At 36.1% G+C, this 144,179-nt stretch overlaps 3 protein-coding genes across 3 annotated transcripts; 2 read left to right on the forward strand and 1 right to left on the reverse strand.

Annotated features, from left to right (window-relative positions):
- Positions 1-3,860: 3,860 nt before the first annotated feature.
- LOC311619036 (transmembrane channel-like protein 6) lies at positions 3,861-5,367 on the forward strand (the record flags this gene model as incomplete). The annotated part of the gene is made up of 1 exon (XM_084876943.1): positions 3,861-5,367. One exon carries the CDS (start codon positions 3,861-3,863, stop codon positions 5,022-5,024), a length of 1,164 nt encoding a protein of 387 aa, XP_084733069.1. The 3' UTR covers positions 5,025-5,367.
- Positions 5,368-28,726: 23,359 nt separating this feature from the next.
- Positions 28,727-66,102, reverse strand: NTS (neurotensin). Its single transcript, XM_084876181.1, has 5 exons — positions 65,636-66,102; positions 35,895-35,980; positions 33,629-33,690; positions 30,708-30,932; positions 28,727-29,050 (listed from the first exon to the last, which is right to left on the reverse strand). Exons 1-5 carry the CDS (start codon positions 65,704-65,706, stop codon positions 28,898-28,900), a joined length of 597 nt encoding a protein of 198 aa, XP_084732307.1. The 5' UTR covers positions 65,707-66,102; the 3' UTR covers positions 28,727-28,897.
- A 276-nt stretch (positions 66,103-66,378) lies between these two features.
- Positions 66,379-99,744, forward strand: RASSF9 (Ras association domain family member 9). Its single transcript, XM_084879613.1, has 2 exons — positions 66,379-66,668; positions 97,397-99,744. Exons 1-2 carry the CDS (start codon positions 66,622-66,624, stop codon positions 98,658-98,660), a joined length of 1,311 nt encoding a protein of 436 aa, XP_084735739.1. The 5' UTR covers positions 66,379-66,621; the 3' UTR covers positions 98,661-99,744.
- The last annotated feature ends 44,435 nt before the right edge of the window (positions 99,745-144,179 follow it).

Raw genomic sequence — 144,179 nt, forward strand, 5'->3', positions numbered from 1 at the left:
GATAAATATGGGAACTGCAAATTGGGATGTATGAGCAATGTGTATGTGGGACTCTCTAGTTTTGACTGACAAAAATAAATAATAAAACTAAATTTGACACTTGAAACTAATATAAAAGAATATGGAATGTCAATTGTAATTGAAAATTAAGAAAAAGCGAAACCGGTTTGGCTCAGTGGTAGAGCGTCGGTCTGCGGACTGGAAGGTCCCAGGTTCGATTCCGGTCAAGGGCATGTACATTGGTTGCGGGCACATCCCCAGTGGGGGGTGTGCAAGAGGCAGCTGGTCGATGTTTCTCTATCATCGACGTTTCTAGTTCTCTATCTCCCTCTCTTCCTCTCTGTAAAAAAATCAATAAAATGTATTTTAAAAAAAAGAAGAAAATTAAGAAGAAAACACTAAATTTTATAAAATACTATACAGTTCACATAATTATTTTGCCATCCTGCAATCATAGTCATTGATTCATATTATTTATCAGACCACAGAAATCTATAGATAAAATTTGGGTTAGTCTTTTTTTTTATTACAGAGACTATTCAAAGACAGTCCCGAACTGTATTTTACTTAAGACTCCTTTTTATAATAAAATCTTGTACCTGCATAAAAATTCTCTTATTGAAACCTAAAGTGGAGAAGGAGGCAGCCTTCTCACCACTCCTGAATTGGCATACATTCCACTCTTTCTCTTATAAAACCAAAAGAATCCCAATTCTCTTTAGATGTAGGGCTGCCTTCCTGTTCTTAAGGACATGAATTGCATCTAGCTGAGTGTTAGCATTCTAGTTCATCTGACAAAGGTGAAAAGCTAGAATGATTCTAGATTTATTCATACAACTCCTAGAATTTGCCTGCTTAAAGGGTGTTGAAATTATCTAGTTCACTGCACAGTACACCAAGAAAACATGAAGTGGTTCATTTCAAATTGACCAGACAATGGTGTTCTACAATAGCTCATCTTTGTACCTTTTGTGCAGATCCAAACGAAGCTGTATACTTATTTCAAAGACTGAGATTACGTTGAAAAGGGCCAAGAAAAAAAGACTTAGTTTACCCAGCCCCACTTGCATTGAATCACATAGATTTTATTTTGAAGTTGTTATGCTCTTTTGTAGATGATTAGAAATAATCACAAAACTTGTCAATTCTTTGTGTATAGACAAAAAAGATTGTGTTTCCAGTTTCAGCATGTTCATTCATGAAATTGTTTAGTAAATTAAGATTGGGAATACTTAGTTGAAATATGTATGGGTTATCCATGACTCATAAAAAATAAAAACAGAAACAAAAGTATCCCATATTTACCCACCTAACAATGTCCATTTCATATTTATTTTATGTTTTATACAGTAAAAAACTTCTAGACATTTACAATCAAATAATAATTCTATATAGTCAAAGCCTAATATGCTAAGAGTCTGGTCCTCCATTCAAAAAATCAAAGAGTAATATGCTAATGATATGCTCAACTGCTTACTATGATGTGCACTGACCACCAGGGGGCAGATGCTCAACTGGTAGGTTAACTTGTTGGTAGGCTCTGGCCAATTGGAACTCAGCAAAATGGGCCGGACACGCCCTGAAGCTCTCCCATGGTCCATCCCCAGCTGGCCAACCTCCCACATCCCTCCACAGACCCAATTTTGATTGTGCACTGGTAGTGTCCCTCAGTCTGGCCTGTGCCCCCTTGCAATTCAAGCTGCACAAATTTAGTGCACTGGGCCTTTAGTCATTTTATAAATTCATGTACATTTTTTAAAAATCGAAGTATAATATATCTATAGAAAAGTACAAAAATCCTAAGTGTACAGTTGAATTTTCTCAAAGTGGATATGGCATATAAACACCACTCCTCTCAATCAAGAATAACACATTATCTCACCATTTATAAAACCATTCCAATTACCCCTATGTCAAAAGTTTAGCTAAGTTACTCCATGATATTGATGCTTTGGTGTCCATTTTGTTTGGTCAGGTGGCCTGCAGTGCATGCCCTAAATAACAGCACATAGTCATAAGTAAATATGTTTCTGATATGCCTTCCCCAACAACCCTGTGATCCACAGCCTTCCCTGATTTCTAACCTTTTCCCCAACCCCAAAGCACCACTCCTGTGGACTTTATGCACCAAAGGTCCTGTCCTGCTATCTGTGTCTGCACTCTGACTTGACCTTCCCAAGTGAACCCACAAGCTATGCCAGGTTCTTCCTCCAGAACCTGTGAGAAATAAACTCTATCTGTGTGAGTGAGCTCTATTTGTGGATCCCTGTGCTTCACATAACAAGTGCTAATTTGACAAATCTTAACACCTTCTAATCAAAACCTCACCCTTTCCCTAGAAGTTTTCATTTGCTGGCTGAAAGGTTGTTTGAAGTTATGTACTCTGCAAATGTAAATTCTAAGATTTCTAAATTTTTTAATTTAGGACTTACTACTGATTAATGTTTGTATGCTATCTATAAGTCCCATGCATTGGTACTGATTTAAGGACACCTAAATGTCATTACCAAAGGTCTGTTAATTCATACCTACTGAAATTAACACAAGTTGAAAAAATTTTACTAGCCGTGACTTATTATCATTGATAGCACATTTTAGCAACTTATCAAAGATGATTTTGAGGTAATTCGATTTATGTATGCTTGATAAGCAATATAATACTAGTTAGTAGTTTCCGGTATCCAATATAGTGATTTGACATTTTTACGCCTTACAATGTGACACCAAGCAAGTGAAACAAAAGCAAAAATAAACAAAGAGGACTTCATCAAACCAATAAGCTCCTGCACAGCAAAGGAAACCATCAACAAAACTATGAAGAATATATTTGGAAATGGCGTATCTGGTAATGGATTAATACTAAAAATATATAAGGGACTTGTTCAACTTAATTAATAACAATAAAAAATACAATATGATAAAAAATGTACAGAGGATACAGAAAGACATCTCTCCAAAGAAGATACACAAATGTTCAATGGACATATGAAAAGATGCTCAAAGTCAGTAATCAGAGAAATGCAATTCAAAACCACAATGAGATACCATCTTACTGCTGTCAGTATAGTTAGTTATTAGAAAAAAGTCAACAAATAACACTTGTTGGTAAGGATATGGAGAAAAGGAAACCCCTGTGCACTATCAGGAGTGCAAATTGGTGTTGTCATTATGGAAAACAGAATGGAGGATCCTCAAAAAAACTAAACATAAATATCTCAAGTATAATTTTTAATATCTTTTTTAATAGATTATGGCTGAGTTTCTTAATGTCATTTATTATTTCCTTGAACATATACAGCACATATATTTTAAACTCTCTGTGATGGCTTCCACATCAGAATTTGTGGTGGATCTGTTCTTAGAGTCTCTGATTTTCTTAGTTATTATTTGGGTCTCTCCTTTTTTCATGAATTTGAGTTTGTAAAACATAACTTAATTACTTAGTAGAAAAAAATACCTGAAACTGTATTTGTACAAGGATTTACTTCTGGCAAAGATGATAACACTAACTATGGCCCAGAAAAATGCAACTCTAGCAGAAACCGCTTTGGCTCAGTGGATAGAGCTTAGGCCTGTGGACTCAAGGATCCCAGGTTTGATTCTGCTGGTCAATGATTCTCTCTCATTGATGTTTCTGACTCTCTATCCCTCTCTCTTCCTCTCTGTAAAAAATCAATAAAATATATTTTTTAAAAATGCAACTCTACTGACATGACTGTCAAAATTTAATATTTGGATATTTACATATATAGAAATGCTTTAGGAGACAGACCAGGGGAGGCTGGGTGTGTGCCCAGGACTCATGGAGCACTGGGGAGGGGTCAGGCTGGCTTCCAGGGGAGGGGCCCCGGCCTCAGAGCATGTCCCACTCTTTCGGGGAGAGCTACCGGGTGGGCAGCACCTTGGGGGCCCACGCCATCACCGTTTTCTGCTCCTGGGACCACAAGGTGACTCAGAAATGGGCCTCCCGCCTCCAGCATGACAACATCCGGACCCAGCTGAAGAGCCCGGTGTGTGCGGACCGGGAGGCGGCGCTGCTGTCCCTGCCCCTGGTGGTCTACCTCCTCAACCTGGGGGCGCCCTACCTGTTCCGCGGCCTGGCCGCCCTGGAGCGGCACGACTCGCCGGTGCTGGAGGTGTACGTGGCCGTCTGCAGGAACCTCATCCTCAAGATGGTCACCCTGGGGACCCTGTGCTACCACTGGCTGGGCCGGAGGGTGGCCGCGCTGCAGGGCCAGTGCTGGGAGGACTTCGTGGGCCAGGAGCTGTACCGCCTCACAGTGCTGGACTTCCTCTTCGCGCTGCTGGACACGCTGTGCGGGGAGCTGGGCTGGAGGCTCATCTCGGAGCGGCTGGGGCGGGGCAAGCCCGAGTTCGACATTGCCCGCAACGTGCTGGAGCTCATCCACGGGCAGACCCTGGCCTGGCTGGGCGTCCTCTTCTCGTCCCTGCTGCCCGCCGTGCAGATGGTCAAGCTGCTGCTGCTCTTCTACGTGAAGAAGACCAGCCTGCTGGCCAACTGCCAGGCGCCCCGCAGGCCCTGGCTGGCCTCGCACATGAGCACCGTCTTCATCTCGCTGCTCTGCTTCCCCTCCTTCCTGGGCGCGGCCGTCTTCCTCTGCTACGCCGTCTGGCAGGTGAAGCCCTCCAGCCTGTGCGGGCCCTTCCGGGGCCTGGACAGCATGTACGAGGCGGGCAAGGTGTGGGTGCGCCGCCTGGAGCGGGCCGGGCCCCGGGTCTCCTGGCTGCCCTGGGTGCACCGCCACCTGGTGGAGAACACCTTCCCCGTCTACCTGCTGTTGGCGCTGCTGCTGGCTATCATCTACCTCAACATCCAGGTGGTGAAGGGCCAGCGGGAGGTCATCAGCCTCCTCAAGGAGCAGATCAGCAACGAGGGGGAAGACAAAATCTTCCTAATCAACAAGCTTCACTCGGTCTGCGAGAGGAAGGAGAGGAGCGGGGCTGGCAGGACCCAGGAGGTAGCGGTGCCCCCGGCCGGGCCTGCAGACCACCGGGAAGCCTAGCAGGACCAGGACGGCCTGGTAGCACTGAATGCTCACCCCCGGCTGTTCCCACGGCGCTGTGGAATGGGAGCTGGAGCGGCACCCCCATGGACCTGGCTGCCTGGGACTCTATTTATTCTCATTATATATGGTTGGCGCCGAAACCGGTGTGGCTCAGTGGATAGAGCGTTGGCCTGTGGACTGAAGGGTCCCAGGTTTGATTCCAGTCGAGGGCATGTACCTTGGTTGCGGGCACATCCCCAGTGGGGGGTGTGCAGGAGGCAGCTAATTGATGTTTCTCTCTCATCGATGTTTCCAACTCTCTCTCCCTCTCCCTTCCTCTCTGTAAAAAATCAATAGAATATATTTAAAAAAAAAAAGAAAAAAAAAAGAAATGCTTTAGTTATGTTCTAACAGTAACACAAAGCTTTATTGTAAACTCAGTGCTCTATTTTTTTTAATATATTTTATTGATTTTTCACAGAGAGAAAGAGAGAGGGATAGAGAGTTAGAAACATCGATGAGAGATAATCATCGATCAGCTGCCTCTTGCACACCCCCTACTGGGGATGTGCCCGCAACCAAGGTACATACCCTTGCCCAGAATCGAACCCGGGACCTTTCAGTCCGCAGGCCGACGCTCTATCCACTGAGCCAAACCGGTCCCGGCTCAGTGCTCTATTTTAAAGCTGTAAAAACATTGGAGAAAGCTATGTATGTTTTACTATCTGATTTTAAAATTATCTACTTTGTACAACAACATTGGTCTTATTTAATATTGCAAAGTTTTAACAACATTAATACTATTCCATGTTAATTTTTCTGAATTGATACTTATATTTTCAAAGTAGGGAGTCTGGATAACTATCCTTTATTGCAATAACCTCATGATACTGCAAAAGAGAAACTTATTTTTTTAAAAAAAATAAGGAAATATGACCAATTAACTGTTCTATTCCTGCATTTTAAACCATGTTTGCATAGTATAAAATATTTACATGTGATATTGAAACTTAATGGCAAGCTATTTATGTCAGAAACCACAGACTGACTAATTTATTTTTTTAATATATTTTTTATTGATTTCAGAGAGGAAGTGAGAGGGAAAGAGAGATAGAAACATCAATGATGAAAGAGAATTATTGATCAGTTGCTTCCTGCACACCCCCTATTGGGGATTGAGCCTGAAACCTAGGCATGTGCCCTTGACTGGAATTGAACTCAGAACCCTTCAGTCTGCAGGCCAATGTTCTGTCCACTGAGCCAAACCAGCTAGGGCCAGACTAACTAATTTAAATATTATATTAAAAATTAGGCCAAAAATGCTAGGCTGGTGTGGCTTCGTTGATTGAGCATTGTCCCTTGCACAAAGAGGTCACTGTTCAATTCCTATTCAGGATACACGCCCTCATGAGGGGCCTGCAGGAAGCAGCCTGTTGATGATTCTCTTTCATCAGTGTTTCTCTCTCTCCTTCTACCTTCCTCTAGCTGAAATCAATAAAAAAAGTATTTTTAAAATAGACCAAATTAATAAAATCACTAAGCTTACACACACACACACACTATATAAATAAATAAATGTAAATACATACATACATCAGCCATTCAACCAATCAAAGCATAATATGCTAATGATATGCTAAGGCGGCTCAACTGCTCGCTATGACACACACTGACCACCAGGGGACAGACAGTTGACTCATCAACCAGCGCTATGACATGCACTGACCACCAGGGGAGAGATGCTCCAACTGGTAGGTTAGCTTGCTGCTGGGGTGCAGCTGATTGGGATTAAGCAAGACAGGCCAGTCACACCTTGGAGACCTCCCATAGTCCCTCTCTGGTTAGCAAACCTCCCACAACCCTCCCCGGCCCCAAATGTGCACCAGTGGTGTCCTTCAGCCTGGCTTGCACCCTCTTACAATCTGGGACTTCTCAGGGGATGTCAGAAAGCCAGTTTTGGCCTGATGGTGGAACTACCAATCACTATGATGCGTACTGACCACCAGGGGGCAGACGCTTAGCATAGGAGCTGTCCCCTGGTGGTCAGTATGTTCTCACGGGGGAGCACCACTCAAGCAGAAGCCAGGCTCATGGTTGGTGAGTGCCAGGCTGAGGGACCCCCCTGAGTGCACAAATTACATGCACCTGGCCTCTACTAAATACATAAATAAATAAACTTCCAAAATAAATGAGAGGTTCAGAGATCTTTTAGTACATTTTATTAAAAAAATCAGGAATATCAATTACTGGGCAAAAACATTTATACTTTTCTGACTGTTACTTAATGTAGATTCCTCATATCTGCTTATTTCTCAATCATTTTATCTCTTCCTTTAAAATTCTTACTTTATTTAGAATTTTCAATTTTCAATAAATTAGAGGATAATTATTCTAAGCCCAAAAGAACTTGATAAAAAATTGCAGAAATATATGAAAATATATTTTTAAAAAACAACACAATAACTAGGTAAATTAACTTTGATGAAATAAAAAACGAAATGAAAAAAAGAGTAAGAATTGAACAAAATATACTAAATGTAAATGCTCACAATCTATTGGTTGCAGTTTTGACATTTGATTAAAAGATTGATGTTAATAACTATCAATGTTATTACCTCTATGATCATTTAACTTGCTAACTGACAAAAAACAAACAAACAAACTAAAAAATTGCCCTCTAAATAAATATGCATGGCTATCTACTTCAGCCACATAGGGACTGTGGTAGACTGAATAATGGCTCTCAAATATGCCCGCATGCTATTCCCCAGAACCTGTGAAAGTTGCATAGCAAAAGGGACACAACATATGGGAATAAGTTAAAGACTGTGTGATAGATTATCCTGCCTTATCCGGCTGGACCAAACATGATAACAACAATCCTCATAAGAAGGAGGCTGGAGGAGTAAGAGGCAGAGGGGCAGGTGATGTGATGACTGGTGCAGTAATGGGAGTGATGAGCTTTGGAGTTAGCAAAAAGGGCTACCAGGCTGCATGCAAGGAGCATAGACAATCACTGGAAACTGAAAAGACAAAGAAATAGATTCCCTCTGCAGAGCCAGAAGGAACCGACCTGCAGACAGACACCTTGGCTTAGCTTACCAAAACTGATTTAATTCTTTTGGCCCTCAGAAAAGTGAAAGATAGATTTGTATTATTTTAAGCTACTAAATTTGTGGTAATTTGCTGCAGCAGCAGTAGATAACAAATGCTTTGCTACATATCATGAGCTCACAATTTGTAGAGCAACACTGCTTTCATGACAGGCAAAGTAACCCTGCAATTTCAGTGAAGACTTTATTCTGAATTGATTTTGCAACTTTAGCATAATAAGCAAAGGTTATTTAATAAGAGACATACTCTTATTATATACTAGAGCATATAGTATTTGTAAAGAAACTAATATTCAAGATTGTGGTATATGCTTGTCTTTAGTTAAATAATAAGAGTAGAAATTGAGCCACATATACTACCAGTGAGCAGGTCCTGAATCATTTCCCTCCTTACCTTCTAGGGGCCTAGTGCTCACCTCTGTAAGCAAATGGGGAGGAGGGGGGAAGCAAACATTAAAATATATACAAGAAGCAAGAAGGATCATGAGAAGGAGTTTTAATTATCTTCTGAAGATTGATGGCATGCTCAAAAGGATAATGGTGAGGTTAAAGAAAGATTTGTGAGGGATACTTGGGATGAGTTTTGGAAAAGAAAGAAAATGAAAAGAACAAGGGAATATTCATATACATGGTCCCCTTCTGAAAGCTTAATCAGTAACAAACCTAATCTCTCCTATCCTCTACTATACAGGCACATTGAGCAGAAGAATATATGTTGTCTAAATAAGAGGACAACTTCTATGCAGTTTTTTAGTGCTCGCATTAATCCTTTTTTAAAGGATGTGTGTCTCTAGCAGAGTTCAGGGTGTAGGACAGACTCAGGGCTCCCTTGCCTGGGAAACCTAAAGCCCCATTCTCTGAGGGCAATGAGGAAAGACGTATCTGAAAACTTTGGTTAAGGCCAATTCTAGTTAAAAATACCAAGCTCAATAACATATAATGACAAGATATTATTTTAAATGCTAGGTCCGAAGGAGGTTAAAAGTAAAAGAGAGAGAGAGAGAGAGAGAGAGAGAGAGAGAGAGAGAGAGAGAGAGAAGACAGTTAACCACAATGCTGATTAATCAAGCTTTAATTCTAATGATAAGCTCTCTAACAAGAAAGCTTAAGTTTATCTGACAATCTATTTTATTCTTAGCCAAAACAAGAAAGATTTTACAGCAATTCGTGATCTTTCAGCAAATTGAGTTTTTAGAAGAATTATGAAAGTTTAAAGCTTAGATGTGGTATCACCATGCATGCGAGCTCCTCCAATCCCTTTCTCCAGCCCCTTCCTGGGGCTAGGATTCTGAGGATACAGTTTTATAACACGCAATTAAGAATTGAGTACATAAAAACATATTCATAAATATGTGTGAGGCCTAAAATTGAGTCTTTTACAACCAATCTCCAAATATATAACATATTTTAACATATTCAAAAAGAATATGGACATTATATTTTTATCTTGACTTTTCATTATTTACTGACTGTGGTGAAACTTCCTGACATCAAAATGTAAAAACTTTGCTTTTCATTTCACTGGTCACCATTAGGTGGCAGTATAATGCCAACAATAAAAAGTAGTTTAAAAAGAAATTTCTAGATTTGCTTTCCTCACAAATAGTCCTATGCCTGTTTAAAATTTAAGGTCAAGAATTAAATCCTATAATCTATGCACCCATTTTTTTATTTTTTCTCCTACCAAGTTCTTAAAATTATGAATTGTGTAAGAGAAACCATCTGTCTTAAACACCTGACTAGGAAATTACTCCTAGATACAGTCACAGCAGAAAGTTATAATAATGATGAATTTAAAATAAAACACGTGAAGATGTAAAAAAAAATACTAGAACATTGAAACATAACATATAGAGTCTGTATTCCAGAAAGACAAAGAAATAACATTTGTTTTTAAAAGTGTAAACACATAACACTCATTTCCAAAATAATTAAGAGCTCTAAATATAGTCTCTTCCTTAACTCATATTTAATTATTTTAAAGGAGTATCTTGAAGACCCACCAGAATACTCATGAATTGGGCCCCAACAGTCATAAAAACTCAAAGCATCAGTCAACTGAGGAGCACAGATAAACTCCAAGGTCAGGAGGTCCAAACTTCAGGCTGACTGACATTAAGCCTCTAACCTAGAAGGTAAATAACCAATAGTTTAGATAACCTTTTATACTTCTGCCAACATTCCTCAAACTGTGTTTAATTATTATATCTTTAAATTTTTCCAGGAATATTAATTTTAACCCATTTTCACTACTATAACAATATTGGAGAAGATGAAGATACATTCAGGGTAAATTGTTATGATTCCACAATATTATTGCAGATGATATGACCTTATATATACAAACCTCAATGATTGCTTATTGAGAAAACTTTTAGGACTAAGCAACAAATTTAGCAAAAATTTAGCAACAAAATCAACAGACAAAAATCAGTGTGTCTATTATCTAACAATAAATAATCCAAAAATGAAATTAAGAAAATAATTATATTTACAATAACATGAAGAAATACTTAAGAATGAATCAAGGAGGTGAAAGATGATAATAAAACAACAAAATATTGCAGAAATAAGTTAAATAAGACATAAATAAGTGGAAAATATTCATGTACTGAAAGACTTAATACTATTAAATGACAATATCTGACAACAATCTACAAATTTAATCTAATCTCTACCAAAATCTCAAAAAAGATTTTGGCAGAAATAGAAAAATGCTTCCTAAAATTCATGTGGAATTTCAAGGGGGCCTGAATAGACAAAACAATTCTGATAAAGAACAAAGTTGGAGGACCAGACACTTCATTTCTAAATTGACTTTAACATTGCAATAATCAAAATGGGGTGATACTGGCATAAAGACAGACAGATTGACCAATGGAATAGGAGATGAGTTGCTTATCAGGTTGCTATCAAGTTAAAGAAATAATGACAGTGTGACATTGCTTCAAGAAGATAAAATTGATCTGTGGAACTAAATAGAGATTCTAGACTATAACCCAAGAATAAAGAAAACTCACTCTCTCTCCACATTTATACAAAAATCACTTACCAGTGAATTTAGATCTCAATAGGAAAGGTAAAATATAAGAAAATTACAAAATAATTCACAAGAAAGTAAATGAGTTCTTAAACACAAGAAGAATGAATTATTTACAAATATGACTATAATAGAGTTATAAATTATTATTACTTAAGAAACAACATTATGAGAATGCAAGACACCACAGATTACTTTAACCTTGGTCAGTGTAGCTCAGTTGGTTGGAGCATAGTCCTGTACCTGGAATGGTTGCTGTTTCCATCGGGTTGGTGTGCACAGGAAGTCAGGGAAGACAATTAATTGATGTTTCTCTCTCACATCAATGTCTCTCTCAGTCTCTCTCTCTCTCCAAAATTATGTCTCTCTCAGTCTCTCTCTCTCTCCAAAAGCATGTCCTCAGGTGAAGATTTAAAAAAATATATTTAAATACAGTGCAATAGACTACATTACATATCTTATTATGTTTTAAAAACATTTTATATTATTCTTCATTTCTAAGTAATAAATGTTAAAGTGAAGATATTTAAATGGCCAGAAAAGATATGAAAGAGCGTTCAACTTCATTGGTCATCAGGGAAGTGTAAATTAAAAACGAAACTCAATACCACTGTATATGAGAAAGGCTAAGGTTAAAAATACTGATAATAAAAAGTGTTGGTGAGAATGTAGAAGACTTTTCATACATTGCTTGTGGGCTTAGAAATTGGTATAACTTGTTTAGAAACCAGTTTGGTTTTCAATAGAAAATTGAAGAAATGCATAATCTGAGAGCCTGTAATTTCACTCATAGGTATATGCTCTGGTCTAGGTGAGTATAATTGTGTGCACCAAAAAACACATGCCAAAATGTTCATAGCAGCATTACTTGTAGTAACAAAAATAAATAAATAAAATAAAACAACCCACCCAGGCCTGGATGGTTCAGTTGGTTGGGCATTGTTCCCTGCACTGAAAGGCTGCTGATTCAATTTCCAGTTAGGGCACATGCCTAGGATGCAGGATCCCTGACAGCTCATTGATATTCTGCTCATTAATATTTCTCTCTTTTTCCCTGTCCCTTCCTTCCTCTCTAAAAATCAATAAAGATATTTTCAACAGGCCATGGGGCAGGAGGGGGGATCAATTGGGGAAAAATGAGACCTATGTAAAACTTTAAACAATAAAAAAAAAATCTAACTTCAGATGAAATGCAAAAAAAAATCTTTAAGTAATAAAACACATATCCATTAATATTTAGAATATAACACTAACATAATAAATATTCTTTTTCTGATATTAAAAAATATTTTCAAGAAAATACACACATGCAAACAAACACAATCCAAATGTCCATGAAGGAATAGCTGACATATATATATATATATATATATATATATATATAAATAACATTATGTAGTGAATTCCATTTAGCAATGAAAATAAATGGACTACAGTCATGTACAACAACATGAATGACTCTCACAAATAAACATCAAGAAAAAGTAGCCAAACACACTGTATATAATTACATGTATAGGCAGGTAGAACTAAGATATAGCTGGGATTTAGCAAAACATATTTTGGTGGCAAAAAGCATAACAAAAAGATGACAATGATTACCAGACAAGTAAAGGCAGTTAATATCCTTAGCAAAATACCTTAGCTAGGGATTGGAAGTTGTGCCAATATTCTCTTTTATTTTCAGTGAGGAGGTGATTATACAAGTTCTGCTTTATAATTCATATAGCTATTATTTTATATCTTACGCATGCTTATGTGTCATATTTCATAGTAAAGTATTTTCATTTGTTTGTTTATTAAATCCATCCAACACAGAACCTTTTTTGTTTATTTGTTTTTTTCTTTCATTATTTTATTTCCTATTATGATAGATAGATATTCAATATTATTTTACATTACTTTCAGGTATACAAGCATCATTTTATTTTATTTTCCCATATTTTTAAATTACAGTTTACTTTCAATATTATTTGTCATGTTTTTAGGTGTACAGCATAGAAGTTAAACAATCATATACTTTAAAAGTGTTTCCCCTGGTATTTGTAGCACCCACCTGGCACCATACATATCAATAGTTATCACAATATTATTGACTATATTCTGTACTTTATACCACTATGACTGTTCTGTAATTACCAATTTGTACTTTTTTTTTTTTTTAAAATCCTCACCTGAGGATATTTTTCCATTGACTTTTAGAGAGAGGGGAAAGACAGAAAGAAATATCTATGTGAGATAAACACATGGATTGCTTGCCTCTTGCAGGCACCCTGACCAGGGCCCAGGCTGGGGAGAAGCCTGCAATCAAGGTACATGCCCTTGACCAGAATCCAATGTGAGGCCCTTAAGTCCACAGGCCAAGCTCTATCCACTGAGCAAAACCAGCTAGGGCAATTTGTACTTCTTGATCCCTTCACATTGTTCACCCAGTACCTCAACTCCCCTCCCCTTTGGCAACCATCAGTCTGTTCTCTGTCTTTGAGTCAGTTTCAAGTTTGTTTATTTACTTTGTTCTGTAGATTCCACACACAAGTGAAATCATTTGTTATTTGCCTTTCCCTGACTGACATTTCACTGAGCATAATACCCTCCAGATCCATCTTTGTGTCCCTAATGGTAAGATTTTATTTGTTTTTATGGCCAAGTGATATACTATTGTATACATATATCACTTACCACTTCTTGTTATCCACTTGTCTACTAATGGCACTGGGATTGCTTCCATATCCTGGCTATTGCAAATAAAGCTGCAATGAAAATATGGATGCATATGTTTGTTTGTTTTTAATTAGTGTTTTGACGTTTTTTGAAGTGGAATCTCTTAGTCATAAGGCAGTTCCATTTTTAATTTTTTTTATGAATCTTCATACTGTTTTTCCTAGTGACTTCATCAATCTGCGTTCCCACCAATAGTGCACAGTATTACCATTTTTTCCACATCCTTGCCAATACAAGTAATTTGTGAATTTATTGATGATAGTCATTCTGGCAAGTGTGAGGCAATATCACATTGTGCTTTTAGTTCGCATTTCTCTGATGATTAGTGCCATTGAACATCTTTTCATGTGTCTATTGGCCATGGGTAGGTCCTCTTTGGAGAAGTGTCTATTCAGGACTTCTGCCCATTTTTAAATTGGATTGTTTGGTTTTTGCATGTTAGGTATTATGAGTTCTTTAAAAATTTTGGATATCAACTTCTTATCATATGTCATTAGAAAATACGTTCTCTCATTCAAAAAGTTGTCTTTTCATTTGGTCAGTCATTTTCTTTGTTTGGAAAAAAAATTTTAGGTTAATGTTAATCATTTGCTTAGTTTTTAAGAGATATCAGAAAAAAAAATATTTGCTAAGAGAAATGTTTGAGATTTTACTGCTATTTTTTCTTCTAGGAATTTTATGGTTTTGAGTCTTACACTTAAATCCATTTTGAGTTTATCCTTATGTATGGTTTCAGAAGGTGGTCTAGTTTCTTTCCCCCCCCCCCTAATAAAACATTTAAACATAAAAAAATTAATTTTATTCTTATTTTGCTCTTGCTTGTATTCACTAAGAAAAATAGAAATTCATCAAAATCAAAGCCAGAGATTTACAAAGATGTATAAAATTAACCCAAGTATAATAGTTTTTAAATTTGAAATTTTAATCCAGGAAGTAGCTATTTCAGAGCCTTTCTGAGGATCTGATTACCCAATTTAAAGTTTCCCCCATACTTTGCCATGTCATCTTGTTTTATTTTTCTTCATAGACGTACTTACTAAGTTAAATCTTACTATTAGTTCATTTGCTTTTTTATTTATTATTATTATCTCTGTTCTGAATGGCAACCTAGAATAGCTGGTTCTGTGTTTCTAACACTTATAATCTAGTCTGGTATATACTAGGAGTTATGTTTACATGGACATTATCAACAAATGTAACATAACAGAGTTCTCTGTTTCAATAAATCTAGGAAATCCTATTTCTTATATTTTACTCAGAATGATATTCAATTTATTTTAGCATATTAAGGGATGTTCAGAAAATGAAGTGAATTGTTTAACTTTGATGATCGAGCATTTTCCAAACCTGTGAAATATTTTCTTAGAGTAACAAGCTGGAGGTTTGCCAAAAATTAGCAATCTAAACAATAGATTCTGAAATTATGGCAAACTCAACAAAGCATACAGGAGTTTTCAGAGTGTGGGAATATTTTATGAAAGTAGCTTCACAAGTCTCTAATTCCTCATTAAAGACACAATTGGCTGCTGGTTATGATATTCTGCCAAGCTTGGAAGAGATCCTCAGGTCATTGAAACTCAGAAGGGGTGTACTCAAACCTCTTACACACTACACATGTCACCATGAAACCTCAGCATAATTACCCGCTGTGGTTGCAAAAACTACATCTTACAAGCTACCTCTCCTGGATCTCACCTCTGTTTTTGAGATAGAAATGCTTCCAATAGTTTATATTATAATTATGGAGGTCTATTGAATCTATACTGTGATGGCAGTGTCAGGACAGGTAAATTTTTGTGAGCCATGTCTTACAGAGAAGGACTATTCTAGACTTAGAGCCCTTCTCCACCAAGAGAACTCTTTAAAAATATTCCAGGGAACTAATACTACATGTAAATATTTTAGAAACACTCAGGTAGGCAATGCAATATGTGTGTACACATTAACTGAATATTTTTATTAAAAAATGTATTCTATTTGAACTTTGGGTGAAAATGCATTGATATGACAATGTTTCAATTTTCATGTATCTAATTTTGCTTTCAGATAAATGCAGTCAATGTCAGCTAGCTAAATATTTTTCATGCCACTCTAACCTAGAGGTAAAACTTGGGTGACTAAAGATTATTTTAGAAGAAGGAAAAAGTTCCAAGTATACTAAACACTGTATTTCATTCTGTTTTCCTTTTGATATTATAGAATTGAGCCATTTTACCAATTCCTGTCACTGAGCTACAGAAAAGAGAAAAGCCATTTTCCTCCATCTTTAAACTGGCACGTAAATGTCCATGCTCCTTTAATAAAATCACAGAGACTGTTTTCCTTTACATATTTATGGCAACCTTCCTGACCCATGGGCCAGCGCATTCGGGAAATGCATAATTCTCTCCCTTTCCATCAGGTAACGAGTGTGCCCTTGTTGCAGATGCAGAATGCCTTTCGGAGTTGTTTCTCTAGCTTTTAGCCACAGATAATGGAGTCAACCGGAGGTTTTGCATCATTACTGAAAGGCACTCTACATTGATGCAGCATGCTGCTTGCTTTAATAGGAGCTACAGTGAATAGTCCTCAGAAATCACCTATTGCCAAGCAAGCAAACGGATGACCTAGGTGGAAGGATAGTCCACCACAAAAAGATGAAGGGTTTTCTGTCAAAGATGTAGTCAGTTATGTACCTGGTACTTTTCATCTTTGCCCCTTGTGGAAGGATCCAAATAGAGCTGTGCACTTATTTCAAAGACTGGGTTCCTGGGCAGAGGGCAAAATAAGATTCACTATACACTCTTTCATTCCATCATAAATTGAAGTTGTCATGCTTCTTTGTAGATTATATAAATGTCCAAAATACATGTTATACTTTGTCCATAAATACATAGAGATTCTGACTCTGGTCTCAGCATGTTTATTTATTTCATTATTCCTCAAAGTGGGATTGAAAAACTGAAGAACAATTGGAAAGGTCAGCAGAAGCTGGTGGAAAACAAAATTAGTTTGGAATATCTCTAGCAATTCACCAAACTAAAGTTTCTTGTTAAATTTCCATTCAGAATACCTTCGTTTCAAATCTTCACTTCTATAACTCTAACCCCATCTCACATAAATGAGCACAAAATGTAGGAAATAAAATTTTAAATTGGTTGTTATGAAATGAGAGAGAGAATGACAATATAATTGGTGAAGTTCAGCATATCTTAACTTTCTATTTTGTTTTGAAAGATAATGTGTTTTCTTTAATTAATGATTTTCATGTTTCTGTCTTCAGATAGTACTTCCTACATATTTTTACAGATAGTTAAATTATTACAGATAGTTATATTATGAAAGAATGTGATTCTAGTTATATTTCTTTAATAATGGTCTGTTTAGTCCTCCTTTTTCATTATTTTTTAATTAACATCAGCATTGCATATGCAATCAATTACTATCTATAAATTATGATTCTTAATCTTATAATTTTTTGCCTCCAGCTTGATCTTGCCTTTAAGCTCTGTCTCCTATATTCGACCACTTACCTGACAATTTACATTTGAAAATATCAAAGAGTGTCTCAAACATATATAGAACCCAACAGGAGCCCATGTCAGCTCTAAACTGTGACTTTCCAATTTGTGTCCCTGCAATAATCATACCTAATCGGAGTGAGGTATTTTTCCTATTGCGTCTCATAATGTCACAGTGTAAAAAGTACTATCAATAAGATGTGGGCAGAGTGCTTGTGAGAATCCAGAGAAAGTGCACCTCATTTAGCACTGTGATGACAACGAAGGACTCTGAAGATGATGAATTATGAAGAGTAACATGAGTTATGAAGAGTAACATGTAAGTGTCAGATAAGGGAAAAGGGCATGTGATAGAGGACACCTTTAATAGAATTAGAGGCATAGTGAATCTGATCCATAAATGTAATTGCATGAAGTAATATGAAAATATTAGTATCAGATAATATATATGAAAGGGCTAATTTGCAATTTGCTAAGTATTTTTTAGCTTTACTTCTTTACATTAATTAAGCAATATTCAAAATTTTGAACATAGAACTGGTTTTTAGGGATATCTCAATTCAAAAATACAAAGAAACAATTAGATGGAAGTGTCACCGAAATCAAGGCAAACAGAAGTTGCTTAGCAGTGACAAATTAAAAGGGCATAACAAAAATACAGTGACAATAGGATGGAGAAGAGAGAAAAAAAAGTAAGAAAAGTTATGTGAGAAAAGGTACAGGATTTACAAAGATGGTGATGTAAATAAACCAGTACTCACCTCCTTCCACCCCACATCAAAATTACAACTAAACTACCTAAAACCATAATTTAGAACTACCTAAAATCTTATTGAATGGAAGTCTTACAACTACAAAATTAAAGAATTAGCCATCAAGACTGGGAGGAGGGGTGAAGACTCTGAGCAGAGTCATAGAACAGGGTGGACCCAGACCCACGTGTGGCAATTTAACACGAGGAGGGATATCTTGGCTGTGGAGGATTCCAGTGCCAGGAATAGAAGTTCCTATATCTTCTGGCTGTGAAAACCAGTAGGGATTGTGGTTGAGTGAAACAGAGGCTGCTTGAGTCCCAGGTAGTTCCTCTTCAAGGGCCCACACACTGACTTCTCAGACTTATAACAGCAGCTTGAAAGGCACCAGGTTATTCGAGGAGAAACTAACTTGTCTGGAATCAGGGCAGGAACTGGAGGGGCATCTTTCTCCCAGACATAAGTGCTGGCACAGATCATTGTTCCTTTGCTGATCTCCCACCAAGCCAACAGGTAGGCATCGTATCTAAATTTTCCATCAACCTGTCTCACACCTCTCCCCCCGCCACCCTGGCCCTGGTGATTCCCTTAAACCCCACCACTTCCTACTTGAAGGCTCATCCAAGCCTTTTCCAATGGCTTTTCCATACAACTGGCCTCTCTTGTCTCATGATTTCAACTTTCTTCAAATCTCTCAAACAAGCTGCAGCTGCAATCAGTGTGCCCATACCTCTGAATAAATGGTGGGCACTAGTGACAGCCAGCCTTGGTTCACAGCTTGGCCTCTCCATGGCACCTTAGAGTCCAACATAAGTAGCAGCCATCTACAGAAAAGTAGCTTGTGCCAGGTGGCCCCAGGCAGGGCACAGGCAGTGGCTGACTTTGCACCTCCTGGAAGCCCCCAGAGCCAGTGCACCAAGCCAGATCAAAACCCTGCCACTTTCACGAATGCCACATTCAAGGGGCCCAACTAGGGAGCAACCAAGTCCCACTGAAGCAAATCCTGCTCCACAGGCTGGCTCCTGCACAGCAGTTCTTCCACTGTATTCCAGCTGGTCCTCACAGCCATTTGGCCTGAGGGTAAATCCCTCCCAGTAAAGCCATCATTAAAGCCCAAAACGGTATCTCTGTTCCAGGAGGCAGGTTGGAGGAAAGATCAAACATAAGGTAAAAAGAATTTGTTTCAGTTGTCTGTACAAGGACATATTAGGAAATTGCTGTGTTAACACTTTTTCTCTTAATGCAGTGGCCAAACTTCAGTCACATAGACAGCAAGTGGTTTGGAAAGATATTTGTACCCAGTAAGGTATGTCTTTAACTTGGTCTCCCCTGGAGTAGGCGAAGTGCCTCAAAGAGTATGTACTCAAGACATAACTGTTATTTAAAAGGCTTAATTAGTTTAGAAAGCTAAACTGCATTCTATCTTGATAAAATACAAATCAGAGTTTTTGAGAAAAATAATGAAACAAAATTCTAAGACTTTAAACCCCAAAGAATGATGTTCCCAGAAAGCTAATGTGGCATTGGTACAAACTTTGTGACTGTTTCCCAGAGATTTCATAAAAATATTTGGCAGTTCTCAGTCCATGTCATTTTGGCACATTTTAGAAAACGGGAAGAAATAAATTTCACATTCCTAAACTGCCTTGTCTGTGGGCAGCTTTGTCTTGATTAAAAATTGGTTAAGAACAGCAAGTGAGTCAGATTGCTTCTCGGATACTATTAAACAGCGGGCTTCTATCCGCTAGAGGAGTGGTAAGTTCTTAAGTGAGCAGGGATTAGTTTTACAAGCACTACACTGAGGGCATTTTTACAGTTGTTGAATTTAAAGCCAGGAACATGAAACCTTTTCTTGTAAATATCAGCTGCCTTGGCTTTCATTACGCTGTGCTATGGTAAATGCAGCCTCCTATTATATTACTTCACACCTCCTTTTAAAATGTACCAATAATAAGATTGTAAAAAAAAAAATGGCTTACTTTCTTTTCTTTTATTTTTCCCAGGACCTTGCTGAGAACACTCACAAACTCTTATTTAGGTTTATTTGCACAGTATCTCAGTATTCATTGGAATGCTTCTCCTGACAGTATCTCAGTATTCATCGGAATGCTTCTCCTAAAGTGAAAATCCATATAGTCAATGCCCGAAAGTGTCTGAAGTAATTCAAATCGGAACGAGATGAAAATCAGGTGCCATCATTGGCAACATGCCTGGAAGCTCTGAAAGGTTTTCTGTCACAGGAAGCCTCACTGCATTTAGGCTGTTGTTCTTCATCAGAGAAAAACTGGTTTGTGTTTGTCAGTCTTGGTCGACAATGCCCAGTGGAGGCGATTCTCAGGTTCTTAGGGCAGCATGGCCGTAGAGTGCCCCCCACATGGAGCGCCATCAGCATCTTAATGAGCCGGTGGCTCCCGAGGTTATCCAGCTCAGTGTATGATCAGGAGCACATACACAGCAAAGTCCTTCTCAGAGAGATTAGCCCTGGCTGTGAGATACCTACCCAGGAAGCAAGTGTAATGTCTTTTTATTGGGTCGGCAGCTAAGTAATTGCGGATTTTTTAAAGAAAATCAAAGACAATTTTTTCATGGAACTAAATAACTTTATTCTGTAATGTATTGCCCATTTTGATCAATGACCTTTTGCCATCTTTCAGGCAGCATCATAATCCCACGTTCAAAAAACTTCTGGTTTTTATTAGCAAAAAACTGAATCAGGTACGATTTGACATCATCATCATTATTGAAATTTTTACCATTCAAGGAGTTTTGTAAAGATCGAAACAAAAAGTAATCAGATGGTGCAAGGTCAGGACTATATGGTGGATGTGGCAAAACATCCCAACCAAGCTCCATTAATTTTTGCCGAGTGACCAAAGATGTGTGTGGCCTTGCAGTGTCATGATGGAATACAACACCTTTTCGATTTGTCAATTCGGGCCGCTTTTCTTCAACTGCATTGTTTAATTTCATTAGTTGTTCAATGTAGACATCAGAATTGATCGTTCGGTTGGGTGGTAAGAGTTCAAAGTAGACAATTCCTTTGTAATCCCACCAAACTGATAACAAAACCTTCTTTTGATGAATATCAGCTTTTGATGTTGTTTGAGTTGGTTCACCTGGCCTGCTCCACGATCTTTTCCGCTTGATATTGTTGTAAACAACCCATTTTTCATCACCAGTTATCAGTCGTTTTAAAAATGGATCATTTTCATTACGTTTCTTTAGCAAATCGCAGCTGCTAATGCGTTGCGTTAACTGTGATTCTTTCAGTTCGTGAGGAACCCATGTATCGAGTTTTAAAACATAGCCAAGTTGTTTTAAGTGATTTTCAATGCATGTATGTGATACATGAAGCTTCTCTGCAATCTCACGTGTTGTATTGTGACAGTCCGAATTGATTATTGCTTTGATTAGGGCGTCATCAACTTCAACTGGACGACCAGAGCGTTTTTCATCTTTGAGTGAAAAATCACCAGAACGAAATTTGGCAAACCAATTTTGACACTGCCGTTCTTTTAAGGCTTCGTCACCATAAACAGCACATAACTTTTTATGAGCTTGCGATGCGTTTTTCCCTTTGCAGAAATAAAAAAGCAAAATATGACAAAAATGTTCCTTTTGATTTTCCATTTTTCAACGAACGCCAAACGAAAACTACAAAACAGATCAAAAAACTTTTTTTACTTATTAACAGCTGAATAGCCAACTATCAAATAACAAAATGTGTTTTACATTTGTACTACGTCTGCAAACCTAAAAATTCAACTGAAGCCATATATGTGTGAAACCCGCAATTACTTAGCTGCCGACCCAATATAAAGCCCAGCAGCATGCTTGGAAAGCCCTGGAAGATTTTCTGTCACAGGAAGCCTGGCTGCATTTAGGCTGTTCTTCATCAGAGAAAAACTGGTTAGTGTTAGTCTTGGTCCACAATGCGCAGTGGAGGGAATTGGTTTGCTGACCAGGGTAGCTGGGCTTTACAAAAAGACATTAAGCTTTGGATGCTTCTTGGGTAGATATCACACAACTGAGAATGACTTTGGTGTGTGTGTGTGTGCTCCTGATCACACACTGGGCTAGATAACTAAATCCCTGGAGCCACTGGCTAGCTCATTAAGATGCTGATGGTACTCATTTGCAGGGAGCTCCTTGGCCATTCTGCAATAGAACGTGAGAGTTGCTAGAGGTAGAATCCCTGTACACATGGGGGTCTTAGAGTTGAGTCTTCAAAGGGATGGATCTGGCTCTTTCCAGAGGGCTACTTTCTACCGGATCGTCCACAAAGGACCAGGGTGAGAGTGAGCGGCTGCAACCATTGTCTGCCGTAGCTGAGCAGTGATCTATTCATTAAGCAAACACTTTCATGAGTGTGTACTATGTGCCCAGAGCTGTGAAGGGATGCAGAGATGAACGAGGCATAATAACTAGCTGAAAGGATTTTGAAATATTTTCAGAAATTATATAACTTAAATGTGTACCACGTGATAAATGTGCTAGCAGGGACATACGAAATGTATCACAGCAGTGCAAAGAAAAGAAACAGGGAGACCTAATGGAACTTTGGATGCCAAGCTGGTAGGTTAGAAAATGCTCCCAAAAAGTGGCATTTCTGTTAGTTTCAAAAAGACTGGGACACAATCAATTGGATGAAGATAGAAGTGATTTTGAAGTAAAAGAAATGGCATGACAAAAGGTGTGGAACAGAAAGCACAAGAAAACCATCAGTGTAAGTGCACAGAGAAAGGAAGGCAAGGTGCAGGCAGAGAGGCAGCCCACACCCAGGTGTGTGTGTGTTCCATGCTAGAGGCTGTGGGGCCTGCTCAGCTATATTTTATATTTAAAAGAATTGAGGCAAGTTCAGACTCATTTTTACTAGTTTTAAAAGGCAAGGAAGAGTATACAATTTTAAAAAAACTTTTTAATATATTTTAAATTAAGTGAAAGATTAAAACATGCTTACAGTATAAGGCTAATTGTTGTATTTCACAAGTAATTAAACGATTGGTAAAAAGGTCAGTTTAATTTCTATATTACTTTTAGCATAATTAAAAGTGCTTACATTTGGAAGAAATAGATGACTTTTCAAGATCCTTGTTTTTTGGCAATAAATAAAAAGCTGAATTATGTTTTCATATGTAATTAAGTGTGAATGGATAACTAACTTTTTCATTTGTTTTAAAGATAAAAAGTATCCGTACTTGTTATAGTACTAGTAAAAATATTAAATATAATTTTTCTGACATTTTATTGTGGCCATTTAATGATAATATTTTGCACACAAAAAAAACTCAGAAACTTATTCAGGAGAAAACAGAAATATATATATTTATGAATAATTTAACAAACATATTTGTAAAGGAAATATTCTAAATAGTCTTCAAACAATTCTTCATTCAACCAATATATATATATATATATATATATATATATATATATATATATATGACAAAGTAATAGTCTTTGGAGTTAAACACTTGAGTTTGAATCCTGATTCTGTCACTTACTTTCACTTCAACATTGGGCAAGTCATTTAATCTCCCCTAAAACTCAGTTTCCTCATCTGTAAAACAGGATTAATAATGTCTAACTTTAAATAATATTTCTCTTCATATAATGTTGTACTCTTTGTATATTTTAATTATATACTTACAATAATAGAACATGTAATTAAAATCCCAGAAACATAATTGGATTTCTAATTTTAAAAATTATATTGTAAATATTATTATTGCTTCTAAGGTGGATATTTGAAACAGAAATTTCCATACAACATAGCCATTCTCAATATAATTTGCATCAAAGTCTTCACTTGATTAGCATTCAGACTCCAAAGGGATGAGGACTGGAAGCATAAGGACTGAATTTACATTTTTTTCAGCTTTGATTATATAAAATGGACAAAATTAAAGATAATATACATAATAATATATATAAAGTACCAGTTCATGTTAGTTCTCCCTCTTTATGTTTTACAAATCCATTTTCCCCCGTTTCACTTAGGCATTTGTTTAAAAAATAATTTTATTGTTGATAGTATTACAGATCTCACCCATTTCCCTCCCCCTTACTCCCCTCCTCCCAGCCTCTACCCACCTTCCCAGGTTTTCAGTACCCTATTGCCCATGTCCATGGGCTATGCATATCCTATCTAATAAAGAGGGAATATGTCTATTGACCCACATCCTGTCACAAAGATGGTGACACCCACAACCAATAAGGAGGGAATATGCTAATTGACTGTCATGCCCTCAAAAATTATGGCACCCAGAGCCACAAGATGGCGGCATCCATTCTCCTCAGCACTCCTGGGGAAGCAGGCATGCAGCAAGGCCAGGCCCACCCCCAGGCCAGCCCGGCTGCTCCATGAACCTGCCTCCATACACTCAGGGCAGAATAGAAGCCCAGGTAAGCCTCAGATGGCAGCTACCCAGCTGCCCAGGGCCGCCTGAAGCTCAGGTAACCAGGGCTGGCCAATGCTTCCGCTGTTGGCAGTGGCAACAGCAGAGGTATGATGGGGCATTGCTTTACCCCAAACTCCGGGTCACCTCCTGCCCCTGAGGGCTCCTGGACTGTGAGAGGGGGCAGACCAGACTGAGGAAACCCCACTCCAGTGCATGAATTTTTATGCACTGGGCCTCTAGTAAGTATATAAATTATTTGATTTACCTCTTCTCTTCTCCTCAACCTCACATCGAGGTATGTCAGTCTGTTCCATGCCTCTATGCTTTGGGTCTTATTTTGTTGGTCAATTCATTTTGTTCATTAGACTCCACAAATAAGTGAGATCATGTAATATTTGTCTTTCTCGGTTTGGCTTATTTCACTTAGCATAGTATTTTCCAGGTCTAATTCTGCTGCATAGTATTCCATAGTGTAAATGTCCCACAGCTTTTTTTATCCATTCATCTACTGATAGGACTTGGGCTGTTTCCAAATCTTAGCTATTGTAATAATGCTTCTATGAACATACTCTTTCTGATTGGTGTTTTGAGATTTTTAGTATATATTCCTAGAAGTGGGATTGCTGGGTCATACAGAAATTAGAAATTCCATTTTTAGATTTTTGAAGAAACTCCATACTGTTTTCCATAGTGGTGCACCAACCTGCATTCCCACCAGCAGCAAACCACATCCTCATCAGCACTTGTTTGTAAATTTTTTTTTATGATAGTCATTCTGACAGGTATGAGGTGATGCCTCATTATGGTTTTAATTTGCATTTCTCTGATGATTAGTGACTTTGAGCATTTTTTATATGTCTTTTGGCCATTTGTATGTCCCCTTTGGAGAAGTGTCTATTCAGGTCCTCTGCCCACTTTTTAATTGGATTGTTTCTTTTCCTTTTGTTGAGAGAAATATGGTAGCAACCATACTTGGGTAAAAACTGCTGTTTGAATTTTAACCCTGCTATTCTGGCTTCTGCACTTGCTTAAACATAAGGTGGTTACCTCAGCTTCCAGATGGAGTCCTGGAGGCTAAGGCGATTTTCCTGTGCCTATGGACCAGGACCACAGGAGATTGATTCCCACTGACTCAGTAGCTTGAGGAGTAGAAACTGTAGATAACCTTTAGAGATTGAACACTGAGCTCTGCTTCTGGACTATCTGCTATGGCAAAATAGGGCCACATTCCAATGTCCAGCAGGATGTGACTGGGAACGACCCTGCGGGATGTTCCCAGCCTTTAGAATTTAGAATTTAGAAAAAGGAAAATTACTGTGGTTTGGATCTTTAAAAGGACTGCTTACACCTGAAACAATGCGGTCGTGAGTGTGGCCACCTGCATGTGGTGCTCTTGCAGCCTTCCTGGCCAGTTCAATAAATCCTTGCCTGCTTTTTTAAATCAATCATCAGCCTCCGGTGGTCTTATTTTGAATCCAGGGTTCAACCCCACAACATTAAGTTGTATGAGTACTTTCTATATATCACTTAGGCACTTGTTTTTGTTTTCTTCTCATAGAGGTCCCAAGGAACAAAAAATGAAGGATAATGTCCCAGGCTGCCAATGGGAGGTGAATTTCAACATCTCAGATTCTGTGTGGATTCACATAGGACCAGGGACTTCTTCTAGACATATGAGCTCATACCAAAACATGGGAAATGTAATCTCTGAGCTGGGGCTTAAAGATCAGTAGTGTGTGTTAAAGGGAAGAGTTAAGAATGACTACTAGGTTTTCAGCCTGAGCAGGTTGTGGGACAATTTATGGAAATGAGGGTGCTAAGGAGTGAACCTCAGAAGAGAGTATAGACTAATTCTCTATTGAAATGAATGGTTCCTCCATTGAAATGGGAGAGTGAGGGTAAATGCAGAGTGGTGTTACATTTGGTGGTAAAGAAAATATGCAATTTTCTTTTTATTGCTTTTAATCTTTAGTGAACTCATTAGAACATCATCTGATGTGAGGAGACTAATGAATGTTGCGATTGGAAATAGGAGAAAAGGTATAAAACAAACTTCAGTGATAATTATAGGCAAAATTTATTAGGCAGATGTAGTAGGAGTTCAAGGTAACACTAAGGACTTGAGATTTGTGATCAGAAAATTTAAGTGTAATTTTTAAACAGCACTGAGTGTTTTTTTGTGTTTTTTGTTTTTCCAGCTGTGTTCAGCTTCTCGGGTGAGGCCAGAATTGGGGGAGATTTCAGTTTAATAGCATTTTCACAAGCTTATCTAATGCAGCACAGGCAGTTGAGGGATGCAGGGGAATGATTTTAATGTGGACTATAGAATCTGGATCAAGTAACTAGCAAAGTGTGGGCATGAGTAGAAAGTGACCAGTGAAAAAAAGTGGAGACAATGGGTTAAATGGGATCATAAATGTTGGAGTGAGTGTCAAATTATATGAACTGGAGACAAAATAAGATATTTACAGAGTAGAGTGCTTAAAATTGAAACTTTGGGGAGGCTGAATTTATTGGTAGTGAAAAGTTCTGTGATATAACCGTGGAAGTGATTGGGTGAGATGAAAAGGATAAAGTGTTTATTATCAGAAGTGGAGATGTAAGAGACTGGGAAGGAAAATTATTGAATAGATCTTCTACAAGTATGTGGAGGTCCTCAAGAATAATGAATGAAACAAATAATTAATTAGGAGATAAGCAGGTTTGGTGTTTTTTTAAACACAGAAGGTTAATATGTAAAATTATATTATGCTCTATAGTTTTGTGAGGGAAAAGGAAAAAATGGCATGAACCTGGCCAGAAAAACTGTTACATTTAGCTATTAATATGCCCTGGGCAACTTTTTCAGCATTTTACATATATTGGACTACTTTGTATCATTCTCCACTACTCATTTACTTTCCACATTTTGCAGCTGAATAAACAAGTTATATAAATTGTCCGAGGTTACTAGTGAATGGTGAAGCTGGATCTGGGCATTCTGACTTCAGAGTATACACTCTAGTCACTACAAAATACTTTCCCTTCTTAGGATCAATGTTTCGGCACTTTTCAATGTTGAAGTTTATACGATGGTAAAGATGGTGGGGTGGTGTTTGTGAGAAGGCATGATTTTAACAGGAAAGCCCCGAGATCGGTGGGCTGTTCGTAAGTAATAGTGAGTGGAGTTTAGGCTGGGGAAGGAACAATCTCATCAAAGGACATGGAGTTCTCAGTGTATCTTAATTCCAGAACAACTTACTGCCTGGTATCTTTCATAGATGGACTAGGCTGCAGGTCTCTGAGGAGTGTTCTTCCTAGACCCTGATAAGACTGAGAGTCTAGGATGTCCCTACTAATGGGGAAAGGTAAGGACCATGATGTTTTATGAGACCCACCATAAATGTGGTCTCAAACAAAACTTATGAGGATTCATTTCCAGTATTCCTTTTGCCTCAAAAATTCCCTCCCAATTAGGAAAGAATAATAATAATAACCCACACATATTTATTGATGATGTTAAACATGCAGTTATTATTTACTAAATCATAGTGGGGGGAGCCTATAAATTGTAACCCTTCTAATAGAAGTTAATCTTCAGCCTGCACGATGTGGCGAGGTGGTTGAGCATTGACCCACGAATCAAGAGGTCACTGACTGATTCCTGGACAGGGCACATGCCCAGGTTTCGAACTTGATCCCCAGTAGAGGGCATGCAGGAGACAGCCAATTGATGTTTCTATCTCCCTCTAAATTCAATTAAAAACATATTTATAAAAAATGTATCAGAAAAACGTGTGTTACCTATGGCTTATTTTCTCTTTATTGGCTAATTAGTTCATTTAACAGGAAAACAAATTCAGTTGCAAATCATTTATTAAGATAGGCATAATGATCAATAGTTCATGGATTATTCTTTTAAAATGATCCTATTTTATCACTATTACCTCCCATAACTGAATGATTCAGGCATTGAATATTGGGGGGGAAATGTATATCTCTCAAAAACATTCAGTCAAATAATAAAAGCAGTACTGTTACTTTTGGGGAATTAATGATACTTAGGATAGACTTTTCTGTAGGACACTATTATAATCTCTCCCAATTTGGTTTAAAATGTCAAACATTTTGACTACCCATTAAGTGCTTTTCCAAATTAGAAAATATTCTATATATGACTTAATTAATATCTACTTCAGCTATACACAACATATCATGCTCAAGATCTAGATTTATTTGAACACATTTAGTCCGATTTCTATTAATCAGAAAAATCACATCCAATAAACCACAACTGTAGAAGAGACATTTGCACACAGATGTAATTTGATATTTAATTAAGGAATGATAAGTCATGTTCACATGGAAGTAATATATTTAACTTCTCAATAGTAGTAAGAATCTCTTTTGAGGATGTAGGGTCGTCTGGGTTTATTCTTATATAATTGCCGTTTCAGAATGTAAGGAATTTTTCTCTTTATAACTTCTTCCTTTTCATTTTTGTCATTTCCATTATCAAGAGCATCTTCCTGAATCACCTGCAAGATAGACAGAATATGAATGAAACTTACATGCATGAAATATTCCATTTCAGAGTGTTTTTTTATATCTTCTCTAATTTATGATTCAGACAGTAAGACATATGTGAATGAGGTTAAAAACAATATGTTTTGTCCAAGAAGAGGTGGCTATCAGGTGGCTGAGAAAGAATGAGAACACACTTTTCAGTATTCTTCTAGTTCATCAAACTAACTTTTTTAATATGTCAAGATCACACAGTAATAGATGTGCTCCAATTGAAGGAGCACATCTAATAGAACTTTGAGTATTTTTCAGGCCTCAATTTAGACTAAAATGTTATTGAAATATATCATAAATCATAACAAATAGTTTTTAGTCTAGTAAAATAAGTTTGGCTTGAAAGATCTACATGATTTTATGTTCAGTTAAGTTATGTACTGGCTTGACTAGCAAACCATTCCAAATATTAATTTCTCAATCATAGAGAGAATACAAACTAACATTCTTAGTCACAGAAGCTAACATATATGGAAGTTCTGTTTAAATGGTAATGATCTCTTTAGATTGTGATGCTTAATAATGATTTAGCTGCTAAGGATGCCTAAAATCCACACATTCAATTGAAATAGGAATATATATATATATATATATATATATATATATATATATATATCCCTATCACTCTGGTCTTATTTGCCTAATCTATTCAAATGCTAATGAAACTTTTTGTGTTTTGTGTTTGTTTATAGATAAACACACATGACTTAGAGCTTCCAAGAAAACATTTTGAGTTGCCTAAATTAGTTAGGCAGTGCTACCACAACCACTACCAAAACTTGCCTAAACCTGCCATCCATTTAAGTGTTTGGATTAAATCTGCCTTAATATATACCCCCCTTTTAGGATTGAAGGAAAAATGTTTTTTCTCAACTCCAAATATTTGAAGGATCTGGGGGAATGTTAATTTCAACACATGATTTATTCTTTTTTTTAAAGATATTTTTATTGATTTCAGAGAGTAAGGGAGAGGAAGGGGTGGGTAGAAACATCAATTATGAGAGAGAATCATTGATTGGCTACCTCCTGCATGCCCCCTACTGGGGTTGAGCCAGTAATCCGGGCATGTACCCTTGACTGGAATCAAACCAGGACCCTTCAGTCTGCAGGCCGGTGCTCTATCTACTGAGCCAAACCAGTTAGGGTGATTTATTCTGTTTTTTATATTAACGTCTTCCTGTTATGATAATGATCAGCATTTTTTAAATTGCTACAAATGAGAGATAACTTAATTATATCCCATGTAATAAATGGCTAATATACAAATTGGCCGAACAGTGGAACAACCAGTTGCTGTGATGCACACTGACCACCAGTGGACAGACACTCAACACAGGAACTGTCTACAGAAAGAGCAGCCACTCAGTCAGAAGCCGGGCTCACGGCTGGTGAGCAGAGTGGCAGCAGCTTCTCCTGCCTCTGCAGCAGCACTAAGGATATCCAACTGCTGTGCTCCCCATGGGGAGTGGGCCCAAGCTGGCAATCTGATATGCCCCAAGGGCTCCCAGACTGCAAGAGGGAGCAGGCCAACCTGAGGGGATCGCCCCCCACCCACCGAGTGCATGAATTTTGTGCATCAGGCCTCTAAGTACATATATATATTGTGTTTTGTTTTACCTCCCAGTGTTGAAAGGCCCTGCTGTGACAGATATTTCGGATCTGGTATATTGTCAGCATTGCTTCCAAGCTAAAGTCATCTACGGCAATGGGGAATCTCCTTCTTGTAACAAGGTCCTCTCCATGAAACTCTCCTGTTTCCTCAGCTTGTCCGTCCAGGTTATTTATAAGGCTGCAAAGACTCAGCAGAGTCATTTTCCAAGAGGGAACACTTGCCCTACTGACCTGAAATATAAAAGATAGATATTGTATTTAAAACTTATATGAATAAGAAATAAATTTCTAGTGTGCTAAGTTACTACATTTTAGAATCTAAATGTTACTTTAGTCTAATAAATACACTGTCATTAATTTTATCACTTCATATCACAAAGTTGAATAGGGCCAATATTCTCTATTCTCATACTCTCTATTTTAAAAATTGCAATAAGTAATACACACACATGCACACATACATGAGCAATGAAAGAAAGAATAAAAGAAATGACAGTAAGTAGAAAAATATAAATATATATATATCATATCACAGGTGAAGACATTAAATATACCATTTCTTCTTAATTACACTTCAGTTTAGAGTCTAATGGAACAGGAACTAAAGTGTTACTATTAGATTTGGAAAATTAGAGAGGTGAGAGACCACTAATCTATTTCACACACTGAGATGTCATAGGCAGCATCACAGCTCACCAATTTATTAGAAAATTATAATATTCTCTATATCTTGTCTTTTAACATTATGACCATAATCAACCACTATCCCATGTGCCAACTATAATCAATGAGAAAACATAAGGACAAAGTAGAACCTAAATGTGACATAATAGTAAAAATTAAGAAATATTTCAAACAGCATAGATGAAAGAAAGCACAATTTTTTTTTCCTAAATGACATAAAAATGGAATGACTACTAAGCTGTGATGGAAAGACTCAATAAAAATAGTTTCAGCTGTCAATTCTCTCTGAATTATTCTCCAACTGTAATCCAACTGAAAATCAAAGTTCCAATTTGAAAAATATGGGGAGGCTGGAAATTAGAGAGGCTATTTGTCAAAATAATTATAAAGTTAATTGGGAAGTATGAATGTGTGAGTATAACTACAAGGATTTAGAAAAATAAAAAGGTAATGAGGAGGAACTTACTTTATCAGATATTGAAAACTATTTTTAAAACTTCAGGACTTAAAGGAGTGAGTTAATAGAGCACGAATAAACATAAAACTCAACAGAAGAGAATATAATGTTCAATAATAGATCAAAATATATATGAGAATGTAGCATAGAGCACAGTTTTCATTCGAAATCCTTGGGACAGTTTGGCTATGAGGAAATTTGATTTAGAGCTAATAATATTTTTCTTGACATATTATAATCTAAATATCCAGATGGATTAGATATAAATAAAATAATGTTTAAACATATACAATTCATTTTACAAACTTGGAAAGGTTTTATTAAACAAATATCCAAACCAAAATCCATAAACAAGAAGATAATTTAAATAGATAAATGTGTAAATTATCTTTCTGGAAAATTAACATCCTGAGCTAAAATAAAGAACAAGCTATCATGTAAAAGCTGACACAATGTGTTAATATTCTTAACAAAAGTATAGCTTTTCAAAAAGAAAATGCTGAATATCACAATTTAAAAAAGTAAATTTTAACACTGAATAAGTAATGTGAGCAAACAAGTCACAGAATCACACATGAAATAAATGTGTGGAATGAAGTTCATCTTGGCTACCATTAGGTCAGACTTTAAAAAGCACAAGTATGCTCAATGGTGTACTATGGAGACCTTTCTTAATAAAAGTATGCCAAACTAGCAAACATAATTGTATGTACACAGTAAGGATCATTGTAGCTAAAACGTGCTCATCCATTTAGAGAAGAGAAACTTGAGGTGACAAGACCTAAATTGGAGTTTTGCTTCAGAAATTAGACAGGAGCTTTCTTATCATCACATCCCAGTGTTATAACAGTGATTGACCAGGTGTGGCTTCCCCTCAGCATTTAATTTTCTTTAAAAACATCTTTTGGAGGGAGCCCTGTTCTCTGACTCTACAGGCAGATGCATACTGGGTATATCCACACAGAGTGGTAGCACGTAAGCAGGTCTATTCTAATTGAGTTTTATTCCTGGGCACAGGTTACCAATAGGAACCTTGTTTTCAAGACCCCAGGAGAGGAATAACAGGGTCCAGTATACAAAGTTTTACTTAATTCAATAAAAACAATGAGCGGGTACAGATAACACTTCTGTTATAGGAAGAACTTAAATCCAGGCATGAATTTAATGTTAATGTCTAGGAGGTCATAGCTCCAACCACAGCATTTAAAAATAAAAGATAAATGAAAGCAAGCAGTGGTAACTACCCACTTCCTTAGGAGCAAATAGCTCATAAGTCATAGTTGCAGTATTAAATCTCAAGGCTTCTGTTTGCCACTCTGTTGCTCTTTACACTCTACCACCTGCCTTTCATGGATTGTCATGAGCTTTCATTTTTAATTTAGGAACTCCATTTTACTTTCCCCGATATAATAAAAAAAAGGCAAAATGTCACTGAGTTTTCATTTATATATTTAACTTGAGGCCAATATACCTTTCACCACATACAATTTGGTAGGAATGGAAACAGGATTCCTTTAAACACATGTACCCATCCACATAAATAATATGTGACTATTTAATTAAAGTTACAATATACTGATTGATAGCCACTATTATTTCCTTCCCTGTCACATCAACACCCTTAACTCCTTTGAACTCAAGGAAAAGTTTCCCGAAAAAGGAAATGCCTCCCAATGAACATGTCAGCCTTTACGGGAAGTTATTACTGTGGGAAAGAGACACCAGCTTATAATGAGAGTCCCTATGTTTCCCAATCCATGGTTTAAAAAAAAAAAAAAAAGCTTACCCTTGATGTGTGCACATTGGTCAATAAATCTGCTTCGAATGCTTTCATTTCCTCTTCAGAGTCTGAGTAAAATCAAAACCACATGGTTACTATATAATCACATATCATATAATTATATTGTAACCTGCAGATTTTAGATTTATCCTTTAAAAATTATTCTTAGATGCAGGCTCTTTCCTATGTATGCATTCTGCTTAAAATAGTAGTCAGAAATATTTTGTAGATTTTTTTTAGACTAAGAGGCAGTCGGAGTAATAGAAGCACTTCTAAGAAAATGAGCTCATGATTATATGGCAAAAGGGCTATTGATGATTTGGAGTTATTTAGTCTCTAAATATCAAAGTTTAAAAAAAAAACTGATTATATCGTACAATAGAAATGTCATCATATATGCTGGTCCATTTTCACCAGCAATAGTTTACATATATAGAATATATGCACACTGATATTTCTAAAAGCAGCATCATGAAAAGGTGTATGCAGACTTTTAAGACAAAAACAAACAAAAGAGAATTGCTTACTGATAATTTTAGAATAAATAAAACATTAAGATTTACTTAAGATGCTGCTTTACAAAACACACTTAGAAGCATGTGTTTGTCTACTTAAAAAAAAATCCAAGCATATGTACTTATCAATTTTATAACAGTCCATTAAGAAAATTGCTTAAATAAAACGCATGTCCATAAAAACATGTATGATAGCATTAAAAAATGGATTTCTGATTTTTTAAAAGACTATCGTTTTCAGTTTCCACTAATGAATATTCTACACACACATAAGACTGTAAGGTAATAAAAAAAAAGAACACTACAATAAAATGACTGAAATCAAACACACTGACATGCATCTCATAAAGCAAAGCAGAAATTAAAAAGGCTCTATCTTCTTTGCACCACCCACTCTTATTAAGAAGAAGTGTGGCACTGGGAGAAACCACGTGCTAAATTGTATCTAGAACTAAATTATACCAGGGATCATTTTCTCCTATTATTTTAGGGGCACAATCTATTTTTCAAAAGAAATAAAAATCACTTTAGGCATTCATGAAAATTTTTTCCTGGAATCACCATAAATTTTAGCTTATCACAGAAAGAACTTCAAATGTTTATAAATGAAATATTTAATCAATAATCAAGTTTTACTCACATGCTCTAAGTATACCCCTAACCTCTTGCAATTATTAGATAAAAACAGAACTTTAGAAAATGTGGTATTTATCTCATTTAAAAATTTGCAAAGTTACGAGTTCAAGGTATTTTAAAAATAAAATTTTTGATAAGATTTATATCTTCTGCTAGTATAAATTTCATAATTTAAATAAAATCACAGAAGTTTAAATTAACGATTTCAATGTCATTTCTATCAGGTAAAAAGTATAAAACAGGTTAAATTATTTTTCCAGCATTTAGTCTCTGTTTTCTTTTTCATTTTGATGTGATCATTTAATTATTTTAAAATATTAATTTAAGTATATTGCAGTCAGTATAGTTTTGATACTCTTCTAAATTTAAATCTCATTTTTAAGATGAATTATTGATAATTACTCAGAAATATATGGCTTCTCCTTAATTATCACATTCAAAACTAGGTAAATACTTTTAATTAATATAAGACTGTCAATTTTCCAAGTATATTTGTATCAACTTAATTGGCATGCAATAAAAGGTTGACTATTATTTGTCACATAAAAATACTATGTGAAGTATATTCTCAAAAAGGAATATTTTTGTATTTTTCTAGAAATGATTATTTACAAATAATGCTTCATTTATTTATTAATTAATCATCAATTGTCACATTGTTTCTTGGCATACACACACAGAAGATCAATCATTTGGGAGAGGGAGAAGCCCCTGCCTTCTAAGAGAATGACTGGGAATGAGACAAAGCAGTTGAATGGCATGGGTTTTCATGAAGGCTTCCCACTTTGACAGGCACTGCATCTGTACTTCTCATTAGATAGTGACCAGCCTAGATTAAGTTTCAGGTGTCATTTTATTTTCTCTAGTAATTACGTTCCAAAGAAGGGCCTGAAGTGTTTCATTAAAATCCCTCTTATTGCCGGGCAGATTTAAAAACAGCAATCTGTTCATTCTTATAATCATGAAGACAGAGAAAGAAAATATCCAGCTTCTATCACTAAAAAGCAATTCCAGAATAAGGGAGAAACTATCCTCCCTGGATACATTAATGTAAGCAGCAACACGCTACCAAAGGGAGAAAGAAATCACTTCAGGGAGCTACGAGATGCAGCTGAGCTTACCTGAGCACAGACTCCAGGAGGTGAAAGCCAGGAGCATCATGCAGACCAGCTGGATTTTCATTCCTGCCATCCTCTCCTTGAGATTCCTAGGAAGCCAAGTTCATAAACGTCAGACAGGCTGAAGGGGAGTCTCTGGTGCTTCCTCTTGCCTTCAGCTGATTCTGAGAGTGACTGAAGTATGAGGGTTGCTTTGACCATTCCCTATATATACACGTGCATGCAGGAGGATGATGTCATGAGAGCATACAGGGATTATCCTTTCAGGATGTGCCCTCCCTTCATCTCCATTCCTCCCCCACTTCCTCCTCTTCTTTTTCTCCTTGGCCCCCCCTCCTCTGAAAGTGACATCTTCCCTAATTGCAGCTGCTACTCCAGATTTCCGACACTCAGAAGGAGTCATTCCAAAGCAATTCCAAAGAGAACATGCTAGCAAAGAACTCTCAGTGCAGTTTGCTTCCCCATTTCCTCTCTTTCCTTGACTCAAAGAAGTTGTCATTTTCATTTTGTGAAGCAGGAGATCTGTCATTTCTAATACCAGGAGCATCCTGAGGATGAATGTCTGACACGAGTGATTCTTTAGCTCTGAAGTTCTTAAAGAGTTAGGGTTCTTTTCTGAAAACTCATTCTGGTAAAACTTTTCAATGCTCTGTGCTTTCAAAACTAATATAGGTCTTAGATAACACCTGCTAAAACAAGGAAAAAGGTAAAAGATCAGCAGAGAATAAGTTGTAATATTGGGGCTAAGCAAAGAAATTTAGATAAAGGAAATAATCAGTTAAAAATACTAGTAACCCTAAGGAATGGGATATCATTTCCTAACAAATTGAAACGTTTGTTTGTAATAAGTAACTGGGAGAATAACTTAGTTACAGTATGTTTGCTGACTTTTGATTATTTTTCCTTAGGAAAACTATTTCATGATTTTAAAATCCAACTATAAATTATGTGTTAACAGGTGGGAAAATGCATTATTGTATCACTGATTGCTGTTTTGTGATACTTTCCTCCTTTTTTGTCATCCTTGATGCTATATCCTATTCGTTGTGTAATGTCCTTCTCACTGGTTTTCACCATTACATTATATTTCTTTCCCTTAAGTCATAAAAATGAGACTGAACTTCAGGAAATGAGACAATCCTAAATAGCCACCGTTCACCAAAGGCACATTTCTAAGAGAGTGCCTTCATGTGCTTCGTTGTTACAAAAAATTGCTCAAAACCTTTTGGAGTGAAGCAGTCCTCTTGCATTAAGTAATTCAGGAACATGGAGTCATCTGCTGTCCGGAATGTGAATATTTGAAGGTAAAGGTGTCAGGCTTGTTCACTCTTGAAATATATCAATCATATGGTAACAAGCAAGAAAAAAATCTGAATTCATTTCAACAAAGATTTTATATATGTGGCATATGTCTGTGAGATTAGCTTCTCCGTTTTGCCTTAAACTTAAGGAAAGGAATTAATTTGAATAATTTAATAATTTATTCTTATAATGTAATGTTTAGAAATTTAACAATAGCTGATGCTTTTGCTACTTTTATTTTTCTTTACAAACTTGCATACAACACAATATTGAACAAAGTTTTATATAAAGGCTAATTAACTGGCAAACAACTGTAAAATATATACTTCTGCAATTTTATCTATTGCCACTAGGGGGAGAAATAGAAGTTTAAAAGGCTTTATTTTTAAGTAACTGATCACAGAATTATGAGTATTTTGCTTAATTTCTTCTCACTATAAGAGCATCTTCTTGATAGAAATCTTTTAAAGCTACCTTTAAAGAAGTTATATATTCTTCTCATGGCATGTAAATGTGCTGTTTTGTCTTCTTTGGAATTGCAAATACAAAGAATAATCTTTTAAGATGTATGCAAGAGGCCTAGTAGTATTATAAAAAGGAAATGTGATTCCTATTTTCAAGTGATTTCTCTAATATGAAGCTAAGGAAAATGTTGACAAAATTTTATTCCTAATTAATTAGAAAAAAAGGGACAGAATAAATAAAATTAATTTTGTTTTAAATATATCACTTCAATATTACTTGTCAATGTGAGAATTATTTTAAATAAAGAACATATTTGGGAAAAAATGGGGAAATGTCAAATGACTAAAAATCAAATAGATGCTATGTACTGTTTTTCTTTTGGGGGTAAAAAGTATGTGTAACTTTTTGTGGCCTCTAATTGGTATTTTTAAAAAATCTGTTATTCTTTTCCTTTTCAACACCAATGCCTTTGAGCTATAGAAAAAAATTAAATAATTTGTTTTAGAAGGTTAGGTTACCTGTAGATATTTGCCTTTCAAAAAGTATTCTAGGGCCCCCTGTGTGACTACTGATTAAGTGTTGTTGACCCATGCTCTAGGAAGTCACTGGTTGAATTCCTGGTCAGGGCACATTCAGGCTTAATCCCCAGTAGGGGGCATGCAGGAAGCAGATGTTGATGACGTTTCTCTCTCATCCATGTTCCTATCACTCTCCCTTTCTCTAAAAATCAATAAAGACATACACAAAAGTATTCTAGGAAGCACCCAAATTACTATGTCATTAATGCAGGATTTTAGGAACCTATCTATGGAGATGAGTAAACTACTTTTGTTTTAAAGACTTTGCCTAAAATCCTTCTATCTTTTATTTAATTCTTTAAATAACTCACAAAGAGCTTGAACATTACACTTGGATAATCTTCATGTATTGGCCTTCACTTATGGGGCGGCTAATTCTAGGTTTTATTTGTATTTAGGTAAATAGGTTTATCTGGATGCATATACAATAGATTGCAGCATCTCTACCATATGTAGATATGAGAGCTTCTATTGTGACTTAATTAGGCATTTATTAGCTAGTGACTTAAAATAATATTGACAATTGAAAAGAGTGACCTGTAAATTTCTTTAATTTGGGGAAGGAAAAATCCAACAATTACTTGATGAATAGTGGTTCTTTGGTTTCCGGTGATTCCTTTCTATTCCTTTGGAGCAGTAATTCTCAACCTTTCTAATGCCACAACCCTTTAATACAGTTCCTCATGTTGTGGTGACCCCCAATCATAAAATTATTTTTGTTGCTACTTCATAACTGTAATTTTGCTACTGTTGTGAACCGTAATATAAATATCTGTGTTTTTTGATAGTCTTAGGTGACCCTGACCCACAAGTTGAGAACTGCTGCTGTAGAGCCAAAGACCAGATGAAAACACAGATATTTACATTACGGTTCATAACAGTAGCAAAATTACAGTTATGAAGTAGCAACAACAATAATTTTGTGATTGGGGGTCACCACAACATGAGGAACTGTATTAAAGGGTCGTGGCATTAGAAAGGTTGAGAACCACTGCTTTAGAGGCTTCATCACCCCATTAACAGATTTCAGTCTCTCCAGCCTCTTTATAGCCTAACTAGAGGCTCTGTGCATGAAATTTGTGCACAGGGTGGAGGGGGTGTCCCTTAGCCCAGCCTGTACCCTCTCCAATCTGGGACCCCTCGAGGGATGTTAAACTGCCTGTTTAGACCCAATTCCACTGGACATCCCTCTCACAATCCAGGACTGTTGGCTCCCAACTGCTCGCCTGCCTGCCTTCCTGATTGCCCCTAACTACTTCTGACTGCCAGCCTGATCACCCCTAACCACTCCCCTGCCAGCCTGATTGATGTCTAACTGCTCCCCTGCCAACCTGTTTGACCCAACTTCTCTCCTCTGCCGGCCTGGTCACCCTTAACTGCCCTCCCCTGCAGGGTTGATCGCCTCAAACTGCCATTCCTTGCAGGCCTGGTCCCTCTCAACTGCCCTTCCTTACAGGCCTGGTGCCTCCCATCTGCCCTCCCTGCTGGCCATTTTGTGGGGGCCACCTTATGTCCACATGGGGGCAGGATCTTTGACCACATGGGGGTAGCCAGCTTGTGTGTTGGAGTGATGGTCAATCTGCATATTACTCTTTTATTAGATAGGATAGAGACCTGGTGCATGGGTGGGGGCCAGTTGGTTTGCCCTGAAGGGTGTCCCGGATCAGGGTAGGGGTTCCCTTGGGGCGTGGGGCAGCCTAGACTAGGGGCCTGTGTTGGTTTGCAGGCCAGCCACGCCCCCCGGTGACCCAAGCGGAGGCCCTGGTATCTGGAATTTATTTACCTTCTACAATTGAAACTTTGTAGCCTGGAGTGGAGGCCTAGGCCAGCCAGGGCAGGTAGAAAGCTTGGCTTCCTCTGTTGCTGGGGGCAACTCTACCCTGCTCTCTCCAGCTCTGTGGCTGCCACCATTTTTCTTGGGATTTATCTTCTTGAGCGGAGTGATGGTTAATTTGCATATTACTCTTTTATTAGATAGGATACCTGAAACGGAAGCGGTCAGTGGGGTTTTACCATTTGAAATCGGCCCTCCATCATCCCCTTGACTCCCTTGCCTCTTGCTTCCTGGCCTTCTCTCACATTTCCATTTTACGGCCTAACCTAAGTATACTTTTCTAAGTTTGAATCCTGAGAGTCATCTCATCTACTTCTACTATTCCCAGTGCCTGCTAAACGCTCATTCATTTCTGGTAAATTGTGAAAAGAAACAGAACCTGCCACCCCAAAATATGCCTCTTGGGCATATTGAATATCTTGAGTTGGTTACTTTTAAGAAACAGCAAACACAAAAGTCTGAAAACATATAAGGAATGTTTACATTAATTAAGCCTTTCTAATTTTGTATGGGTGTCTTCCTCTCTGTACTTGAAAGAAAAGGATGACTACATCTCTGGAGACTCTTATCAGGGGAGAAGGCAAATCTGAATTATAACCTTAATCTTGTTTCATGTGCTTTTGGTAACCTCTCATAACTGGCTTTCTCTCACCCCTCAACATTTTCTTTTGTCCTTAGCTGGAGATGGTATTGAAGGGAGTGGTTTAGGCTATTTTGGGGAGTTACTCAGTTTCTCTGGGTATCTCCCAGTACAGGAGGCATACTTTCTATTTGTTTTTTCTCTTGTTAATCTGTCTTTTTATGACAGAGGGGTCTCAAACAAGAACCTAGAAAGGTAGAGAGAAAGTTATTTTCCCTCCCCTACAACTGTAAACTTCTGGAAGAGAATGACTATCACTCATCAGTGTATATCTTCTTCTACCAAGACTTACAATCCTTAAATGCCCAACATGTATTTACTAAATTGAATCAAAATACTGATTATTTTAAATTTCTAACATATTTTCCCATGTTTGTATTTGCAACATTTTTTAGCCACATCTCTAATTTCAGTGATTTAAAACTCTTTCTTTTATTATTAATCTTAATATTTCATGTGAGCCTTTAACTGTCAGTTTTCTCTGCCCTTTCTCCAGTCATTCTTCTCCCCCCTGACTGGGAAAGTCAAGCTTGTTAAGAACAGAGCCCTGGGATTATGTGCATTCATCTGCTGAGTGCTTAGGATAAACTGTGGGTTTACACCATTCCTCTAAATGCGTCTCTGGTTTGGAACCATAACCCTGATTCATCTGAACAAACAATGATCTTAATCTCTTTGTAAACTCAATTGGCTTTTCTGTTCAATTAAAGTCCATTTTCTAGACATGCAGATAGTTTTATGCATGCACACATCACACCCATATATATTCTCTCCCACACAAAATATGACCCAGACCTTGGAGAGTTAGGTAAATATAAACCAAATATCCAATTTCCCAATCTATATGTAATCATGCTTTGCCCATAATCTCTATAAATAACACGCTCATTTCCCTTTGGCTCTCCCTGTCTCTGCTTTTGCATCTTTATAGGCAATTAACTTGGAAAAATTGATAATAGATTTCTGTAGTTAAAACATTTTGCTACTTAAACTCCGATTATAATACAAGCTTTGGCTGGGATTCACATGGCAACAAGTTGCCATTATTTAAGGAAAAATGTTCCATGTTGTAGTTACTGCTGATCTCACTTATAATCTTGTTTCTCTAAAAAAAACAAAACAAAACAAAAAAAAACACAAAACGAAACAAAACAAAAAACATGATGTCCAATAAATTACTACCCTCTATGTCTAATGCTCAAGTAATTTTTAATTTTCCATGTAAACCTCATTTTTATAAGACTGAAATAAAAGCATCATGAAAACAAAACAAAACAAAACAAAAACCCACGTTCCTAACAGTTTTCTCTTCTTTTCTCAGTTTTACAAATTAAAATGCAATAATACAATGAGGTGAATTTTTATTGAAAGAAACCCCCCCCCCTTTATTTATGTTACAATATCTATGAAAGTATCTCTAGCATCTTTACTACTCAAATCAAACAGATGCACTTTAGCTAGTGGGAGCAGATTCAGAGAAACACCCTCCTTTATCTTAAGAAGATATTAGATATTTAATTCAAATCACAGTAATTTATAGTATTAGTACTTTGTGGTTTTATCATGTGTGTCTTTTCCCCGACTTAGATTATTTCCCTGTTGATCCTGATAAGTCCCGTGACTTTGAATTTTATCTATTCCCTGGCCACCTCACAATTTGTATCTCTGACTTCCCAATCACATGCTTAGCTGCTGGACTTGAAGGATCATTAGGCAAATTTATTGCCTAAAATAAATATTTGATTCCTCCAACACCTTTCTAAAAATACCCCTAATCTAGTGTTCTTCATTTCAGCAATTAAAACCATTATTTACTGAGTGGCACAAATCCAAAACCTAGAAGCCATTTACTTATTTTTTTTTTCCCCTTACCCACCACTTCTAAGTTTGAAAACCCTCAGGAGTTCAGGTCTGCCACTAACATATATTCCAAATCTAAGAATTTTCTTATTACATTAACATCACCCAGGTACAAGCCATCATTGTTCCCTGAACTACAGCAAGAGCCACTTGGACAGTGTCCCTACCAATAGTCTTGATCCATTTTGATGCAGTCACCATGAGAAGGCTAACCCCTATTTTGTAAAACTACTGTTTGAAATTCTCTGCTGTTTTTCTTAGATGGTCTCTTATTCTAAAATAAATAAATAAATAAATAAATAAACAAACAAACAAACAAATAAATAAATAACTTTGCTTTCTAGCCTGCTTTAGCCTGCTTGACTAATGAGGAAGATAAACCTAGATGTCTGACCTTGTAGGTCAGAGTCTAGATATGCCCATACTCTCAATGCCATGCTAGGTGCATTTTTTTAATTGGATAGAACTGTGTTGTTTTGAAGGCCAGCAGCGAGATAACCACTAAGTGCACACAGGGCTGGCTCTTTAGTGAAAAAGGGAAGTTCTGCTTGTAGCTTGCTTAGAATTTGAATTCATTTTTCTAAGCCCATGGTGGTGAATAAGTGTGACTCCAAACTCTCTGAGCATTGCTTGATTTATTCCAGTTCTCTGTAACAACCACACAATAGAAAGAAGTATTTTTTAAATGTAAATCTATGCTTAATACTCTCTGCTTAAAATCCTCTAAAAAGGTTTCCTATTATATTTAGAGCAAATTCCTGACTGTGGCCTATATTATCCTGAGTGGATCTTGGCTCCCTCTGTGCAGTCATATCCCACCATTCTCTCCTTTCTGTATATTTCAAATACACTGGGCTTCAGGCTTTTTCTAAAACATGCCATCCCTTGTTCTCAGAGGTCTTCAGTAAAGACTGTGGTTACTAGTAGATTACTGTGCAGCAAACACTCATTCCCTGTCTCTTCCAGAGTGAGTGAAATATACTTTCCTACACTTTGACCATGACTTTGGTTGTGAGGCTTGCTTTAGCCAATATGATGTTAGCAAACATATGGGAAACAAAGACTTGCAAGGTGTTTGCTGCATGAGGCTTTGCCTTTTTTCTCTTTTTCCACTGCCCAAGACCTTTTCCTGGATGGTCTCCAAATGAGGTAAAACATGAATCAGAGCCAAACTAGCTGTCTTGCAAAACTGCAGGTAAAACAGGGTCACCCTGGCTAACTCACAGACTAGGAAGAGGATTAAATGATTAGTTTTAAGTAACTGGGTTTTAGAGAAGTACAGCATTTTTGTGGTCACAGCTGACTGATACAACCATTATTTAAAAACACATCCTACTGCTACCCCTTTCAATCCCCAAAGTTTTTACGTGTGTGTGTGTGTGTGTGTGTGTGTGTGTGTATGTTTTATAAGTAAAAGCAGATATCTTTTTTCTTTGTCTTCTTTTTTTATAATAATAATAATAATAATAATAATAATAATAAAAATGATGCTGATCCATAGTAGGCACTCAGTAGATATTGTTAAATGGATGAATTAAGGAACTAATGATACTCCAGCATCCCCTCTTGATGGTTTTAGGGTAGCTATATCTCACTCACTCTCACAAGAACATTTTTATTCTCCAATCTGTGAACTGTAAAAGTCAGGAAGCTAATCTCTTTTGGAGAGATTCCTACTCAAATGGTATGAGACAGTGCCTTCCAAGAAGTATTGAACATTGTTTTGAATTAAAATTGACATTTTATGTTGCCAGGAAGGAAAACTGGAAGTACGGTGGTCCTAAAGGCACATGTTGGCCTTTCCAATTTGGTGAGCTGATCTATGCAGAAAGAATAGGTAGGCACAAGTTGTTAGAGGCAGAGGACTAGAGTGAACAATAGAGTATTCTGGGTCCAGACATAGCCACCATAACTAATACCACAGGCCTCGGAGTAATCTAAGATTAAACTTGAAATTCATTTACTGAAAACCTACTCTATTACAGGCACCATGCCAGGTTAATTTTATTTCATGTAACATAGCACACTGTGAAGTAGGGTTCACAGAATGATATTTTCCCATTGTGTAGGTTTAAAAAATAGTTTTAGAAAGTTTAAGGATAAGGGGACTTATTAAGTAGAGCTTGAATAGCACTGAACAATGCTTTCATTTCTAAAGCAACAGCTAACCTTTGTAATATTAATGCCAGATCCAATAACAAGTCCAAGGAAATCTTGCATTAACATGCTGTGAAAAATATTATAACAAATAAAGGACAGGCAAATGCTCTTAACCTAAAAGTACACTTAGTAAAAGGCAGGTTGGGTTCAATTCTCAAATTGTTTCCAGCTCATCACTTTAATCTTGCTTGTTTTTATTGTCTATTTGTTTGTTTGTTTCTCTTTCCAGGCTTGGGGGTATTGCACATATTAAACAAATAAACAAACTGTTTATCTCAGAATCCGTCTTCTTGTTATGTGGCACTTAAATGGGATCTGCATTCATTGAATTACTTTAACTGTGGCGGATATGAAAAAAGAGCCATAAATAAACTGAGGTTGCAGCCCAAGGGAGTCAGTGCGAGGCCTGGGAAAGAGAACAGTTCCCGTGTCGTCCTCTAGGTGGAAGCACTAGTATGTATAGAATGAAAATGGAGAAGCACTCCTGGGGTACTAGGCCACATTTTAATATGATCATAATCCATTAAGCCAAAGAATTTGAAGATGAAAAGGGTTGTGTGGAACACTAGTCTTATACTTTAATTTTACGGAGAAGGACAGACAAACAGAGATACTCTAAGTGAGTTATAAATTTCTCTATTTTCTAGTTCTTAATCACATGGGTCTTAACTGCTCCAAGTCCAACCTCATTTCTTATCCCAGAGAAAGTTTATTCTCTAATGTCAGTCAAGCTATTTTGAGAAATCAATTTACCTTCTATGAGTTGTGTGTGTGTTCTTTAATTAGTATAGCAACTCCACCAGTTGGAAAACATCCAAAGGGTATTGGTTACTCTAAAATGGACTTTTCCTTTTGGACAGGACTCTCTTTTTGGTACTTCAGTCTTCTTTGTGGGGTTTCTTCCTTATGCTGCAGTTTGAAAAGTGCCCAGTCAGAAAATCAGGGTGAATGTGGGACTCAGCTCATAAGTTTTCCTTTATTCAGGAACTATAGTTATAGGCTGTGCTTTCCCCAAAGCCTAAAAGTGGTTTAATATATTTTATCCTATTTTGTTGACTTTTAAAGCAGGAAGGTAAACCTTATAGCCATTACTCTGTTGGCCAGAACTGGAATTCTATATGCATTATTATTGCAACTCCTTACCCTCAACTGAATGAAAGATATTCTCTCAAATAGTTTTGTTTTTTGTTTTTGTTTTTTCCTTCCAGTTCTCATTTACCACACTTCAGTTCCTGCTCTGATTGTAAACTACCAGCAAAGTATTTAATACTTTGAATTCAATTAAATGAGACCATCAATGAATCAGAAATAACTCTCCAAGTAACACTTAGTTGAAACAAGGTAAATGGCAATAAACAACCTGATATATTTTTTTAATCTGTTTTGGGTTTATTCATTCATTTTTAATTCATTCATTCTATTTATATTTATGGAACACTTACATTTTGGGAGCTAAGAACTAAAGATGGAGGTTGGACAGTGAATAAGAGAGACATCATTCTTTTATTATGGTTTGGAGAAATAAAGTCTGAAAGAAAAATTTCAGTGTGAAAAAAAGAACATTCCAAAGCCTAGTTGCCAACTCTTCTCTCTGGTTGGCATTTATTTTGATGAATTCAGCATTGTTGAGGATCCAGAAAACTGGTCATCTTTTAGTACTAGATATAATAAAACCTTTGTCAATTAATTCATAATAACTGAAAATTCCAGAAAGTAAAGTACTTTAAAAAATTTTAATTGATTTTAGAGAAAGAGAAAGGGCGAGGGAGCCATAGAAACAGTGATGAGAGGGAAACATCAACTTTGATTGGCTGCCTCCAGCACATCCCCTACTGGAGATCCAGTCCAAACCCCAGGCATATGCCCTGAACAGGAATCAAACCAGTGACCTCTTGGTTCATGGGTCGATTCTCAACCACTGAGCCATATTGGCTGGGCAAGAGTAAAGTACTTTAATCAGATTATAAATTTCTTAATTTATGTTCACACCCCTAACTACCATAGTGTCTGCTCTCACCCCCTTGGGCCAAGACATTCTTTCATTGTAATATCTATTATAATTAGGAATTGTTTTGTGAGAATGACATCAACACAAAGACTCTTAAGTGATAACAATGGTTCCTGGCACCAGGCTTGGAATTGCTTCATCTTCACAGCATGGTTACTAAGCCAGTTCTTTCTCACTGAATTACAATGTCTTACCATACAATTTTAATCTGTATTTTACAAATAGAAACACTGAGGCACAGAGAGCTTGAGTAACTACCAGTAAGTGGTAGAGCTGGAATTCAAACACATGAAGCCTCATTCAAGAATTCAAGTTCTCAACCATTTTGTTATAGGGCTATGCAGAGTACAGACAGCAAAATCTGATATATTATTTCATGGGATGTTAGTATATGCATTGAAGTGGCCTCAACATTGTCACTTATTTCTATTTTTTATGTTTTAGCGGCTGCCAAATGTCACATTAACTAAGATATTATTTCTTTAGGTATGATAATGAATTCAACCATACTTCAGTGAAGTTTGTTAGGTGGCTTTGAATAACTCTTTTCAATCCACTACTACCCTATCTAATAAAGAGGTAATATGCAAATTGACCCTCACTCCAACACATAGGATGGCTATCGCCATGTAGACACAAAATGGCCGCCAAAGGATGGTCGGCAGGGGAGGGAAGTTGGGAGCAACCAGGCCTTCAGGTAGGATAGTTGGGGGGACCCAGGCTTGCAGGAGAGGGTAGTTATAGGTGACCAGGTTGGCAATGGAGGGAAGTTATAGCTGAACAGGCTGGCAGGGGAGGGCACTAAGAGGTGACCAGGCCAGCAGGGGAGGAGTTAGGTGTCAATCAAGCTGGCAGGAGAATGGTTAGGGGATGATCAGGCTGGCAGGCAGAAGCAATTAGGGGCAATCAGGCAGGCAGGTGAGTGGTTGGGAGCCAGCAGTCCTGGATTGTGAGAGGGATGTCCAACTGCCTATTTAGGCTCGATCCCACTGGGATTTGTTATATTTTAGAGACCCGCGCGTAATAAATGCAACTCCATCTCGCTAGTTTTGCTTTGTTCTTCTTCGATTTTCTTTTTTTTTTTTTCTATCAACAATTATTTTTTTTTATTTTTTATTTTTAAATATATTTTATTGTTGTTTTTTTTTTTGCCCCCCTCCCTCCCACACATCCCCTCCCTCCCCAGAGTTTTGTGTCCATTGGTTGTACTTATATGCATGTATAAAAGTCCTTCGGTTGATCTATTATCTCCCCCAGATCTTCCTCCCCTCCCCGCTATAATTTGACAGTCTACTTGTTGATATACTGTCTCTATAAATGAGCCTATTCTATAGACTCTTTTAAGGATTAAGGAAGTACTGATGAACAATGTGTTTTTTCACTATTATACAAAATGATACAAAGTGCACCTTTTTGGATATTTACACATACTCCTTTAGTTGAATTTTTTTTTTGTGAAGTACAGCCACTGAGTTAGATATGTGTATTAAACCTTTATAGATAGTATATTAGAAAAGTATTCCATAGAGTGTTTCAATTAAGTACTCATCGATAATGTATGCCCTGATAAATATCAGGAATTACTTTTTAAAATTTGACCAATCTATCATTTAAGAATTGTCAAGGTTTTTTTTTTTTTGTTATTGTTTGTTTGTTTGTTTGTTGTTTGTTTTGCTTGCATTTCTCTGATATCTAGTAAATCGAATTGTGATAGTTTTTTTTTTTTAACTCTGTATGATATTGTGATTTATAATAAGAAATACATACTTGGACTTCATCCCCGTTTGTGGCACAGAGGTCCAAAACTCTTGGAATTTCCTAAGTGAGAGAGTAATAAAAGTGTCTTTTGTTATGAATGTGGTAGATTTGGAACCCCACCTAAGGATGGGGGCTGGCTATCAGGAACCAACTGTGTGATTAGAGATTCCATCTCCCAGCCCTCATCTCCAGTGAGGGGAGAGGAACTGAAGGCTGAATTCACTCACCAATGATGAATGATTGAATTAGTCACACCCATGTGATCCAGGCTCCATAAAACCCCCAAAGGACAGGATTAAGAGAGCTTCTGGGTTGGTGAACACGTGGAGATGTGGGAAGAGTGGTGCGTTCTGAGAGGGCTGGGAGCTCCTCCCCTTTTCCCCCAACCCTTGCCCAATGCATCTCTCCCATTTGGTGTTCCTGAGTTACATCCATTTTATAGTGTAACAGGGATCTAGTAAGTTAAATGTTTCTCTGAGCCACTCTAACAAATTAATTGAACCCAAGAAGGGGGTCATGGGAACTTCTGATTTATAGTCATTCAGTCAGAAGTACAGGTACCAACCTGGACTTATTAATGGAAGCTAAAATTGGGGGTGTAGGAGGTGGCAGTCTTGTATGAAGGAACCCTTCACCCATGGGATCTGGTGCTACTTCCATGTAGATAGTGTCAGAATTGAGCTGAATTGTTAGTATACCCAGGGGAGTCTGGAGCACTGCTTTTCCTTTACCCAAAAGTTTGGAACTGTAATTATGATACAAACACTTTATGTAACAATTTACCCCAAAACTTAACAGTTAAAACCATTTATTAACTCAGGCAAGAATCTGGGAGAAGCTTTGCTGGGTGATTTTGTCTCAAGGTCTCTAATGAGCTTTCAGCCAATCTGTTGGCAGGAATGCAGTGTCTGAAGGGGCTGGGTGTCTGCTTCTATGGTCATACCATGTGGCCATTGGCAATAGGCTTCACTTCCTCACCATGTGGACTCTCCATAGATTGCTCACAACATGACTTTCCCCAGAGAGGGACAGAAGCTACAGTATTTTTATAATCTAACTAGAGGCTTGTGCATGAAATTTGTGCACTCGAGAGGGGGGGTCCCTCAGCCTGGCCTGTGCCCTGTCCCAGTCTAGGAGCCCCCAGGGGATGCCTGACTGATGGCTTAGGCCTGGGAAGTGGGCCTTAGCAGACAGTCAGACATCCTTATCACTGCTGTGGAGAAGAGAGAGTCTCCCATCACTGCTGTTGTGCTGTTGTGCTTGCCAGCCCTGAGCTCAGCTTCTGGCTGAGTGGTACTCCCCCTGTGGGAGCTCCTGTGTCGAGCATCTGCCCCTGGTGGTCAGTGACTGTTTGATTTGCATATTAGCTTTTTATTATATAGGATATTAAAAAAGAACATCATAACTTCTGCCATTATTTGTTATAAACAAGCCACTAAGTCTACCCTACTGCTATTCATTAGAAGTGTGTCACAAAGACCTGTCTACACTCTAGGATAGGGGTGTCGAACTCAATCAGAGAAGGGGCCAAAATCTAAAATCCAGCCTAAATCGCGGGCCGAATGGTTTACTGAACAGTCATAAACTGACAATGTCATAAACTGACAGCGGAGTGCAGTGATGACAGCGCGGTGCGGGCCACATTGCAAGGCCTGGCGGGCTGGATTTGGCCCGCGGGCCTTGTGTTTGACATATGTGCTCTAGGAGAAGGAATTACGCTTTACCTATTGAAGGGAGGAGCATAGAAGAATCTGTGGACACAGTTTTAACACGTTAGCACTGAGCTTCTTTAATGCCACTGTGGACTGCCTGTTTACAAGCATGACCTTTTTAATAGTAATTTTTAGGACTTTACTACATATGAAAATCTACAAGATGTAAGCCACTATATTGGGTGACAATATAGCCACATTTTTTATGTTTCTACCATCAATCACTTGAGTAAATGCTTATATCCTCCAGTGAATACCTGAAATGAGGATAGTGCTAAACCTTATATACACTTTTTTATTTCCTTATACATACATACCACTTCTCTTGGGCAAATCCGAACTGCCAGCATCACTACTCTTGTGCTTCAGGACCATAATTAAGTCAAATAAATGTTACTTGAACATGAGCCTTGTGATTCTATGACAGTCAATCTGATGACAGAGATGATGACCGAGTGACTGAGGGTGGTGGTGTATACAGTGAGGATACTCTGGACAAAGGGATGATTCACATCCCAGGCAGGATGGATCAGGACGGTATGATATTTCATTACTTTACTTAGAAAGGCACCGATTTAAAACATATAAATTGATTATTTCCAGAATTTCCCATTTAATGTTTTAGACCATTATTGACTATGGGTATGAAACATCAGAAAATAAAGCAATGAATAAGGGGGGACTACAGCATTCATTAGAAAATTTAATATTACCTCTCCTTCTCCTTCATTTTCCTCTTTATTTATAAAACAAATCAGTCCTGCTTACAGAGAATATGGGAAGGAAATTTTTAAAAAGTGAAATGTTTACTTGCAGTTGTAGCTTTTAAATTTTGTTTTAAGAATAGTTTAATGGGTTTTTGAGAGAGAGGAAGGGAGATGGAGAGAGAGAAACATCAATGATGTGAGTATGAAAAATCCATTGGCTGCCTCCTGCACACTCCCTACCAGGGATCAAACCCACAATCTGGGCAAGTGCCCTTGACCAGGAATTGAACCAGCAACCTCCTGGTGCCTGGGACGAGTGCCCAAACAACTGAGTCACCCTGTTCAGGGCTGCAGTTATAGCTTTTTAGCTGCCCTTGTTCCTATTGCTCTCACAGGTTCCAATCTGAAAATCTGGATTCGTAAAATCAGGTCTGTGCCCACTTATCTAACAAGCTTAGATCCCTGCAAGTGCAGAAATGGCAGTATTGATGGTCATGCATTTCTTTCTGACCTACACTAACAAACTTAGCAAGAATTTGGAAATTTATGGTGGCTGCATCTTGAAAATTTCCAAGAATGAGTCATACCTCATACGGTTACATGTTTGTCTATAGAACCCTAGTGAGGAAGGTGCAACTGCAACCTGTAAACTTGCTTACAGTTGGATTCAAATCACCCTTTGCAACCCTGGTTTCCTTTCAATCCAGAATGGCACTTTTAGTCACTGAGAACTTCTGTAACATTGAATCTCAAAGGGAAGGTGTGGACTGAGATCCATGAACTTCCCAGGAGGCTCCCAATCCAGGTGCAAATTCACCCGCCAGTTCTCTCAGAACACAAAGGTATTAAAGAAGGTAGTGTTTTTCCCGAAGAGCAAAAGGTGCTGTGATGCTCTTCTTCAAGAAAAATTAGTTCAAGTTCATATGTTTCATATTATTGGTGTATTAGTCAACTCAGTCTATCATTAAAAAAAAAATACCACAGGTTGGGTATCTTAAGCAACAGAGATTCATTTTCTCAAAGTTCTTGAGGGCTAGAAATCACTCATCAACATGCTGGTAAGTTCAGTTAACGGTGAGAACCCTCATTCTGGCTTGTGTAAACTGTTGCCCTCTCTGTAGCCACATGGTCCTCAGGGAGAGAGAGCTCTGCTACCGCTGCCTCTTCTTATGAGGATGCCAGTGCTAAGGGATCAGGGACCTGCCCATATGACCTCATTTATCCTCAATTAAACAACTCCCGAAATGCCCTCCAATACAGTAACATTGGGGGTCAGAGCTTCAATACATTAATTTTGGTGCAACTGCTTAGTTCATAACAATTGGTGTTAGTGCTTTGATAAATATGAGACTAATCTGTTCTTTGTATTCTAAGGAAAGATGGCTGATAGTGGGGTGAACTAAAATTGCATTCACTAAATCGTTAATAATATTAAAAAAGGAAACAATTCTAAAGATATTTAATTATCATTTAAAAGCCATGTTTGTAACTATATTATAATTCTAAACCATTATTGTTGTTAATACCTATAAATAATAGTAGCAATAATAACAGCTACTTTGCAATTATTATAATTTTCCTCAATTCTCCTAAGTCAATTTAATAGATTTTCTCCCCAAATTACCACTCTATGCATAACTATATTATTAATATAATTGTTTTTCCAATTCAATTCAAGCTCTTTGAAAGCCAGTACTGTGCCATTCAGTCTTTGAATAGTAGGCTTTTAATTCAGTACCTGAAAACTCTAGCATTTAAAAAAATGCTTATTGTGTCAAAGTACTAATGAGCTTCAAATCAATGTTTGTTAAACAAGAACCAAACATAAATGGTAGAGAATAAGATTAGCAAATTTATTAAGGTTATATTTGTATTTTTTAACATTAATAATTTAACTATTTTTAATCTTTATTAAAAATCAACATTTGGGAGGATCCAAGATGGCTGCACAGGTAAACACCTAATAGCAGCCGCACACAACAATTTCAATAAAATACAACTAAAATATAAAATGGACATTACCCAGAACTACTGGAAAGTCAACTCACTGGAAATTCTACAATGAAAAGCAAGGAGAAAGCCAGAAGGAAGTGCGGAGGAGCTGTAAAAGCCTAAGGTACTGAGACATGCAGCTCATGAGGAGAGGACGGAGCCGGAGAGGAGGGGCAGCTGAGTGCCTGGCTGGCGTTCCCTAGCAGGAAGGAGATAAAAGCTCCGACTGTGCTGTACCCCAGACCCGACAGCACTGAACCCCAGTTCTAGGCCAGACCCTGGGGACCCAGGCTCATACAGAGGGAGACTGAGCTGTAAGGCGGAACCCCGGGAGGCACGAAAGGCAGAGCCCCTGGAGGCACGCACATTGCTCGCAGAGAAGGAATGGTTGGCTGTGCCACGGGATTGCCCTGGTGGGAAGGAGACAAAAGCTCCAGACTTCTCTGAACCCCACTTCCAATCCTACTTCCAACTGAACTGAACCCCAGTTCCGGGCTCATTAGGGGAGAGACTAGTCTGTTTGGTAGCAGGCGAAACTCGAGGGCACCTCACTCTCAGAGGTGCTTGCAGCAAGTACTGAAGGACCCTGAGAAACACCGAGACTCAGGAGCTCATAGGGCGTGGCTGATGGAAGCCAAGGCTATAGGCTCCACCCTGAAACTCCGCCCCATCCAGGCAGAGCTCAGACTTTTAAGGCTACCAACTCAGGGAAGCTGCGAAAATGCCTTGACTAGGAAATAGATCACAAATGAAAGAAATGGAGGACAAAAAGCGACTGGATATGGAGTTTAAAACCACACTTATAAGGTTCAAGAATCTCCTAGAAAAGGCCAATAAAATAAATGAGACCTATGAGGATATGAAAAGGGATCAACTAGAAATAATAAGGGATCAACAAGAAATAATAAGGGATCAACAAGAAATAATAAGGGGTCAACAAGAAATAAAGAATAGATTGTAGGAAATAAAAAATATTATACAGAGTCCTAAAAACAGAATGGAAGATCGCAAGAATCAAGCCAAGATTTGGAACATAAAGAGCCAGAAGACACTCCTCCACAGAAGCAAGAAGGCAAGAGAATCCAGAAAGTTGAAGATAATGTAAGAAACCTCTGGGACAACTTCAAGCGAACCAACATCAGAATTATGGGGGTCACAGAAGATGAGAGAGAGCAAGATATCGAAAACATACTGAAAGAAATAGTGACAGAAAACTTCCCCCACCTGGTGAAAGAATTAGACTTACAAGTCCAGGAAGCGCACAGAACTCCAAACAAAAGGAATCCAAAGAAGACCACACCAAGACAAATCATAATTGAAATTCCAAGAGCAAAAGACAAAGAGGGAATATTAAAAGCAGCAAAAGCAAAGCAGGTAATTTCCTATAAAGGAGTACCTATACGATTGTCAGCTGATTTCTCAACAGAAACCATGCAGGCCAGATGGGAATGGCAAGAAATATTCAAGGTGATGAATAGTAAGAACCTACAGCCAAAAATAATCTATCCAGCAAAGCTATCACTCAGAATCGAAGGCCAGATAAAGAGCTTCACTAATAAAAAAAAGCTAAAGGAGTTCATCATCACCAAACCAGAATTATATGAATTGCTGAAGGGGGTTCTTTTGGAAGAGAAAGTAAATAAAGATAAAAACTATGAACAACAAATATGTAACTATCAACAAGTGAATCTAAAAACCAAATTTTTTTTAAAAAAATCTGATGAACAATATTAACTGTTGAATATAATAGAATCAGAGGTATGGAAGGGGAGTGAACTGACGATTCTCGGGGAAAAGGGGAGAGGGGGGTATGGGAAGAGACTGAACATAAACTGTGCAACTATGGATGAGGACAATGAGGGATGGGGAAAGGGCAAAGGGTGGGGTGGGAACCTGGTGAGGGGAGCAATGGGGGGGGGGAAGAGGAACATCTGTAATAATATGAACAATAAAGATTTATAAAAAAAAAAAAATTCACTAGAACTCTGTCTCCAAAACCATGAAAAAATAAATAAATAAATAAATAAAAATCAACATTTGGTATTATTACTACAGATTAATTTGAATCACTCCCATAAGGCACTTCAGAGGTAAAAGACAAATTTAATGCTCTTATTTTTAGTATTAATAATATTTGAGATAAACCGCAAAGTCTTAAACCAATACATGATTGGTTTTTAACATTTTTAAAAGCTCTGAATTGAGTGATATTCCATTTCTTTTTTTGCTGTACAGATGTAGACTCTTTTTAAATATTTATTGATAATATTTATAACCTAATCAGAGCCAAAGACTAACCATCAACTTGTAATAATTCTAGCACTTTCATGTGTGAGTAGTTAAGGAGGTAAGGAAAAAAGAGGTGTCCTAATTCTTCTAGAAACAATCCATTCCAGCAAAATAATTTTTCATACATAGCCCCACATAGTCAGGAAATGCTGGGAAATGGAGCTAACATTTATTGATTATATATTATGTACTTGGAATGTTGTATATGTTACCTACTATAATTTTTAAAAAACCATCATATTAGGTATGAATTCTATCATTGGAGGTTAGTTAGAAAATTAAGGGTCAGAGAGTTTAAAGAACTCAATGTCCCAATGTAACAGAGGCCAAACTCAAATTCAGATATGTTAGATTCCAAAATTGATAGTCTAGGTCAGTAGCAGTATATTACATGGCAGTAGTTCAGAATAAGATCTTTCTCTAAGGGGAGAAAATGTTGACAGAGAGTTTTCTATTACCAGTGTGTGTGAGTGTGTGTGTGTGTGTGTGTGTGTGTGTGTGTGTGTGATTTACATGACTCATAAGACAGGATGTATTAAACGGCTTTCCCTTTACTCAGCCTTTCTCCCTTGGCAATATTATTACCTCCCTGACTTTTCTTCCTCCACTTATTTTATAGACAGAAAATGTGTCTTCTATCTCTGAACTCTTCCAGGTATCTGTATATTGGCAAACTAGGTAATGTCCAATTGTATATGACTTAATTCTTTTCAAGTCCATGTCCTTCTGTATTTTCCACCATGCCAATTAGTTTAGAAGCCTACAAACTCTTTGTCAAGATAGTAGCTTAAGTACCAACTTTCTCTTAAGTTCTAACATTGAGGAATATGGGCAAAAGTTTTGAAAGTAGGAGGACCGGAGGGACTTACAAATATTGACCCAGCAGCATTGGAGTGCACACTGCAGGGTTTTGCTAGGAGCAGCCCTGAAGTTTTAACAGCTGTGGTTGGTCAAAGAAGTTTCTCCAGCAGCTGAGAAGCTGTTGCTGGTTCATGGCTTCCAGGATGGTAGCCGCTTCCTGTATTCTGCTTTTGTTTCTCTATTCCTTTTAAACACCTTTGTAAACAACTCTCTGCACCAAACCTTGCTTGGCTTGAACTACCTAAAGTGGTGTTTAATGCCAGGATTGGAAACATATGATGTCAGCTATTCTTTGCTTATCCATTCCATATTAGTTAAAGGAGTCTGCCACATTTTAAAATTACTATTAGTGTTTGGCACATTAAAACGTAAAGAGCAAATTTCTAGTAATCACACATCACATATCTTTATAAAACTATTTTAAAAAATTTGCTACTGCTTCATGAGTGTATGAAAATTCTTGTCACTGGATTAAAACTACTTTTTAAAAACAATTGTGTAAAATATTACATATAGTATTATTATGTCTCCTTTATCCCCCACTGACTTCTCCCCAGCCACCCTCCCCACACATGCCCTCACGCCCCTCGTGTCTGTGTCCATTGGTTATGCTTATATGCATGCATAAACCTCCTTTGGTTGATCTCTTACCCCATCCCAACCCTGCCTTTTCTCTGAAATTTGATGGTCTTTTCGATGTTTCTCTTTCTCTGAATCTATTTTTGCTCATCAGTTTATGTTGTTTATTACATTCCATAAAGGAGTGAGATCATGTGATACTTTCTCTGACTGGCTTAGTTCACTTAGCGTAATGCTCTCCAATTCCGTCCATGCTGTTGTGACTGGTAAGAGTTCTTTCTTTTTCTTTTTTTTTCTTTTTTTTTTTACAGCAGCGTAATATTCCATTGTGTAGATGTACCACAGTTTTCTAATCCACGCATCCACTGATGGGCACTTAGGCTGTTTCCAAATCTTAGCTATTGTAAATTGTGCTGAAATGAATATAGAGGTGCATACGTCCTTTAAATTGGAGTTTTAAATTTCTTGGGATATATTCCTAGAAGTGGGAATACTAGGTCAAATGGGAGTTCATTTTTAATGTTTTGAGGAAACTCCATACTGTTTTCCACAGTGGCTGCACCAGTCTGCATTCCCACCAACTATTTTCTTTATTTGTAAACTATAAAATACATGTCATTTTGATCTGTGAGATTAAACCCAAGTCATTTAAATGCTTGCAAATAGAATAAGCATATATATTGTATTTATATAATTTAAAAATAATACTGAATTGGGAGAATTGTGTTTCAAGCCTACTACTGTGTGGTTTGGCAAGTAATTTATTCTCTGATGTCCTTAGCAGGAAAATGAGTACTTGCATGGTCTGTTTAAGTCCCTAGGTTTTTATGTTCTATTTTACAAGTTACCTAAAAAGCTATATGTGAGTTATTAACATCATTGACAAAGTCTGTTCTCCTCTATGCTGACACATGCCCTTGAGCAAGTGCATTTATCTCTGAGTCTTGTGTTCTTCGTTTATATAAAGAGGTTTTACACAGAGGGTATCTATGTAAAATAGATACCCTACTCTATTATTTTACCTACTCTATTATTATCTTTCATTCCTGTTTGATTTCATTGTTTTGAGTAATAGTTAAATCGTCACATAACTCTTAATGACAGCTTTTTAATTGATAAAATTAAAGTAATAACTTTCTTTTCAAAAAAAATGTTTTTATTGATTTTAGAGACAGAGGAAGAGAGAGGGACAGAGAAAAACATCCATGAGAGAGAGAAAAATCCATTGGCTACCTCCTGCATACCAAAAGATGAAGCCTAGGAATTAAGCCTGCAACCAAACAAGCAACATTTTTTAAAGATATTTTTATTGATTTCAGAGAGGAAAGGAGAAGGAATGAGGGATAGAAACATCAATGATGAGAGGCAATCACTGGCCAGCTACCTCCTTCACTCCCCACACTGGGGATCGAGCCTGAAACCTGGGCATATTCCCTGACCAGGAATTGAACTGTGAACTCCTCGTTCATAGGTCAATGCTCAACTACTGAACTAAACCAGCTGGACAAACAGGCAACTTTTTGGTGCATGGGACCACACCCAGTCAATTAAGCCACAGCAGGCAGTGCTGAAATAATATTTTCTTTTCTGCTAGCAATATTAGGATCAAACAAGATATCGGATATAAAAATACCTTGTGTAAAACATTATTATATAATAACATGATTCTATTATTTAGTACAGTAGATGATGTCTAATTGACAGTGTTTAATCATAGGCACACATTTAATTTTATTAAAGTATCTGTGTTTCACAACACTTCTTTTAAAGTTGAGTGATTTATAGTAGTAGTCACCCTTATAGGGATTTGCCAATTTACCTCTTTAGATTTAATAAACTTCATTGCTATGAAGTGAAGAAATTGGGACTTCTGTTTAGGACACAGGTATCTAGCAAACACTCAACTGTCAGCTATTCAAATATTGGTTAATTAGTTAAAAGCCTACTGAAGCCCTTTCCCAAGCCTAAATCTGAGGCGAAGGCTTTTGGCTTGGAAAGGGGCTGAGCTTGGGGTTGTAGGGAAGAGTAAAATATCAATGGAAATATATCCTCAGGTGAGGATAAAAAGAAAAATAAAGAAATATCCTATGAAAGACACATCTTGAAAATGCCTAAGGAAGTTTGTCATTTTTTCTTGGTGAAGGGACTGAAGTCTGTGTTGACGCAAACACCTTGGTGGCTGCAGTGTCTGGCAGTGGCTGCAGCAGCGGGTGAGGGGCTGGCGCCTTCCCCTCATCAGCCTGGTCACTTCCTGCAAAGGGAGACCGAACTGTGGCTTAGGTCTGTTTCCAACAGAGAGTGTGTCTAAGCCATCAGTAGGACATTCCTTGAGGGTTCCCAGTATGTGAGAGGGGGCAGGCTGAGTGGAGGGACCCCTCCCCAGTGCATGAATTTCATGTACTCGGCCCCTAGTAGTAATATTAATAGCAACTCTGGAATTCAGTCTAACTTTTTATACTCCACTAACTTTCTTGTGGTTTTCTACCTTCTTCTACAAACAGCTCAGTTCTGCATGGTGTCATTTTGCTAAATCGTGAAGGTCCAAAAATTCTCATTTAAGTTTTGATCCCGCTTTTCTATCTAGTGTTAATTATTTGTGAGTTCTCTATTGTCCAAATAAGACAGATTCTGTATGTTGCTATTATTTTCCTTAACTAAGCATGGACTTTGGAGTAAATCAGATAAACAGATTATAATAACAAGCTGTGTAGTATGTTATTCCCTCACAAATTACCATATAAGTGGTAATAGAATAGTTCAGAATCAAGCAACTATGTGCAATCAAAGATCTAGAACCTCAGATCTGCTGTGCTTTTCATGCAGGCCCTGGGGAAAACTGGCTCTTACCAGTACAGACATGTTTGATAATTATACCACTAAGCCACTTTTATCATTAATATGTGAAGAGTAAATTTCTAGTAATAAGAAAAACACCTCTGTATAAGACACTATTTTTTAAAGAAAAAAAAATCCCCTTTAACTTACTTTTGATGGAAAATGAGAATGCATTTTTATTAGTTCCTTCCTTTTGCAGATCAGAAAACTCAGACAGATTAAGGGTTTTATTCAAGATCTCTACTAGAAAGTGGCAGAGCGATGGCATGCATCCAGTCTATGTCATAGAGCTTCAAAATGAATGCTCCTAACTCCTGTACTATAGGGATGGGGTCTTCCATCTCTCATCCCTCGCAGAGCAGAGAGTGCCACGTGTGCTCCCTGGCCACGCTCTGACCTACCGATCCATGTTTTCTATGTTATTGTTGGGAAAGACAATAAAAGGCAGAAAGATCCCAGAATGTTTGGACCATTTAAAAGTTGGAACAGAAGCTAGGATGGGTGGGCAGCTGAAGATCATGTCCTCGGTAACCCCAATGAACATCAAAGATTATCACACAGATTGACAAGAAAAGCCGCAGCTCGCACAACCACAAAAAGAAAGGGGAAGGGCTGCCGGTTACCTGATGTCAATTCTGTAATTAAAAGCCTCCCCATAGAAGGAAAAGATAACAGTGATGAGAACTCCATAAGCACTTCCTCTGGGACAGCAGTGAAGAAAAGGATGAAGCAATGCATGAGGAAAGTGACACTGAAGAAATGACTGACGTGAAGGAAGAACTGGAGCTGCACAGAGGGAGATGGGAGAAGGGACCAGGACTATAGACATCCCTGAAGTCCTGAGGAAGCTGGAGGACAGTTGTTGTCATATCCACAGGAGCAAAGAGTTACTGAAACTTCTGTGCCAAACCAACACCTTAGCTGTATTTTAATCCAAACCAGAGCGTTTTGCTACCAGTGCATCTTTTCAGCTGATGAGAGGCTTCATGTCAGCAGGCTGCCACAAGCCAACTCGAATGTTCATTATACCCAAGCAGAAAAGAACGCTCGCCTTTGTGAGGAGATGGTGGGTGGATTAAGGATAACCTTTGATTATACTCTTCCACTGGCTTTACTGTAGCCATATGAACAAGGTCAGTATATATAAAGGTAACATCCACATTTTTCCTTCTGATTAAGGAAAGTGCCACAAACACTAATAAGAAAAAGGATGAGAGATCTACAAAAGGACTTGTATGCATGCATATAAGCTTAACCAATGGACACAGACAACAAGGGGATGGGGGCATGAGTGGGGGGGATGGGAGATAATGAGGGAATAAGGACACATATGTAACACCATAATCAATAAAGAAATTTACACAAAAGAAAGAAAGAAAGAAAGAAAGAAAGAAAGAAAGAAAGAAAGAAAGAAAGAAAGAAAGAAAGAAAGAAAGAAACAGGATGAGCTCTCTCCCAGCCCACCTTTGTTGAATTCATCTGCGCCTGCGGCAGGACATGTCCACCATCACATCCTGCGCCTAGAAAAGAAGACACCAGTGCATAGCAGATCGTCCCCACCTGTTCCCATGACCCCAAACAACGAAGGGAGTGTGGTGTGTGCCACCTTTGACGTCATAAGAGCTAATGAAATAAACAAGCTCCTCTCCCTGGAACTTGTACCTGACAGGTAGCCTCCGGGTGACCTGTGGCCTCCACCTCTTACATTTGTGGGGCACAACTCTTGCAGTTGAGTGTTCCAAACATCCTTGGAAAGATGTCCTTTTCTTCGGAGAATCTGAAGGCTTTCCTGGAGCACTTTGATTTCTTTCAGACGCCCCCTCCCCCTTACGCCCCCCCAGAGTCCCAGAGTCCGTCTGTGTCGCTGCCTGGGGGCACACTACAGCACCGAGAGCCCCATGGTAATTTACTAAAGTTCCCGGGCTCTGGAAGACAGCCTCTCTGCCCAGTTTGGCACTCCAGGCTCCCAGTGGGGAACTGGGGAGAGAGTGAGAGATGTGATGCCCACTGGAGGGGAGAGGGGTTGGGAGTTGGGGCTCTAGCAGAGGGCCAGTTATTTGAATTATTAGATACCATGGTTACTTCTGTTAAGGCATACTTCCTTGGTGCTTGAACAGCCTCCGACATCTGACCTTAGTCACTGTACACAACACATGTGACAGTGGGAAAGGAGCAGCTATGTTCCCAGTGAAACATTTATGAACACATACATAGGTTAGGCTGTTTCAGTACAGGTTGGGGTTGTTAGCAATAACCACCGTTTTTATTTACTTGTTATCACTAGTAAAATTGTTTTTGCAAACTGTTTTCATTCTTATGATGACACTGAGCAGCTCTAACAATTTTTAGTTTTCCTTGGAAGCTAGAAAGTAGTCCAAAATTATTTTAGAGGGAATTGATATTGAAGGCAAAAGAAAATTTGCAGTTGTAACTTTATTTTTGATAATCTAAATAAAAGCATTGCTTGAGTTGTTTCAGATTTTACAGCTGTACTTTATTGTGTAATGTGTTAACGAAAAAAACCATTGAAACCTGTAAAGAATTTTTTAATGAGTTTATTTGAGCCAAAACTGTCGACAATTGCCGGGAAGCAAAACCTCAACGGATTGAGATAATGCTCCTAAGAATGGCGAGTTACATTTCTCTATTTATACACCGAAATCAAAGGAGGGTCATAGGTGGGTTACATGAAATTCATTGGTGATGGAGTAAGGAGGCGGGAGAAAGCAAAGTGGTGGGAAACTCCTGGGATTGGATAAAAAGTAAAATGATGGACGTGTACTCAGGTGAGTGCAGGAACAATTAACATGATAAAGAAGGAATTTGAGGCATCTGTCCTGTTGCCCACCACATTTGGTTGTTCCCCAGGGGCTCCAGAAAAAAGGGAAGTTACAAGTTACCCAGACATCTCACAGATATGTTATCTTAGAGGCAAAAAGGCAAATGGGCTCAGTAAAAAGATCAAAGTTGATCTTTGTCTGGGAAAAGATCTGGGACATGACTACCTACTATAACCTGTTAGATATTTAATTTTCAAACCATCTTTTGTTATCTTAGGTCTCTGGGTTTGCAAGACTGCCACGCAGGCCTTCCCTGAGCTTGTCAGGTTAGCATGTGGCTTTTTTCTTTCACAAATGTTACGGTTCCCATTCTGTAAAAAGTTATTTATAAAATTTTATGTTCTGAATAAAGCATAGACCTCCTCCTTAGAAACAAAAAGGGTTTTCTATCAGAATACATGTTTTAATGTTTTAACCTTGTTTGGCTTTTGAGATAAACTCAAGCATAAATTAAGTACATTTCATTTGGTTGTGAAAAATATTCATTCACTTTTTTTTTCATATCAAGTGTAATGTACCATTTTCATGTTGATTTTTCATGATAATTTAAATGTACACATTTTCTATATATTTTGGTTGAGCTTCATACTCATAGATGAGTAAAGGGACACTTTGTGTTCTACCATCAAAACTTATTTTACACATTTTATCTTTTAAGAAAGGTGGAGATTGTATGGAATCTTTCTTCTACTGAAGATTTCCTGTTGATTCAAAAAAGAACAATACATTCTGAATGTTTTAATGTATAAGGTTTAAAAATCTGGAATGTATGAATTTCATATAAATGTATAGTAGGCAAGTATCAAAGATTGGCTAAATTTATTAATGAGGGATCCAGCAGAAGTATAAAGCTGTCCAAAAGAGGATAGAAAAGAGTGCTATCTTATATGATAAAAGGGTAATATGCAAATTGACCAAATGGTGGAACAACCAGTCACTATGATGCACACTGACCACCAGGGGGAAGATGCTCAACACAGGCCCTGATCGCCTAATGTCCAACAGGAAACCAGGGGTGGGTGGCAGCAGATTTGGGCAGTGCCAGGCCAAGGCCCTTGCCCCCGCATGTGGCCCCACACAGAGAGGGTGACAGGCATTGGGAGAAAGGGCTGGTGAACAAGCAGGAGCAGCCAACCTCTCGGTCCCTCCCACTCCCCCCTCCACCACCTTCACCCCTGGCCAGCAGGCTCTGATCAATTGGAGATATTCTACAAGGCAATAAAACCACAACTTTTTGAGTAATATTTCTACTAGACAAAAATAACTTGTATCACATCAAATAAAAAATAATTTGCAACTCACTCTTGTTTTTCAATTTAACATCTAATTTTTCAGAGTATGGGCCTAACTAATAGTAAAAGTAAGTTTTAAAAAATGCCTTCTTCAAAAGAAGTGAAACATCTTTGGGAGGAACTAATCAATGCTCCAAGATATCACTGCAAAGTCATGCAGCCAGAGTCGGCCTATAATCCCTGTTTAAAAAATAAATAAATAAATAAATAAATAAATAATATATATATATATTTTATATATATATATAATATATATATATTATATATATTATATATATATTACTTTGTCTAATACTCTGTGTCAACACTTATATGCAATATTTTACTTAATTCTCAAATGAATATCAATGATTATAGGCCTTTATATGAAACTCTGATTATTTCCTTATGAGAATCAACTTGGATAAAAGAGTTTAAATATTTTGAAGGTTATTGATGTACATAGCCAGATTCATTTTTATCAGGGATATTATCAATCTCTACTACTCAGGTAGTTAGTATACTCTGACCATCATACTGACAGACTTGAGCATTATCATTTTAAAAATCAGGCAACTTGATAGATGCAAAATGAAATATCTTTTCCAGTTACCTACAATATCTGGTTACTATGCCGGGACCGGTTTGGCTCAGTGGATAGAGCATCGGCCTGCGGACTGAAAGGTCCTGGGTTCGATTCCGGGCAAGGGCATGTACCTTGGTTGCAGGCACATCCCCAGTAGGGGGTGTGCAAGAGGCAGCTGATTGATGATTCTCTCTCATCGATGTTTCTAATTTTCTATCCCTCTCTCTTCATCTCTGTGAAAAATCAATAAAATACATATATTTTTAAAAAATATCTGGTTACTAGTAAAGTTGATTTAAAAACAAAAACAAAACAACAACAAGGTTTTGTTCTTTTCTTTTAAAATTGTTATTTGCTTATTTTCCTATTTAGATGTGAGTGCCCATGTTGTGAGTCCTTTTAGCTTTTAATGTCTGAGGGACATTAACCCTGTGTTTTAATTCTTACACATCAAAGAGCTTGTCATGAACAGCATTAATAGAATATTTTATATGAGGAATAACAGCATCATAAATGACACTCATTTGAGCTTACTTGAAACTCAACATAAGATTATACTAATAAAGATGTAATGTTTCCTCTTGTTCCATTAAAACTCCTTTATTGAAAAACGTTTTATATGAAAACTATCTGTACAAATAATCTTAATAAGGGTGGAGAACCGAAACTACAGGAAACAGGCATTTGTAAATACAAAATTCTTTGCAAATTGACAGCAGGCATTATATTAATAGATAAACAGTATACCTTTAGGTGATTGTGTTTAGAACAATTTAGAATAACTCGGTGATCATCCACAATAGTTTAAATCAAAATTTTTTTGTGAAGTGCTTGTAAAAAAAATCAAGAACTGAAACTGATATATTCCCAAGATGATATATATATCTTATATACAAGTACATTATAAATAAATAACACATTTTAAATATTATGTAAATTGCATATATGTATACATAGATATAGAACTATGCAATATAGAGTGCTAGAGAAGAATTATGATGGTAGATATGATAGCTATTGAAGGAAAATTTTGAGCTCTGTAGAATCCTTAATAAATCCGTTCATATAAAAGGATCATCAATTTTGGTCACTTTTTTGTTTGATGTTGGTGGGGATGAGACTAGAGTCCCAAAGAAAGTGTGAACCACCATGCTCTCTGCCAGGGTCAGAGATCCACAAGCCTAAAGTGTGATTCCCAATGAATCTACAGTCCTTTGACTTCTTTCCCTGGCTCTCTTTGCTGAGGAAGCCAATGATTAGATGCTTTGTGCCAGGAGTGGGAGGAGGGGCAGGAGGGAGGGGACTGGGGAGAGGAAATCCTAGAAAAAAAATATCTTGGGAAAACTCAGCAGGCCTCACCTCCGCGAAGGGGAGCTCAGGGGGCACAGCGCTGGCTGCCCAGGTCCTGGGTTCGAGCTAGGTTGGGACCCTGGGATGCCTCCCCTCCCCTCGCCCTCCACTGCGCACCTGGAGTTCCCTGGAGTCCTCCCTGCGCGTCTTGTCACTTTGCGGGTTGAGTGAGGGGCGGGAACAAACATTTGTCTCTTCCTTAGAACTCCCAGACCCCAAAGGCCCAGTAAAAGCCCAAGATGAGGCAAGGGCTGGCATGAACCCCTGGGAAGTCGGACTCCAAACCCCGACTGGTCCCCAGGCCAGTGCTGAGCTCAGGGGTCCTTTGGTCCTTCACCTTTGGGAAGATGAATGAGGAGCGTGGAGGAGTGGCGTCCGGGGCGGCTCTGAGAGCCCTGAACTGGGGGCCTGGGGGCCCGGGGAGGAGCCTGTGACCACCCCGCGCTCCGGCTCCAGCTGCGCTCCTCCTCCGTGTACCTCCCTCACAGGCACCCGGGGCAGGGGTTTTCCTGTGGAATCCGCGGGCAGAGTTCTGGGCCCTCACCCCTCACTCCAACTTGCCAGATCAGATGCTATTCCCGACTGGAGCTGCGGGGAGGTGGGGGAATTTACTTCTAATCCTTTCACGTGTGTGCTCAGCTCACCCTGTGTGGCTGGGTGTGGAGAGGAGGGAGGGGGTTTCCAAGCCCAGTGGAGTTCTCATTCCATGGGTATGAACCTGCCCGCGTGGTTGGCAGTGCTCAGAGTTTAGCAAGTCTGCAAATAAGCACAGAACACAATAGAGTCCCCCTCCCTTCCTCTCTCTCTCTCTTTTTTTTTTTCTTTTCCTGCTTCCAAATGCTTTCTTTGAGGCTGAGGCTGGGCAGGTCTCCAAAGGTGCAGCAGCCACAACAATCCCGCAGTTCAAAGTTAGGCAGCAGTTGCACAACTCCCAGCAGCGCTCTCAGCCTGCTGCTGCTAATGAGCTGAAAGCCAGGGGCATCGCAGGAGGCGAGCAGGAAGCTGCCGGGCCTCCTCCCTTCATCCCAGGAACCCAGGCGCTCCTGCCTCCCATCCTCAGATCACTTGGGGATAAGCTTTTGCTGTGCACTTGCCTGGCGACCATGGCTCCCTTTGGAAGAAACTTGCTCAAGACTCGGCATAAAAATAGGTAAAGTCCAGCGGATGTGTGTGCTCCGGAGTCTGTGTGAAAGTATGTGAGTTGTTGCGGTTGGGTTCTGGTGAAAACTGTTCTCTGGAGACAGAGCCCTAGGGAGTGAGGGCTTGCATTTGTGCTTAACTGGTGAGGAGATTGCTTCAGAACCAGTGACTGCGGTGGCCAGGGCAGGGATCAGCTGAAAATGATTTTTTTTTAAACTCATTTTTCTCCCCATTGGCCAGTCATTGTACCATGATATAACCCACATTTCTCTTGGTGTTGCCTTACATATTTGAGAGAAGTAGGCTAGCAAGTTTCATTTTGTTTTAGACAAAATTTTAGTGTGTTATATGAAGAGTTAAATGTTTATGAATATTTAGGTAAAACTAATTAACCACTAATGAGAACGAAAAGCACAGTTGCTGATAAAATCCTGAAACAATGCTTTGGCTGTCCTTAAAGTAGGGCAGACCTGAAACTTGAAAAGTTCCTGAAGTGAAAATACTCTGTCAGAGAAACTGTTCATGGACTGGTTCTTTGGGAAATGTTTGAGAACTTTAGGTGGTTTCAGGAGAATTCAAACAGTTGTCCTCCTTAATCCTTATTATTAATATTTTACTTTCATTTGATTTTCTTTGCACTTTCAAGCCTGAAATGCCCATAGTGTAAATAATTTATCTTACTCCCTCTCTCTCTCTCTCTCTCTCTGTCTCCCTGTCTCTCTGTCTCTCTCTCTCTCTCACACACACACACACACAGATTTTTGAGTCAATATGTGTGTTTCATTTCTATTCAATGTTTTATTGACACCTTCAATGTTACAACTCTATGCCAAAAATGTGAGGATAATTTTATACACGGGCTGTACTTTTTAATATATTTATTTGGGCCTAAAGCCTTTTTCACAGCTCTTCTCTCAGTCATGCCTGTTTGTACTTGTAATTTATTTGTAAATTTAAAAGCATACAATTAGATGGTAGGAAATGATACAATTATTTTAGAGTGTATGCATAACAATATGGAAGTGATACAACTTTAAAGTAAATCTCCATAGTTTAATTTGTATATGAATGTCTATTTAAAACATTCTGTTTTTAACTCATTAACTCATTCCAAATATATTCATGATTTAGTTGACTAAGTTTGCTTAAGAAACTAAAACAGCAATAATTTATACTATAAATTTTTCTGAACCAGTTTTATTTGCTAATAACTTACAATAGACCACAAATATGATATATCTGGTAACTGGCAAAACTATGTTAAAATAAATAAATGTGTTTGGGTATTATTAAAAAAAATATGTTAGTGATGGTTATCAAAAATAGGTTTGTATCTTAGTACATGCAAAATACTCTAAAATACTCCCCTTTTCAAAATAAAATCCTTACTACTTCTTAAATGATTATTCAGTAGTATTATTTATAAGTATGTGTTTTTTTTAATGCTGTCAAAATATATTGACATTTATTTGGGAAAGTTGATGGTTTTATAAGACAAGTTATATTTCTGCCATACTGATCTTTTTTAATACCCCCCAGGTAGTTCAGGATTGTTGTGCGCATGTGCGTGTGTTTGTCTTTTGTTTTTTTATTACAAATTCAAGAATTCTGTCATTGCTATGCCAAATAACAGTGCAACAAGGCTTTGCACACACCCCTGTGAGTTTCCCTCAGGGGAGTACGTGTCCACTTTCATTACCTCCATTTTGCTACTGTTCCATCTACTCTGCCCATTAAAGTAATTTTTGTTCAAGGAGGTGAGTACAGAAATATTTTTTAATATAACATTTTCAATGTAAAATTATGAAAAAGTGGAAAGAATAATAAAAAATGAAGAGTCTCTAGTATTTCAAGTTTCTCTGAGCAAATGGAATGGTGCTCCAAAAGATGATGCTCTATTATGAATGTGTTTTCACAAAGGTGGTAAGTAATGATACTTTCCTCTTATAATTGAGAGCTTCTGTTTACAGGTTTATATTTTTCTAACCTTAAGACAAATTTAAACCACAGTGATAGTCCAGTCTGTAAAAATAAGAGTATTTCAAACTAAGCAGTAAATAATTTATGTAATGGATTGAAATATAATTAATTTACTTTTTTCAGTATTTATTATTGCTATTGATGATATATTTTTGTTTTATTTTTCCACCTGTTTCTCTCTTCCTCCTCCACCCCTTCCTCCCTTCCACTCTCTCTAAAAATCGATGGAGAAAATATCCCTGGGTGAGGATTAATAAAAAATAAAAATTCTGGTTGATATTTGATATAATGCAAACCCAGGGAAATAGACAAATAAGTAATTGGATTTGGAGACCAAGTTAATCCTACCCTACTAGATCATTTTCTAAATTAAAAATTTTCAGTTCTAAGTTTCATATAAATAAAAGAAATGGAGCCAATCTAAAATGTGTTTAAAATCAGAATTAACTTTTAAATTTCTCTAACTTATTAGTATTTAATAGCAAGAGTAATTTACAGAAGAGCTTTTACTGTCAGAAGATGGGTCATTTATTTTGGTTCCAGAATAATAGAATGTTCTATGACTGAATCCTAAAGATCCATGAAGACCTTATCCAACTTCTTATTCAACATGAAGAATAAAAATGTTGGAGATTCTAGATATTTTCTTTTCAATAAAGTATTTAAAATTCTGAAAGTGTTTTCTGAAAGTCACTAGATAGACATTGTTTCTCATATAAAACACAAAGAAGCACATTGTGAAGCCCAACTTGACTTGGCATTCACACGGACCTTCAGGAATGGGATTTAGATTATTAGCCTTTTCAGATATTCACATAGGTTCCATTTGTGGTCCTGATCATCTTCTTATTAGATTTGATTGTCAAAATAACATTGTTTTGAAAACTATTGCTACTAAATAGCAACCAACAACTTTTTTAAAAAATTCAGAAAAGTAGAATGCTACTGTAAAGCTTTTAGGGATACTTGGTTATGAGTTGTGATTCCTTGGGTTTTTCATTATAAATTTGAGGTCAGAGAATTGCTTAGATCTTTTACTAAACTTTGCTAGAAGCAGAAAATTGTCATAGGAAAGCAGCATCCCATATCTTCATTTGAAATTTAAAATAGTATAATTTATTTAGGTGATTTGTAAAAGGAAATTAATAGTGATTATGATAGGATCTAATCTGGTTAACATGGCCTTATAATTATGGTTAAGCACTATTTAGTCCACTCTTGACTCTTCTTTGGCTTTCCCTATACCTATGGATTGATGTCTATCACAGGTGATAAGAAATATTGTCATAATATCAACTTGAAATTAAAAGTCTCCAAAAAAATGTTCTTGTAATAAATATATTAGAAATAAAATGCAGCTCTCTTGTTTATAGTTGATACATAAAATCTGCATTTAAATTTGCTTTTGAATCAATTAGAACACAACTGCCAAGCTTTTTAAACTAGATGTTTCATATTGCTCCCATAAGTACATCATGCCATAAATGCTTCGTCAGAAGGAAGAATTAAGTTTTGCTGGCAGGATAGATATTTTCTCTGTAATTAGAAGTATGGTAATATATAAATTCTGCAGAATGGGGAGTTATTATGTAATGTTTTGTTTAACTTTCAATGAATATTTAAAATGGCCCCAAAACTGGATTGAGAAATGCCAGATATTTGAGTATTAACATCTTCTTAGTTCCCAGGAGTTCCTGAAAAAATTTGCCCTTAAGAATACCTGGTAACTTAAGTAGTTACTAGTTGGCAGCAGACAGCCCATTCAGAACAATGAATGGAATGCTCTATTCCTGGCAAAAATATCCTGAGAACTGTAGCAGTGGTGAAATTGAGCTCTAGGTTAAATCTTGAATTGTTACTCAGACAACTATAAGCTGACTTAAAATCACTACATAAGATGTGTTATAATGCCCTGTACTAATTCATGAGACATTAAAGTATAAAGTTCTTAAACTTTGTACTTTTTTTGAAGAAAAAAGTTTTAAAAAGTCTGCAGCTGGTTAACAATTTTATTTACAAGGAAATTTGATAGTAGCTTCAAGTAATTCACAAAATGTGGCTCTCTTTTTATTTTAGTTCTAAAGGTGGATGAACGTTGAAGTGGGGCATGAGTTTACCTCTTTAGGTGCATGTGGATTCCAGTTATGTAAGAGCAATCTCTTTGTCTCTAGCACATTAGTTTTCTAAAGTGAGACAATAATCGGCACCAAGTACATGTGGAAGGCAAAAGTTCAGCATACTTCCTTGTTCTAAATTTTTTTTTTTAACGTATGTTTGCTTAGGAGTTTTTAAAGACGTCTTTTTGGCTAAATAAATATACACAACACATATACTATTGGTTTCTCAAGAATCAATTATTTAAAATATATTTTGATTCCATTCCTGTAGAGCCTGTTGTAATACTACTTTTTAGAGGAAGTTTGCATAGTTGTTGATTATAATGTAAAGCAATTGCTAATGTGAATAGTCACCCAGGGGTAAAGTTATTATTTTATGTGAATTGAATAGAGCCTTGGAAAGATGCTTAGCACTGGCAAGATATTTTAAGGATAAGAATAATCAATGATAATTAAATATGCTGACAAAGAAAGTTATCCCGAAAGGCTTATATCTGCAGACTATAAAGCCCTCTTGGTTTGAATAAATGGATTTTATATATGCTCTCTAAATACAGCTGATCACTGTACAGAACTTGGATCACAGGAATAGAGCAGTATCCTTGATGCATGGGTAAAGAATGAATCCAGAAATTCAAGGTTGACACTTCTTTTGCATTTGAATAAATAGTAGTTCAAAATATGTAACTATTTAAATTTTTTTACGTAATGTTACTTTTTAATTTGTCCTTCTTGTTAAAAGTATTGTAGATATCCCTTCCCCCTTTTTTTCCCATTGACCCAATCCATCCACCACCCACCCCTCCCAGGCCTGATCACCCCTCAGGGCTTCTCCAACTCCCCCGGCCCCTGAGGGGAAATGGGGGCTTGCAGCTGCTGCTCCCTCCTGCTGCTGACTCTGGCCCAAATTGCTCTGCTCTGTCAGCAGGTGCAAGTGGGGCCAGAACCATAAGCACATGGGAGTGGCAGCTGGAACAGGGCTGCAAGCAGACAGGGGACTAGGAGCCACAGTAAGAGGGGACAGACAGGGGTGCAGAGGATGGGCTAAGACCTGCCCCTGTGCCCATCCCAGCCTCGTGGCCCACAGCTCCTTTCAGGTTGCACAAATTTGTGCACTGGGCCCCTAATATGCATTTAAATTTTTTCGTTGATCTCTCTCTACCCACTCTTCCACATCCAATCTTCCTTCTGATATTCCACAGTCTGTTCAATGCTTCTATGTCTCTGGATCTATTATATTGTTCATCAGTTTATTTTGCTCATTAGGTTCACCTCTTTATATCTCTGATCCTAGGCTCAACACCTCCTTTCCGTCAAATGGTGAAGGGCTATATCTGACAAAAATTCTGTAAAAGGTATTTTAGAAATATTGCTGGCTTTTGGTAGCAAACAAACCAAGGTAACACATTCTTCACCAGGGATACTCCTATTCAACTTCATCTCCTTGAACACAACGGAGTATGTATGAGTGAGGTTTGGCAAACGATGGTGGACGGCTACTCTCTACACCACTGCTGAATCTGAGCATTTTCTCTTTCTTTTTAGGTAAGAGGGAAATATGATTGTGAAACATTTATTTTCTCACATGAAATGAGAAGTTATGATCTTTTATGAGATAATCACAGTTATGAGACAAAGGGAAAATGTTAGTAAGAAAAATATCTTGATTAAGAATTCCAGCTCTTTATTTACATAGACCTTATATCTCAGATATGCCATTACTAATTGTATGCCCTGTGGCAAGTACTTAATCTTTCTCATACAACAACAACGTGCAAAGGTAAATCCAAGTTTGAAAATCAGAGGATGTACTCTTTAAGTAAATAATACACCATTATGAATAAAAATATTGCTAAGGTCATTCTGGGGTCTTGGAAGGCCGCTTTGCAAATAAGGCAGCCCTTATGGTTAAGTTTCATTAGTTTCAGGGCAAATCCACCTCTGTGCCAAGCACTGCTTTAAATAATTTACATAATACTTAAAATAATGCTGTGAAGAAGGAGCTATTATTTTCTCTATTCTACATTTGAGGCAATAAGGGCACAGAGGAGTGCAACAAGTAAGTAGCAGAGGCAGGATTTAAATTCATATTTTTTAACCAATTTGGTGTAGGGCCTATTTCGGACTAAATTTTGTCATCTCTAAAATAGACTTAATCCTAAACCATCAAGAAATCTGATTTTATATTAAAGACAATACACTACTAAGACATAATAAAAGCTCAATAAATACTTACTTCTTGTTCAATCCTGTTGGATTAAAATGCTATTTAAGCCCTAGTCGGTTTGGCTCAGTAGACAGAGCATCAGCCTGCGGACTGAAGGGTCCCATGTGCAATTCTGGTCAAGGGCATATGCCTGGGTTGTGGGCTTGGTCCTCAGTAGGGAGCCTGCAAGAGGCAGCCTATCAGTGATTCTCTCTCATCATTGATATTTCTATCTCTTTCTCCCTATTCCTTCCTCTCTGAAATCAATAAAACTATATTTTAATAAAATGCTATTTAATACTTAAATGTGGTATGATATTTTGGGTTTTAAAATGTCAATCTTGACACTCTAAAACTTCTGCATCGCCACTGATCTCTTTTCCTCCTTGGATATTGAGAAGTCGATTATAAATTAGTGAATAAAATTAGAAATAAATCTATAAATATTTTATAAAACTATCTCTGAATCCTGATGAAATTACGAATTCTGACATCTTTTAGGTTTAATCCTCATACTTTTTTGAGTCAATTATAAGACCATTAATGATTTTGCAATGCATAAGTAGTTAAGGGATATTTCCTTAATGTCTTTGTGAAGTTTTGATAAGAAGGGATATATAATTTATATATATTTAACCTTACCTTTAATAAAATAATATTTAAGGTCCCTTTAATGCCTAAGCTCCTATAATTCTAAAGTACCCTCTGCAAATTAGAGTTTGATTCTCTTGTCCCATTTGTTTACCTTTTCAAGATAACTTTAGAAAATAGAATAATAAAAAGAAATTTACTTTAGTGTGATTTCATTTTACCTAAGACCTGATGATGCATTGTCACACAGCCTCCACCGTGAAAGGCAATATTATGGTAAAAGTCAAATGTGTTCATTTCTACTTACAATCACATGTGGTTAGATTATAAATTATATTTTTGTCTAAAATATCTAATAATTATTGAGTATTTGCTATCAGCTAACCATAATTTTAAATTTAGTAATACAAACATATGAATGTTATGAGTAGATATCTTTTTTAAAATCTTTAGGGTAGTTTTTTTTTTATTTTTTTTTTTATTACATTTCTTTGAACCAGTGAACTCTGGATTTGGTATTGTACCAGACATGCAAAGACACACCTCCATTCCTAAGAGATTAAACTCCTAATTGAGAAAACAGCATTATAGTTCAATATCTCATGAATGAACTTCTTTTTAATTCACTATTTCATGGGAGACTACCTTTGACAGGGTAGGTAAAAGCACAATCTTTATCACACAGTCAAGAAAATGAAAGCATAGTGTCTTGGGGTTGGAGAGGGCTGTTTCTCTGTAGAGGCAGTACTCAATAAATGTTTTTGAAGTGGAAGTATATAACAGAGAAGTAAATGGAGGTAAAGAAAAACAAAAGGAGCATCATCACAATTAGCATTTATTAAACTCCCACAGTGAGGTGACAGGCTTGGACAAGAGAAGGGAACACAATAAGATGTATAAAAGTATGTAGGAGGGGGCTGAATCACCCAAAGCTAAGACTGACTCAGACAGGATAACCAAAAAAGAGGAATCAGGAAGCAGGTAGAAATATGATCAGTTTGGCGACAATCCATAATCTTGGTTATGTTAATAGAAAACAACATTTTACAGTTGAGGAAGTATATAGAAAAATGTTAAAGATGTGTTTATGACAAACTTAGACTTACAGTCAACTGTAGTTAATTGCTATTCATTTTAATCATCATATTAAATTGGTCAGATTATCCGTTCATAAAATTGAGTTATTTTACTATTTTGTTGATCTCTTAGATTTGAATTCCATTAATGCATTCAGTGGTCTAACTTCAGCAAATGATAGGAGTTTTGTATCAGAGGCTTACTGGTATACTGCACAGTGCATGCTTGTTTTCTCAACCAATGATTAGGACATTGATAGTCACCTCAGATGCCTTTGGTTACTCTAACGTTCCTCCTTTACTCTGACTTTTTTCAATCCTCCTGGAATTCCCTGAAGTGTGGATAACTGAGGGTACTTATGATCTAGTAGCAGGGTATTAATTTGGGGAGACCACAGTCTGTCATAGAAGAGTCTGAGGATACCTATTTTCAGCTCTGCACATAAGACCTTACATTTGCCTGGAAGTTCGAGAGATGCTATTAAAACCATGTCTGTTTCCACCAGTTAGACATATAATAACTATAATCTTATATGAAGAAAAGAGCTTTACACAATTAGAAAAAGCCCTTTCTGTGTAAAGCTGTGGTGAGCCTTTGGGATTCCACCTTTTTTACCAGTGCAGGCAGGTAGGCACTTTGCAGCAATGGGACCATGCTTGTCTACTCTAGAATTGAAAGTCAAAGAATTTATTCCTAGGACTACTAAAATAGGCACTACTAAAAACTTAAACCAAGTTACTTTTTTAAAAAAATGCTGATTACTTTCAGTGTTTCTACTTTTTTGCTGCAATCACAGTTTAGAGGATTAAGCAAAATGGCAGTTTGTACTATGTAATACTTTATGAAGTCTGGGTAGACTTTTGTACTGCTTTCTTATCTATCGTAGCACCTGAAAACAAAACATTTATGAACTATTCCACTCTGTCATATTTGCCATCTACTTGTATATATCTGGCCTGTTGTGACACAAAATGATGGTTATTTGATGACTTCTAAAAATACAGAAATATTAAATGAACCCCACACCTTGGAGGGCATTATGAGAGAGTAAAGATGAATCAGATATAGATCGTACTTTGAAAGAATTTGCTGATAAGTGGATACACATACATACATAAATAATTAAAATTCAAGGCAGGCATTTTAAAGTATCATAATAAAATTTATGTATTCAACAATACATATTTACTCCCTAATATGTGCCATATGTTATTTTAGGTAGTGGGAATAAAATAATGGGAAATAATAATGAGATATACAGTAAGGACTTTTTCTAATTGTATAATAAAATAATGAGATAGTCTACTCTCACTGAATTTATAGTGCAGTGTTAAACAGGTAGACAATAAACAAACAATAAATGAAACAATTTATTGTCTCAAATTCTGTTTGAAACAAGAAATTTTTTTTTTTTTTTAAAATATATTTTATTGATTTGTACACAGAGGAAGGGAGAGAGATAGAGAGTTAGAAACATCAATGAGAGAGAGTCACTGATCAGCTGCCTCTTGCACACCCCCTACTGGGGATATGCCCGCAACCAAGGTACATGCCCTTGACCGGAATCGAACCCGGGACCTCTCAGTCCCCAAGCCGACGCTCTATCCATTGAGCCAAACCGGTTTCGGCTGAAACAAGAAATTTTAGATAGTGGTTATTATTAGGGGTCACTAGGGAGACAGAATTTATGGGAATTCAAAATTGTGTTGTTAAGGGCCTTAGAAAATGTCCAAATAGGAAAGAAAAAAAAAAGAGTCACTAATAATAATAATTTTGGGACTGAGTAACTGGAATATAGTATGTCATCATAAGGAACAGAAAAAATGGCAAGCTTAGTTTGTGGAGGGAAGAACATCATGATGAAGAGTGAAAAAATGGAAGGTATCTTTTGAATGTTTCCAAATATTCCACCTCCAAACATCTGGTGTTTAGACATGCTGCACCTGAGATGGGACTGTGAAAGCAGCCTTTCATCCAGCCTACTTTGATACCTCCTGATATCCATGTGGGGCTGATTAATGTGGAACATACTGCACCTGGAATGGGGCTTTAAGGACAAAACACACTGGTTTCCAGTGAGGGCTTTCAAGCTGACTAACCCTATATTAAACCCACCCAATTTCCATGGAGCACTTAGTAACCATCCCTTTAGTGATCCTTTAGTCATTACCTTTGGTTGAAATTACTTCTAAACAGAGGCATCACTTCTATGGGATTGGAAATTTTTTTCTGTTTAATATCTTTTTTATCCCTTAGACACTCAGATACAGAATCATTGTGTATATACTGGAGTCCAAAGAATGTTTTCAGATTTAAATAAATAAAAATCTAGATTTTTGTTGCAGGGAAGGGATCTAGGTTAGAAGTTGGCAATTTTTTTTTAATTTATTTATTTATTTTTTTTTTTTTTTGTGTGTGTGTGTGTGTGTGTGTGTAAAAGGCCACATACTAAATTTATTTCAGTTTTGAGGGGACATAATCTTACCCTCTCAGCTACTCAACTTTCAACGTAGTGTGAAAACACCTATAGACAATAGATAATTAAATGTGCATTACTGGGTTCCAAGAAAACTGTATTTACAAAAACAGGTGGTGGGACAGTTGTAACCACCAGGCTCTAGTTGACTGAGAAATTCCCTTCATTTGTCTCCTACCCTAATTATAATCCCTTCTACCACCCACCCTACTCCAAAAATTTATAACATTTATAACATCTACTATGTTAGACACTTAGACTTCAAAAATGAAAGACTCAGGCCAGGACCTGACTGAAAAACTATCAAAAAAAATAAAAGGTAGAGATGCTATTATTTAAAGTCACTGGGTTCTGTAGAAGCATTAAGAATGCAAACTCATTTCAGTTTGAGGTGGTGGAGGGAAGGGTATTCAGAGAAAGTAAGGGTATTTTTCTAGAGGAAGCAGTATTTGAAGTAGAGTAAGAGTTGATCCAATGGAGAAGGAGCTAGAGGATTTTGCAAACAAAGAGAACAAATTGTAGAAAAGCCCAGAATGAAAACAAAAATATGGCAGATATAGTCCAATTCTGTGGAATATTTGAAAGTCAGGTTGCCTTCATGTTAGACCTGTCAGATATCAGCAAGAAGTTAGGAATCACTAGATTAATGTGCTTGGTTATGAGTTGGGGAAAACAGATCATAGAAGAGAGAGGCCGAATGGTTTGGACGAGAGAGACAGAGAGAGAGGAGAAAGGGTTAAACGGAGAGGAAGAGAGGTAAAAAGATTAAAAATAAAGGACTTGGAAGCCATTTAAACTTTTAATCAAGGGAGATACACAATTAGATTGCAATTTAAAAGGGAAGTCTGGCAATATTATGATGCACAAATGTGAAGTGGGCAAAAGTTTATAAAATAATTTGTAAGAGCTTACTACAGTCATCTATTGTAAAATAGAGTTTTACTACAGATGAAAGGTATCTTTTGATACCTCCTGATATCCATCTATTGTAAAATAGAGTTGTCTGAATTGTAGTAGTAATCATAGAAACAAGGGCACACATTTGTGACATTTGGGAGGAAGAATAATATTACTGGGGATGAGAGAGAGAGAGAGAAAAGAATTGAGGAAGAGGTCCAGAATTCAAACTTGAAAAAGGGGTACTGGGATAATGATTACATTCAGTAAAATGGGAAATCAGGAGATGGAATAGTTTGAGATATGATAGGATTGGATGATGAATTAGTTTTGATGGGTCAAATTTGAAGTGCTTTGGGCTATACAAATGTAAGTATCAAATAAATGTGCAAAAAAAGGAAGTTGGGAACATGAGTCTGGAATTTTAGGGCAAAATAATTGGATTCGGAAACTATTATCATATACTTGGTTGATAAATGTGTGGGCAATATGACAGTCCCTCATAAAATGTATATAGTGAAACAAGAAATGAGTCATGGAAACCTGGGGGATGCCAATTATATCAGTTATCACTGCATAATCAAACATCCTAATAATTAGTAGCTGAAAACAAAAATGTATTATTTGTCAAGATTTTGTTGATAATCTGGGGTGGTTTTTCTGGTTTCACCTGGCTCTCTCCTGAGCAGTGGGCTGGCTGAGGACTAGATTCAGATGAAACAACAGATGGTTGGGTCTCTCTTCATATAGTCTTTCATCTCAGGCTTTTTCATCCAACAACAGCCTCAGTTCAGCTGCAAAGGATCTGTGGCCATTTCTGCATGGCACCTACATCTGTAGAATGTGCAGAGGAAATGAGACCCTTGTAGGAACTGAGAAGGAGGAGCTAGAAAGGTAAAGGAAGAACCATGGAGAGTGCAGTCAAGAAGTCAGGCAATAGATTGCTGCAAGAATGGAAGAGAAAGCTCACAATACATAATGTAACAAAGAGGTCAAGTCAGACCAGTGGCAAGAAATGACTATTGGGTTTGACAGTTAGGAGAGCTCTGATAAACAAGAAGACTTGTGTTGGTTGGGGGTGGGGAAGGGTGGAGGTCATTTTATCATGGTGGGTTGAGGCTTCTGTAAAGTGATGAACTAGAGAAAGTAACTGTGGGTTTCTATTTGTGTTTGTGAAAGAAAAATAACTGAGTGGAATATTAAGTCATATTCAGGATATGTGACAGGTAGTAGGAAGGACCAGAGAGAAAGGGAGAAGATAAAAAACAGATTAAGAAGGACTAAACCATAAAGTAAAAGTCCTTGAAGAGGTGGAGGCAGTGAAATTCAGAGCATATTAAAGATTTAAAATGTTGGGAAGTAAATGGACATAGATACTTTTGATATAGATAACTAGTGTTTTTATCTTATAAATGATGGTTTCAAGTATCTCCTTTTCCTTAACAAAATTATATGACAGTTCCTCACATGTTCTTGTTTCTACAAGTTATTAATTTATTGTTTCCCTTTAGGTAATTTATTTATGACTAATGTGAAGAGCTAATTATCTTAGATAAGTTTCCAATTGGAGGTCATATTTCATTACAGTTTATTATAAAGTATGCCTAGAAAATCGGGACAAAGAAGCTTATCTGGTCCCTCCAGCTATCCTACTGTATAATTTAAATTCATACATATTTCTAGTGCGATTCAAATATGCCAACAGAGCTCAGAATACATTTAGAGAGGAAAGAGCAGGTGGCTGCAGGCAGATACAAGCTGAGAACCACCATCACTAGGGAGTATGTTTCACTGAGAACCAGAACCAATTGTGGACTTAGCTGTCAAAAGGAAAACAAATGCTAATCATCGATATAGCTACAGCAACCATTAAACTAAATACTCAGGCAAGGGAATTTTCCTTTAATAAATATACTTATGCTATTTTTGTTATGAAATATTTCTCTCCAAAGTACAAATCAATAAGGGAATTTTAGGTGTTTGCTAGTACAGGTAACACTGGGAAGTAAGCACTAGAATTTCCAAGGAGATTAAATATTTTCTCAGCATTTCATTTGGCAAATACTACATGTTAAATGTTTGCATTTTGATTACAATCCATTTCCGGAATCTGAACCATGAGCCTAGTTTACTTAACCCTCAGTAGTCTCCAATACACATTCTTTGCACATTCCCTTCCCTTTTCTCTGTGAATGGGAACTATGTACTAGAACTACCCTGCAGTTGTGGAATGTCCAGGGTTTTCCTCACTGGCATGTATTAATACTTTCTGGAAAATTAAACTGCCATTATTAGAGCATATAATAGTGAATTTTTCTATAGATATGTATATATACATATATATAAAGTTTTAATTTTAGGGCACCTTAAATTATAGTTTTTACTATTGCAGTTATGTATAGAATATTTTCTGAAGGACCCCAATTTGAAAACTATTACAATAAAAGTTAATGGTTTAGTGAAAACTATTTGATAGAACTACTTTTCATGCTTCATTTATTAACACAGTGATTCAAATTTTTTTAGTGACCTAAGAAAGACACATTCTCAATGGCTCAAAGGTTGTGTGATTTTTTTCTTCCACAGACTGCAACACTGTGGTCCCCAAAATGTTACTTCAGACACCATTTGCAAATAACCAGACTGAGCTTGTGGCCCAGAACTTCCTCACTACTTGCCTGCTTTATTAATTTTAATTTGCTTAAACTTTAGTGTGTGTGTGTGTGTGTGTGTGTGTGTGTATGCACACACTCACACAAACTTTATCAAAGACAATCAAATGGTCATTTAACATTCCCTTCTTAATTTTATGTACAGTGTAGGGGAGAAAAACAATTCCTCAACCTTCTTGAGGTCCCTGGGTAGGTCTGAAAATTAAACTGAAACAAAATAACAGGAAAAGAGCATACATTTATTGTAAGTTTTTCATGACTTGGGAGCCTTTCTAAAGAAATGAAGAACAAAAAATAAAATGGTTAAACCTGCATATTTTTATGCTAGGTTTGATAAAGAGTGAGTGAACAGGTAATGTAGTAAATGGAGGAAACTTAGGAACTCGTGATGTTGGATTCTTCTTGTTCCTCTGTCTTCAGAGATAACGGTACTCATTTCCTCCAGGTATAGGGAGGGCACTTCTCCATAAGGGTGTTATGACCTGTTTCATGAAAGAGGCGTGTGTGGAAAATCTGAAGGAACTTCCTGCTTCTCCCATTTTCTCACTCTGTCAGCTAAAAATACTCAGCATATCAAGGTGCCATATCTAGGGCAATTGTGTCCTGAATCCCACTAGTAGTATATTTACTTTACTCCAAATGCATTCACTTTTCCTGAGGTAATCAATTTCTAAGTACAGAAAATAGTCAAAACAAACTTCAAGTAGATTTTAAAAGTCAACATAAGTTTTAAAGGCTGAAAGAATGGAAAACTCACAATACCTTAGACAAAAAATAAATAAATTTATGAACAATTCTCTGAAACTTAAAGAAACTTGAAACTCTTAGGTTGTTATTCAACATCTATTCTTTCAAAAATTATAATTTTTATATAAGAGAATCCATCACTACACACACACACACACACACACACACACACACACACACACAGAGTGGCCAGATTATTATGATCTCTGAACACATAATAATCTGGCCACTCAGTATGTGTGTGTGTGTGTGTGTGTGTGTGTGTGTATACATACATATATATATACATACATATATATATATATATATATATATATATATATATATATATATTATATATATTAGAGGTCCTTTGAATGAATGGGGTCCGGCCAGCCTGGCCAGAAGGAGGAGACATGGATGGTTGGCTGGCCTTCCTGCTGGTCATACTCATGCATATTAGCCTTTTATTATACAGGATATACACTGAGTGGCCAGATTATTATGCATTCAGAGATCATATATATTCATGCTTTGGTTACATGAGAGAATTTTTTAAAATATTTTTATTAAATACTGGTGGCTTGTGAGAAAAATGACATTTTATTTTATATAGTAAAGAAAATCGCTGAATTTGTGCATTGCAAATGTTTCCTGTAAATCATGAATATTTTGAGATGTCATGCCAAGAATGTCAACTAAGTTAAGCCTGTTTTCTCAATAGGTTCATATATCAGACTCATATTTCCTATCTTGTTTTCAAGAGAAAACAATGAAACATGTTGATCATTATATTAGACTTAATAGAGAGTTGATCAATGACCTGATTCAATTCTTATTTATCCATATTATCCTTATTTTTTTGTTTTCTTTATTTCCCCCCACTTATTACCTGAGGGTAGTTTTGAACAAGTACTTAATCTGTTGTTCCTCAGTTGCCTAATCTGTAAAATGAGTTTGACAATAGGACCTATCTGATAGAGTTGTGATGAAAATGAAATGAGTTGATATGTAGAACAGTGTTTGGTAAGTACTGAGCCCTCAGTAAATGTTTGTTATCCAGGGATCCTTTTACACACACTCCACTGTTCTTTGCCTGTTTATGTTCCTGACCTCTGGTCACTTTATTAGTTTTTAAGTACCTGTTCCTTAACTACCAGGTCCACACATAATCATATTAAATCACAATACCAAAGGATCTTCTTACAGACAGGTTCCAAAATCAGCATCAGTTAAGTCTCTTGAGGCTCATTAATGTAATCAGACATTATACAAAGGATTATGGGAATTCAGAATGAACTGAAGACATTGAAGTCAACTTCTATGTCATTTTCTTATTATGTATTCAATACTACTTAACTTTTGTTATTGCCATTACTTTCATTTTTTGAAATTTTATAACACATGTGTACAGAGTATATCTCATGATTTAAAAAAGTTTTTAACATGGTCTTAAAATTTTAAAATCTCTCTCTGAGATATCTTTCCTCCCTCCTAGCTGTATGACAAATTCCTGAGCATAAGGATAATCTTGCCTTCCAAATAATTTTATCCTCAGCATTTATTCCCATTTGCTAAAACTATGGTTCCTTTGACAAATGAATGGTAAAGCAATTCATAAAAATTCACATACCATAATTCAAAATGGATAATTTATTTGGGATTAAAATCTGTGTCCAGCTGGATCAGAATATCTGTGCAAGAACAATTTTTCACTATTTTTCTATTACATTTATCAAAATACAGGACACATAAACAACATCTGTTTAATTCTGGCTGTGTTTTTTGATATTGCTTTGGATTGCATAGTGATGTGATTTTAGGGTAAAATAAACTTTTATCTTTTGAGGAATATAATGTGTTTTGAGGTTTACTAAAAATATGAAGGGCATTACTTGTATTATGTGTTAGAAAATGTTATGGACACAATTCTCATTTCCTTATGAAATGAGAAGTTTGACTGAAAAGCATTTATTTACTTTCAACTGCATGGAAAAAATATGACAATATCTTTATTTGACAAAAAAACTGATAAAATTTAAAATACTAGTAGGTCTTGCTTAGTACTCAGCAATGAGAAAGTACAAATAACCAGATTTTTTTTATACATTGGTCATGTCAATTCATTTGAATAATAGTGACTTCAGGACATTTTACAGTACAGATTGTTATATTCAGTGTTGTTTTTCTTTATTGATTAAGGTATTACATATGTGTCCTTATTCCACCCCCCCCCCCCCATTGTCTTCCCTAAGATATTTTTAAACACTGTTTCTGACTTACCTAGGCATAGCTTCCATGGTTACAATGCCCCTAACCCTTATGAGGTGATAGCAGTGATTTTCCCCCCCTCTCATTTCCCAGTTGTCTCTGGGACCTTCTTTTTCATCCAGTAAAGAAGGTATATTATCCTTATTTTTTTGTTTTCTTTATTTCCCCCCACTTATTATCTTGTCTTCCTCTAGAATCTTCCATTCCTTTGTCCCCTTTGTTCATGGACTGCAAAGGAGGAGTAAGAGAGAAATACAATGGAAATCCCTCTGCTGACTCCCAACTTCCTATCCCCTCCACTATCTCCTTGACCATTCCCATCATTTTATTCTAAGTACACTTTTTTTATATCCCAATTCCCAAGGTTGGCAGCCTGATTTTCAAATATTATTTCTTAATGAAGAAGAGAGATTTACTAACTAGTCTGTGAATGTAAGTTTTTTCCTGTTCTAAAATTAACCTTATTCTGAAGAGGGTTTGTGTTTCTACCACATCTAAATGCAAATATTAGTATTCCTTAGGACCAGCTCTGGGATCAAAGGAGGGAAGTCCAGTTGTGCAAGATTAATAACAAGCATAACAATTGGCCATGGGGTGAAAGGAGAAAAAAAAAGTTCCATTTTATTCCATTAAGAAGAATGCCAACTTTCACCCTTTGTTTTAGATTTGAGATTAGAAATGTCTCTCTTGTAAATTGGCTTCCATATATTTTACTATTAGTTTCTCAAGATGGAAGAAAACAAAAGCAAAAACGTGTAAAGGTGATGCTGCAATGCAAGTATATTTTGTTGTAAATCTGGAACAGAATTGTTCAACAGCATGACTACTGACATTTTAGGCTGGATAGTTCTTTGCTGTGAGGATACTGCTCTATGCATGGTGGAATGTTTATGTTCCTGGCCTCTACCCACTAGATGCTAGTGGCACCCCAGACCCTAATCTGAAAAACAAAAATGTCTCTGCATTTCAAAAAGGCCCCTGCCAGGGTGGGGCAAAATCATCCCTGGTAGAGAATCATTGGTTTAGAAAAAGAGAATCTTCAGTTTAAAGAATGAGTAATGGTAATTTAAAGGAAACTGGAGTCTTTGGATGCCAGGACTCAGGAATTCCCCCCAGTGCTTCATAGTTCTTAACCCTTTAACCTGATGTATGCTTCCATTAAATCAGAAGTGTGGTTCTGCAGAATTAAACAATGAAAGCTCCTATACATGGCAGCTAGATTGTGTCAGTATCATACTTTCTGGATTGTAAATAATTGTATTATAAGTTCTGTGAAAAAAAATGCATTCTAACATCCAAATATTTTCTATAAATATTTGTAAACTAGAGGCCCAGTACATAAATTCGTGCATGGATGGGGTCTGGCTGGCCTGCCCTAATCAGGGCCAATTAGGCTGGCCAGGAGGAGGAGCCATGGGTGGTTGGTGGGCAGGTCTCACCCATGATTGAACTCCTGATTAAACTCCTGGTTGAAATCACGGTCGAGGGGACAATTTTTATATTACCTTTTTTTATAGACTTTTATTATAGAGGATTGCATTATAACATAGGTTCTAAAGATAAAAATGCATACAGATGTCCATGTATTTCTGTAAATATCTATAGTTTGCATTCTGATATTCATATACTGGCATTTCTTATAATGTAATTAATTTTAGTAATTTTTCATTTTAATGATTCTTCTATTTTTAAAAGAAGAGTTATTATGAAATATTTGTCCTGATAAATTTATACATCAATTTTCAATAATGTAATGATACTCTTTGATTTAATCTCCTACTTTACAACTTCAGTGCCTTTTTCCTCTCAACAAGTAAATTAACATGGGCAGATATTGCCCATCTATCTCTGTCATTTCAAGGAATCCTTTTTCTATAAATATACATTGTATGGGATCTTCAAATTTGCATTGAAATATCATATTCAGTATTTGATATTAATAGCTTTAAATATAGATTTAAATAGCTTACTTATTCCCTAAAGCTTTGTGCATAATAGTTACTCAATAGAAGTTGGTTGAAGAAATATTTTTATGAATGTTGCATTTGTATTTATGAGCCAGATTATTTAATTTTGTGTAATTATATTTGATTTATTAAAATTATTTATCTGCCAAAACCGGTTGGCTCAGTGGATAGGGCGTTGGCCTGTGGACTGAAAGATCCCAGGTTTGATTCCGGTCAAGGGCATGTACCTTGGTTGCGGGCACATCCCCAGTGGGGGGTGTGCAAGAGGCAGCTGATCGATGATTCTTTCTCATCAATGTTTCTAACTCTCTATCCTTCTCTCTTCCTCTCTGTAAAAAATCAATAAATATATTAAAAAAATTATTTATCAGTGGGGATATTTTTAAGTTTCTGGTAGGTAATAGAGTAAACAAAAGTCTCATCTACACTAATAAAAAAGAAAAATGTGAATTGACTAAACCTTCACTATGCCCACAGCCAATCAGAGCGAGTATGCAAATTAAGCCAACAAAGATGGTGGTTAATTTGCATACAGTGAGGGAGAGAGGAGTGAAGACTGAAGTCAGCATAGAAGGAAGAGGGAGGGAAAGCAGAAAGCGGAAAGCAGAAAGCGAGCAGGTGGTGCATGGCTTTGTCAGGTGGCAGCAGCAGAAGGGAAAGCACAGAGGTTAGTGGGTAGGGGGAGAGTAGGGAGTGGAAAAATGCAGTACAGGAGAGCTGGCTCTCCAACATTCTGTCTCTTATTAGCCCAACAGTTTTGATATATATACTAGAAGTGTAAATACAAAAATATTGAATAGTTGAAACAGGTGAAAAAATTTTGTGGGATAAGATGGAAAGTATTTGTATAAAAATATTGTTAATTATTGTAGGAAGTTCAATAAAGTAACTGAATAACAATGCTAAAAACATTACACTCTGTTCTGCCTTAGATAACATTAATTTTATTATTAGTGTTAATAACCTATATTTACCCAGGTCCTGTTTTATAATTTTCAAAGCACTTTTACTTTTTTTTCTCTTATTTGATATTTGCAGCAACCTTGTGAGAAATGTCTTATATGTAAATTGCAGTATTACAGTGAAGGGTACAGAGGATAAGAAAAAAATGATTTATCAGAATTCAAAATGACTATTAGTGATAGTTAAGATGATATTATAAACTTAAAATTTCAGTACATTTGTTCCAACTGTATTCTTTTGAAAATCTTCACAAACAAATCTTATTAATGTTTCAAAGGGAAAAAAATAAAGTATTTGATAAAAATGGATACTGTAGCATGATGAATTTTTTTAAAATTTTTCTTCTGTATATATAAATAATTTTCAAACACTTTGTGATTACAAACTTTAAAATAAATTAAATATAAGTGTGCTAAGCAAAAAAAATATATATATATATACACTAGAGGACTGTAGCAGTGTAGGTCACATGTACTCAAGGTGTTTATAATCATGAGATTTCTCCCTGTTCCTGAAACAAGGTAGTCAGAAATCAACATGGGTAAAAGTTTAATATCAAATGAGATTAACCTAAAGTTATGAATGTTTTTAAGGTTTTATTTGACTTCTTAAAGTTTAATAAAAGTAATCTTACCATTTTGACTACACAGCCATATTTTGAATATGACATTATTATCTAATCTATTATTTCTATGTTTTCAACTTTCTGGAAAGATGATAATCTTTTGTTTATGTGACTGGAAACAAAAGACTAGAATTTGGTTTATTTCTGTCTAAGAACATCTGGATGAGAAGCAGCAATATGAAGTACAAAAAAGGACTCGTTGATGATATAGTTGTTTCATTTATCTCCCCATCCTTCTTACTCTCTTTTTGTATATATTCATCATGGTTATAAATAACTTAAGGCTTGTAAAGAAAAGCAGCATCCTTTTCCCAAACCATTTCTTACCTCCTGTCTTATTCCCTGAGGCAAATACTCTGAAATATCCATGCTTACAGCTTCCATATTTTTAAATGATATGCCTATATTCAAAATTGCTTGATTCATTCATTTTAGGCATTACATACTGATTATGGTAATTAAAGAGATTTAGCTCCTATATCACCATCTCTCTCCCTTTTTTATTATTCTCTTATACTTCTACTAGAGACCTAGTGCATCGATTTGTGCACAATGAAAGGAAATTAATTAGAAAGTGGCCAGTGGGGCCAGACTGGGCGAGATGGACAGGACACACCTGGAGCCATCCTCCCGTGGTCCCTCCCCAGCCAGTGACACCTGGGGTGGCGCCACAGCTTGAAGGTTGTCTGTAGAGTGAGTGAGGTCCCTCTGGCAGGTGGGGTCCCTTGGCCTGGCCTGTGGGGATTGGGTCAAAACTGGCTCTCTAACATCCCCCGAGGGCTGCCTCTGCAAAGTGCAAGAGGGCACTCTGCAAAGTTGCTGTCATACAGGGTGTGGGACACGAATGCAGATGTGCAGTAAACCAGATTCCAGGCTGACAGTGCCCCAGCAACAACATAACATGGCAGCTCCTGTGTTAAGCGTCTGCCTCCTGATGGTCATATGGTCATACAGTCACTTAGCCTTTTATAGATATAGATACAGATACAGATACAGATACAGATACAGATACAGATACAGATACAGATACAGATATAGATATAAATATCTATGTATATAGATTAAATACATATATAGACATATGGATATATAGATATATATAGATAACTATATATAGATATAGATTATAGATATAGATATAGATTTATATTTTTATTGATTTCAGAGAGGAAGAGAGAGGGAGAGAGACAGGAACATCAGAGATGAGAGAGAATCACTGATTGGCTGCCTCCTGCATGCCCCACAAGGGGATCTAACCTGCAACCCAGTCAGTCATATGCCCTGACCAGGAATAGAACAATGACCTCCTGGTTCATATGTAGATGCTCAACCACTAGGCCATGCCGACTGGGAGCAAAACAGTATTTTTAATGGAACCTTAGGATATATTCAATATTATAAAATTTAATAAAGTATTAATATATATATGTAATTTTTAAAAACATGTACATGAGATATGTCACAAATCTATTATACATGCTTATATATGTAGTATAAAACATACATTGACTGTATAGTAAAATATGTTAAATAATATTTCAAATTACTTTTAATAGTTTCCAATGAGTCAAACATAGTAAGAGATGATTGTGTAAAACAGTTATGTATTAATCTCTCCCTCTCTCTTCCTCTCTGACATAGCAAAAGATGATTGGGTAAAACAGTCATATTTTGCCTAGTAAGAGCATTTTTTCATTTCATATGAACCATTCTTAAAATAGACAAAGTAGTTCAAATAAAGTCAAAACACAATCATAACTTAGTCATCTTTCAACACATATTTCATTGGAAAATTCTTTGTTTTACCGATTTTTCTTTTAATCAGAAGCAAAATTTGAGAAACTATACTTATGTAAGGTATTTAGAAATGTTTTTTCACTTATTCATTGTTTTGCCTCCCTAAAGTAGACACCTTAAAGTAAATAATCTTACTATATGTTTGTGATATAGAGAACCAATTTAAATCTTCCTGGCCATGTAATTTATTCAAGAAATGTTGCTGATAATAAGATACTAGGAATGATAGGTACTATACTTTGAAGCCATAATATAACTAAATTCTAGCTTATAAAATTTTATATCTACTTGTAAATTGTATGAATGAACATTTATCAAATTTACTTGATTCCAAATTTAAACTGCTACTAATTAAATGTGAGTATAGAAGTTACTTTATTCATATTAATCTATAATTTTTAGTAATTCTACTATATAAAGTAACAAATTATAAATCCTATAATTCAAGCAATTCTCATTTTATAGCCAGTTAAATTGTAATTAATCTATATCTGAAAATAGCTGTGGTGTTTCTATATCCCATCAGGAAGTCCACTCTTTAGTTATGCATTCCCAGAGTATCTAGAGAGAGTCACTCATGAAACGACTATCCACATTAACCTTAACATCTGCTGCCATTCTCTTTGTTCCTGCTGCCTTAATATTATGGAATCAGAAACATAGGAATCCCTCAGTACTTGCCTTTATACTTGACTGGAGGCCCAGTGCATGAATTTGTGCAGGGGAGTCCAGCTGGCCCACCCCTATGGGGGCCCATTGGGCAGGGCTGGTGGAAGGACCACAGGTGGTTGGCTGGCCAGCCTGCCCAGATCAGGTGTTGGAGGCAGATTGGAGGTGGAATCAGGTGGCAGGGGAAGGCCGTGGGTGGATAGTGGCTGGCTCACCCCTGGTCAGGGTGTTGGGAGCCAATCAGGGATCAGGCCAGCCAGATGGGGGCAATAGGGGCCCAGATCAGGCTGGTTGGTTGACGCAGTGTGTGTCATAGCCACCAGTTGTTCTGGTCCTTTCTGGTTATTCTGCCATTCCGGTCACTGGGCTTATATATATAAATATATATATATATATATATATATATATATATATATATATACACACACACACACACACACACACACACACACACACACATATATATATAAAGCATATATATATATATAAAGCAAATATATGTCTAAATGAAAGTGGAGGAAGGCAAATTTATAATTGAACCAGAAACTTGGTTGTAGTTAAGTAACTTAGCTGAGTTGGAAATAGTAAACGTCAAGAAACTTCTTCATTATACAGAGAGAAAAAAATATTGCACTATTAAGTAATATCAAACGAGCAAGGGCAGAGTATGAGGAACTAAAATATGAAAAAGAAAAGAATTAATGATATTAATCAAATTGACAATGAGGAATGGAACTAAAATACTGGGATAAAAATAGAAATGAATGACTGAGATAAAATTTTATAAATTAAGTTCTATGATTTTTCAGTTTTTATATGGTTATAGTACATTCTCAGTGAAGTTTAAGATCCAGTAAAATTTTTATCACTTCTCCCCAACAAACATACAGTAAAACAAAGCAAAAACAATACTTTTAGGCCTGCAGTGTCTGTATTTACTTTTATTTTGCTGCATTATAATTGAAAGTTATACCTCTTAACTACTAGATTTGAATCATTAGGTAAGAACTGTTTGTTACATTATATTACATGACAAACCAATTTATGTAATCTACGTTTGTATTTTTAACCTTTGTTATGTATGTGTTTATAGATGTCATTATTTATACTAGATAATAAATTTTCATTGGTTTGGAAGGAAACATTACTCTTAGTACCAGTTCTAGTGTTAAATTCTTTATTTATATCAGATAACTAGGTTTGCATGTGTCTATGGACAAATGAAAACAATTATTTCTAAAATATTGTGATTAAGATTAAAAAACTGGTTTAATTTTGATGAATATTTTTTATTTGAAAGTGTTTTTTTATATCATGCTGAGGGTTATCAGTATAGTTTCTGGGAAGCACTGGTGGAATAAGAAACTTAGCTCTAGAATTGACACTGAAGTCTTCTCTGTCTAACTTTAGCAATCTTTCTCACAATAGGCCAGAGACAATGTCTTATAAATAGTATTGTCCTTATACAATCCACATTTCCGTAACAGTGCCAGACACAGAGGAAGTGCTCAGCAAATATTTGTAAAATGAATGAATAGGAACTCCATCAGACCCATACTATAAAATAAATATAGTTTTCCCAAATCCTAAGCCTGTTAACAAAGCAGAATTTTAAAATGATAAAGCTTATACTAGATATGAAAGATTTATTCCCTAAATTAAATAATAAGCAGTCATTGCTTTTAAATATGTTCAGTCAAGTGGCATAATTTTTGAAAATTTTTTGATTTAAATGATGGTTGTAAAAATTTCACAAAACATTTTGAGTTAACAGTCCCAAAAAAATATAAGGATGTTTGGGGCAGACTTGTTGGAAATGATTGTGAGGTTATTAATAAAGACAATAACTTTCTCATATGTTATATAGAAATAGAAATATCTTTCTTGATTGTGAATAATACCCATCAGTGTTATATTATCCACATGAGCTGAACACTAGAATATCTCTAGGGAAATACATAATATGCTAGTACAAGAACCTGAACCTTCCAAACAAGAAGTATTTCAATTGGAATAGGGGTCATTAGAGTATTGGAGTGTTGTCATTTAAGTGGTTACTATTATTCTAAAGAATCTATTCATCTCTGTTTCTCAATCCTCTTCACAGATATAGTGTAGGGTAGAGTTTATAGGTCATGTATCATCCTTAGCTAGAGACCCAGAACTTATGTTTCCCAGCCAGAAAGTAGAACAAGACATAGGAACTACTCCAAGGAGACAACAGTAACTGCTATTATATGTATGAGAGTTTTGTCAGCTGAGGGAGGCACCAGGCCAGTCTGAAACCCCTTTTACTAAATCAGAATAAGAATAAGATTAACAAGAAAAAGGCACAGAAGATGACACCTACCCACACACTTTTTCCAAGGTTGGCCATTGGGAAACATCCTACCTTGACCAATGGAGTGCTCCAATAGGGCACTACAGTTCTAATTGCCATCAAAGGATACTTTATGTGATAGAGTTTCTCCTAAAAATACAGTCTATTTTATGATTTTTTTCAATTTAATCTGCATATCTCATTCATCAAATTTATAAGCTTGTTTTTCTTGTTTAATGATTAGAAATGCATTCTGGAGTCAGCTTTCTTGCTTAAGTTTCAATACTCACTGCACCACTAACTGTGTGACCTTAAGACAGTCACTACACCCCTCTGTGCTTCAGTTTCTTTATCTGTAAAACTAGAGGCTCGGCACATGAAATTCATGCACAGGTAGGGTCCCTAGGCCTGGCCTGTGATCAGGGCCAATCTTCCCTGGCTGCAGGCAGCCAGCCCTGCTACCTGCTGCCCATGTCTACAGCCACCCACCCCAGGTTCCCTGTTTCCAATCGGGCAATCAGAGCCTGCCCCCTGCCACCAGTCGCCTTCTGTATGTGAGGTGACCAGCCAGGCAATTGGTCTCAGCTCATTCACACCTGCCTTGGTCTGGCACCACCCACCCCCAGTTCCCCATTCCCCATAGGGGAATTGGGCAATCGGAGACTGCTGGCCAGAGGCAGCTCCTGCACTGAGCATCTGCCACCTAGTGGTCAGTGCACATCATAACGACTGGTCATTCTGCTGTCCATCTGTTTGCACATTACACTTTTATATATTTACTAGGTGTACTGGTTAATAATGGTGGATTTTGTAATCAAAGAAAATATGGTAATTTCAAGAGAAACATCGAAAGTGCTTTACTCAACCCTAACTGGTTTGGCTCAAGAGTGTCAGCCTGCAGACTGAAAGGTCCCAGGTTCAATTCCAGTCAAGGGCATGTACCTTTGTTGCGGGCACATTCCCAGTAAGGCGTGTGCAAGAGGCAGCTAATAGATGATTCTCTCTTGTTGATGTTTCTAACTCTCTATTCCTCTCTCTGCTTCTCTGTAAAAAAAAAATCAATAAAATATATTTTAAAAAAATAAAAAAGAAAAGACTTTCTTTCATGCCGTTGACGTTGAAGCAACATTTTACTGATGACTTTTTGGTTTTCCATTTGTCTTTCGTTCAGTGATGTGACACCCATTTTCTTTCCTTTCAAATCTTTCCCATTGCTTGTAAATGATTGGAAATTGTTTGCTGAGCAACATTTAATCTTTCTGTAAGTTGTTTTGAGTTTGACACACATCTTTATTCAATAATGCTTGTAATTTTTGGTCTTTAAACTTTTTGGTTGACCTGGACCTTCTTTATCTTTTACATTGAAATAATCACTTTTAAAGTGTTTAAACCCAGCATACACAAGTATCTTGAGATGAAGTATGTTCATCATAAGCTTCCCGAAGTATACAATAACTTTTTCTTCAAAATAAAGTGATGAATTAAAACTTTCCTCAAATGCTCTTTTTTTTTTTTTTTTTTTTTTTTTTTGGCATGAAATTTGACCCTTTTAAGTGTAAAAATATCTATGATGTTAACACCTTCAGCAAATTTGACATATAAAGTTTTGAAGCTTGTTGTCAATACAACAAAATAGCATACGAACCAAGTTGCATATTTATCAACATATGTATAACTCAATCTATTGAAAAAAATTCACATTATTAACTAGTATGCCTCGTAGATAATATTTGCCTACCTTATAAACATTTTACCTTAGAATTGTGAGGACTAAATCACTGATATAAGTAAGCACTTCGAACATTGCTTGGCATTTATTAAAAGTTTATAATTGATTTTTATAATCTTTTTTATTTGAAACCATAAACATTTCATTATACTAAAAAATACAGTGATAATTTTTAACCATGCCCTGGCAAATTCATACAATAAAAGGAAAACCACCACAGGGGGACAATTCATCAGTATCCTCAACAAATACCTTCTGAAGAACAGAATTTGTACATGACTATAACCACTCAAAATTCAGACCTCCCATCTCTGGCTGTTTTTATCACTTCAAACTTCTAAAACTTAGCTTCCCTTACTGTACTCATAGCTAAAGCTGAAAATGTTTCTCTAGAAACATCAGGAAGCTATTTCAACCCAGATACTTTTAGAATAACAAACTTTATAATCTTTTGCTGCTTTTTTTTTTTTTTGAAAGAACAAGAAGAAGGGGGAGACATCAATTGGGTACAGGCCCGAATGGGAGATCCAACCTGCAGCCTAGGTATGTGCCCTGACTGGGAATCGAATCTGCCACCTTTTGGTGTCTACGACAATGCTCCAACCAGCTGAGCCACACCAGCCAGGGCTGCTGCTCATTGTTCTTAATGGGATTTATTTTAGAGTTTAACCCTAAAGACTCTCTATCTATAAAAGCCTGAGCAGCAGTTGATTAAAGGACTGAACAACCAGTGGACAGTAGCTATGACAGCCGCACTGACCACCAGCAGGTAGACGCTCAATGCAAGAGCTGCCCCCTGGTGATCCATGTGCTCTCACCGCTAGCCTCTCATGGCTGGCCAACCTCTCATGGTTCCTTCCCCTCCACACCCCACCGGTTGGCCCTGATCACCAGGTGGGCCAAGGAATCCCACCCATGCATGGACCTCTAGTGTAAAATAAAGATGTCCTTAGTTATAACATCATAGCTATTGCCATTATCTTATGAGATTAATAATTATGACAATAATTATGAATCTATTTTGTTATTTTAACATCACATAAAAATTCATATGGAAGTTAGTTGTAATTTAACATACAGTATGTACATTGAATTTGTACTTCTTTTCAAATTATCCAAGTTAGTAAACTACTAACTACATAGTGTACAAAAATGTTTATGTTAAATTCAAATATTTTATATACATGCTTAAGACATATCAAGGTAAGGATTAATTTAGAGGTAATTTGTCCAGTAGAGTCAGTCATAAAGCAGATTGTTGTTAATTACTTGGAGAGCATATTTGTTTTGCTTAGAGTGTATTTGTATATTAGTTTTATAGTAATCGAAATATTAAAGTAGTTTTATCTTAATTTCTAACCTATTTTTATGCTGGTTAGAATTATTAAATGCTGTGTCATAAATATCAGACATCACATTAATCTATTCTGTCATTAAATGTAAAATGTTTCATAAGAGAGAAATTACAACTCAGAATGACTTTTTGAACAATTATTGATAAAATTTTGTTAGTGCACTGAACTAGATCCAATCTTTATGTTATTTGGTATCACCAATTTGTTCTTTCTTCTGTAGTAGTCGCTTTATTGTCTCAAGAGAGTCAATAACCAAAGTATAATAATCAGTCATTTAAAATAAAGATGACAATATATGATCAATCACTCTTACTGCTGAAACATAAACACTATAAATTAAATTCTTACTATTAAATGATTCTAGAAACCAGAGAAAATTTTGTCAGTATGTGCTTCCTGGAGTAATATGCTTTGAGGTGCTACATAAATAAAATGATAAATGACTAACTTTCATAGCAAGTCAATTACTACTCAAAAATCATGTCTTCATAAATCACATTGATTATAATTCATTTCATATTATTTGTTTTTAGCACTTTTTAAAGAGCTATTATGAAAGACAGTTTTCTTATTTACAATCAGAATAGAAAAGTGTTTGTAAAACTTTGCCAAAAGGTATAGCCTAGAAGTTATGCAACTATCTTGATTCTTTCACTACCTAAGTCTTTTTTTCTTCAGAAAACTCTTCGCCTCCTCCCATGCTCCTCTACATCATAAAGGAAATTACTATCAAGTTTTAACTTGTTATGTATGTCCCAACTTGAACCACTTCCTATTATCTCTACCATTAAAACTTCAGTCCAGGCAACCCTCATCCCTTTCTTAGCTCTCTCCACTAGATTTTCCACTGAGACTTCCTGCGTTTGTTGCCCTTTTTACAGTCTATATATACCATAAACAGAAGCCATATAAACTTAAAGCATAAATTAGATTATATTCCTCTTCTGTTTAAAACTTTCTCATGGCTTCTCTTTAAAATGGAAACAAAATCCAAATACTTTACCATGGCCTGCAAGGCTACGCCCGTCTTCTAGACCTCATCCCCTGTCATTTTCCCCTCTGTCCCACCAGCAACAAACCCGACTCCACTATCCTCAGCTTCAAACTGCATTCACATATTTTTTCCTGTCCCTGGAACATATTTCACAGTCCCTGCACATCTGTTTACTCTTTTTGGAGTTCTTCCCTTAGGGCTCTCATTGCCTTCTCATAACTTACTTTCCTATTCAAATATTGCCTTCTTAAAGAAGTCTTAAGTCTTAAACACGCTAAATAGACTTCTTTCAAGACACTGTATCCCTTTATCCATTTAATATTTTGTCTAGCATTTACCACTGTCTGATTTAATATTAAGTACACAGTTGCATCTGTGCCCTCATTTCCTTTGTTTATTATAGGATCTTTAACATTTTCAAAAATATCTGGCACATGGTCATACAATAAACATTTTTTTTGAATGAAAGAATGACAATTTTTTAAATGGACTGTTTTCAACTCTATGACTTTAATATCATTTCACCATTTCTACCTTTGCTTCCATGGTCCTTCCCTAGTCCTAAGGTTCTATCATGACTGTAAATAAAATTGACTGTCATAATATATCTTTAAAGCAATGCTAAGAAACAAATGAAATAGATTATACTCCAGATTATGAGGATGAGGATGAGGATTGCCTGGACTAGAGTTTTAACAGTAGAGATAATAGGAAGTGGTTCAAGTTGGGACATACATATAAAGTAAAAACTTGATAGTAATTTCCTTTATGATATAGAGGAGCATGGGGGAAGGGAAACAATTTTCTGAAGAAAAGAAAAGAAAAAAGACATAGGTAGTGAAAGAACCAAGAAAACACACAATTTTTGAGTAGCAATTGGCTTGTTGTGAAAGTTAGTCATTTATCACTTTATGTAGCACCCTCAAGGCATTTGACTCCAGGAAGCATATACCAAAAAAGTTTTCCCTGAAAAATTTCTTTCTCCTCTGATTCACCTTCACTTTGATAATTGTCTTGCTTGTCTTAATCTAGCAGTTTGAACTTAGTTATATTGCAGTTGACTTTTAAAACTAAAATAGCCTCAGTTGTTTTTGATAGGAATTTGCACTTCCTGAGACCACTAAGAAAGAAAATTAAGAAATTTTCCGAGGTTTTAAGATTTTTTTTTGTGCACTAAAACTTCTGATTCTTGTGCGATCTCAATCACAAAATGTGTGTCTTCTTAAGGGTATTAAAGTTAAACCACTGTCTTTCTGACTTTACACAGGTGATGACAGGAGTATAATGTGCTTTGTTTTTCTTTCAGATCTCCAACTAAAGACATGGATTCGGAAGAGAAGGAAATTGTGGTTTGGGTTTGCCAAGAAGAGAAGATTGTCTGTGGTTTAACTAAACGTACCACCTCGGCCGATGTCATTCAGGCTTTGCTTGAAGAACACGAGACTACCTTTGGGGAGAAACGGTTCCTCCTGGGGAAGCCCAATGATTATTGCATCATAGAAAAGTGGAGGGGCTCCGAACGGGTTCTCCCCCCACTAACTAGGATCCTGAAGCTCTGGAAGGCATGGGGAGATGAGCAGCCCAATATGCAATTCGTTTTGGTGAAAGCCGATGCTTTTCTACCAGTTCCCTTGTGGCGGACAGCCGAAGCCAAATTAGTACAAAACACGGAAAAACTGTGGGAGCTCAGCCCTGCAAACTACATGAAGACATTGCCACCAGATAAGCAAAAGAGAATAGTCAGAAAAACCTTCCGGAAACTGGCTAAAATTAATAAGCAGGACACAGTTTCCCATGATCGAGATAGTATGGAGACCTTAGTTCATTTGATTATTTCCCAGGACCATACTATCCATCAGCAAGTCAAGAGAATGAAAGAACTGGATCTGGAAATTGAGAAGTGTGAAGCTAAGTTCCACCTTGAGCGGGTGGAAAGTAATGGAGAAAACTATGTCCAGGATGCCTACTTAGTGCCCAGTTTCAGTGACGTGGAACAAAAGCTAGACTTGCAGCATGGTGAGAGCCAGATTCTGGAGGACCTGAGCAAAAGTGACGGAATCCTGCAGCTGGAGGAGCAGCTAGTATATTACAGAATGCTAATCGATAAGCTCTCCGCTGAAATCGAAAAAGAGGTGAAAAGGGTTTGCTCTGAGATCTATGAAGACGTGGGAGGGGCAGCTGCGAGTGAACTTGAAAGCCTAAACTTAGAAAGCGTTAAGTGTGATTTGGAGAAAAGCATGAAAGCTGGCTTGAAAATCCACTCCCACTTGAGTGGCATCCAGAAAGAGATTAAGTACAGTGACTCATTGCTTCAAATGAAAGCAAAAGAGTATGAGCTCCTGGCCAAGGAGTTCAGTTCAGTTCACATGAGCAGCACAGATGGAAGCCAGCTGAAGGAAAGCAGAGGGAAGGAGTCCGAGGCCCCCAGCAGTGGCGGGGAGGGTCCGCCCTCCACTCAGAGACTGTTGAACGTGTACACGAACGACACAGACTCGGACACTGGCATCAGCTCCAATCACAGTCAGGACTCGGAAACAGCCGTGGCTGATGTGGTGCTGCTGTCAACGTAATGGGAATGTCTTCTTTCTGACCTACTTTAGTGTTGTTCATGCTTGTTTTATTTACCAGGGAACCTTATTTTAAATATTACATGCTGGGGGGAAAAATGTAAGTCCTGTTAAAACACTCACTAGTTAATAAAAGCTAGAGAAATGTGTAAGCTTGTTTTTGATTAAGATATCCAAGGTGACCTAATTATTACTAGCTCAAATGATGAACTGTTGATTAGGAATGCAGCACAAATAGATTGCTGAGAAATAATTTTAGGGGAGTTATAACCTCCCATAACTTCTATGAGAAATGATTTATCCATACTTAAAACAAATTCTTAATATTAGGCAGTCAGTATATTCAAGCAACACTCATGAACAGTTGAAATGCTATAATAGATTTTTTTGATGCCATATTATTAAAATTGTTATATCTGTAAAATGTGTGATAGGCACTCTACTGTAACTATATTAATTCAAATCTTGATTCATCTCATTGATAATTATACATTATCTTTGTCACTTCCTGAACCCCTCTACCCTTTGAGACTTAATCAATAGGAAGTGGGAAGGGCTGCTGGTGGGACCTGTACAAGGACCAGCAGTGGATCAGATGGGGATATAGATGAGGAAGGGCCAAGGACTGCATGCAACAGCAATTTTTATTTTTTTATTTTTATTTTTGTAAAGAAGCCTGAAGTGATCAAGACATAAGCATATGCTTTCTCTAGCTGGCAATACCAGTCTTCTGATTACACCAATGGCCTGTGCAGCTTCATTCTTTGAAGGAGGTATGGTGTGGGTTACAGAGAAAATCACATGGTCTTAGTCCTGTTTGTTTACTTCCTACTAAAGTTGAAGGGATGCAACTCAGTCCTTTTGAATGGGTAAAATAGTCTATTTTATCTGTGAACATGCGGAGTGCAGAGGAACTCACATGGACAAAAAGCAAAAACAAAACAAAAAAAAACATTTATTCTGCTGTACTGTAATTAGATCATCTTTGTTGTACTTCACCTAAGGTGCAACCTAAAAAAAGTACTAGCTCAAATCCCTACCCCCATGCATGCTAGTAAATATGGAACAAATAAAATGATTTTTTTTTTTACATCCTGCCTTGACTAACAATCATTATAGTTCCAGTCTACACTTGGTTTTTAGTTTAAAAGTCCCTGCTTTCTCCTGTTCTCTCTTTCTTCTCTCGCTCCCTTGTTTCTGGCCAATGAACATGATAAATCATATTGAAACAATTTTATTGTACTGTTACATGAATACTGCCGCAGTTTATTTTTCTTTAGCTGACATTTCTCTTCTATGCCACTACACATGTAAGTAGAAATGTTATTTTACTTACATATGAATAACTAATAGATGAATATTAGTTAAGGTTCCCAGAATTTTTCATTTCTTCTCTTTTGTTTTTATGCTTACTGTAGTGCATATTTTAATTGTTTTTTAGTGTATTTTTTTATTCACCCATCCTCCAGACCTTTCACCAATCTTTGGGAAAATATTTAGAATTTCACTTTGGGGAGGAATCTATGTTATCAATTCTTGCACCAATATATTACTAAATGCTTTATTTGAAGCTGACTGGCAAGAAAAGTAGGAATTTTTTGTTTCAGAACAAGTACAGTGATAAAGAGTAAGTAATAATGCTAACATGGGTTTATTTTATTTTTTTTATGAGAAGGGATTGAATAGTCATTTAAAAAAGGGTAGTTTATCTGTCTAATAAATTATTTAGCAAAATGGTAAGCTATTGAAATAGTGTTATTTTTTCTGGGAATCAAATTTGGTTCATCATCAATGACAAATAAATTGTAATGCTTTTTCTAAAGTGAAAGTAATCTCTTTGTATTACACTTCAGTGAAAAAAATAATTTAAAAAGACTTTATCTGCTATAAATTTGCTTACTGATCTGAACTAAAAATATATTCTGATATAGAAGCAGGACCAGACAGATCATTTTATTTGAGAAACTTTGATTTAACTTTTGCTTTTGATGCATTCTAAGGACCAATTCTTCCACATTTTTACAATAAATAACGTTAAAAACTTATCTCAATGCAGTACAGCTGATATTTAAATTCATTCTAGATTTTTTCTTTTTTTTTTTTTTAGTTATGCAAATATATTTCTACTTTTGGTTTATTATAATTTTAAATCCCCAGTTAGCATGGTGAGTTTCTAATTTAGAGTAGTATAATAATATAAATAAAAATAATAAAATGCAATGCACTCATCTCTGGAAACTTAACCATTCTTTATTAAATTAATAGAATTTAAATTATGAATATAGAACTTGATAGAAAGGTAATACTTTAATTCATTATAGAAGTTTTAAAACAAAGTGCTTATAAATTATTAACAGGTTAACTATGCAATTGCTTTATGTAACTAGAATCAGCAAACAAAGCTGACTAGTCTTCCTTCCTCTAACAAAAATTAGATTTTCACCTACTGTGCTTTGTCCGTCATTCCACTTAGAATGACTCTTTCCCTCCATCTGCCATGTACTGAAATCCTACCCTTTCTCAGTCAGTAATGCTATCTCTTCTAGGAAAGATTTATTGCATTCAACCAGTTCAAATGTTTTTTTTCTCTGAATTTATAAATATTTTAGGTGTACTATTCAGAGAGGAACATTCATATTGTGGCTTAGCTTATATTTACTTATGAATTTATCTAACTTCCTTCCCCCAATGTATTCTTGATTGTCTGTTACTTTGTCTTTTATCTTATTAACCTACTCCCTCCAATCAACCTCTTCACCCCCTACTTAGTTTTTGAACTGAATTTTGACATTTTAGATTTTTAAATTGCTAAATTGTAACTTTAAAAAAAATTATACATAGCAAATGATACTTGTGCATTTTAAATATGCATTTTAACAGAATATTAGCAGTAATTCTACTTGTAAGTTCTTTGTGGGAGGTACTAAATCTTCATGTTGTTATGAAAAAATTTAATGTGGTATTAGTTATTTTATTTTATTTCTAATTAGCAGTTTACTGGTTTATAGCAATGCAAATAATGTCTTTTTAAAAGCCCCTTAGTTAATTATGGCATTTTTCTCTGCATAATATGCGTACAAAAATATATATTTTATATATAATTGATTTTGAAATGGTAGAACACAAAATAATTTCGAAATATCCTAAATGAAATAACCTATTTTCTCCCTTTAATAAAAAATAAAGGTCCAGTGTGAGAAATCACGTGAGAGGCCCCATGCCCTATAGTGCCTCATGAGGCACCTCGCCTCCCATCATGTCATTAGAGCCCTGCTCGCGGGCAGGGGCTGGGGAAAATAAGAGGTGCTCCATGTACCTCCTAGTGACTGGTCATTTGGATGTTTTGGTTGTGACACCTCTGGCCTTCTATTATTATGATTATTGTCCCCCTCATTAATTCATAGAAGCTATTTTAATTCAGTAAAATTTATTTTTATATTTATTTTAACATTTACTATATCTAACATTTGATAATTTTCAAAGTAGAATTATAGTTTTATTTAAAATGTATTTTTCTAGTGGTAAAGTAGTTTCTTCTTATCCACATCTGGATTTTTTTTTACAATTGCCTATTTATTTTCATAAATCTGATTGATATAATAAACCTGTCAGGACAAATATAAATATATATATAATTTCTTCCTGTGTAATTAATTTAGAATAATAAAAGAAATAGTGAACCCTTTTATATGGTATTGTTTGTCTTTCTGGGTGTAATACTTGGCTATATTAAAAATAAACTTTTAGCCCTAGCCAGTTTGGTTCAGTGGGTAGATCATTGGCCTGTGGACTAAAAGGTCCTAGGTTTGATTCTGGTCAAGGGCACATGTCCAGGTTGTGGGCCCAATTCCCAGTATGGGGTGTGCAGGAGGCAGCTGATCAATGAGTCTCTCTCACCATTGATGTTTATTTCTCTCTCTTCCTCTTCCTTGCTCTTTGAAATAATATATATATATATATAAATTTTTATATCAGTTGGATTTATATAATTGCTCATCTAACTCGCACAATCTAAGATCAGATATTATTTTCTAAGAATAAAAATGTATAGCAAATAAGATCTAACAAAACTTTTTATTAGGTTTCATACATATTTGTTTCAATCTACCATTAAAAAAATATTCTCACTTTTATACAGTTACTCCCCCTTATCCATTGAGGATATGTTGAAAGACCTCAAATATATGCCTAAAACTGTGGATAGTACCAAACCATTTATGCCATGTTTTTTTTAAAAGCATAAATACCTATGATAAAGTTTAATTAATAAATTAAGCACAGTAAGAGATTAGAAATAACTAATAATACAATAGAAATTATGACAATACTAAAGACCCGGTGCACGAATTTGTGCATGGGTGGAGTCTGGCCAGCCTGCCCCATCAGGGCCTATAGGGCCAGGCTATCCTGGGGGAGGGGTTGTGGGTAGTTGGTGGGCTGGGCCCACCCCCTATTGGGGTGTGGGGGTGCAATCAGGGGCAGGACTGGCCAGGGGGAGGGACTGCAGGTGGTTGGCAGGCCCAATCACCTGGTTAAACTCCTGGTGGAGGGGACAATTTGCATAGTAGCCTTTTATTATATAGGATATTATAATAACAGTTACGTGAATGGCTTTGGGGCATTAATTAAGTACAATAAGGGTTCCTTGTCCGTAAGCCCTGCAATATGAACAATCAATCAGATAACTGAGATAGTTATTAAGTGACTACCAGGTGGGCAGTGTATGCAGCATGGATACCCTGGCTAAAGGCATGATTCCCATCCTGGGCAGGAAGAAGCAGGCTGGTGAGAGGTTTCATCACACTACTCAGAACTGATTATCTTAAAATGTATACAATATTTATTTCTAGAATTTTTCATTTAACATTTGACTATGGGTAGCTGAGACTGCAGAAAGCAAAACCGTGGATAAGGGGGACTGCTGTACTAAGTGGCCAGGTTTATGGCCTGGTATCTTGCTTCCTAAAACAAACTCCAGCCCTAGCCAGTTTGGCTCAGTGGATAGAGGATCCCGGGTCCAATTCCCATCAAGGACTGGTACCTCGGTTTTTAGATTCCTCCTGCTCATGCAGGAGGCAACCAATCGATATGTTTCTTTCACTTCAATGTTTCTCTCTGTCTTTTTCTCTGTCTTCCACTCTCTCTAAAAACCAATGGGAAAAATATCAGGTGAAGATTAAATAATAAAATGAAATCAACTCCATTTCAATATAAAAATTTAAGTATAAATTTTTCCTTCTGTCATTCAATTTGTCACTATCCTTATTTCTCAAAACAAGTCTTTAGTTTTGTCTGTGTTTAATAACTAAATCATTTGAAAAATAAGAAAACTTATTTGCTTGTTCTATAAATCATTATAAAGTGACTATTAAAAGTGTCTATAATGTTCAGTAACAACACTTAGAAGTAAGTTAACACTATTTTCTTAACCCATGTATCTCAATAGTGAGAGAAAACACCCGTTATTTTGATGATCTAGAATTAACTTGTCTCCAACAACTGGTATAATTCAGAATTATAATTTTTAAATTAAAAATTAATAGTTTTATATCAGAAAGTGGAAATATAATGATTCTGCCTTCTATCAGGGTTTCAGGTATTTAGTTGTCATGCTTTTTGATGTTATCAGGGATTGTGCTGATACCATGTGCCAGCCCCACCATTCGGGTTACTGAACTTCCTATTTTGAATGTAGAACAAAGAAAATGGCCTTCCCTGAGAGTCACCTAGGTTTACTTATGATATAACACATTGGGGAGTACTTTGGAATTAGTGTTGGTATCTACCAACAACCTCAGTTGCTCACAGCTTTCAGTCAGTATTCCCATCCTTCATAATAAATGGCAACAAAATACCCCAGGACTTGTGAAAACCCATAAGCATTTAGGAATTCATCATCGTTTTGTATAATATATCAAATTGAAAGCCCAATAATGGCAGAAGTATTAGGTAAGTTCTGAGATATTATTTGTGTGAGAAATTTGTCAAAGAAATACTAATATTAATAAGATCATACAACAGCAAAATCTAGCTGAAAATAAATGAATGAAAGAAATGTATTTAGACCAACTATACTCAAGATATAAGAAAGCGGGGTATACCAAAATGCATATATGATAGGAACATGGAAATTAATAGTTTTATTGATGTGTTTATTAAAGTGAAAAGTGGGGCATAATGTATTTTTTTTCACCATATACATTTTAAAATACAGTATATAATTGAAACACATTCATTATATCCTCATATATGGTGTTCCTCTCACTTTATTTCTTTGCTATGGTTCTTTAGAGACTTTCCTGAATATCAGACTAGAGAGTGATGTGTAGGAACAAGATACACTAACTGAGAACTGAGCCTGAAGGCTGTAAGCAAACCATTTGCATCCAAGGATGGCAGATTTCTACTGATGAAATATTTTTTTTTAGAAAAGAAAAAAGTAAAATAAATAAATTAGATAATTCTTAAGGTCCTTTCAACTTTGTTAAATTATGTAAGCTAATGCATTCAATGGGTTTGATACTTGCGCAATGAAATTAGAGAGTTTTGTTTCTATTCTCTTCATTTTATCTTTAGTAGAGCCTACACAAGACTAAAATAAAGTAGTGCAAAAACTCTCAAAAAAGTGAGTGAAACTCGAAACTCTGACTCTGTCAACATTGGTATTCTTATCTCTTCTTTTTTTCCAAATTAGTTAGGGCAGGGCTATAGAGGGGGTAGTATGAGCCTTGACAGACAAATGAGTCATGGTTATGATAGTTAATAATATTGATATATGGCCAGGAAAAAGAATATTATTGTGTTTCCAGAACAGAAAAACTATGCTGGAAATAGAGGTAGGGAGGAAAGTAACCTGTATTTATTATTTTTATACCTCTGTACTGTATAAATGATATTTGCATCTAGTATATGCCAAAAACACACACATTAATAATATTAGCTATGTAATGAAAGAGCTAGCAGAGTTTCCAGAATATGAGTTGTTCTGTGAATATAAATGATAGAAAAGTGAAACTTCTGTTCAACAGTAAACTATGGTTATATACTATATGCAAAATAAACAATACCTCTTCCTCTTCTACTCTGCTATAATTATTTCGTTGTTATAATTTAAGTAGCTTGGAAAGTATATACCATCATCTATCACTCAGCACAAATATACTGGTACTCATAAAGATACACATTCAAGATAAGGTTTTCCATTCCAAATCCTATTTTTAAAGTGGGGTGGGAGTGTTTTTTCCACTCTTGGTAGCATTTGTCATACCCAAATAAGAGAGAACAGAAAATTTTATACCTTTTTAGAAGCAAAACTAAGATTTTGAAATGTTTCTTAGCATTACATTTAGGTATGAGGATTTTTAATGAGCCATTCTCCTATTGTAAGGGCAGATGTTTGACCTAGTGATTGTTAGTACTTTTTCTGCTTTTCAAGAATAGATCATTGACCAAAATTTAAATTGCCCAAAGGGGTAAAGTTTAAAGAGAGAGCTATCTATCTTTTTTTTTTCAGCATCAGCCCATATGATCCATTTCTAAGGTTATCTTCCAAATGATTTTAAAATGCACAAATGTCAAATACTGAGAGGAACGGCAGTTTTATTAAGGATGGGAGTATGATACTGCTAACTGGGATTGGTAATTCAAAAGCAGGACAGCCTAGGCAGGAAAATGCCTATGGGGTGGAGATTTAACTTTTAGGCCATCTTGAGTTTTAAGTCTTTCTGCAGTAATTACCAAACCAGTCTCCACAACAGAATCATCACAAAGAGTACTTGTTAAAATGCAGATTCCTGAAATTTGCCCTGGGGAATTTGATTGAAGAATTCTGGACTGTGGCCCCAACTTTTGTGCTCTAAATAGCTTCCCCAATGTTTTTAAAGCAATGGCATTCAAGTGTGGTTTGCTGAGTCTAGCAGAGTTGGGGAGTAACTGAAGACATTACTAAGCAAACATTAAAAAGCATGAAAAGCAAGCATTCTCAAGATGACCAAGAGCAGTCATTTGCTTTGAAAAGACATAAACAGTTCTAGGATACAAAGCCAGTGGCAGTCTGAAAACAGAAACTTATTAAAAAGCAGCTCTAAAGACTGCAGACTTCTGCCCAAGGACAGAGGTTCATTGTTCTATTTCTAGATAGTGCTTAATTTGAGGTAAAAATGATGGAAGAAATTAGGCAATTGGGGGACTACTGTGACCAAATGTGTGCTCTAAGTATTTTTGATGTTATACTCCTTCAAGTGTGCCAGAGATGTGCTTGCATATTAAGATTAATAAACTGCCCCAAAGTGTTGTGTTTTCTTGGCTCCAATTAAATGTGATTCCTTCTGCAATATAGCTAAGGCAGTTCTCATGAAAGAAGCCAGACAGATTTAGTTCAAATTTGGATTCTAGCCTTTATTACCTCTATGATGTTAGTCAAATTACTTATCCATCTTGTGCCTGAGTTTCCCCACTTGGAAAATTGAGATAATAGTATCTGACTCTTTGAAATGTTTTAAGGTTAAGAAATGTAGCTTGAAAAGTAAACTAGCATTGCACCTGGCATAGAGTAAGGTTTTATTATAATGGAAATAATTATTGCTATAATACTTTGATTATTTTATTACTTTTTAAGATGTTAATGATAATAAAAGAAACATAGATCATTCTATTTACATAAAAAAAATTTAAATGCTTACCAGGTTGAAAAGTTATTGTTTATTGTCAGTGCTGTGGAATTATTTACAGAATGTCAGTTTATGTGTCCTATTGCCATTTCAGCTGGAATTTTATATAATTTGTACTATATCATGAAAACTCTCTTAACATTGTGGGTTTGTTTTTGTTTTTTTTATCACAATCCAACATTAAATGAAAGATGTGTGTATAGGGAAAAAGAGGATACAAATAGAGCTTTGAAATGAGGTATTTAATATAAGTTTTACAAGCAATACATGTATCCTTCCTTGGAGGATGGCTGTGTATTTATATTTAATTTGAGGTAACAACAAAAAAGATTTGTTGGGATTTATTTATCTTCTATGAATGAAACTTTGTAGCCTTGAGTGGATGCCAGGACCAGCCAGGGTGGTGCGGGAAGCTTGGCTTCCTCCATCTCCAGGGGAAACCCACGCCTCCTGCTCTCTACAGCTCCATGGTGGCCTCTACTTTTGTTGGGCTAATTTGCATACTCACTCCTGATTGACTGGTGGGCATGGGCTGTGGGTATAGCAGATGTATGGTCAATTTGCATGTTTCTCTTTTATTAGATAGGATAACCGATAACATCTAGTATGACAAAAGCAAGTCCCAATTTCCAAAAGAATCAAGAGATTGTTTATTTTAATTTTACTTCACTGTAGTTGAGCCAGAGAGGAAACTGAACTTGTTATATAAAAAAGTACATGATGGTTATGATACAGTTGGGAAGATATCATACCTGACATTTATCCTAATGATAAAATTTCTAAAAGTTTGTTTTTGCAACTAATGAATTGGAGATATAAGCAATAATAATAATACCAGAAGGGGGAAATTTTACATACTAAATATCAGTTGTAAGGATTGAGAATGAAGAATTCCCAAATTACTACAAAAAGATGAAATCATCTGCTTATTTTTATCTTAAATTTTAAAAAAATTATGTATTATTTATGTTTAAAAAATAAATAAGCAGTTTCCCATGCATAGTGAAGTTGGAGTATGTGATATGAGTTCACTACTTGAAGCCTGATGTAGTGATGTGTCATTCCAAACAGACTGCTTCTGCAGGCAGCCTCCGTTGCCATGGAAGCCAGCTGAAACTGGCTCTGTGAGTCTCTGTCTCCACCTTATTGCATGTGATACCACCATTAGTGAGGATCATGGTTGGGCACCAACTCATGCTTTACCCACTACCTTACAATCATAATTAGAGCCCTTGCTTAGCATTCATCATTCCTTATACACACACATTAAATGAGGCTTGAAGTGTGTGTGCTTTCTCTATGCTAAGTGAGTAATGAACTATTATGCATAATGCCAGAGGAATTTTTCCAGATGGTTAGAACTAGAATACACAAGTCAGGGAAAGAAGCAAAAAAAAAAAAAAAAAAAAAAAAAATAGGTTATACTTTCCCAGGTAATCAGTGCTCAATTGTAGAATACATGACTCACTTTGACTGGTGCTTTCTCCTTGTGTTGCCTGAATTTTGAGGCAGTTACCAGTTCATTAACTTCTCTAAAACTTACCTGGACATCAGTGATCCAAACTGAAATACTTAGAATCTCCTTAGACCATTCATATCAAATCACCATATTCAGTGTCCTCAAGTCCCATTGCTTTTGCCATCCATGTATGTTTCAAAGTTTCATTTTTCTTTTATCAATGTCTTATTGCAGCTGGAGTCAGAAAGGAATCAGAGTTTGTGTAGTCCAAATATGTCATTTTACCAAAGAATAGTGATTCATACACAGCTGGAGTTTTATAGATAGGTAATGGAGGAAATAGGACAGATATTCAGGCCTTTGAACTCTTAATAGAAAAGTGGATTCCCCAGAGTCTCTGTGTGAACCTAACACTTGCTGTTCTAATTCTGATGTTGTAATTAAGCTGCAGTTTCCCTTTGTGTCATTTCCCTGTTTGGAAAAAAAAAAACACAGCAGAATTGATAGGAAAGTACCTAGTTCCAGAAGAGCTGGAGACTAGCTTCAAATCCTTCTGTACCTCCCCCCTTGCATTCTTAAAAGTAGCAAATTGACAGGTACGGTATCTCATTTATCTTTTTGTCCTAATCATGAGAAAAATGCCTACAACTGACAAGTATCCAACGAATATTGTTTGAGTTCAAATTGCATCAGTCATCTGACAACCCGTTGCACAATTATAAAGGCATGAACCTCCTCACCTACTGCAGCAAGCAGTTCATATTTTCCCATGTATTGACTACAGGAAAATGAGCCGCCATTTCCAAAAGCACAGAGAGAGACTATTTCCGAATGTCATAAATATCTGACAATCGGTAAGGAAATGTTATTTTATAGTTAGCATTTATTTTTAAATGTTACATTATATGTTGCTTTATTGCAATATATTTTGAACATATTTTATAGAACACTTGAGAGATAGGTCTCTCATCTAAGTACAGCTTCTTTAATTAGGAGTTTGCACTACTACAGTCTTTCCTTCTTGAATTCCTTAGTTTACTCCAAGCTTGTGAAGGAAGTGAAAGAAGAGTCCTCTACTGAAAACCCTAAGTGACCCTCTCCTTCAGTCATTTACTCAACCAAAGTTTGGTGCTAAAAGCCCTCAGTTTTGTTGGTCTTTTTATCCTTGAGAGGGGAATCACAAGGAACATTCTGAAATTATCTGTGAACTTATCCCCTGGAATCTCAGTCACTGTGCCTGTTTTTCTCACCCTTTCTGCCACTCCCAAGGACTAACATGGGAGAGATCACTCAAGGTGACAAATCTCCAAACCAATTTGTTTATCCAGGCTCTCCCAGGCATCCATTATCATAGATAGTCAAGAGTTTACTACAGTGTAATTACAATAATAAAAACTTCTTGGATGTTATCTTGAAACTTAATGTACACCACCCTAAGATGGGTAGAGAAGCTGAATTTGAATAGGTCTGAACTTCAGGTAGCACAATTGGCAACAGAGGCAGGGGAGTAAGAATAGATCAGATGTATGTATAGTGAATGCCATGTAAACACAAAATCATGACTAATAAGAAATTATAAGAATAAAGCAAACATCCTATATCTGTGAAGAAAACTTATACAATATCTATAGTATATGCAATTATGATCTTTGTATATGTAGCTCTTTGAAACTATAAAAAAAAAGACAACCTCAAATATTCTCATATATGGTATTGTCTTACCATCAAAACTCACATGGATGAGGTTAAACGTGCATTTACCTACATTTTAGCCATGTTGAAACAAAAGCAGATCAGAGTATTTGCCTCCAGCATTACCATATAATTAACATTGTAGGCAGGGAATAAAACTAGTTTTCTGGCTCACTTGTATCAGTATCTAATCTTAAACTGTATATGCATTTTATTTTCAACAATAAGATTTCAATTTATCTTTTTTTTCTTCCTCTTTCTTTCTTTTGTGTTTTCTTTTAACTAAGATGTACATGGTTTTTTAAATCTAAATTTTAGGAGTTCCTGAGAAATTTTTCATAATTAAAACTTTCAAGAGCTTGATTTGTACTTCAATAGAAAATGTCATAATTTACTTAGCAATATCCATTCAAGAAAGTTTCATGATGTCAATCATGAATATAACACAGGGTAAGTACTGTGGTGAACAGATAATAAGTATGATTCAAGGTAGGGGTGTAGTCTGGTCTACATGGGAGAGGAAATCAGCTAGGAAAAGAACCTAATATTTTTGAGAACATATATTTAGCTAGGGAATTTACAATGATTAATTTATTTCAGTTTTACAACTCTGAGAGATGTTATCATCTCCACCAAGCGTATATTAAAAACAGACAAAAAGAGGGGAGCAAAGTTCCCATGATAATATAGTGAGATCTGAAATTAAATGCATGATGTCAAAGATCTTATTGTGGACTATGAAGAACTTGGAAAGTTATAAGTAGAGAGAAAAAAAATCATGTTAAGCAAAGGAATAAAATGATAATTGAATAAGCAAAAGACAGTATAACTGTAGTCTGGCTGAAGGAAACAGACAAAAAAAGTGATAAAAGGTTTGGGGGGGATGGGAGCAGGCTGGAAGAGGTTAATAAGGAAAAAAGAAAGACCTATGTAATGTTTTCAACAGAGAAGATTTAAAAAAAGAAAGATGATAAAAAATGTTGCATTTGTTTTGAATTTGAATAGTCAATAAATGATCAATAACATGATCAAAAATTTTTGGAGAACATTATTCTGGAAGAGTATATGAAGAGATGTTATTACAACAGCATAGGCAAGAGGCAATAAAGCACAAAAGGGAGACTAACTGGGATTATAGAGGAAAAGAATAAAATATGTTTAACAATATTATTTGTAGAGAAGTATTTTAAAATTTGGGTTGTGAATTGAGGAAGGAGACAAACTACGTATATAAAACTATTAATTGATTGGGACTTAGTAATAATCAAGAACAGATAATAGTAAAGATTCTGATTCACTGATTTTGAGATATTGTTAGAATTTAAAAATTAGTTGCTATAACTAATAGAAAATCCAGTGGCCATAACTTGGCTATTTGTTGTAATGACTTTTAGAAGATTATAAAGATCCCAATATGCAGGGATTAAATAATAATAATTGGGGGTGCATCTAGACTCCAATCATTTTTAAATATTTCCATGTGCAGCCAAGGTTGAGAAGCACCACCATAGAGAATGAGATTTGAAGTTGTGAATATTGATGAGAACACCACATGGTGAGTAAACACTCACTCAGGAGAATGTTGAGTCAGCAAATGATACAGAAGAGGCCACAGGTAGGACAAAGCAGCTAGTGCAAGAACCCAAAGGCCAAATAATGAAGTTACATAAAATAATGAAGTCACATAAGAAGAGATAACCAACATGCCAACTTTTCAGACACAATTAGAAAGAGGACTGAAAAAAGATTTCAGGTTTATGATAAGATAGTTACCTCCTGATTGAAGAATCAGTCTCAGGATTGTAGTAAATGTCATATTACAATTGGCAGAAAGAATAGGTGTTGAAAAAATTGAGTTCATATAAATTAACACTTTGAAAAAAAAGTAGTTTAAGAGCTGAGTTAGAGAAAGAAATGAATTAAAGAAATTTGATAAATTATATTATGATAGACATATGAATATTTTAAGCTGAACGAAAAGAAGTAGGATTGTGAGACAAATTGAAGATGTATATAAAACACTGAGAAATTGGGTTTAGGAGAAAGTAAGAAATAATGAGATGCAAAATATATGCAGAAGATTAGTCCAAGTGATGGGAAACTCAAGAATTTAAAAATGAATGATAGGGAACTCAAGAAGTTAACATTTTTTTAGCTTTAGATATATAATTAATGGGCTTGGTAATTAATACATGTAGAAAGCTATTGTTCTGAGAATTGAAATGTATGACTGGAGAGACACGCAAGCAATTTGACCCTTGTGCTCCAGGAGGACTGCAAGCAACCAAGACTGTATTTGAGCCACTGTACTCCAGGGAGATACTGTCTGCTGCTCAGGATGCAGATTTAAAATCATGGGTCAGAAGATAAAGGGATGCTCAGAAAATCACAGCACTGCAGCTTTTATTTGATTAATTTCTTTTTCTTTTTCTTTTGAATTCCAAACCCTTTACCTATAATTTTCTTTGCCATGTAAAAAAAAAAAGGGCATCTTGGGATGAGGTGTAAGACTGTCTTTTTAGGGTACATAACCCACAGTCTTCTTAGATCACTGAATAAAGCACCCAAAGATTCAATCTTTGTATCTCTGTATTGGTTCTAGTAGTGACAGGTAGTTCAAACACTGTCTATTCTGGTTTCTCTATCAAATAGGAAAGTTTTATTTTTTAGAAAATGATATGAAATAGGAAGAATGATTTTGGATTCTCTAAAAATGTAGAGACAAGACCATTTTCTGGGTGTTTTAAGGTCTGATAGGCACCTTCAGGACTGACAAGAAGGCATGGGGTATGTGAAAACCTTGATAATTTTATCAATAAGTCACACGCACACACACACACACACACACACAACATTCAGTGTAGCAGTGGAGGCTCAATGAAGATGCATAATAGAAATTTGTGGTAAATCTTATTAGCATAGTCAAGACAAGTTTCAAAAAAGCTCTGTACTTAGAGAAGTTTATGGGTGATTGTGAAATGTTTGCTATTGATATGATTCACACATGATTAGAAATTGATAAGGACAGATAAATAGGTCAACAGATTCTGAGAGATTTTACAATAGAAAGCATGTTATAAAAATGATTGAGCATGGAGTTTCAATTGGTTTCATTGTGGAGGGAAAAGAAAGAGGTTCATTGAAATACTGTGATGTCTAGTGGTTGGGAATTTGTTCAGTCCAGTTAAGAAGTAGGATAGGCTGTTTCCAAATCTTAGCTATGGTGAATTGTGCCTCTATGATTATACAGGTGCATATATCCTTTCTGATTGGTGTTTCCAGTTTCTAAGTGTCCATCAGCAGATGAGTGGATTAAAAAACCATGGTACATCTACACAATGGAATACTACACTGCAGTAAAAAAGAAGGACTTCTTATCATTTGCAACAGCATGGATGGACCTGGAGATCATTATGCTAAGTGAAATAAGCCAGTGAGAGAAATAAGCCAGTGAGAGAAATATAAATATCACATGATTTCACTCATTTATGAAATATAATGAACAACATAAACTAGTGAACAAAAACAGATCCAGAGTCAGAGAAGAATCAATCAGACTCTCAAACCTCAGAGGGCAGGTAGGGGAGAGTGGGGGTAAGGGGAAGAGATCAACCAAAGGACTTATATGCATGCACATAAGCCTAACCAACAGACACAGACAACAGGGGGGTGAGGGCACGAGTTGGGGGGTTGGGGACAATGTGGGGATAAGGACACATATGTAATACCTTAATCAATAAAAAATCATGAGAATTAACTCCTCTCTGAAAAAAATAAACCATATGAACTGAAAAAAAAGAAGTAGGATAAGAGAAGTGGTTAAAAAGAAGTATTTCAAGAGTTTAAACAGTAGAAATTGAAGTCAAAATGCCTTGGGGACTAAAGAGTCAGAGTACTAAAAGTCACTAAATTTAAAGAGTTTAAAGGATATGATGCTATAACTCATATTAAAAATTTTGCATAAGATTTAGTCTACAAAAAATTTTTAAAAAATAGCAGACTAAGCATTCAAGGAAAATAGCTTCTGATATTTTTACAAAAGCATTTTCAGAATTGCTCATTGAAATGCTAGTCAGATCTTTTCAAAGGTATAAAGGAGTTCCAAGAGCAAAAATGTGGGGGAATACTATATAGTACTTTCTATTTTAAATATTTATAATGAATATTAATGTATTAAAAGCTCTGAGAATGTTTGTGTTAAGAAGAGACAGAAAATACACAATAGTAAGTAACAAAGAATCTGCTTTACTTATGTATGTCTAAATTTGTTTGTTAAACTTTTTTTTTCTGTTACATCTAAAAAGATCCATTAAAAAACCATTTTATGAAGCATTTTGGAAAACATTGGCCAATCAATTTAAAATGTAGTTTTATTTTTAATTTTTATTATTATTTTAAATCATACTAGGGTGATAGCCTACATGAACATGTAGGCTACATGTGTGGATTACTAATCTACAAAATCTATAGTTTTAGCAATGATTTTTCCCACAATAATTGAGAAGTAATTAAATTTGTCTGGATGGATTTTTTTCCAGTTTAACTTTATTTATTGAATTGAGTAGCCCACTAATTCTATTTTGCTTTTAACTCAGTAGACAAAGATTCATTTTCATTACATTTAATTTCCATGAGTTGTAGTACACATTTGTATATTAGTGTTAAAGAAATATACACACACTCATGGTTTTTTAAAAGTATGAGAATTATTAATAGATTAGTGTTTGCATTCTAATGTTGATAGATGCTGCCCTGGTGGTGTGGCTCAGTTGGTTGGGCATCTTCGTGCACTCCAAAAGGTTATAGTTATATTCCTGGTCAGGGCACATGTCCAAGTTGTAGGTTCCATCCTCAGTATGGGGTATTCAGGAGGCAGCCAATCAATGTATTACTCTCACATCCATGTTTCTCTCTCTGTCTCTCCCTTTCTCTTCCCCTCGCTCTAAAATCAACAATAATATTTTAAAGTGTTTTTAAATAAAGTATTATAGACATAATACACTAACAAAAATTCAGAAAAGGGATGTTAATGGGTAAATTAATCATACATTTTTTCTATGCAACCACACACAAATAATTATATATTTTAAAGTTTTCTACAATTAGTATATACTACATCTGCAATAAAATTATAAAATCAACTTGACCACATGTTCCATTGATCACAAGAAAAGTTCAGTCCTAGCTTTAAAAGGGTAATTTTTGTTTCACAGCAAATTACAATCTGAAACACAAATCTGAAAAAAACACCAAAAAAAAAAAACAAAAAAAAAAAACTATGCCAACTACAGATCCACACCTGGGTCAAGAGGTAATCTAGTTGGTGTTATTTGTAATAATTGTGTTTTCTCTGGTCTGAACATATACTGAAAATACGATTATGATGGAGGTTTGGAAAAATAAAATCTTTTCGTATGCAAATGTATTTAAATGTATTAAAATGAGTCGGGAAACAAATATTCCTTTCAAGGCAACAATAACCCAAAGGTAGGTTAATGTTTCTTAAAAGAGTAATTGGAAATATACTATCCTGATTTTTTAAGCAATATAAAACTTTCTTTATAGTCAATTTATTAACCATCCACTTCTTTCATGGAGTGTTTCTATTATATTTTTGTGGCACAAATGTGCTAAGGTGATTTCCTTCAAGTATAATTACTGCTATTAAACCATTTTCACTTAAGAAATCTGCAATTTCAATGGGCTCAAACTAACACTTGAACTTGCAGGAAATCAGGATGTTAATAATTTACAATGGAATGTATCTGCTGAACCAAGGACTAGTTCCTGTGTAGAAAATAACTTGAAACAAGAAAATATATGCTTTTGATGTTCTGGATTGAAAAGTCATGATGCTGTTTTATCTTTCTTATTTTCTTGTATCTGAAGGTAAAGATTTCTGAGAACAAATAATTAATAGTTTGGGTTGCATTATAATTATATTGTAGACACATAATTAAACTCCATGTTGTATTTATACAAATAAACATAAGTGATGGGGATAAAGAAATACAGTAGTTTTTGTTTTGTTTCAATAATATAATGAGACAAAGGTTTGGGCCAACTTACAGTAAACAATTGCATAAAGATGTAATGCAACTCAGTGATAGGAGAAAAGGGCACAGTAATTCTAGGGTAAAACTATTTAAAAATAATAAGACTGTCTCTGTTTCAATCCTCACCTGTTGAAACCATACTTTACTTGATGGGATGATTCTCTTCATAGACAAGTTATTAACCATCCACTTCCTTCGTGGAGTTTTTAATATTATATTTTTGTAGCACAAATGTTCTAAGGTGATTTCCTTCAAGTATAATAGTAACTCCTAAAGCCTTGCTGGTCTCTTTTTGTTTGTTTGTTTTGTTTTGTTTTGAAATACAATGTCTTAATTACTTAAAGTAAAAAAAGAAAAATTAATATATCTCTGTGAGGGGAAAAAAATGACAGTAAACCAAATAAAAACAATAGTTAGTGACAAAGAAAAAAGTGGTCATAAAGTTAGGTGAGAGATTATGTGGGCAAAGAATAATTTCAGGGATGAGCCGAGCGGTAGGGAGCAGCAAGCAGATGGGCAGTAAGGAGTTTGGAGTCCCAGACTGCAAGAGGGCACAGGCTGGGCAGAGAGACACCCCCACACACACACTTCCAGTGCATGAATTTCATGCACCAGGCCTCTAGTATAGTCAATAATATTGTAATAACTATGTGTGGTGTCAGATAGGGACTTGACTCATCATGTTGATGACTTCATAAGTTATATAAATGTATAATTACTATGTTGTACACCTGAAGCTAATATAATATTATAACAAAAAATAAAGTGTTTTGCACATATCCAGCAAATTAAACATTAAGCAATACTTTGAGTTAGAATTTTATTTCTTATTTCTGTTTTTGAAAAGGTCAGTACAAAAAGGCAGCTATTTTAACTGTTTTGTCAGAAGTTCTAATGGTAGTTAGTGGTGAAGCTGAGGTTTGAATCTAGGTTGCTGTCTCTAAACCTATTTGTCTAAACACTATGGGATATTTCCTCTTTTCAGGCAGAAATGTAATGCCAGTGGGTTTCTGCAGGATGAAGAAGCTGTGCAGAGGGTGTCCTGTGGCTTTGATACATTTAAAATGTTTATTTTGAGGTGAAGCAATTAACATTACTCAACCTGCTGCATTTATTTCTGACAGGCTCTCAGCTAGGAGAGAAGATAACATTTAAATTTACTCTTATAAGAAATTAACTATTTGGTCATAAACTTCCTACTTCAGATCGTTTTTATTATACATCTTCAGTTTAATCCACTGGCAAGCAGTTGTGTTTGAGTAAACCTTAATTACTGAAATTATGAGAACAGTTTCCTAAGCAAAATACTCACAATGGCACTGCATTATCTTAATATTCATTTAAAATATGTACAGTCAATGAAATATTGAAAGATGAAGCATTTATACTCCCCAGATTATGTTGTGGGAGAAATGAGGTTACTAGTATATTTTATTTGTTTATTTTTGTAACAGAGAGGTTATCTATTGTGGCAACTGTGTTTATTATATATACAAATGCTCTGTTTTCAAAACCAGTCTGACCCAAAGATAAGTGGGTCAAATCAATACACTGTGTGTATAGAGGCAGTCCAGCTTTTTGCTTTCCTTTTCCTATTGTTTTGTGATGATGACTGGGAATCTTTAAAAGTCAGTTAAACCTGTTTTGTCACCATATTGATACATTTAAACATACAACAGATTGGACATATTTTAATGACATGGCTGAATTAAGCAATCAGTAGTTTTAAATTAGGCTGTGTGGTCACTGAGAAGATGTCTACTCAAGAAGGGCTTCTGGTGGCTCACTGGGCTCACATTTTTAAAAGACAGAGCCTAGCAGCCATTGTTACACAGGAGTCTCTCATGCAAACTGTACTTCAGGGAGAAGTGGGCATTGAACTGCCTGCCTCTTCACCAAACTGCCTGCCTGCACTGTTTCTGTCATCTGACCCAACCCTTTAAAGGAGATCTTGGAATCCCATTTCATCCACAGGGCTGAGGCTCTTCGCATCCAGTCCAACTGTGCAGCCATAGCTCCCATCAGTGTTTTCACCATCCAATCAGAAGAGTTCCATTCTGACCAAAGCGAGCAGTGCCTTTTGGATCAATCAAACTGTGAAGATTTGGAGTCCTCATTTGCATGAGGACAGAGCAATCAGAGACCAGGGGTGGAGACTTAGATCTATATAAGTCAGCTTCCCTCATGCTGGAGGAGCACACTTACCCGGGCTAAGCTGAAACACCAAAGATGTCTCGCAGGAACAGAGCAGGCCAGTGAGGAGCAGAGTAGAACAGTCTTCTGGAGTGGGGTCTGGCTATAGGGCCACCTGGGTCCGGGGCTGTCTCACAGCCATGCTGTTCTCACAGCCCTGCCAAGCTGTACCACAATCAAGCTCTTCCACATCAAATAAAGTTTTGTGCTTCATCAGACCCCAAATTGGGGGTTCCTGTTGGCTTTGAATTGGTGCCAATGACCATTGGTTGACAGCTATTAGTTATTATCTATGTGTTACCGAATAACTACTATACAAGAAAGCCCAAAGTACTTCAGTTGAGCATGTTTTATGATGAATAGCATTACTTTAATATAGCATTAAAAAGCAAATTTCAAAAATGAATGTGATTCAGCTCTAATACATTTTCAGGGTTATGTGTGGTTTCCAAATGATAGAATTATTGATATTATTTTTCATGTAATATATTTTAAAGATAACATAGATATCAAGTGAGCTAGAGGCCCAGTGCATGAAATTTCTGCATAGGAGTTTGTGTCCCCGAGCCCAGCCTGCACCTTCTCCAATCTGGGGCCCCTCAAGGGATGTCCCACTGCTAGTTTAGGCCCTGTCCTACTGGGCCTAAACAATCCAGGACTACTGGCTTCCAACTGCTCACCTGCCTGCCTTCCTGATTGCCCCTACCCACTTCTGCCTACCAGCCTAATCATCCCTAACTGTTCCCCTGCCAACCTGATTGATGCCTAACTGCTCCCTTGCCAGCCTGTTTGCTCCTAACTACACTCCCCTGCAGGCCTGGTCCCTCCCAACTGCCTTCCCCTGCTGACCATCTTGTGGTGGCCATTTTGTGTCCACATGGGGACAGCCATCTTGTGTTCTGGAGTGATGGTCAATTTGCATAATACTCTTTTATTAGATAGGATAGAGGCCTAGTGCACTGGTGGGGGCCAGCTGGTTTTCCCTGAAGGGTGTCCCGGGTCAGGGTGGGGGTTCCCTTGGGGCATGGAATGGCCTGGGCAAGGGTCCTTTGGTGGTTTGCAGGCTGGCCATGCCCTCTGGCAACCCAAGTGCAAGCCCTGGTATCTGGGATTTATCTTCTATAATTGAAACTTTATAGCCTTGACAGAGGTCAGGGCCAGCCAGAACAGGAAGCTTGGCTCCCTCCATTGCTGGGGAAACCCAAGCCTCCTGCTCACTCCATGGCGGCAGCCATCTTGGTTGGGTTAATGTTGGGTTAATTTGCATATTTTTTCCTGATTGGCTGGTGGGCATGGCTTGTGTGCATAGCAAAAGTATGGTCAATTTGCATGTTTCTCTTTTATTAGATAGGATTAGCATTAAATTGGTAAATTAATTCATTCTTTTAACTGTTGTATTACATTATATAATATATTAGAGGCTCAGAGCATGAATTTTGTGCATGGGAAGGGTGTGGATTGGGGGCATCCCTCAGCCCAGCCTATATCCTTTCCATTCTGGAATTCCTCTCACAATCCAGACCCACTGGCTCTTAACCACTCATTTGCCTGCTTGCCTTCCTGATACCCCTTACTGATACCCTACCAGCCTGATGGCCCTACTACTCTCCCCTGCCAGCTTTATCCTCCTAACTGCTCTCCCCTCCTGGCCTGATCCCCCTAACTGCCTACCTGCTCTTCCTTCTTCTCCATGCCTTGTAGACCCCTGGATCAGGCGTGGTAAGAGCTCTCTGCAGTGGCCCTGCCCCTGCGCTGATTGATCCTTACATGATGGCTTTCCAGCCAATTTGCATATTCCTCTATTATTAGTATAGATATATTCATCAGCTATTACTGTGTGAATTGGAGAAACCTTTCAAATTGTGCTTCCTTTTGTGGGAAACCTAAAGAATGGCAGAAATCAGCCAAAATCAGTTTGGCTCAGTGGATAGAGCATCTGTCTGCAGACTGAAAGATCCCAGGTTTGATTTTGGTCAAGGGCATGTACATTGGTTGCGGGGACATCCCTGGTAGGGAGTGTGCAGGAGGCAGCTGATCAATGATTCTTTCTCATCGATGTTTCTAGCTCTCTATTCCTCTCCCTTCCTCTCTGTAATTCTTGACCAGAATTGAACCAGAGATCTTTCAGTCCATGGGCTGATGTTCTCACCACTGAGCGAAACCGGCTAGGGCCTATTTCTCTTCTTGCTTAGTCAAAACAGAGTAATCATCTAGACCCAGATAGTGTTCCTACACATATATCATAGTTGAAAAATTTATTTTACACATATTCTGTATACATGTTGGAAAGGTTCTACAAAGTCAAGGCCCAAGTCTTATTTCACCTTTGTATTACCAGCATCTAGCACAGCATCCATCTAACATTAAATATACAGTTGTGAAATGAATAAGATAAAATAATTTCTAAGATTCTCTTGTTTCCTTTATCCTATAAGCAACATTTTCACCAATTTTACTTCTGAATCTCATCATCTTTCTTTCATAAACAAAAAATATTATCTATTTTATACTTCAATGTAGTGAAGAAAGAAGTTGGAAATTACTTCATAAGAAAAAAATATATTTTACTGTCATCCTGAAAAATGGGAATATAAAATATTGGCAAAAATCTCTTACTAATTATTTTTATACAATAAAAGTTTTAGTGAAATAAAAATTTCAATAATGATTTTTTGTTTTTTAAAAAAATATTTTCAAGAGCTAAAATTGATACTTTAAAATTTAATTATCTGATCTGTAATTAAGATGCTTTCACTAAATCATTCTTAGTCATACTTACCTTTTGAAAGACTTATGATATATTTAATTAAATAATCAAACATAAAAAAGGTGTCCAAACTTAGTAAAGGTGGATGTTAAGACCTATAACTCATTGGCCTGTGGAACAAGGGGTCACGGGTTTGATTCTGACCAAGGGGAAGTACCTCGGCTGCAGGCTCCTCCCTGGCCCAGGCCCTGGTTGAGGCACGTACAGGAGGCAATCAATCAATGTTTCTCTCTGTCTTTCTCTTTCACTCTCTAAAAATATCATTGGGTAAGGATTAACAACAATGACAAAAAAAATAAGAAACATCATTTTTCCTGGCCTGTGTGTGTCTGTGGTTGAGCATCGACCTCTGAACAAGAGGTCTCTGGTTCAACTCCAGGTCAGGGCACATGCCTGGGTTTCAGGCTCTAACCCCTGTAGAGGGCATGGAGGAGGCAGCTGGTTAATGTGTCTCTCTCATCCATGTTTCTATCTCCCTTTCTCTTTCTCTCTTACCAAAACCAATAAAAATATATTTAAAAACTAAAAATAAGAGCTATAATTTTTTGAGATAGTGGTTAAATTTTTGGATTTTACTTTAATTTTGCAAAGAATGAAAGCACCACTCTAAGTTAGTCAAGCATTTCAGAGAACCATTATCATATTGCATGTAGCAATGAGGAACAATAGCTCTTTCATCATATTGTGATGAGAAAGTGATTCATTTTTTATTAAGAAAGTATTTTATGTAATTTAGCATTTTAGAATTTTAAGAACTATTGAAAATAAATATTAAGATAAAATTAATTTTCATTCACCATAAGGTAAATATACTATACTAACTTGATAAATTTAAAAGTCTATAATAAAGTATTTAATAATACAATTGTCTTTTCCAAATTGGCATATATTGGATGCTTAAGAAATAAATCTACTAAATAAATGTATTATTACCACTTTCTGAATTTATTTTCAAGAAAACAAAAAATGGATTATATATATATTTCTTACAGATTTCTTAATATCCATGAATATAAAAATGCTATATAAATACAAAGTACAATTAAAAAAAAACCAAAAAAACAAACCCATATCTTGTTTTTTTCTCCAATGGAATTTATTATTGTTTAAATAAAAAAATCAAATGATTTTTTTTCATTATATTCTTTATATTTATGGTGATTTTTATTGGACCATCATTCATTTAAATGTATGTCATTTAAAAGATTGGATTATTGGAGAATCCAAGATAGCTGCACAGGTAAACACCTAGCCGCAGCCGCACACAACAATTTCAATAAAATACAACTAAAATATAAAATGGACATTACCCAGAACTACAGGAAAGTCGACTGACTGGAAATTCTACAACAAGAAGCAAGGAGTAAACCAGAAGGAAGCACGGAGAAGCTGTAAAAGCCTAAGGTACAGAAACACACTGCGCACACGGAGAGGACGGAGCCGGAGAGGAGGGGCGGCTGAGTGCCTGGCTGGCGTTCCCTAGCAGGAAGGAGATAAAAACTCCGACTGTGCTGGGCCCCAGTTCCGACTGCTCTGAACCCCAGTTCTAGGCCAGATCCTGGGGATCCAGGCTCATCCATAGGGAGCTGGGCTGTAAGGTGGAACCCCGGGGGAGCGGCGAAAGGAGGTCCTGGAGGTGCGCACATTGCTCGCAGAGAAGGGCCGGTTGGCTGTACTGCAGGATTGCCCTGGCGGGAAGGAGACAAAAGCTCCGGACTGCTCTGAACGCCACCTCCAACTCCACTTCTAACTGAACTGAACCCCAGTTCTGGGCTCATTGGAGAAGAGCCTAGACTGTTTGGTAGCAGGTGAAAATCGAGGGCACCTTTCTCTCAGAGGTGCTTGCAACGAGTACTGAAGGACCCTGGGAATTACTGAGACTCAGGAACCGCATAGGGCTGGGCTGACGGAATCCAAGGCTGTAGGCTCCACCCTGAAACCCCGCCCCATCAGGGAAGCTGCAAAAATGCCGAGAAAACAAAATAGATCACAAATGAAAGAAATGGAGGACAAAAAGCAACTGGATATAGAGTTCAAATCTACGCTTATAAGGTTTTTCAAGAATTTCCTAGAAAAGGTTGATAAGACCTATGAGGATATGAAAAGGGATCAACTAGAATTAATAAGGAATCAACAAGAAATGATAAGGGATAAACAATAAATAAAGAATACATTGTCGGAAATAAAAAATATTATACAGAGTCCTAAAAACAGAATGGAAGATCGCAAGAATCAAGTCAAAGATTTGGAACATAAAGAGCCAGAAGACACTCCTCCACAGAAGATAGAAGGCAAGAGAATCCAGAAAATTGAAGATAATGTAAGAAACCTCTGGGACAACTTCAAGGGAACCAACATCAGAATTATGGGAGTCCCAAAAGATGAGAGAGAGCAAGATATCGAAAACATACTGAAAGAAATAGTGACAGAAAACTTCCCCCACTTGGTGAAAGAATTAGACTTACAAGTCCAGGAAGCGCACAGAACTCCAAACAAAAGGAATCCAAAGAGGACCACACCAAGACAAATCATAATTAAAATTCCAAGAGCAAAAGACAAAGAGAGAATATTGAAAGCAGCAAGAGCAAAGCAGGTAGTTACCTATAAAGGAGTACCTATACGATTGTCAGCTGATTTCTCAACAGAAACCATGCAGGCCAGAAGGGAATGGCAAGAAATATTCAAGGTGATGAATAATAAGAACCTACAGTCAAAGATAATCTACCCAGCAAAGCTATCACTCAGAATTGAAGGCCAGATGAAGAGCTTCACTAATAAAAAAAAGCTAAAGAAGTTCATCACCACCAAACCAGAATTATATGAATTGCTGAAGGGGGTTCTTTTGGAAGAGAATGTAAATAAAGATAAAAATTATGAACAACAAGTATGTAACTATCAAGAAGTGAATCTAAAAACCAAGGAAATTAAAAAAAAAATCTGATGAACGATATTAACTGTTGAATATAATAGAATCAGAGGTATGGAAGGGGAGTGAACTGACGATTCTTGGGGAAAAGGGGAGAGAGGGATGTTGGAAGAGACTGAACATAAACTGTTCACCTATGGATGAGGACAATGGGGGGTGGGGAAAGGGCAGAGGGTGGGGTGGGAACCTGGTGGAGGAGAGCAATGGGGGGGGGGGAGGAACATTTGTAATAATATGAACAATAAAAATTTATTAAAAAAAAAGAAGTATGTCACTTAAAATAAGGACTTTACAGCTTTTTATTGACGTATCCAAACTGCCAGTACCATTATTCTTGTGCTTTGGGATGATTATTAAATGAAATAAAATTTGTTTGACCACAAACACTATGATACCTGAACAGTCCATCTGATAATTAAAATGGCTACTAAGTAAGAATGAGCATGTGATATGTAGAACAATGCACTGGACAAATAGATGATTCATGTCCTGGTGGGATAAAGTGGGGTGGCCTAAAATTACATTACCTACTGAGAAATCTGCAACTTAAGACTTATTTCTGAAACTTTTTTGTTCAATATTTTTGAACTGCAGTTCACTGGGGGAACTAAAACTTTAGAGTGAAACTGAGGATGCAGGAGGGGGAACTATTGTACACTCTTGAAACCATTAGCACAGTCAGGATAATGCTCATGCTCATATCCATGCAAAAGTTTATTTATGCTCCACTATAACCCTTCCCTCCTGCTCCTGTCCATAACATCTCCCCACCCCATTGTCAGGCAACTAATGGCCTGCTTTTTGTCACTATTGATTAATTTACATTGCCTACAATTTTGTGTAAATGAAATAAAATAAAATCATATGGTATGTACTCTTTTGAAGCTGGTTTCTTTCAATCAGTATATTTTAGGATTCAATAATATTTTGGCATAACAATCATTTATTTTTCATCAAATAATATGCATTGTATGAGTATAATAAAATTGCTTTACCTGCTGAAAGACATTTCATGGTTTTCAGGTTTGGGTATTATAGATAAAGCTGCTTTGAAAATTTGTTTCTAAGCTTTGTAAAAACATATTTTCATATTTGTGAAATTAGGTGCATATTCAATGTTTTAAGTGTTTCCACTCTACCTAATATAAAAACCTTAAGATAGTGTAATTTGATTTATCTACCTCCTGGGCTTTGTCTACTAGTTGACATGTGGTATAAAAACTCACACTACACTGAACTGTGAAAGCCAAGAAGCTGAGGTAAAAACAAAACAAAACAAAACAAAAAAAACCCAGTTCATTGATTTTACCATATTATAACTCAAAAGGAGAACCCTGCATGTGTGCATGTGAGGTGGTAGTAGACCTGCCTTAGAGCTCACCATATTGGCCCTACTTGGTCAATCACAGTCATTTGATAAGATCTTTGAAATGGTTTATAATTTTTATTTCTTTTAATTTTTCTAAAATGTAAAATATAATGTAGCAAATGCAGCTAGCACCATATAATAGCTTTAAGTACAGTTAACTGAGAAAGCATCACATATTCTTTTAGCTACTCTTAAATTCACTTTTTCAGGATTGAACAACAGGAGACAATAAAAGGCCTTTGATAAATACTTATTAGGCAGTGGTTTTCAAGATCCCCAAAAGCACCTTCTGTACATTAGACCTTATGCTAAGAGTTTTTGACATGTGTTGGTTTTATTTGAACCTTAAGATAAACTATAAAAGTAAGCACTATTATTCCTGTGTTTGAAGATGAGAAAGCTGAAGTCCTGAGAGAGAACATGTAACTTGTCATATCTCCTAAATCAGTTTTGTTGCCTAGTGGAGATCAAAGTTTGGACTATCTTTTAGTTTTATTAGTGATCGCTAAGGGGAGGAAGCCAGGGAGCATCATTCAGAGGATGTTTCTGTTATGTTCTGGGCTCTTGTGACAACCTGTTGATTGGGCAGCCCTTTATATGCAAGGTTTTCTATGGAAGGTACATAAAATCTCCCAAGAATATAGAGTCAGGAGCCAGAAATACAACTTAACATTCTTTTTATTCCTCATCTGAGGATTTTTTAAAAATGTATTTTTAGAGAAAGAGGGGAAGGGAGGAAGAGAGGGAGAAACAATGATGAGAGAAAGGAACAACAGAGATAAACATCAATAGGCTGTATGCACCTGGACCCAGGATGGAACCACAACCTAGGGATGTGCACTGACTGGGAATCAAACCAGCAGCATTTTGGTTTACAGGGCAGCACTCCAACCAATGCAGCTACCACCCCAGGGCTAGAAATACAATTTAAAACACAGATTTGAAGTGATCAGTTAGCCCTAGAAATAAGGAGAGCATAAATAAGCCTGGGCAGAAAAATAGCTATTTGCGCAGAAAGAAATACAGCTACAGGGATAAAAATAGCAGGTCATGGAGGGCTCAGTCAACATGGAGTCATGCAAAAGATGAAAAGAATACAGTGAAATGATGCATTAAAAGAGAGAAACTGAGGAAGTGAGCAGCAAATTTAAATTATAGAATAAATGGATATTGATTCAATTGCAAAGGGATTCTATAAGACTTCTGAAATTTACATAATAAAACTAAAGATTAAAAAAAATAGATTTCTCAGATTAATGAACTATTACCATTGATTTGAACTGATGTATAATCAAACAACCCAAGTAAACTATCATTTATGTGTATAATTGTTTTATTTATTTATAAGTTTTGTTATTTTCTCTGCTTCAGGCACATTGTTCTCAAATTCTTAAAGAGTCTGTTTTGGAAACAAAGACTCTTTTGTAGAAAGCAGCTCCCAGATCTAGGCGAGACCATCCTGAGGAGTCTGTGCTGGGGTAGTTTCCGTACGCCTCTGCCCAGGAGAGCTCATGAAGGAAAAACTCCAAGGAGGAGGCCACATGGAGAAAAAGCTTCGAGAGACACCCTGTGGCATAGATGCATGTGCAAACATAAATGAGAATACATTATGCTTCTCAGAATACTTTCCAATGTTATTCCCCTAATTTGTGCATATTTTATTCAAGGACAGTGAGGACGTTAAGTACTCTGATAGAAATACATTATAAATCAAAATTAATGAAGTTTGAAGTGGTTTTTAAAGCTCTCTTATTCAGAAACTCACCGTGCCACATTGATGGCCCTTGAATAAATTAATTATGCACTGTATAAGTTCCTTAAAACTGCATTTTGAAGACATTCACTAAAGAGCTTCTTTAAATGTAATGGAGTAAAGTATGGAAGAAATAGTTGATAACATTACACTACATAGTAGTCTATGAATAATTAATTGTATAATCTAAAGAAAATATTCATGTGGGAGAGTTAGAATACAATCTGGAAAAAACAAAGCATGATTTTAATCAAATTTATCTGCCCCAATATGTTTGAAAAAAATAGGTCATCTATCTATAAACTTAAAATAGGTAGGTATTACTTTAGTAATAAGCAAACAAAGAGCTCTGTAATATATAATAGGTGTAAAATATACTGCGTATATAATGTAATGAAATTAAAAAACACATATTCAGAGCTAAGTCTTTTATTTTCAAACTAGATTCCTGGTGTATGAATTCATGCATGGGTGGGGTCCCTTGGCATGGTCAGGGATCTGGGCCAATCAAGGTCAACTCACCCAGTCCCCATTGGAACGATTGGGGCTGAGAGGTTGGCCAGATGGGGGAAGGGACCACATGAGGTTGGCTGTCTGTGGAACGTTGGCTGTGGGAGCAAACTGACCACCATGGGGCAGCTCCTGCATTGAGTGTCATCCATTCATGACAGTTACTTAGGCATATATATATATATATATATATATATATATATATATATATACACACTAGAGACCTGGTGCACAAAATTCATGCATGGGGCAGGGAGTGTCCCTTAGCCCAGCCTGCACCCTCTCCAATCTGAGACCCCTCAAGGGAAGTCCAACTGCCTGTTTATGATAAAAGAAAACTTTTGTTAGAAGGAGATTGAGCCACATTATACTGTCATTTATATCTCATAAATAGCATTTTTGTTTCCATGGCATGAGGAGGACAAAAACTGTCCAGAATAGAGTTCTTTAATGAACACTTTAATAATTGCATTTCAGCAATTTGTATTTGTTGATACTATACTCAGAACTTTCTGGAACTCCCTTGGGTAGAATGCCTCAGTAAATCCTGGGGTTCACAGCTGCAGTTTCCTCTTTTCAATTTTAAGAATCAATCCAATCTAATTGGCAATCTTTGATTTAAAATAAAAAAAATTTCTGTTCATAGGACTTTTTCCGTTCTCCAATAATATAATGGCCATAAACTTTATTGAATTAAGTTTTTTATTGATTATTCTGCATCAACTAGGTTACTGCACAATAATCAATATTCTTCCCATTATTTGCCATTGATACAGGCATTCCAGGGGTCTGAAGACTGGAAGTTCTGAGACCAACTGTGGATTCATGGCTTACTGCAGGAAATAATTCAAATACAAGCCAGCATAGAGTTTAAAGTGAAAGAGAGTTTATTGGTGAAGCAGTGAAACAGAGAGTGGTTACTCTGTAGACACAGCAGCTCCTCCCTAGAGGGATTTACTTCTTCTATTGAGGCTCATTTAATTGAGTGTTAATATATTTAATAAGGGAGAGGAATATTCAGGATTTTTCTAGGGTAGAGGTGGAAAGTTCTTGGAAGAGCACTGTAGATTATACTGTGTCTTCATATGGGCTTTCCACTTCTGATCATGGGAGTTTTGGTTCTGCCGTTTAGTATGCTAATGTATTACAATGAGCATATAATGAGGTTCGGGTTACTGAAAGGTGAAATTAGTTGCCATATTTGATTGAACTAGTCTTCTGCCAGTTCTAACCCATAAATCTGTTGAGGATTGATCTTACTCTCTCCCTGATGGTCCTTGGAGCCCTTATCAGTTATAGTACTTTTGCCAATATCCTATCTCACCACTTTGGCATGTGGTGAGATAGGGTATTGGCAAAATTTTGATCTCAAGGCTATCAAGATCCCACTCAGTAGAAAATTTTACCACTGTTTTACAAATTTTTAATTGGGGTACTTGCCCATAATAAGAGTTATTATCAGAAATAACTTTTTTTATGACCTATCTATAAGCCAGGGGAAGCACTAATTACTGAACATCTTCTCTTTCTATCATCTTGCAAATAAATTTCCCTCTTTCCCTCTAAAATCTCAGGTGCCTTACCTCATCCCTCTTTTCAGGATGTCATATACCTCATTTGACTTTCTCAGAACCGTTCATGTTTGTGGTATTCCCATATATGTGTGTAATTAAATTTGGTTATTTTCTCTTGTTAAACTGTCTCATGTTAATTTAATTTGTTAGACTAGCCAAAATGTAGAGTAACATGTTGTCTCCCTGAAACTATTTAGCATGTTCAATAAATATTTAATAAATCAAGCTAATCAGTGATGCTCTATTTTAGAGTTAAAGGATGATTTATAAATGTATAGAAAGAATAAAAATTAAAGGTCCCCAAAATAAATCTTCTATATTATCCTCTTGCCTCTGAAGAGATTTATATGAACCACACTCTTTTCTAAGAAGTAACTTGTACTCAGAAAGACAATTACAAAGTAATCTAACTCTTCTAGGGTCTTTAATTTTTAAAAAAGTTCTCTGTGGGAATTATTAAGAACTGCTGTCACCAAAGTCCCTATGTATCCTGAGATTTAGCATGAGATTCCAAGAGTAAAGTGTTCTTCCTGCGTCATTAAGTTATAGAAACATTTTATCTTAAGAAGTTAAAAGTTTCCTTCTTCCCCATATTGTGAATGTGCATTTCCATTGTCTGAAAATGTTCACATCCATAGCAGAAAGTATGCTCATTTTTACATTTTACTTAATATAATAGAAACTCAAATGATCTGTCAGCCACCTGATTTACTGACTATGTCTACTAGTTATCTTTCAAGTCACTATGTTCATGCCAAAAGTTGAATCTGTTTTACATTAATTTCAATGTTAATATGCACTTCTGTGATTCTAACTTTAAACTCAATGGGAAAATCTTTGTAGAAAAGATGATTTAGAAGAATAAAATAATTCAAGACCTTTTATGTTTTTAAACATAAAAAATTGGGCATAGACCAGAAATTTGAGATAGTGTCTGCCCTCTTTCCTCTTTTATAAAGAGAGATAGAAATAAAAGCAAAAACACACAACTTCAAATAAATTCAACATTTTTAGTCAAAGCTATTAACATGGTGTAGATGTTTTAGTGTTATATTTAAAAAGTATAAAAGTTGACATTATTTTGTTATACAAAATGTTAATTTGAAACCATTATCTATCTATCTTCTAGCTAAAAATTAAGAGTACTTTCCCCCCAATTTCTTCCTTCCTTACTATTATTTATAATTTCTTTAAGTAGTTAGATACTTTCTACAGGAAACATTAATAAAATGATGCAGGCCTCATTCACTACAATTATCAGGAACACTATGCTATCAAAGCAATAAGCTTAAGCTTAATTTGCCCAATGGCTAACAGAAACAAATATAATAATATCACTACGATAAAAATTGGGAATAATAGATAAAATATATAAATGTAATTCATACATAATACTAATATTAGCTATCATTTTTACTTAAGCTAGGTAGCATCATTCCTTTAAAAATCACTTTATATCTAACATTTCTATTTCGTGCATTATATATATATATATATATATATATATATATATATATGTATATATTTTATTGATTTTTCAGAGTTTAATTTTTTTATATATTTTTTATTGATTTTTCACAGAGTGCATTATTATTTTAATACTGGCTCAGAACACACCTTTTGTAAGAAGGTATTAAATGAAAAATAAATCTGAAATATTAAAGTTAAAATAATCTTATCTGGAAAACAAATCTGTTCTTCTGCTAAGTGCTAATTCTCTTTTAAGCCATCTGTGTTCAACTATTTATTATTTTGTAATGTCAACATCTGCTTATAAGAAAATATATGCTTGCATATATTAAAGACTGGCTATCTATACAAGAATGTGAACATTCTTTATGGCCAATCCACATGTAATTCTTTTAAAAAATATTTTTGTTTTCTCCTGGGCAATGAAAATTAAAATAGTAGAACATCAGAAAAGCAAAGGCATTTGCAAATCTCTGTGACACCGGTGAGACAAGGATACAAAGAATTAAGTTTAAGTCATCTTTATGCATTTCTTTGTATATAGATTTAAATCTTATGTAAGTAATCTGGAAATGTCAGAGATAATTGAATATAAGATTATGTTCACAACTCAGGTATATCCATAACTCAATAAAATTACTTATTTGAATGGTAAAGCCCAGCTTACATATTTTATTTGCTGAATTACCTTTATTTCTGTTTTGCTATCAAGTAAATGCTGAATCTCACTACAGAAACCAAATCAAATATTATATAAACTAAGAATAATTTTCCAACATCCCCACATAAATTAATCTTGTTTATACTACTTCCATACACTTTGTAATTGCATTTTTCTTCATTTTATTGGACATTAACTTTTATTTCTGTTAATAGTATAAATGCACATAGTTGAGAAATCAAATAAAACTAAATGACTTTTTAAAATTCTTTATTGTTAAAAGTATTTCACACGTCTCCTTTTTCCCCCATTGACCTCTCCTGAGCAATCCCCACCCCCCAGCATATGCCTTCTTCCCTCTCCCCCACTCCTCCCGAGGCTGTGTCCATTGGTTATGCTCATATGCATGCATACAAGACCGTTGGTTGATTTCTTACCCCCTCATTCCCCACCTTCCCTCATAGGTTGGACTTTGAGTGAGATCATGTGATATTTCTCTTTCCTAAATTACTTTTAATGAAAACTAAGAGCATAGTCATATTTTCAAACAACCTAGACCTTCTTCCCAGAGACAACCATTTACAAACATTCATTTTATTCTAGGCACTTAAAAATAATATTTTAAAAATATAGTCTTAAAGTTTTATTTCCTAACATCAAATTTAGACATCACCCATTTATTTATTGTTATCATAGGTGATGGTTTAGCTCTCTTATGTCAAGCACCTTTCCCCATCACACATTAACCCAATTTAGTTATGTCATAAGTATGACTTAATACACAGTGCTTATTTTATTTGGATATATAAATATGGCTTATTATCAATCCATGAAATGCATTGCATTTATTTTTATATTTATATAAAATAGTGTGTTTTTTCCTGGCATTATAATTACATTTTTTCAATTGTTTAGTTTCTTATGAATCTACTACTTTGTTTTTTCCCCCCTTTTCTAAATATACTAGAAGATTGGTCAAACATGGGAATAGTGACTTCAAGTGATCCTATATATATAATGTAATTGCACTATTATTTTTTTATATTGCTACTTCAGAATAAGTTACCTATTGCAGTTGATGCTTAGATTTGATGGAGTTGTTGTTTTTTTGTGTTTTTTTTTCTTTTCCTGCAGTGATGGAGTGATGCTCTGGAGCAAATGCCTACCCTCCAGAAATTTCATATTACATTTTTGTTGGGTTACTTCTTATTGTGTTGAAGATCACATTTCAATCACTTCCTAACTGCTTAAGAATTTAAAAATGAAAGACCTCTATCATGTCAGAAAAAAAATGTCATAGACTTCAAAATGGACAAAAAAAATTACTGAGTGTACTTCCGGTGGACTTGTGACTATTATCAGAAAATCCTCAGGGACTGCCTGAACTATAGCAGTGTGATTCTTTGATAATCTCCTTTGGCCAAACTATTTTATGATAGTGTGGGGGTATAAGTCAAGGTGTTGAAACTGATACCCATTCAAAGGAACTTCCTCATAGTAATGCAAATAAGTTTTGTCTAGCAGGTAGAGATACAATTGATTTAGCCTTACAGAAAAAATTGTCCCAAACATTAATTTCCATAGAAATTAACAATTTTCATAACTTTAAATTAATTTTTGTTTTTCTTTTAAATACATATTTAAATTTCCTCCCTTTGAACTTGTTTTAATTGAGTGAAATAACATACTTGACTCATTTAATATATTTATAAAAATAATATATGTATTTCCTTAAAAAATCAACATAAATTTGAAAATGACTTTGTTTTAGTCTTCCACTAAATTAAAAGTTAGACTGTTGCAAATCATTTTCTTTCAGAATTTTGAAGGCATCATTTTACTGATTTCTAGCAGATCAGAAGCCTTATATCTTTCCCATTCACACTTTGTAAATCACCTTTTTTATTCTTTCTCTCTTGAGCTTTCAGTCTTCTCTTTTTGTACAGGATAGAATTTCAGTTTACTGAGTACTCAGTAGTTTCTTTTACCTTGGAAATTCAAGTTTTTGTGGACAATGTTTCTTTGAGGCAGCATGCAGTAGTATTTATATGTATAAGCAATGGTATTAGGCTATTGTTATTTAACAATTTCTGTGATCATATCCTTAATTTGCAAGAATTATTTCTTTTTACCCAATTTCCCTTTTTCATGGTTTAGTTCTTTTATGGTATAAATACACTATCTCCAGTTGTGAGTAGGATGGCAACTGGGTCAAAAAAGAGAGAGGAAAAAAGAGACAGAAAGAAAATGAGAAGAGAAAAAAAAAAAATGAATAGGTACAAAGATTCAGCAACAAGAGAGTTTGCAGTTTGCAAGACGTGTAAAAATGCTCATTTTGACGAGTATCTGGGAATAAAACTGGTAAGAAATGGGGCTGAAGAGATAAGAGTGGTCACATATTCTATGAGTTCTTCCCTCTTATATTACTATCTTCTAATTCTTCTCAGATGGCTTATCATCTACTGTGTCTGTAGCATAAACAAAATTCTCCTTATCTGTTTTTCCTTTCTTAAAGCTTAATATGATGTTTTTTCTTCTTCCCCAAACTCAATTTTTTTCCCTGTTGTATTTATTCTATTCTCTAATTTCTTTTTTATGTTTTTTTCTTTTTGAAAGCAAACTTAAAATATTAAAGCCTTGTTGCATATATGTTATTAAAGTATAAAGTTGTTTATTTTTTTACTGTGAAATTTATTTTTGTAATATCTTCCAAATGTTACCTGGACTTACATGAAAGTTTTCAACTTGATATATTTATCTTATGTCTAAGATCTACTCAACATCATTATAAATTCAAATTTTTTTAGTTATTTTAATGAATCTAACAGAATATAATTTTACAAAAACTGATATCTTTTAACACCTAGTTTTTCACAGTTGCTTTTTTTTGTTTTTTGTTTGTTTAGTTTTGATTTTACAATCAAAAATGGATCTCATCTTAACTTTGATCAAATAATTTTCAGGTCTATTGAGAGTCAGTTTAAAATGTGGTATATTAAAAATAAAATAAAATGTGGTGTATTAATGATCTTGACTGGGAATCAAACCCATGGCCCTTTGATGCTCAGGCTGGTACTCACTGAGCAGCACTGGCCAGGGCTATAAGATTTTTATATATGAGATATTTATGGCTCTGTGAGGTTTTACAGGCTTTTATCTCTGTCTGGATTTTATTTTTCTTCCTTTTTTTTAATTTCACCCAAATTATGAAGTACTCTTCAAATGGCAGTTCCTGTCTGTGATTTTTGTCAAACTCTCTTCAGAATATTTTCCCTTTTTAGTTTGCTGCATGATATAGTCTTCTGAATTATATCTATCTCTCTATATGACTATGTCTATCTAGCTATCTTTCATTGAATTATATTACATTTGCAATTTTTATTTTTCTAGTCTATTTTATTTTAGAAAATGACTCAAACATCCAATGATTCTTCAACTGGAATAATGACAAGCTTTAATTTAAACTTTAAGACCAAGTTCAGTTCATATTTCAAACATAATTATAGTTATTTGACTTTAGTGTGTGGGATAAATTGGAATCAGAAGACAGGAACAGTAGGAAGATCAGTTAGAAATCTAAAAGATAAGCCTAGATAGGAGTTAAGAAAAATTAATCCAAGTGCTGGCAAAGAAAATGGAAAAGGTGAGAGGAATGTCCTAAAGTTAAGGTAAATGACACTGTGACAAACTGATTTTGAGAGGAAATGGGCAGGGAAGAGTGGGAGTTAAGTCAAGAATGTTTTATGCTCAGGTAACCTCATCTACACTAATAAAATAGAAATATGCAAATTGACCATACTTCCACTATGACCAACACTCAATCAGGAGTGGATATGCAAATAATCCAAAAAAGAAGGCAGGCTAATTTGCATACACAGGCACAGAGTAAAGACAGAAGGCTCTGGTCCAAGAGAAGACTTAAGACTGAAGACGACTGAAGACTAAAGACTGAAGATGACTTGGCTTCTCTACTGAAGCCGGAGAAAAGACCTGGGTCCCAGGTGCCAGAGGAATATTGGTGCTGGCAGCCAGGGGAAGGAAGGCTTACTACATAAACGGCCCTCTAGTCTATATTATAATAGGCCTGTGGCCCTAATGCCATAACAAACACAGGACTAGTCATCTGGAGGTGCATTGATGGGTCTCATGGCATGACGGATCTGGGGTCCTGCTTCTTGCAGTGGGTTTGGGGTCTGAAGTCTCACCTCATGCATCAGGTTTGGGGTCTGGGGTCCTGCCTCGCATGGTGGGTCTGGGGTCTTGTACGATTTCAGCTCATGCGGCACGGCCCACAGGCTCTGATCTCAGCAAGGCTGCAGCTAGGCAGGTGGTAGGCGAGTGGGCATGGCAAGGCGCACACAGTGGAGCAGGGCCACACGATTTCACATGCTGGGTTTCTAGTGTATTTATAAATGCTATTCCTTTTGACATGGGAGCTCGGTCTTTTCCTGTACCCTTTTTGCTGCAAACTAATAAATTTCAAATTCATTTTCCCTCCCATCTAAGAGCACCCTGATTAAGTTTAGAAACATCTTCTGACCCTTTGGATTATTTTCCTGCTAGACATATATGCAGTGGTTTAGCATACTTTTCACAGCATTACCAGAGGATTTACATGTAGTGTTACTATGAGATAAGTTAAGTTCAGAGACAGGCACTTTGAGGAACATTTCTTTCAGATCCTGCATTGATAGTTTCCTACTTTATAAGATACAAGTCTTGCCTTGATTTTAGTTATCTATTGTCTTAGTGTGTGATATGCATAACGGAATGGTGAATTAGAAACACTGAGTGATGCACCAAGTTATAAGAGACCCCAGATGTCAGGTTACAAGTCAGAACAAGAAGCACATTTGCAAAGGGAAGGCCAGGGATTTCCGTCTCTACTCTTGATCTTTCATCCACATCAAAAATAGCAACAAAAGGTCTTGTAATGAGAACTGGGACAAGACCTGTGAGGAGGAATTCTTTGGAGATATCTGTGCTGTGACTCCTGTCACCTTGCACTGAGGGACTGTTTGGGGAAGTGCTTACCTCTTTACATCATGTCAAGAGAGCAGATTTGAATATTAGAGTGCTTGATACATTTATCTTGTACTTGGAAAGACAGAGTGAACTTCTGTGTAGCTCATGCCTGAAAAAATCCAGGAAGCAGAAATGGACTGTTGCATTTTGGTAGGGCTTACTCACAGAGGGGATGCTGAAAAGAATGAATGTTTTCCTTTGACCAAAAATGACTCTGTGAGAGAGCAGTGTTCTAGTCCTTTAAAATTCTACTCAAGATGACCATTTGGGGGATGACATCACCCAGGAAGTAAGTAAAACTCTTGTGATGATGTAGACTGTAGAGCATCCAACAAGAAGAAAATTCACCACTCCACAGAAAACACACTGAATTGTTCTGAGTCACAGAACAAAGTCATCAAGGAAATTAATCATAGTCTAGAACAGTTATTGAAAAACTTACACAGATAATTTAGGGCTGAAGAAGTAATAGTTAAAACTTTTTGGTTGCCTAATTTACAGATACATTTTCTAGACATGGGAAAAAGAATGAGAGAATAGGAATAAATTCAAGCACTTCTAAGTTAGTAAGAGATAAAGTTGATTGTCCAAAAAAAATTAAGTAGAAAAAATCACTTTTGAAAAAACAAAGAGTTTATACATGAGCTATCCATTAAGGAATATATACAATTACATTAATTTATTTTAAATAAAATAATGAGAGGGAAAAGGAAGTATCCCAAAATGAATCATTTTAGAACATAAAGCCATTTTACAAATAATGTTAGTAGAGTAAGAACTTTTATTCTCATGCTTTTTATTTTTTTAACTTTTTATTTCTTTATTTATTAAAAGAACATTTTTTAAAATTTCACTGAGCAGTTGCAATAGATGCTTTGAAGTCCTGTTTGACAATTTCATCATCTGGGCCAAGTCATGACTGATTTCTCAGAGAAGCATCAATCAAATATTCTCCTCCTTTTTAGAAAAAGGATTAAAGCTTAAATTATGGGGAGAAAAAAGCACCTAATCTTCCTTCCATGAACAGAAGCTCCTTTTGGGCAAGAGAGAAGTTTTAACATCAGACCACGTTTCACATTTGCACTGTTACATGGGACTGAGCACTTGAATTACTGAACCAAGGCCATGTTACTAGTTAAAGTAAGAGTATGACTTTTGTTATTTAAGAATAAAAGGAAATTACCCTACTTTTTCTCCAGGGCAAGGGAAAAAAGATCCCTGATTGGTAGACCCAAAGGGGCTGTGAGATTTAAAATTTACTTTGTGTGTGTGTTTTTTTTTATAATTCACCCAATGAATACTATGAGTTTATCATATGTGCATGTGTGTATGTATATACACATTCCATTGCAATGACATACCTTAACTTTATTTTACACTAGTAGAGTTTTCACTAGTATCAATTCACAAACTCTATGATCACATTATGTAAAGGGAAGCTCTAGTATCATGGAATTAGCAAATTTTCTTTAATTTAAAATAATGTTTAAAATACTATATTCTTTGCTTTTTATTAAAAGCTAACTTATTATCCTACTGTAACTTGAAGCTTCATTGTATTAGTTCACCTAATATAAGCATTAATTTAAAACATTTATTTCAGATTTTATTAAAAGCTCTTGTCATATTGGTGAAAGAGATCAACAGAACTAAAAATATCTTGAAGATATTAGATTAAATTTAAGTTTTGTAGAAGGTGTAAGCCATTAGAAACTATAAGAAATAAACTTTAAAGGTATAAAAGGAGCAAAAATTATTGGAATACAGTTAAGTATGATTAATTGCAGTAGTATAAATTAAGTTGGAAATTAATGTGAGAGAAGAAATACATGACAGCTTCTCCCACTGTAAAAATTTTTGAGAAAAAGATGTTTGTCAGTAGCAATTGTGTTATGTAATGTCTGTCTTTCAGTTCAAATACTAATTTTGAAGCATTTTCAAGATTACAATGCTTAGTTCTACTTCATATTTTTACTAAAATTATATAGCTGTCACAAAGTCATGGTCTATGAACTTTAGTTATATGTGTTTAAGAGAACATTGTGATTTTCTTGCAGTTAGCAATCATATGATGGCTATTATATATAAGTAACATTAATTTATTCAAGACTTTAAAATTTTTATAGGCTATCTGAGAAGACTTACATGATAGTAATAATTCCAATGCCCACCCAAAGACTTGATTTTTTTATGATCTATCTTAAAGCATTAACTACTATACATATATACATACTTTAATACATGTGTGTGTATACAGAAATATATGTATATGTATATGTATATGTATATGTATATGTATATGTATATGTATATGTATATGTATATGTATATGTATGTATATGTATAAAATCATTATTTCTGGTTATTTTTTTAAATTCCCCAATATAACAAGTCATAGACATTCTAATAACCTTCAATTGTTCATCACTACATATGTTTCTTATAGCCATCTCTTCTTCATTGTAATACCATTATTTTTATAGATTACTGAAAAGGTCTCTTTATTGGTTATCCATGTTTGTTCTCATTCTGAAGGGACTTGCTATTCCTACTCCCTAAACTGATTTGTGCTTTTAATAGATAATCATTGGAATACACGATTTTTGTTTTAAATATTCACTATAGTGAAATCTTTGAAATAAATTTTCAGGGACAATCAGGAATTTAAACAGAGTTTAAATTACATTTCTGCCAAAACCAGTTTGGCTCAGTGGATACAGCATCAGCCTGCGGACTGAAAGGTCCCAGGTTCGACTGTGGTTAAGGGCATGTACCTTGGTTGCGGGCACATCCCCAGTGGGGGGTGTGCAGGAGGCAGCTGATAGATGTTTCTCTCTCATCCATGTTGCCAACTCTCTATCCCTCTTCTTTCCTCTCTGTAAAAATCAATAAAATATATTTAAAATAAATAAATTACATTTCCCCATATAATTCAATTGAGGGCAATTGGATGAATATATGTATTCAGTACTGTTCTCTTCCAATTTATCGGCACGTGCGCGCGTGCGCACACACACGATGGCTATGACAACAATGAGACCATCACCATTGTCTTCTTAGCCTATGGAAAAGCAGGTGTCATTGTACTCTGATTCCAATTTCAAAATATTTTAAATTTTAAAGTAGTGGCTTTAGAAATTAAACAAATAAGATTCCTTATTGTTATTTAAAGTCAAATCATTTTAAATGAAAATTTTGTTGAAATGATTTTGTACATGTTCTTAGAAAAAAACTACATGATTTAAAACAAAAATATAATTTGTACTTAGTATTAATATACGTTTATACAAAATGACATGTTTCTACTGCAAGAGAAGCAAGCATACATGATTTACAAAATAAAATGAGCCATCAAAAGTTATACAATTTTGCTTGAAATTATATAATAATAAAATGAATAAATTAGCAACTCAATTTAAGTAGAAATTAAAATCTATTAAAGAAATTATTCTGACTCATTTAGTTTTGGGGAAATTAAAACTAGTCTTGGAATCATTTTGACAAATTGACACAAGATTTGCTTATCTCCAAAATGTTCCTCTGCTGTTTTTTATAATATTGTTAGAAGTAATCTAATGTGTGTTTTTTTCTAATATTTTCTTTATTGCTGAACCTCCACAGTGCTTTTCTCAATAATACTGACAGTTAGTATAGCATCAACCTTATAATTACATTTTTTCAAGATATACTGGCAAGTGAAAGAATGATTAGATATTTAAACTAATTAAAATATATACTTGCAAGGTTATTAATGGTTATAATTTTGGCATAAGCATTATTGATACATTTAAACATATGGGAAAGATGTAAAACTATTGTGAGTCATAAAATATATTCATATATGCTTTGGAGATGAAAGTATATATACCTATGAATACATAAATAATGTAATGAATTTAGTGTTATATGATCTTAAAATCCATATATATATGAAAGCATATTATGCAAATTGACCAGATGGTGGCATGACCAGTTGACTATAATACACACTAACCACCAGGGGGCAGAAGCCCAGCACAGGAGCTGCTCCCAGCCTACAGGCCCTGATCACCAGATGGGAGCCTGCCGGCCAACTTATTGGTCCCTCCCCTGGCCGACAGGCTCCTATTGCCCAATGGGGTACCAGGAACCAGGGTGGGTGGCAGCAGACACTGGCAGCACTGGGGCCCAATCACCCCCACTGATGGCCCCCACACACAGAGGGCCAGTGGCACCTGCCGTGGGGGGTGGGGCTGACTGCTGAAAGTTTGGCTCTGATTGCAGACCAGGCCTAGGGAACCTACCTAAGCATGAATTTCATGCACCAGGCCTCTATTCTATAATAATCTATAACAAAAGCATAATATGCTAATTACACCAGACAGCAGAAGGACATTCTGGATGTCCTACTGGATAATGTTTTGGATGAAGCCAGGGCTTGGAGGGATGGGCCCCTTGCACAGATTTTATGCATCAGGCCTCTAGTGTACTATAAATAACAGTTAATCTTGTCAAACTATAGTCTAATTCTAGGCCAAATAAATTATTGTATAACTGTCTCAAAAGGAGGAAAAAAAGGTCTGACATATGTTATAAATAATTATTTAAACTTTATCTTAAGTAAAAGCATCACAACAAATATTCTGTTAGTCACAGTTTACTATTTTGTGCTATTTAGTTTACTATCTTTTTGTAGTTTCTAATATGCAGAACACACAGAAGTGAGATAAATTTGAGGACAGAAAACATAATATAGTTAAAAAACATTTTCCACACCATTGAAGAGGAACTGTTGCACTAATGTGAATAATTTGATGAGTGATGATTTCAGTTATCTTTAGACACTGTATGAGTTTTCGCAAAAGTGATATAAGCAGAATTTAAACGTTGATATTCTCTCTTGTGAATATTTTGTCACAGTAAGAAGAATAGGCCTGGCAAGCAAACTATTGCAGAAAAAGGAAAAAGATTAAAAAAGCCAAACTCAATGTGTGTCAGTCTATCTCCAGAGGCATACATTTGATTATCTGAGATTAACACAGCCTTCCAGTTAAATCCAGCCAAATCGGATTACCTTCCATTGACCCCAGACTATGAGACAATAAAGTGTCATTTAACTCATTGAGTTTTTGTGTGGTTTCTTCAGTAGCATTTTATGTATTTATGAATAGCATTATAAACTAGTGGGCTTAGTAGAACATTCCAACAAAGAAAATCAAATATATATCCTTTACAATTAAATATGAAACATTCTCTAGTATACTAGTAGATTATATAAAACAGGTATCAATAAATTTAACAGGGTTAAAATTATATAAAGTATACAACCATAATAAAATAATGTTAGAAATCAATAATAGAAGAAAATTTGGGAAAGTCACAAATATATGGAAATTAGACAACAGTCTTTTAAATAACCAATAAGCCAAGAAAAAAATCACCAAGAAAATTAGAAAATATTGAGATGATTGAAAATGAAGTAAATATACCAAAACATATAAGATGCTACTAAAGCAGTGCTTATTGGAAAAATTACATCTGAAAAGCCTATATTTAAAAGAAGAAAATCAATGTCATTCTTAAGAAAAGTAAGACTATAGTGACAGAGGAAATAAGTGGAAGAGTAAAGGGAGAGGCCATTAAGAGATGGGTGAGGTCATAGATTGGAGGAGATGTAAGAAATTTAAATTTTATTTAAATTGTAAAAGAAGCCCCTATAGTGTTTAAAGTAGACTAAAATATTATGGCAACAATATATGATCAGATCATATTTTGTGAGATATGATCAATTTATATGATTTTAAAACTACTCTGGAGTGTGAGTGGACATAGGAAGAAAAGTTAAAACAAATAAATCAGTAGTGAAGTTATGGTGTTAGCCTAGATGAGAAATGATAGCATTTGGACTAGGTAAATGGCAGAAATCATGAATCTTTAGTATCAGCCTACTTGAAAGAAGGCACTATGAATGTTTAATTTTTATAAGTTTTGTGTCCAATATAGAACATATAAAATAGCTAGTTTCAACAAGTCAATGTTGAATAATTAATGCAAGGGTATAAATCCATGTTCTTATGATTGCCAAATGAAGACCTTTTTTTGCATGATTTTTTTGTGTTCAATGCAATGCAGTCAAAATGCTTTCTGATAACCTTTTTCCTGCATTGAAACATACTTTAATCTGGTTTTGTAAAAATAAGAAATTTTCAGTTTGTAAATAGGAGATCAGGGTATTCATACTCAAAGGCCAGAAGCATCATAGCTGACACTTAAACATTTTGTTTCCTCCTTGCTAGCGTCTATTAAGAATAATTGACCCCCACAGACTTTGAAGTGTAATGATCATCTGAATATTTCCCTTTCATGTTCCCAGGAGATATGATGCATAGAAAATTCAGATTCATACTTACAGAAATAATAATAAAATAGTGTTTTCTGCCCCAACATCATGTGTAATGAACATTAACAAAAAGAACAGTAAAATATCTATGGGCAATCTAATTTTAAGAGATAAAAACTTTTTAAAAAGTAGAATATGTATTAAGAATAAGGAAGTTCACTTGAGGTTGCAGTTTTCTTTTTCTTTTTGAGACATAGTGTGATTGGAAAATTCTTTTCTATTTGTTTAGCACATTGTTTTGGCCTTTAAATAAAAGCTGTGAAGGAAACCTCAAGTCAAGTCTGATTTTCCCAGAATAATCAGATACCATTCATTGTCTGAAAAATAATACCCATGTAAAACATCCACAAAACTGACGCTGAAGTAACTATTATTTTTGCTACCTTTTTAAGTGTTTGCTCAGACAAGTGGTATAGGTTATCAGAGCAGAACCCCTGGGAAAGAAAAACTTGGAACAAATAGGCATTTCTTATCTCAAAACTTCTGCAATAGAGACAAACATTCCGATTTTGTTAAGGTACATACCACCAAGTAAATATTGCTACACTGAACTCATGCAGTCAAATTTCAACTGAATTATTTTTGTCCCTCAGCTGGGTAACAGCTCACATTTATATTTTACTGTGTGCCACACTGTAGCATTTAATTCACAATCCTTGATTGTTGAATACTGTTATCTCCATTTCACAGATGTAGATGATGAGGTCAGAGAGGTTCAATATCCTGCACATAACCACACAGTTAGTGAGGTAAGGCCATAATTCCTACGCAGGTCTGTCTGACTGAAAACATTACCTGACAGTATCTTAAAATATTGTTAACTTTGGTTAATGGCTTATCATGTTAGCCCCAGTAGTTGTCCAAAATTCATCTACACTTCTCAACACTCAAACTCGCTCTAGGTTCAGACCAAGATCAAATTGTCTTCTCAACTTCCCTCTGTGTTACCTCAAATTACCTGCCATCTCCAAGCACTCTCTCAATTCCGTTTTCTTATACCCAGCTACTCTGACACTCAC

The sequence above is a fragment of the Pipistrellus hanaki genome, assembly GCF_964339955.1.
Source record: "Pipistrellus hanaki genome assembly, chromosome: 3".
NCBI lineage: Eukaryota > Metazoa > Chordata > Mammalia > Chiroptera > Vespertilionidae > Pipistrellus > Pipistrellus hanaki.

What these genes read in the sequence shown, in the direction of transcription:
- NTS (XM_084876181.1), bottom strand. Translation starts at nt 65,706, where the DNA reads ATGTTTGTTCCCGCCCCTCACTCAACCCGCAAAGTGACAAGACGCGCA. An exon ending in AGGACTCCAGGGAACTCCAG is followed by an intron (nt 35,981 to 65,635) that starts GTGCGCAGTGGA and finishes TTGGCTTCCTAG; the next exon opens with GAATCTCAAGGAGAGGATGG. An exon ending in CTCCTGGAGTCTGTGCTCAG is followed by an intron (nt 33,691 to 35,894) that starts GTAAGCTCAGCT and finishes GATTTTACTCAG; the next exon opens with ACTCTGAAGAGGAAATGAAA.
- RASSF9 (XM_084879613.1), top strand. Translation starts at nt 66,622, where the DNA reads ATGGCTCCCTTTGGAAGAAACTTGCTCAAGACTCGGCATAAAAATAG. An exon ending in AAGACTCGGCATAAAAATAG is followed by an intron (nt 66,669 to 97,396) that starts GTAAAGTCCAGC and finishes TTTTTCTTTCAG; the next exon opens with ATCTCCAACTAAAGACATGG.